General features: G+C 37.4%; 2 protein-coding genes and 1 pseudogene across 3 annotated transcripts; 2 read left to right on the forward strand and 1 right to left on the reverse strand.

Annotated features, from left to right (window-relative positions):
• Window positions 1-4,205: 4,205 nt before the first annotated feature.
• LOC311606489 (vomeronasal type-2 receptor 116-like) lies at window positions 4,206-17,448 on the forward strand (the record flags this gene model as incomplete). The annotated part of the gene is made up of 5 exons (XM_084797763.1): window positions 4,206-4,229; window positions 4,518-5,330; window positions 6,722-6,949; window positions 13,528-13,651; window positions 16,350-17,448. The coding sequence occupies 5 exons, from the start codon at window positions 4,206-4,208 to the stop codon at window positions 17,252-17,254; spliced, it is 2,094 nt and encodes a 697-aa protein (XP_084653889.1). The 3' UTR covers window positions 17,255-17,448.
• A 30,742-nt stretch (window positions 17,449-48,190) lies between these two features.
• On the reverse strand, window positions 48,191-68,512 carry LOC311606491 (vomeronasal type-2 receptor 116-like; annotated as a pseudogene). The gene is made up of 3 exons: window positions 68,452-68,512; window positions 60,240-60,906; window positions 48,191-49,127 (listed from the first exon to the last, which is right to left on the reverse strand). The product of its transcript is annotated as a vomeronasal type-2 receptor 116-like (transcript).
• A 9,188-nt stretch (window positions 68,513-77,700) lies between these two features.
• On the forward strand, window positions 77,701-101,037 carry LOC311606492 (vomeronasal type-2 receptor 116-like; the record flags this gene model as incomplete). Its single annotated transcript, XM_084797764.1, has 7 exons — window positions 77,701-77,769; window positions 80,656-80,828; window positions 92,091-92,382; window positions 92,730-93,536; window positions 94,156-94,383; window positions 95,132-95,255; window positions 100,075-101,037. 7 exons carry the CDS (start codon window positions 77,701-77,703, stop codon window positions 101,001-101,003), a joined length of 2,622 nt encoding a protein of 873 aa, XP_084653890.1. The 3' UTR covers window positions 101,004-101,037.
• Window positions 101,038-144,179: the final 43,142 nt, after the last annotated feature.

The raw sequence follows: 144,179 nt of genomic DNA on the forward strand, positions 1-144,179 counted from the left end.
CTAATAGTAGTGATCATTTTCTTTCCTTGTCATCTGACTGGGTTACGTTTGTAGCATGTGTAGGTAGTTGACAGTACTTGAGAACATGATTAGAGGAGTTTCCTAGTAGCTCACCTTTTCAATTATTTAGAAGTTTGTACATTTATGATGGGCAGATCTGGGCTCAGAGGTTCTGCTCAAACTATGTCACCAAACAAGGAAAAGATGTGCAGTAAACATCAACCCAATACCCAGATCTAGCCAACCAAAAGGACATTTCCCAGATGAGTGAAGAGAGGGGACTGATTTTCACATGAACTCTGGTGCCCCATACTTGACCATGTTCCCTTGATGGGAAAGCTCAGTGGCACTGAGGGGAAGGATAGCAGGCTACTAAGAATAGACTTTATGCCCTATGATCACATAAAGGGGCAGGAGGTCCCCCTCAGTCAAAGTCATAGAGGAAGGGAATAGTGTGAAATTGGGAGAGAGGACTAGGAGGATACAAGGGATGGGATAATAATTGAGATGTAATATGAAAGAATAAATAAATGATAAGAAGAAAGAGAAATAAAATCTAAGTTGTTTATTTTCTGACACTTCTATCACATTTGCCAATTGTGATTCTCTTTCAATAATTTTACTGAGCATAATTGTATATTTTATCATGTGGTTACTGTATAGATTTTGGCTTTATGGATGTCTGATAGTTGTTTTTAAGAACATCACTTTATACTACTAGTCTACTCTGACAGCTCGAGTAACTGGTGCTTCTAATGTTTATCATTCATAAGTTAGTGTTTCAGTTCACACAAATTCTAGTCTCAAATTTCTAAGTGGAACATTAATTATATTTAAATCTGAGTGAATCATTCAGAATGAAGGGATATGTCTGATGTTTGTTGTTTAGATGATATGAAATGACTAGGAAGAGACAGGAGAGATTATTCTTCCCATAAAGAGAAACCAAAAAATCTTATATTCCAACTTAATTTTGCCCTTTTTTATTCCAAGGATATCATAAAGATTTCCCTTCTGCTTTTACATTCTATTTTACAAACGTGTAATATTGGCGCAAACAAGTCTCACTGCAATTTCTACATGTTCATTATTCTCAGTAAGATGCTAGTGCTCTGCTAGTATAACTGGAAATGTGGTCAAAATATGTTTTAGCACAAAGAAAGAATGCTTAGGTGGTAAATATTATGTTTTAGAAGACAGAGTATCACTAATAGTGGTGACTCCTTCCTTTGTCAGTTGACTGAGTTACATTTGTGGCATATATAGTTGATAGTGTTTGAGAACAGAAATAGATAAGTTCCTAGTAGCTCATCTCTGCAGTTCTTTAAGAATTATGTGACTTCTTTTTATGTCTAAGCTGTTTCTGCTCCTACACATTGGTCGCTGTTACTACTTACATTTCTCTTTCAGTAATTTTACTAAGTATAATTGCATATTTTACCATGTGGATACGCTACACATTTTTTGCTTTGTGGATTCCTGACTGTCGTTTCCAAGCACAGCAAGCACTTTATACTACTAGGCATCTCTGGTAGCTGAAGTAATTGATTCTGTTTATGTTTAGTATGCTAGAGTTAGTGTTTGTGTCACACAAGTTCTAGTCTCAACTTTGTAATGTTTTTTACTGAAATATCCAATGGCAATTTTTCTGTGCTGTACTAAAGGGTATTCTAAAAGGAACTACTTGTATAGACAAAGATAACTCACAGGTACAATTTCTAAATGGAAATGTAATTATATTTAAATATGAGTGAATCATTCTGTGTGGAGGATTATATTTGATGCTTAATGTTCAGATGAGAGGAAATAACTAGGAAGAGACAGGAGTGATTTTTCACATAAAGAGAATAAAAAACCCCAATTTAATTTTTGCCCATGTCATAAAAAAGCATTGCTTAGGTCCATACATCCAGACACATACAGGCATACATCCTCTTTAAATAATATGTTTGTTTATGTATTTTCCCCACTGATCATTGACTGCTCCCTTATGTTCTCTCTGTATACTCCATCTGCATTCTCTGTTATTCAAGGAAGGGTATCCCCCTACCGAATCACCTCATTTCTACATTCACTTCAGGACTGAGTGTGTACTCTTTCCGTGTTTCCTATAAAGAAGCCCCACCAAGGGAAAGAGAGTAAAAAAAAACCAGGCAACAGAGTCCATGTCAGAGACAGTTCCAGCTCCTCTTACTAGGGGACCCACGCTAAGCCTGAACTACACATCACCTATATCTGTGTAGTGGTCCTAGGTCCACTTGGTTGGTGATTGAGTCTCCACAACCCTCTCTGTGCCCTGAAAAATTCACCGTTGATTTTCTTGTGTAGTTCATGTTAGTTCTTCATCCTTTTTACTTCTCCCATTTTTCTACAAGACTTTGAACACTTTGTCTAATATTTGGTTTTGATTCTTAGCATCTGTTTTGATTCACTGATGGATGAAACCCTCAGGGGACATCTATGCCAGGCTCCTGTCTGAAAGCACAGCGGAGTGTCAATAATAGTGTCTGAAGTTTTCTCTCTCCTGTGTTCTGAGTCTCATTTTGGGCAAGGCATTGCTTGGACATTCCCTAAATCTCTGCTCTATTTTTATCACTGCATATCTTGTAGGAAAGGTAAATTTTGAGTCAGTTTTTGTGGGTTTGTTGGTATTCCCCTCCCTCCATTAGGTGTTCTGTCTAGTTCTAGGGTGTCCCCTCAACTGAGTCATCACCATATTATCCCAGAACTGTCCTATTTGTCCGTCTTGTCAGAGAGATATCACCACCTATGCCTTATTCTTACTGTTCAGTCCCTCTGACCTGCTGCATCAGCTCTCCCCAGGTCGGATATCCACCTTCATTTCTATCTGAGCTCTCTTCCCTATCTTGTTCCATATCTTCAATTTCTTCTGCTGTCTATTTTATTTCCCTTTCTGAGTTAGAATAAAGCATCTTCTCCGGGTTCCTCCTTCTTACTCATTTTCTTTGGGTCAGTAAATTCTTGCATTTTTTTATCCTGTACTATATGGCTAAGTAAGTACAGCCATGTGTGTTTTTGTTAGTCTGGATTATCACACCCAGTAGATGTTTTCTAATCTACTTGCCTGAAAATTCATGATTTTCTTTGTTTTTATATTGGAGTAGTATATTATTGTTTGTTCTCTATTGTTTGTTTAAATAATATCATTTTTTCTGGATTCTAGCTATTATAAATAAAGCTGTTATAAACATAATTGAGCAAGTGTCCTAGGGTATATGGTATAGCTATGTCTGGATGTTAAGCTTTTACCAGTTTTCTGATAAAGTAACAGATTTATTTCCAAAGTAAGATATACATATTTTTAAATATACATCGCCTGTGTTTGAATTTATTTGAAAATAAACCAGTAAAAAGATGCTCTGCCTGAAAAATAAATTAACAAGAAAAACAACAATATGAAGTAGGATAGAGGAGACTATGATAAATATATTTTCAAATAATTTATAGTTTATCATTAGTACAGGTACCATGTATTGCCCCAGAAACACTCCTGTACACTCATCAGTCATTCTATCTCTACCTTAGCCAATTCAGTTAATTTCATATGGAAATACCAGAAACTCAGAGGCTCAACCCTCATGTGTAATTTTCATATTTCTCTATAATTAATAAATGAATACATGATCAGGTTTACAGCTTGGCCAAAATCCTGTGGCCTTGTCTTTACATTTTTAGCAAGTACTCAATAACCACAGATGGACATGCTTTCCATGGAATAAGCATGTTTTGTATAGATGAACTCACATGAAATTTTAAGGGTGTTCCAAGATTCCATATTTTTATATTTGTAAACCTTATTACACGGGATAATTGTTGCAAACATAGGGATAAAGAGAATATCTTCAAGTACAGACTAGTCATAGTATTGATTGCAAATGATTATTTGTCTACTTCTGTATATAATAAATATTGTACCATTTTACAGAACAGCAGCTGAAAGCCAGTTTCCTCTGGTTTTGGCTTTTTCCTTGGATGAAATAAACAGAAATCCTGATCTTCTACCAAATATGTCTTTAGTATTTCAAGTACCATATTTTATAAGTGTGTCAGAATTAAAATATCTCATTCATGTTTCTCGACAATCTCATTTGCATCCTCCTAATTATGACTGTTCCCAAGCAGTCAGTTGTATAGTAATTCTTATAGGACCAAACTGGGAAGCATCTATACTATATCATACATTCATGTACAGCCGTGAACCTCAGCAGGTGAGAGTTTGTTGGGTTAAAATTTAATTAATTTGTGTCTCCATTGGTGGCTTTGATAAGATGTAAGGAGGGGTGTAAGGACTAGACTGGTCTTCCTGGCCTTATGTCAATCTGTGTAGTTCAATGTTATTATTCAGATACTTGATGGGGATCTGGAATTTCTTTGTGTGAAATGGGAATAAGAGAAGAAGAAACAGGTAAGGGGGATTTCTAGAATTTTTTATAGATAAAATGTGTTTACAAGGTCTTAATAGTACATGCTACTTCATGCTGCTCCCTGTGTCCTAGGTTATTCATCTTACTTATGGGCCTTTCCATCCTTTCCTGAAAGACCGTGTACAATTTTCCTATATTTATCAGATGGCCCAGGAGGATACATCTCTCCCCATGGCCCTTGTCGCCTTCTTACTTTACTTAAACTGCAACTGGGTAGGGATGGCCATCTCTGACAATGAACAGGGTACACAATTTCTCTCAGATTTGAAAAGAGAAATGGAAAAGGACACAGTCTGCTTTGCCTTTGTGAACATGATCCCAGTGAATATGGAGGTATACATGTCAAGAGCTGAAGTGTATTACAACCAAATCATGACATCATCGACAAAAATTGTTATCCTTTTTGGTGACATAGACAGTCCTCTTGCTGTGGCCTTTAGAATGTGGGAATCTCTAGGTATACAAAGAACATGGATCACCACCTCACAGTGGGATGTTCCTACAAATAAGAGAGATCTCACACCCGACCCATTCCAAGTGACTCTTGCTTTTGCACAGCACCATGGCAAGATTTCAGGTTTTAAAAATTTCGTCCAGACATTGAACCCTCTCAAATACTCAGATAAATATCTGGCAAGACTGAAGTGGATGAAGTTTAACTGTGAAGCCTCAGCATCTCACTGTAAGACACTGAAAAACTGTTCAACTAATTCCTCCTTGGAATGGCTAATGGCACAGACTTTTGACATGGCCTTCAGTGATAGCAGTTATGACATATACAATGCTGCATATGTTTTGGCCCATGTCTTTCATGAGGTGCTTCTACAACAGGTAGAAAATCAGCCAATTGACAATGAGAAAAAGCATGATCATATCTGCTCCAAGGTAGTGTTTCTTCTATTGGATGATACATGTTCTTATCAATGTCATAGTTTTTAAAAGTCTCTCAGATGATTAACTGAGTGAACTAGGAAATGTTTCCCCAAAACCTAGGTTTCTAAATGTTTTTTATGCTGACACAATAAATCTAGAGCTATGTATAGTTCTTTAATACAAAGGTATTGGAATGAAAGACACCATTTATCAGTGAAAATCAGTGATTCTGTAACAGAGCAACTGAATATAATCATACCTGTTCTAATACTAGAGAGATAATTAGACTTTTCTCATTAATTGTCTCCATGATGAGATGATTGTTTGTTAATTCTGAAATTTGAGGTATTAAGTTAAAGGGCTTGTTTTCTCAATTGATTCTCCCCAAATGTAGTCTCTGTTCACCTTCCTCAAAGTTTTAGTATAATTGCACAGAAATAGTTATGTGAATCAGTTCATTACACACGCACAGACACACACACCCACACACACCCACACACTCTCCTATGTTTGAATATATGTTTCTCACTGTATTTGTTTGTTTAAGTGTGTTCCTGTGTATCGGTATGTATATCTGTGTTTATGTGTATGTACACAGTTATGTGTGCACTTGTGGTTGTGTGTTTCTGTCCATCTGACTATCGGTCTGTTTGTAGAAGTGACCATAAATTTTCTGTGTTTCAATGCCCATGAGTATGTTTGTTTCTGATTTTGTATATGTTTCTGATTGTATTTTTCAGTGCATGTATCTGTGTGTTCTGTGTTTCTTTATATTGGACTGCACATATGTATTTCTCTTGCTCTGTGTGTGTGTGTTGTGTGTGTGTATGTGTGTGTGTTCCTGTCTATCTCTCCTTTGATATTGTGAGCATAAATATGTTTTTGTGTCAATGTCTCTCTGTGAATATTTGTATCTCAATATGTCTCCATACATACATTTGTCTGTGTATGTGTGTGTCTATGTATGAATTTGGTATATTTCTGTACTTGTGTGTCTGTTTGGGTGTATATGTCTGTCTGTGCCTGTATGCTCATATGTGTGTCTGGGCATGTATATTAATGTCTGTGTAAACAAATATGGGGCTATATTATGTGTGTAACTCTGCATAGATGTAGGTCTCTCTGTGTGCAGATGCATGTGTGTGTGTGTGTGTGTGTGTGTGTGTGTGTGTGTGTTGCAAATCTATGTTTGATGTATATGTGCTTTTCTATGCTTGTGTTTTGTAGTTTCCTTTCAGTGAACTAAAATTCTGCAAACATTATAACAAATTGATATATCATTTTCACTTCAAGAAAATTTCCACAAGATACCTTCAATAAAATTGTATTTCAGATAAAATCATCATACATTTTCTCCCATTAGGGAAGGGCTTATATATTATATACTGCTGCTTGTATTTCAGATGCACTCCTTGATGAGAAAGACCGACTTCTCTAGTCCTAATGGAGACAAAGTGACCATGAACCAGAAAGAAAAAGTTCAGAAAGAGTATGACATTTTCTACATTTGGAATCTCCCACATGATTTTGATCTTAAGGTGAAGATAGGAAAAGTTAGTCTATATTTACCACATGGTCAACAGCTGCATTTATCTGAAGACATGCTAGAGTGGGCCACAGGAAGTCTACAGGTGTGTTGAAAGAACTGTACTGATTTCCATTACATACAAGTAAACACTGTGTATTTGGTCCGTTTTTGCTTTTTTATAAATTAGTGAAATGAAAAAACTGTCCCATAAGGAATCCACTTCTAGTCTCCTGTGTTACATTTTCTTATTTTCACTATTTTTGATGTTAATTCTTCAAGGAGTTCATACATTAGTTACATTGTATTTTATTATAACAAAAAATGTGTTTTTATTTTTAATATGAATATGAAACAGATTTTGATCACTGATTTATAATATTTCCATATAAGTGAGCCATATACTCCTGGTACCAGTCTTATTAATATATAGTGATTTCCTCACTTATTATGAATCTCTGATAAAAAAGTTAAAGAGACTAAGGCTAACTATAATGATGCAGTAAATTAAAAATACAAAGGAATTGGAAAACAAAATCATCATTTCTTTTAGTTTTAATTACTGTTTTAATTTAAAAGTTTTATTTTATTCATTTGACATCCCAGCCTTAGCCAAATCCCTCATGTCCTCCCAGGTCCACCCTGTGTCCTCTTTCCCCCATGCCCCTTCCCTAGACCTCAGAGAGGGGAACTGTTCTCTCCTACTCGCTGACACCAGCCTATCAAGTATCATAAGGACTGCCTGCATACTTTTCCTCTGTGATTTGATAAGGGACCCCATCAGGGGGAAGTGATCAAAGAGAAGGCAACAATTTTATTGTATGTTTGCTTAAGCTTTCCGACAAAGAATCCCTAAATCGTCAACCTCCCTAATCATAAAGTAATAATTTTGTGATACATATTAAATATTCTATAAATTATTATTTTGTATTTTCTTTCTTTTTCATTTGTATATGAGTTTTCTATCTGGATATATGTCCATGCAACACTGGCGTATATGGTGTATGTGGACATTAGAAGGGTGATGCAGATTTCTGGAAATGTGAGCAGCTTAGATGTGCAAAATGGATGCAAGAAATCAACTATTATTCATTGTTTTTCCATGCCTTAGCTCTGAATTGTGCAATGTAAAGAAACTCCTCACTACAGTATCCTTGCATGGCCCTTTTAATTGTAGGTCATTCAAACTAATGAACGGGTGTCTAGTTTTCTTCTCTGTATTTGGAGGTATTTGGTAGTAATACTTTTTTGCTGTGTAGAAATTTGTGAATAAAAAATTCCACGATACCTCCAGGGTATGTTATAGGTATGAATTCTGATGTGGTTTCTTTTAAGGTAATCTGAACTATGCAACCACAAAGTTGTTCAAATTTTAAAGATGTTAAGTCAAGGAATTCAGGTTGCTCATGTACTCTGGCATTTGCAGTTAATAATACTTCTCATAGTGATAAGGGAAATCATTGTTATGTAAAGGAACACAGGATCTAAAGTTTAGCTACTGAGATATATATGCCTATAATGTCAACAGTGAAATCTCATGTATGTTCTACACAGCTTGATTGAGCATTACAAAAACATGCACTGGAATAATACTCAATACTAAAAAATATAGAACCATTGCTCTGCTTCCAGATATGCATGTCAGGATACATGCAGAAATAAACGAACATAAAAATGATGATATCAAATCTACCTAACTAAAAATGTTACAGTCATAGTCTTAAATAAGAGTATGTTTAATGATATGCTAAATAATGAAAGAATGATTATTAGAATGCTCTATGAAAAGTGAGAAGAAGAGACATAAATTACCTCCGGAAGGGTAAAAGGGATCACAAAATCTAACATAAAAAAGTCACTGAAAAAGCATGAGAAAAAGGAATTCCATGAAAGTACAAAATAATAAAAATATTCAAACAGAAAGTAAAGGAAAAACAAAATAAGTTAAATAAAATTCTAAGTAAAAAGTCTCAGCAAGACAATAGTTCAAGATAAAGACAAGATCACAAAGCTTGAATATTGTGCATAAATATTAGAAAATTCAGACAATAACAAAAATAAAACAAAACATAAGATTATTATATAGGAGACTTGAAGGTTCCTGATTAAAAGATTAGATTTACAGTCCAGATCACAAAAGGAAAAGAAGGACACATTCAACTTATCAACACTATATCCAGTATAATGTAATCATAAATTTCAAGTAAGATGTGTGCCCATTGAGATACAATAGTCATTTATATAGCAAACATTCAAAATCAGTAAATGAACAACCTTTGTTATATTTAACTTAATTATTTTGTAACAAAGACATAAAGTTGAAGGCTACAGTATGGACGACACTGTCATAGCAAGTTCTCATCTGTATATCAGTCAATTTCACTATGGACATTCTTACAGGAGGAGAGTAATAGTGATGTGTTTCAAACATTTAACCACAAACTACAGTAAATAAAACAGAAAAGTTATTTTCATAACAGAAGGATACAGAACAGAGTTCAATAATAGACACAATCACAGGAATTTATAAGCACTGAAATTTCACTATGAAAGACACTACTTGAACCACTTCACATGATGAATGCAAGAATCAAAGGAACACATAAAAAGCACTAAGATCCAGAGAAAAGAAACTATTAAGAAACTTTCAAATACTACAATATCAATAAGTAGACAATATTCACCAAATAATCAACAATAATAATTTATTGTTATTGATCACATCTCTAATGAAAAATCCATAGAAAACAAGATTGGTTCAATAAAACAACAACAACAACACCCTCAAATATTTTTGTTACTTCCATGGGAAATATGTTATTTTTAACCTGAACAGAATCCTTCTATAAAAATGTGGGTGGTAATTCATTATGAAGTGGAAACAAACACACAAACAAACAAACAAAATCCATGAAAAAACATTTACTTTGGTGGGCATGGATTGAATAATTCTTAAATAAACACCTATCAAGACAATTCAACAACACACCATAACATTTGTTCTCTACACCCAAGTATATTTCATTCAATAAATGCAAGCATGATTCACAAATGCAGATCAGTTCAATAAGATAAATCATGTATATACACTCTAAGATGGAGTTATATGGTTATACAAAATATTCATAATGTATTGTAAATAAGTCTATCATCTATTCAGAGTAAAAAAAGAAACACGTTGGAATACAAAGAACAGGTAATGTCTTGACAGAGTAGGACTTTTATGGCAAACAAACTGAAAGCATTGTACTAGAAGGAGAGAAAAATATAAAAAATTCAATACCAAGAAGAGACTTGATACCCTATGAGCATATACAGGGGGAGGTAATCCCCCTCAGGAACAGTCATAGGGGAGGGGAATAAGGGGCAAATGGGAGGGAGGGAGGAATGGGAGGATACAAGGGATGGGATAACCATTGAGATGTAACAATAATAAATTAATAAAAAATTTTTAAAAATGAGTGAAGCCAGGCAGGTGTAGTGCATGTTTTATTCCAAACACTTTGTAGGCAGATTTAGAAAGTTCTCTGTTGATATGTGACCAGTTTGGCCTAGATAGCTAATCCAAGGCAGGCAGTGTGACAGACAGACCATGCTTTAAAATATTGAACAGAAATGTGGCAACAATATGCACTGTCTCCACTCTTCTTCAAAATGGTCATTAAAATCTTTCTAAGTACCTAGCCAGAGATTAGGATAGATACTGCAACTTCCTACTGGTACTCTAGGTGAGAGAGGTAAGGATGAATAGGGAAATAGAAGGACCCAGAGGGTCTTAGATATCAACAAGAAGAAATTAAGGCTGGCAGATCTGGATCCAGGTGGTCAGTTAAAAATACTGTACCAACCAAAGAGAATGCATATAGTAAACCTAGAACAACTATCCAGATGTAGCCAATGGACACCACATTCTCCACAGTTGTGGGGATAGCAGGGACTGACTCAGACATGAACTCTGGTGACCACGACTTTACTATTTCCTCTTGGTGGAAAGATCTGTTAATGCTCAGAGGAAAAGTTAACAGGCTACCAGGAAGAGACCTGATAGGCTGTGATCTTATAGTGGGGAAGAAGGTCCCTTTCTGTCAGAAATCTAGGAGAGGGGAATAGGATGAAAGTGGGAGGGATAGGGAATTGGAAGATACAAGTGAGGGGATAAAAATGAGATTTCATCTGAATAAATTACTTAAATAAAAAAATTTTTACCATGTGCCACACTGTGAAAATATATTTTAAAAAGAGAGAGTGTCTAATTATAAATGAGTATATACCATTTGAGTCTTTCTGCTTCTAGGTTAACTCACTCAGTATGAAAATTTCTAGTTGAATCCATTTTCCACAAATTTTGGGAATTCCTTGTTTTTAATAGCTGAGTAGTGTTCCATAGTGTAGATGTACCACAGTTTCTTTATCCATTCTTCTACTAATGAACACTTAGGCTTGTCTATGTTCTGGTTATTATGATGAAGTCTGCTTTGAACCTGGTTAAGCATATGCCCTTGTTGTGTGCTAGAGTATCTTGTAGGTATATTCCAAAGGTCTCAGTTTTCTGAAATAGATTTCCAAATTTTTTGTTCAAGTTTGTATTCCCACCAGCAATAAAGAAGTGTTCCTCTCTCTCCACTTCCTCAACAGCATGTGATATCACTTGAATTCTTGATCTTAGCCATTCTGATGGGTCTAAGATGGAATCTCTGAGTGGGTTTGATTTGCATTTCCCTGATAACTAAAGGAATATATACTCACTTATAATTGGACACTAGCCCAAGGGGAATGTCCCATGAAACTCTTCACTTACCAGGAAAATGGGATAGATGTGAAGAAATCCTCTTGTGCCTCTACGTGAGAGAAGTATGGGAGAATGGGGAAATAGAAGGATCCAGAGGGTCCTAGAAACCTACAAGAAGAACATTATGATGGGTGGATCTGGGCCCAGGGGTTCTGCTCAAACTATGGCACCAAGCAAGGACAATATGTGCAGTAATCATCAAACCACAACCCAGATCTAGACAATTGAGTGTAGACAGTTGAGTGTAGAGTGGGGACTGACTTTTACATGAACTCTGGTGCCCCATATTTGACCACGTCCATTTGATGGGAAGACCTGGTGGCACTCAGAGGAAAGATACCAGGATATCAAGAAGAGAGTTGATACCCTATGATCATATATAGGGAGAGGAGGTCACCCTCAGTCAAGACATAGGGGAGGGGACTAGGGTAAAAGTTGAAGGGATGGAGGAATGGGAGGATACAATGGATATGATAACAATTTAGATGTAATATGAATAAATTAATAGAACAAGTAAAAAAGAGAGAAAGTAATGTTCCCTGTTTTAGATAGGGAATTGAGGTATTCCAATGCTACAGAGTGAGACCATGTTTCACAACCACCACAGCAAAAGGAAGCATTCTACTTAAGTGTATATGTGGAGAACATGAGATGAATCTGTGTACCAGTGACAATGTGGTTTTCACATAGACCTTAGTACTGAATGAAGGATTCAAAGAGTATGCAACAGTCAGCAAAGTTCCTTTCTAAAAATATTTATTAATTTATTCATATTACATCTCAATTGTTACCCCATCCCTTGCATCCTCCTTTTTCTCTTTCCCTCCTGTTTCCCCCCTCCACCTCTCCCCTATGACTGTAAGTGAGAGGGACCTCCTCCCCCTGAATATGCTCATAGGGTATCAAGTCTCTTTTTGGTAGCATCATCAGCAGATTTCTAATGCTTCTTACAGAGCCCCATCATAAAGTTCAGTGTAATAAAAACATAACCTTTCTTTAACCTAAAAAAACCTTTAATTAACATCAAACTAACTTTTACTCAGGTTCCCACAGTATTGTAGGCTCCTTAAGGTCTTCTCACTTCAGGAAACACATCCTATTACAGCTTCTTAAACATCAACTTAGCACTTTGTCACTAGGATTGCTTTTTCAACTATTTTTTTACAGTAAGTTTGTGAAGATTTTCAGTCTTAATTGATTGTAAGATGTGTTTGTTATCTGAGACTTGATGATATATTTCCCCTGTTTTGGATGTGCTTTCATCATATCTTGCTAAGTTCTTTCTTTGATTAAACTTTGGCCAGGAACAAAGTGATAAAGAGAGGTTGTTTTGGCTCATGTGTTATAGACAAGGGAAGACAAGGAATGAATTTGTAGACTGAAACTAAAGCATAGGTCCTTGAGAGAACACTGCTTATGGCTTGTTCTGTTTCATTTCTCATACATCCTTGCCTAGCAAGAGCATTGCCTTTAGTAGACTGGGCATGCCTAAAATGGATACCAAATAATAAAATTCATTAATGTTAGAAAGAAGGGCTATTCTGATACAGAGAATTTGGCAGGTAAAGTTCATTCAGTGTTCTCTACCTTTTTACTGTACTTTGTGCCAGCTTGATGAAAATCAAGAAGAAAACCAAGTTGCAATCTCCATAGTGTTTGCACAAAGTACTCTAAATTTCTGTTTCTATAATGTTTTAAATTTGGTAAAAAAAAAAAACTCAACTTTTCATCAACTTGTTTAAATACATTCACACATTTGCATTGTACAAAGTGCTAACTGACATGTGGTACCTCAGCTTCTGCATATAAAATAAGCTTATTGATATCTCAACATGCTAATATAATATAGTTATGGATGAAGTAGGTAAAACTCAATATGTATCTTATTTCCTCAGATGCTGCCCTCTGTATGCAGTGCTGACTGTCGTCCTGGATTCAGAAAATTCAGGAAGGAGGGAATGTCCGCCTGCTGCTTTATTTGCATCCCCTGCCCAGAAAATGAAATTTCTAATGGAACAAGTGAGTGTTTGCTGCTGTGATAAACTTTACATTGATATTCTTCTCCACCAATAAAGAAATGCTGAAGGAGTCTAAAAGGCAACTACAAAAATAACATATATCATTTTTTCCATTAACAGTCACAGGAATACAAACATTAACAGTGTCACAACAACAACAAAAACAACAAAAACCCTTTTGCCTATATGTAAATTTTGATTCAGTTTCTGTCACATCATATTTCTCAAAGAAACAACATCACAGTGCAGTGTGAGCACATTCTGTATGAGATCTGTTCTGTTTATTAATTTCCCCTATAAATACATGCACAGAAGAATCCAGTCATGAATTTTCAAAATGTGCATTTAGTCTTTTTGCATGTATGTATGTCCCTACATAAGTTTATGTACACTATATATGCACAGAATCCAACATAGGACAGATTATGGCACCGGAACTGATGGAATGTGCAATGGAGGTGCTAGAAACCAAGTCTGTATCTTTGGAAAAATTACAGTAGAGATAAAAATATTACATGTAAAATTATCAGAAACTGCTGAATATGAGACAGAATTTGTGTTATTTATAGAGGCCCATTTTCTTTTTCTGCCTTCTTTATTGTAATTTACTGTGATTATATCCCAATTGTTATTCCCTCCCCCATTTTCAATTGTTTGCTGTGATTTGTTTCTAGGAAGGTGTGGATAATTGTACACATGGTGTACAAAATATAAGGAGTCTTATATAAAATATTTTATAAAGAGCTCCCAAATAATAATTTCATGAAATAATAGATCTGAACAGTTTTGTAATGAAAGTAATTAGTAAAAACAGTAAAATTTTATTGCAACCTACAAAGCTAGAGTAGTAAAATCATTATAAATTCGTGCTTGGCTAAATGTAAATGGACAATGAGTAGTTTTTCCAACATTTGCCTGTGATACTATGCAATGAAATTCAAGTTCTTAAAATAAATTTCTGGCCAATAATACGGCTCTACATTTAAATCATTTGACACTAAGACTGATAGCTGGAGTTCATTCCCAAGACCCATATAGTGAGAGGAGACAAAGGACTCTTAGAAATGCCTTCTGACATCTATGCACTCAAATAACATCCATAATGATGAAATAAACTGTAATAAAATTGTTTTAAATGTTATAATGAATAAGAACTAATGGTATTTACATCAATAAATAGAAAATGATTAATATTATTTATAGTTGTGTATGTATGTTGTGAGTGTATATGTACATAAGGGCAGATGAAGGTGAGAGGCAACTAATACCTCTATAGTTAATTTGAAGGCAGTTGTGAAACACCTCACATGGGTTCTGGGAACTGAACTCAGGTTTTCTCCAAGAGCAAGACATTCTCTTCATACTTCAGCTAACTTTCCAACACTTCAGGCAAAATAGCTAGTTACAATTGCCCATCAATAAATCGTTCTACATAAAAGACTTAAAAACCAGGAAGCACCTTATAACTGTGTGCAACTATCTAATGAATCAGGACAATTCCAATGAAATTGCCTACCGTTGCCATTTCAAAAGAGCATATTATGAGTGAAGTAGTTTATTCCACATAAAAATCTGGGTGTGGTGGCACATGCCTTTAATCCCAACACTTGGGTGGCACAGGCAGGAGGATCACGGTGAATTTGAGGCCAATCTGGTCTACAAAATGCTTCCAGGACAGCCAAGGCTACACAGAGAAACCTTGTCTTGAAAAAAAATCTAGGCCACTTTTGTATGTGGGTTTTGTTTTATTTCTTCCATGTTGCTTATTGATGTAAAATTTACCTCAGAGTCTATTCACAGAGTTTGGGTCTCATAGAGACTGAAAAAGGGAAGCAGGAAGATGCTGAATGCTTCCCATGAAGGTGGAGTCAAGATGAAGGGCTTTGTAGTGCTCGGTCTGTAGAGAAGTTTCTACCTTTAGTGGTAGACTTAGTGCTTCTCATGATTAAGACTCAGGGATTCTTTCTCCATAGCACCAGATTAGAACATTAAAAAGGACAAATTAATCATTATTTTTTATTTTTTTACAAATTTCAAACCTTTATATTACATTTATATACCGGTAAACTTTACTTCTCACACTCACATCCTATTTCTCCCAAATGATTTCCAAATTTATGAGCACAACTCTTACATTTATTTGGACACACAAATATAAACACACACACACACACACACACACACACAAACACACACACACACACCTAATGATTTCTTTTATTGTTCCTTAGATATCATTATATTCAGGCCAGGAACTAGAAAAGCTATCAATTTTTTTCCCAAGCAGAACTCAGTCTCCATCTCTAATAAAGAAAGGATTACGTGAACAGTCAGTTAACTCAGGAGGGACTGAATGCATAGGAAAGGAGATTTTAAAAGACACTCAGTCATACTGTGGTTAATGAGTTTAGATTTTGTGAATTTACCAGACTCGGTCATTACATGATAGCATCCAGAAGAAATTTGCTTTCTGCAAACATGGTAAATGATCTCATCAACACTTTTATATAGAAAAAATATGTTTTTTCTATAAAGATATTAAGAATTAATAAATAGAAGCATTGTTGTATGAGAATGCTGTTTGATTATATTATCAGAAAAAAAAGATGGTAATGCAAAGCTCTCCCATTAGACTTATTGAAATATCTTGTCAATAAACTGCTGAAGCTGTACTAACAAATCTCTCCTTTCTGATACAGACATGGACCAGTGTGTGAAGTGTCCTGAGGACCAGTATGCCAATGCAGAGCAGAATCACTGCATCCACAAGGCTGTGATCTTTCTAAGCTATGAAGACCCTTTAGGGATGGCTCTGGCCTTAATGGCCTTGGGTTTCTGTGCCCTAACAACTCTGGTTCTTGGGGTATTTTTGAAGCACAATGACACAGCCATTGTGAAAGCCAATAATCGCTCTCTGAGCTACATCTTACTCATGTCTCTCATGTTCTGTTTCCTCTGCTCCTTGCTCTTCATTGGCCATCCAAACTCAGTCTCCTGCATCCTTCAGCAAATCACATTTGGAATTGTATTCACTGTGGCTATTTCCACTGTTTTGGCCAAAACAATCACAGTGGTTCTGGCTTTCAATGTCACAGCTCCTGCAAGAAGGATAAAGTATATTCTGGTTTCAGGAACACTTAACTACATCATTCCTCTCTCTACACTCATCCAAATTATTCTCTGTTCAATCTGGCTAGGAGCTTCTCCTCCCTCTGTTAATATTGATGCAGACTCTGAGCATGGCCACATTGTTATTGTCTGCCACAAGGGTTCAGTTATAGCATTTTACTGTGTCCTAGGATACTTAGGCTGCCTGGCCCTGGGAAGCTTCACTGTGGCTTTCTTGGCCAGGAACCTGCCTGACACATTCAATGAAGCCAAGTTCTTGACATTCAGCATGCTGGTGTTTTGCACTGTGTGGATTACTTTCCTCCCTGTCTATCATAGCACCAAGGGCAAGGTCATGGTGGCTGTAGAGATTTTTTCCATCTTGTCTTCCAGTGCAGGGATGCTGGGGTGCATCTTTGTTCCCAAGTGTTACACAATTGTATTCAGGCCACATACAATTTTTCTTCCAAAGATCAGGGAGAAATCATATTACTAGAGGCATAGTTCCCAAATCCATTTTTGAAAATAATTTATTTATTCACTTTACATCCTGGTTGTAGACCCAATATCTTCTCTCCTTCCAGTCCCACCCTTCCTCCCTCTCTCCCATTGCCTCTCTTCTATTCCTCAGATAAGTGAAGATCCCCTTCTCATTCACCCAGCTCACCCAGTTGCATCAGGACTGAGCATGTCCTTTTCACCTTTGGCACAGGAAAACAGTTCCTCAAAGAGGAATTGATCAAAAGACTGGCCAAAGTGTACATGTCAGGGACAGCTCCCAGGCCTGTCACTAGAGAACCTACATGAAACATCTGTTTCCCATCATCTACATCTGTATAGGAGATGTAGGTCAAGTTTATACATAGTCCATGGTTGTTGCCTCAGTCTCATTAAGCCCCCTTGGCCCTGGTTATCTGTCTTTGTTGATCTTCTGTTGCAGCGGTTATACCTGAAGGCCCTTTTCTCCTTCACTCCACTGTTCTACAAGACTTTTTATGTAACACTACATGTTTGGATGTGTGACTCAGCATTTGTTTTGAATCACTTCTGCGTGAAGCATTTTAGAGGATAACCCATCTAGGCTGCTCTATGCAACAGAGCAGAGTGTCACTAATAGTGTTGGTGGTTGGCTGTCTTCCATGGGTTGGGTCTTGAGTTGCTCCAGGTATTCTGACTAGTAAGTTAATTCTAACCATCAACTATAAAGTTTGTGCATGATCAACAAATATTGAGTGATAGTACAAGTTTTATCTGATTTTAAAATGATAATAACTGGTTCCTCTAATGGTGTTATAGCAGTCATGGCTACTACAGTCGTCTACATCATCCCAGTAGTCTTGCTTTCATCCATGTGTATCACAGTTTATCACTATTCAGGCATAGTGTGGTGCAAAGTGCACATGTTCTTTTCCTCTCTAAAATAAAAAAGTTCAAAATAAAATCAAAGTTGTTATTTTAATATCTGAGTGAATGACTTTGAAACCCATTGAATGGTTATTAAACATTTGCAGATGTCTGTGAGAGAGTGTACTCCTGTTTTCACATGATGGTAAAACAATATTCCTACTTGCTGGAGGAAGAAATTGGAATACAAGGAGTTAGAAGATTGAACTTAGAAGAGAGAGTGATGGCTTGATAAACAGAAAGAATACTGAAGAAGATCGATTGACATCTCAGGAGTTAATGGCATCTCTTGCTCTAGAATAAGACGTGATTCACTACTCAGCCCTGAAAAAATATTAGCAACCCTGTGTAACAATAGTTCCAAAGCATAAGATGTCCTCTTCTGGACTACATGGTTACCTGAACTCACCTGTGCACAAAACAAAACACAAACACGAAGACACACACACAAATAACTGATGATGCATAATATTAAAAATTAGAGGAGAATATTTTAATGACTCTGCATAAGGATGCTGCTTTTTGATGTACAGTTAAGATGCCAGACTAAGTACCTACTAAAGAGATATTTGAGAAGAGATGACAGAGACTCTCTTATGCATACCACATATTAACCTTCAATATTAAATCTCCCATAAGAGACACAGTTGAACGATTGACAAGAGGATAAAATAGTCTCTTTAGCATGTTTGATTTGTAGATGACTATGATGATCAAAACTCTCTGCAATTGTCATATTTCTATTGATGGACAACATGGATCTTAAACAGCAGCATTTGACTAAGAACTACCAAATGACATTTTTGTTTGCTTGCTTGCTTAATCTTTGTTTCTTTGACGGTTTTATAAATATCCCTGGACCCAGGTTATAAGGATAAGATTTCTTTTTTAAATAAATATTTTATTTTTATTCCTACATAAGGATGTTTTATCATATATTTGCAGTGATCACAGAGACTAGAAAAGAGAGTCCAGTTCCATGATCTGCCAGTAAAATGATTGGGGGCTGCCATTTGGGTGCTGGGTAGGGATTTCATTCTATTTTCTTTAATTACTTTGCAACATGTTTTATGCTTTAGTTCATTGATATCAGTATACATCTAGAATTGGTAACCTTTCAAGGACATAATCTAGGAGTTGGATCATGAGGAGAAAAGACCATCAGCCTAGTGGCAAGGGCCATAAATACTGAGCTATTAAAAGCACCACAAATGTCCTCTAAGAACTTTCATTTCATTATGGAACGTTACAGGAAAACAAGTGAAAAAAAAACCTAAGTGTGTGCCGTTTGTATTGAGTCAACACTAAGTAAATAATCATTTGAGTAATATCATCTGTATGAAGGGTAATATAATTTGAATGATTTTGGCTAATAATTTTCACTATTACAACCATTCCAGGTACTATTTCATGACTTTATTAACTGAGTGTTATATATAACAACATTGAATATAAGATTACTCAATATTTCATATCACGTGTCAGCATTTGTCCACACTTGTCCAAATTTTAAAAGACATCAAACATTTTAAAAGGGGTTTCTAGAAGATCTCATTTATCACTTTCTGTTCTATGACCATTTCATTTAAATGTCCTGTTAAATTTTTTCTATAATTGCTTGTCCTGTAGGTGTGTAAGTTATATTTGTAACATTTTCTATGTTACAGTGTCTAAATAATTGTTGTTTTCTATAGGATACATATGTTGAGGCATCACTAGATTCAATTTTAAGTGCCTTAGCAAGTAAGCAATCACCTCTAATTATTGTACAATCTCAGAATCATCCTTTTTAGAACTCAAGACAAAAGACCCTGAAATTCTTTATAAGACTGTATGGAATGGTAACCATGTTTTGTTTTTTGAAACTCTACAAAATGGAACACTTAAGCTACGGTAAGCAATTGCTTTAAGGTGACATTAATAGAACCTGTAAATTCTTAAATTTTATTTAATTAATTTATTCAGATTACATCTCTATTGTTTCCCCTCACTTGTATCCTCCCATTTTCCCTCCCTTCTACTTACACTCTATTCCCCTCCCCTACGTCTGTGACTGGAGGGGATCTCCTCCCACACCATACAGTCACAGGACATCAAGTCTCATTTTGGTAGCCTGCTTATCCATTTTCTGAGTGCCACCAAGGGTAAGTGGTCAAATATGGGGCACCAGTGTGCATGTCAGTGTCAGTCCTCACTCCCCATACAACTGTGGATGTCCTGTCCGTTGGCTAGATCTGAGGAGGGGTTCAATGTCTATTGCATGTATTAGACGTGAGAACATGTATTTCAAATTCACCATATTGACCTTCATCTATTAATTGATTTTGAAAATATACCACATATTCTGATTCTGATAGTTTATCACTGAAGCCTCTAGTGTTTCAATGGGTTAGCATTCTTTAAATTTGTCACAAGGTGGCACTGCAGGCCTTATATTGAATTTTCCTGAAGCTCCTTGTTTTAATGAGACAGGGTGTCTCTGTTTAACATCCCAGGCTGTCCTAGACACTCTTTGTAGACGAAGCTGGCATTGAGGTCACAAAAATACACCTGCTTCTATCCTATCTCCAGAGTGCTGAAATTAAATATGTGGACCGTCAAGCCTAGTTTCCCTGGAGATGTTTAATTGTGGTTTAAGGAATATTCTAGTCTCTGTTTTTGCAACCTTCATTTTAGCATTCAGTTTTCAGTCTCCTTACTCTCTAAGCCTGACTTCTTTTGATGTTCTTTAAAATTATATATAAAATTGAGTTTTAATTGGACATGCGTTTTGGTATGGTGACAATACAATTTATAAAGCATACAACCCCCAATTCTACAACATTTTTCAATTTTTAATATGTAAAATACTTTATCTTTTAATCTCTCTAGTTTTCTCACTTTATGGAGACTTGTTTTATTATTTAAACTCTGTGTTTCTTTCTATGACTCTCTGGTTTGTGTTTCCAGATTCGGCTCAGAACTCAAGCTATGGCAGACTCTATACCCTCAGAACTGTATGTCCTAAACCAAGCCCAGTCCCAGATGTCATTTTGCCTATTCACACAGCAGCCACACCTCCTAGGTTGTCATGAGTTCTTTGGGTACCTCAGTCTTGGGAAGGGCTTATAGGTTGATAAAATAAGTATTTTGAAATTAGTGCATACATGTATTATGAAAAATATACTAATAATCAGCCCAATATTCATCAATATTTATCAGAACACAGGTAAAAACAGTATAATTTTTAAAAATCACTCTAAAATGCAAATAGAAAGACAAACTCTTAGGACCAAATCTCTAACTGTCTTCCTGGGGGGTGCTTCGGGGAATCTGGTTCAGTTTTGTTCCCAAGCCTCTAACTGCCTCCCTGATGAATCCCTCTGAGAGTTCGATCAACCATCCTAAAGAGGGCTCCTGAGACACAGGATCATCCAGCCTCTGAAGCATGGTTTTACCTGCCTTCCCAAGGAAGGCAGCCATGTCTCCAGAGACACACAGTTCTACCCTCCAGCCCCTGGAACTTCACACCTTACCAAGAGTAGGGATACAAGATTCCAGAAGCACCCAGGCTTTGACTCAGGACTCTGTTCACCAGCAATTAGCAGAAACATTCATCACCAAACAGGGACAACTAAATGGACAACACAATCAACAATATCCATGCCCAAACTGCACCAACAGAACCAAGGAATTCTACTACAACAAGCCCTAGATATCCTTATACATCAGAAAGATAGGAAAATTATCTTAATTCTATCCTTATGAAGATGAAAGAGACCTTTAAAGAGGAAAAGAGTAAACACCCTTAAAGAAATACAGGAAAATACAATCATACAAGTGAAAAAATGACCCAAATGGCTCAAATACTGACAATGTAAATAGAAACAAAAAAGGAAAACACAAACTGACTGAATCCAGGAGATGGAAATTTAGGAAAAAGAATACAAACTACAGATCTATGCATCATGAATGGAATACAAGAGAAGGAGGAGAGAATCTCAAGTGTAAAAGATAGAATTGAAGAAACTGATACATCTGTCAAAGAAAATGTTAAATCTAAAAGGCCCCTGACACAAAACATCCAAGAAATTAGGGATGCTATGAAAGGACAAAATTAAAGAACAAGAGAAATAAAAGAAAGAGAACATTACCAGCTGCATGGAATAGGAATTGTTTCAACAAAAGCATAGAAGAAATTGTCCCCAATCTAAAGAAAGAGAAGCCTATAAACATATAAGAAGCCTACCAAACACCAAATTGATAAGACCAGAAAAGGAAGTCCTACTGCCACAGTATAATAAAAATACTAAATGTACAGAACAAAGAAAGACTAATGAAAGCTGCTAAGAAAAAAGGCCAAGTAACTTACAAAGGCAGACTGTCAATGGTGATAACAAGATATTCCCTGTCAAAACCAAAGTTAAGCAATACCTGTGCAAGCACCTAGCCCTAAAAAAAGATACTAGAAAAATAACTCCAAAACAAGAAGGTTAGTTAACCAAAGAAAACACAGGATATAAATAAGTCCACTGCAGCAAAAACAGAAGGAGGAAGCACAAGCATGCACACACACGAACACACACACACACACACACACACACATACACACACACACACACACACGAACACACACACACACACACACAGACACACACACACAAGGAGAGAGAGAGAGAGAGAGAGAGAGAGAGAGAGAGAGAGAGAGAGAGAGAGAATCACTACTAAAATAAAATAACAGGAACTAACAAACATTAGTCATTAGTATCCCTCAACCTTGATAGACGTAATACCCATTAAAACAACATGGGGTGTGCTTTACTTCAGATGAGGGCCCTACTTAATCAGTACCATGTAGAGTCCAGTGCTTGTCAGCGAGCATGATCTGCAGGAGATGCAGAAACCAAGTGTTAACAAGCCAGCAGACTCCAGAAAAATGGTTGTTTCAAATGGGGGGTTAAGGTTCAACATCCTATATGAATTTACTGTACAACTCTGCATAAGAATGGTAAACCCAGACTTAGGTTTCCATAGCTTTTTCTCAAGTCAAGTGGATTCTGCAGCCACAGGTTGTAATCACAGAGTATATGCCCTTTTCAGTGTTTTAATGCGTTATGCCAGACTTGTTTTTTTTAATGAATTTGTTTTAGTTCAGTGTGAGTTTCAAAAGATAACTTGTTCAAAAGATTTTTCATGTATATGTATGTATTTTCTTTTAGTGTAAAACAATTTTTTGAAGAACAAAGACAAAGTTTGCAACTCTAGGTGTTAAAAAATGACAGAAGCCAAGAAAAGGGATGCTTAAACAGGATGCTTCATGTAAGAAATACACCTCATCAACAAAGATAGATATTATCTAAGAATAAAGGTCTGGAAAAAGGTATTTTAAGCAAATTTACCCAAAAATGAAGCAGAAGTATTCATTTTAATATCTAATAAAATAGAATTTCAATAAAAATAAATTAAAAAATTTTATAGGATACTTCATACTCAACAGCAACAACAACAAAACAAACAAACCAAAAAAAAAACCACCGAAAAACAAAAAGAGGACTCATATTATCAAGATCAATGTCATAAATACAAGGGCACCATCATTTATAAAAGAAACATTTCTAAAGCTTCAATCTTCCATTCTGGTTTCCCACACTTTAATAGTGGGAGACATCAACACCATATTCCCACCAAAAGACAGGATATTGAGATAGACACTAAAGAGAAATAATTAAACAAATCAATATCATGTGTCAAATGGGAATAACATATCTATGGAGCTTTTCTTAAAAAAAAAAAAAAAGAATATATCTTCTTCTCAGTACCTCAGAGAAGCTTCTCCAGAATTGAACATGTATTCATTCACAAAGATAGCATCATGAGAATGGAAAGAACGTCTTGTATTTTATCAGATTACCATGCATTAAAGCTGGATTTAAACAACAGAAAGCCTACAACCTCATGAAAACAGAAGAAATCCCTTGCTGCTCCTGCATACTAGCTCTGGGAAAGGCAAACAGAGAAGAGATGTGGATGTGAGTTAGGGAGAATTGAGGAGGCAGTGAATGATGGTTAAGGAAAACTAATCATTAATTGAACAACTAGCTAGAGAAACCAGTTGTTGAGGAGAGGTTGAGGAACAGAGAAAAATGAAATACTCAGAGACTCAGGCATAGGTTCTTGGTCTAATGCTGGTGTTAGGTATGAGTTTCATCTTGTTGAATAAGATGCAAATCTAATCACATAGAAGTTATTTATTCCCATAGTATTTGTCTTTGTTTCCTTTTCGTCAAACTGACAAAAATGCAACTCTGTGGGGTAAAGGTTTATTTGCACTCCAGGTTACAGTCCATCATCAAAACAAAAAGAAACAAACAAGAAATACAAGAAAAGAACTCATGGCAGGAACCTGGAGAGAGGAACAGAAGCAGAGAACATGGCAGTAAAATGTTTATTGGCTAGCTTCTCAGTGCTTTCTCTGTTTGAGTTATTATACAACCCAGGACACAGCAGCTATGTGTGGAGCAGTAGCCAGGAGATCTGAATTGGGACCTCCCCCATTGATCTGTCTTTAACAGAATTCTCCATAAACTGGTCGATAGGTCAATACGATGGAGGAATTTCTCAATTGATATCTTCTCTTCTCAAATATGTCTAGGTTTGTGTCCATTTGGTAATAAAATAACTAGCACAAGTTTACTATTATTTTTCAAGTTGACACAAAATATACAGAAATAACAAAAAGTATACTAACATATGGAAACTAAACAACTTTCTACTTAATGGCACATGGGTCATGGAAGAAATAAGGGAAGAAATAAAAGACTTTCTGAAATTCAATGAAAATGATGGAACAACATACCCAAATTTATGGGACACATTGAAAGCAGTGCTAAGAGGAAAATTCATAGCACTAAGTGCCTTTAAAAGAAAATGGAAACATCCCACATAAACAAGTTAACAACACATCTGGAAGCTCTAGAAAAAAAAGAAGCAGAAACACCCAAGAGGAGTAGACACCTAGAAATAATCAAACTCAGGGCTGAAATCAATACATTAGAAACAAAGGGAACAATCCAAAGAATCAATAAAACAAAGAACTGGTTCTTTGAGAAAATTAACAAGATAGACAAACCATTAGCCAATCTAAGTAAAAGACAGAAAAACACTATCTAAATAAACAAAATCAGAAATGAAAAGGGAGACATAACAACAGACACCTAAAAAATAAAAAGAATCATAAGAACATACTTTAAAGGCATTTATGTCACAAAATTTGAAAATCTAAGGGAAATGGACAATTTTCTCGACTGATTCCATTTTCCAAAATTGAAACAAGACCAGATAAAGAAATTAAATATCCCTATTTTGCCTATAGAAATAGAAGCAACCACTGATAGTCTCCCAACCAAAAAAAGGCCAGGGCCAGATGGTTTCAGCGCAGAATTCTACCAGTCCTTCAAAGAGGAGCTAATACCGAAACTACTCAAGTTATTCTGAAAGATAGAAATGGATGGAATATTATCAAATTCATTCTATGAGGCCACAGTCACATTGATACCTAAACCCCACAAAGACTCAACAAAAAAAGAGAATTGCAGACCAATTTCTCTTATGAATATTGATTCCAAAATACTCAACAAAATACTCACAAAGCGAATATATCATATCAAAGACATCATTCACCATTACCAGGTAGGCTTCATTCTATACATGCAGGGATGGTTTAACACATAGAAATCCATCAATGTAATCCACCATATAAAAAAACTGAAAGAGAAAAACCACATGATCATCACTTTAGATGCAGAAAAAGCATTTGACAAAATCCAACACCCATTTATGTTTAAAGTTCTGGAGAGATCGGGAATACAAGACACTTTTCTAAACATAATAAAGGCTATATACAGCAAACTAACAGCCAACATTAAATTAAATGGAGAGATACTCAAGGATATCCCTCTAAAATCAGGGACCAGACAAGGCTGCCCACTTTCTCCATATCTCTTCAATATAGTTCTTGAAGTTCTAGCCAGAGCAATAAGAGATCAAAAGGAGATCAAGGGGATCCAAATGGGAAAGGAAAAAGTCAAATTTTCCCTATTTGCAGATGATATGATAGTGTATATAAGTGACCCCCAAAATTCCACCAGAGAAGTCCTACAGCTGATAAACACCTTCACCAAATTGGCAGGATACAAAATTAACTCAAAAAAGTCAGTAGCTTTCCTATATACAAATGACAAACAGGCCGAGGAAGAAATTAGGAAAGTTCCTCCCTTCACAATAGCCACAAGCAATATAAACTATCTAGGAATAACCCTAACCAAGCAAGTGAAAGACTTGTTTGAAAAAAACTTTAAATCTCTGAAGAAAGAGATTGAAAATGACATCAGAAGATGGTGGGATCTACCTTGTTCATGGATCGGGAGAATTAACATAGTAAAAATGGCCATCTTACCAAAAGCTATTTACAAATTCAATGCAATCCCTATCAGAATACCTACAAAATATTTTGAAGATATAGAAAGAACAATTCTCAACATCATATGGAGAAACAAAAAGCCCAGAATAGCAAAAACAATCCTATACAATAAAAGATCCTCTGGAGGAATCTCCATTCCTGATCTCAAGCTGTGCTATAAAACAACAGTAATTAAAACGGCATGATAGTGGCACAGCAATAGGCTAGTGGATCAATGGAATCGAACTGAAGACCCAGAGATGAATCCACACATATTTGGTCACCTGATTTTTGCAAAGAAGCCAAATCCATTCAATGAAAAAATGACAGCATCTTCAACAAATTGTAATGGTCTAACTGGATGTCTACATGTAGAACAATGCAATTAGACCCCTATTTGTCACCATGCAGAAAACTCAAGTCCAAGTGGATTAAAGACCTCAATCTAAAACCAGAGACATTAATCCAGTCAGAGGAAAAAGTGGGCAAGAATCTGGAACACGTAGGCACAGGAGACAACTTCCTGAACAGAACACCAACAGCCCAGTCCTTAACGTCAACAATTAATAAATGGGACCTCATGAGGCTGAGAAGCTTCTGTAAGGCAGGTGACACTGTCAAGAGAACAAAGCGACAGCCTACAGACTAGGAAAAGATCTTCACCAACCCTTCATCTGACAAAGGTCTGATATCCAAAATATATAAAGAACTCAAGAAATTAAACACCACCAAACCAAATAACCTAATAGAGAAATGGGGCTCAGAAAAAAACAGAGAATTCTCAACAGGGGAATATCAAATGGCTGAAAAACACTTAAAGAAATGCTCAGTCTCCTTAGTCATCAGAGAAATGCAAATCAAAATGGCACTGAGATTCCATATTACACCCATCAGAATGGCTAATATAAATAACTCAACTTACATCACATGCTGGCGAGGATGTGGAGAGAGAAGATCACTCCTACATTGCTGGTGGAACTGCAAACTAATCCAACCACGTTGGAAATCTATCTGGCGCTTCCTCAGAAAAATGGGAATAGGGCTTCCTCAAGACCCAGCTATTCCATTTCTTGGAATATACCCAGAAGATGCACTACCACACAACAGGGACATATGCTCAACTATGTTCATAACAGCCTTATTCATAATAGCCAGAACGTGGAAAGAGCTTAAGTTTCCATCAATAGAAGAATGGATAAAGAAACTGTGGTACAATTACACTATGGAATACTACTCAGCTATTAAAAACAAGGAATTCCTGAAATTTGAGGACAAATGGATTGAACTAGAAATTATAATGAGTGAGTTCACCTAGAAGCAAAAAGAGTTAAATGATATATACTCACTTATATTGAGACACTAGTCCAAGGGGTACATCCCTATGAAAAACTTTACCTACCAGGAAAGTGGGTCAGAGGGGAGGACATCCTATTGAGACTTCAGTTGTGGGAAACCTGGGAGAATGAGGAAATAGAAGGATCCAGAGTGTCCTGGAAAACTACAGGTGGGTCTGGGCCCTGGGGTCCTCCTCAAACTATGGCATCAGCCAAGGAAAATATAGGCAGTGAACTTCGAACCCCTACCCAGTCTAGCCGATGGACAGGACATTCTCCACAGTTAAGTGGAGAAGGAGATCTGACTTTCACACAAACTCTGGTGCCCCATATTTGACCATGTCCCTTGGATAGGGACGCCTGGTCGCACTCAGAGGAAGGATAATAGGTCACCAAGAAGAGACTCGATACCCTATGAGCATACACAGGGGGATGAGGTCCCCCTCAGTCACGGACATAGGGGAGGGGAGTAGGGGGGAAGCAGGAGGGAGAGAGGAATGGGAGGATACAAGGGATGGGCTAACAACTGAGATGTAATATGAATAAATTAATAATAATAAAAAAGATGAATAAAAAAGAAAAACAAATGAATTGTTTGTAATTATTTCTACAAGTAAAAATAATAAAGGCATATATGCCACAAAAAATATTTAGGTTTAAATGTTTAAAGTTGATGACTACTTTTGATTTAATAGGTAGTGTTTTTTGTTTGTTTGTTTGTTTGTTTGTTCATTTCTTATGGTTGTCCTTAGTGTGATATATGATCATACTCTGGCAAAGGGGGTAGTTAAGGTTCATGAAAGCCTCTCTTCTATTATTGTACACAGTACAAAAATATTATTTTATACAATATTCCAAGCTTCTAATAATAAATGGACTTGACATCTGAAAGTATAGCAGTTTGTGTTGGGATTTTCTTTGCTTCCAGGTATATGGTGATCTGTGCTCAGAGTGCATAATGCCTTTTCCTAAGTAGTCAGCTATAGAGCATAGTCCCAGGCCTAGGACGGGGCCCTGGTGAATCCAGGAAAATGCCATTGTGTCACATCTGGAAACTGTCTTTGTTAAATAGCTCTTATAAATTGTATTTCTAGGACTCTCATTACAGTTGATTAATAATAATACTTATGCTAGCAAATTATTTGAGAAATTTTAATATTAACCAGACTACTAAATCGTCTAATACCTATTAGGCCAAGATATTGTGGAATAACATCAAATATTTAATTGATAAATTTTTAAAATTACAAGTGGGTATTGTTTATACTTATCTAAATCATTACTTACTATTTAGCTATGCTAACTTTAAATTAAAATTTTACTTTAAAGGATAATGATTTTTTTCTTGCCCCCAAAGTTTTTGCCTTAAAGGAGACACATACTCAAGTTTTTGTGGTTGTTTGAGTAGAAATGGCTCCCATACACTCATAGGGTGTGGCATATTTGAAAGGAATACTACATATAGTTTGTTAGAGTAGATGTGGCTTTGTTGGAGGAAGTGTGTCAGTGGGGGGTTGAGATTTGAGGTTTAGGAAGATTGAACCATGCCCAGTGTTACTCTGTCTTACTGCTGCCTTCAGGTACAGATGTAGAACTATTAGCTTCTTTTCTAGCATCATGTCTACCTGCACACCACCATGATTTCTGCTGTGATGATAATGGACCTTAACTGAGATGCTTAGCAGTACTAGATATGGAGCCTAAAGTATCCACCAGGCAGGTCAGCTAGCAATTCTAGTGGAGGTATTAGGACACCAACACCTCCATAAAACCTTGTGTTTCCTTACAAGATGTATAGAGATAAAGATGGAACAGAGATTGAAGGAATGGCCAACTAATGATTGTGCCAAATTGGGTCTACCCCATGGAAGAAAGACAATCCTTGACACTATTAATGATATTCTACTATGCTTCCAAATAGGAGTTTAACAAGAATATCTTCTGAGTGGCTTCATCCAGTAGCTGATGCAAACGAATGTAAAGACCTATAGCGAAATAATAGGTGGACCTCAGGGAGTCTTGGGGAAGAAAGCCAGGAATAAACGAGTGATCCACAAGATCAACAGAGGAATATAACCTGGGCCTTGGAGTAGTTGGGGGGCTCACAGAGACTAAACAACCAAGTGAAGAGAATTCATGGGCTTGACCTAGGGTATGTGTGAGTGCTTCCTTTCTTTTGATTTTGTGGCTCTGATGTCATTTTTTTCCTAGTTGTCTGTAGCCTCCTTGGGTTGGAGTTTTCCTTCAAGTATTTTTTGGCTATGTACTATTTAAACTTGGTGTTTTTAATGAAATATTCTCTTTTCTCCATTTCTGGTGATTGAAAGTTTTCCTGGGCATAGCAGTCTAGGTTGTCGTCATGGGCTGCAAGATATCTGTTCAGACCTTTCTAGCTTTTCCAGTCTCTGTTGAGAAGTCAAGTGTAATTTTGATAGATATGCCATTCCAAGTTACTTGTTCCCTTGCAGATTTTAATACTATTTATTTGTTCCATAGATTTAACATTTTATTATTATGCCATGGAAGGATATTTTATGTGTTCCAATCTATGTGGTCTCCTTTAAACATCTTGTATGTTTCTAGGCATTTATTTCTTTAGGTTGGCCAAGTTTTCTTCTATGATTTTGTTGAAAATATCTTCTCGACCGTGGAGCTGGGAGTCTTCTCCTTCTTCTAATACTATCATTCTTATGTTTGGTCTTTTCTTAGTGTCCCAGATTTCTTGGATGTTTTTTGTCATGAACTTTTTAGCTTTCACATTTTCTTTTACTGATGTTTTATTCTCTTCAATTTTTTCCATGTCAGGTGTTATGTTGGTGGTACATGAGTCTGTTGTTCCTGTTCCCTTCCCTAGGTATTCTTTCTCCAGATTACCTTTGATTGTGTTTTCTTTATTGCTTTTAGGTTCATTTCTAGGTCTTGACCTGTTATTCTTGTTTCCTTCTCCCTTTTGATTGTATTTTCCTACATTTCTTTATGGGTTTATTCAGTTCCTTCATCTGTTTGAATGTATTTTCCTGTATTTCTTCTCCTCCTTTAAGTTCTTTTCATTTTCATAAGCTCAGATTTACACTCATTTTCTTGCACTCCAGGTGTAACAGTATCTTCTGGGCTTGTTGTAGTAGAAAAGCTGGTTTCATGTGGTATCACATCGCCTTGGGTTTTGTTGGTTTTGTTATTATGCTGACCTCTAGCCATCAGGTTGTCTCTAGTGTTAACAGTCCTGGTGTTCCCTCCGCTGGTCTTGTCCCAGGCGGGTTTGGCAGGTCATGAGTCATCAGCAGAGAGAACTCTAAAAAAATGTTCCGCAGCCTGATAGGCCTCCTCATAATAGCACGAAATTGAGGTTGGGCCCAAGTACTGCTCACATTTACTGGTTCAGATGTCTCCCTGCTATTTGTGTTCCCGTTTGGTCAGGCAGATGGAATCATCACCAGAGAGGGTTCTAACCTGAATGTTGCTAGGGACAGACACAGTCTCTTGGGATGAGGGACAATGTAGCTTTGATCTCAGAAGCAATTTACCTCTTCTGGCTTTATATGCTCTCTGCTCTCTGTGTCCCAGGTGGGTCAGGCAGATGAAGTCAGCATTAGAGAGGTGCTGCATGTTGCTCACCTGACATGGGCCTCCTTAGGATGTAGGGCAAAGGGGTATGTGTCCTGCAAACAGCTCCGCACTGCTGGCTCTGGTGGCTAACTGCTGTCTATGTCCTAGGTGGGTCAGGGAGATGGGGTCAGTAGCAAGGAGGGCTCTAAACTGAGTGTTGCTCAGGCTATACACAAGCCTCCTTGTGATCTCTGTCCAATTTCTTTATTAAAAAAAGATTTATTTATTTGTTATTATGAATACAGTGCTCTGCACCTGCAGGCCAGAAAAGTGCATCAGATCACATGATAGATGGTTGTGAGCTACAATATGGTTGATATGCATTGAACTCAGGACCTGTGGAAGAACAGTCAGTGCTCTTAACCTCTGAGCCATATCTCAGCTCTCTCTCCAATTTCTTCATGAGGGCAGTTAGTGCTACAAACTTTCCTTGTAGCATTGCTTTCATGATGTCCTATACGTTTGTGTATGTTCTTCCTTTATTTTCATATAATTTTAGAAGTTTTTAATTTCTTTATTTCTTCTCCTCCTTGAAGACAATTCTCCTCCTTTAAGTCATGGGGACAGGTGCTGTTCAGTTTCCGTAAATGTATAGTCTTTTCATTACTTCTGTTGTTGTTGAGGTCTACCATTAATCCATAGTGATCTGAAAAGAAGAATGGGTTAATTCCATTTTCTTGTATTAGTTATAGTTTGTATTTTGACTGACTATATGGTTGATTTTGGAGAAGATTTTGTGTGGTGCTGAGAACAAAGTATTCTCTTTTGTGTTTGTGTAAAATGTTCTATAGACATTTACTGGGCCTCTTTGATTCATGACCTCGGATATTTTTAATATTTCTCCATTTAGTTTTTGTTTTTCTTTAAGATTTATTTATTATTTGTACAGTATTCTGGCTGTATGTGTGTCTGCCTTCCGGAAGAGAGGACCAGACCTCATTGTAAATGGTTGTGAGCCACTATGTGGTTGCTGGGAACTGAACTCAGGTCCTTTGGAAGGACAGACAGTGCTCCTAAACTCATCTTTCCACCTCCATAATTTTCTGTTTCAACAATATGCCCATTGGTATAAATTGGATGTTGAAGTATCTCACTATTGATATGTGGGGATCAGTGTGTGATTTAAACTTTAATTGTACTTCTTTTTCAACTATGGGTATGCTTGTATTTGGGGCATAGATGTTCAGGATTGAGATTCTCTCTTGGTGAATTTTTCCTTTTATGAAAATGAAGTGTCCTTTCCCATCTTTTTTGTTTATTTTTGGTTGACATCTACTTTATTAGCTATCAACATGGCTATTTTAGCTTGCTACTTTGGTTTGTTTGTTTGGAAAACCTTTTCCCATCCACTTACAATGGCATAATGTTTATCTTTGTTGTTGGCATATACATCTTGTATGCATCAGAATGACAGATCCTGTTTAAATATAAATTTGTTATTCTGTGTCTTTTTTATTGGACACTTGTGTCCATTGAAGTTGATAGATTTTATTGTCCAATGGTTGATAGTGTCCTTTACTGTGGTGTTGATAGTCATAGTATGTTTATGTGCTTGTCTTCTTTTTGTTTTGCTGTTATGAAGTTATTTTTATCCTCTGTTTTCTTGGATCAAGTCGACCTTGTTGGGTTGGAGTTTTCCTTCTCATATCTTTTATAGTACGTGTTTTTTACATAGATATTTTTTAAAGTTTGCTTTGTCATGAAATAGGTGATTTTATCCTTCTACCATGATTGAAATCTTTGCTGGAAATAGTAGTCTGGGATGACATGTATGGTCTCTTAATTTTTGCATGAAATCTTTCAGGCCCTTTCTCGCTTTCATAGTCTCTGTTGAGAAGTCAGGTTTGAGTCTGATAGGTCTGCATTTAGATGGTACTTGGTCTTTCCCTTGCCAACTTGAATAATTTCTCTTTGTTCTCAAGATTTAATATTTTGATTATTATGTGGCAATAGGAATTTCTTTTCTGGTCTAGTATACTCTGTATTTTGAAAGCTTCATGCATGTTTAAGGATATCTCTTTCTTTAAGTTGAGTAAATATTCTTCTATGGTTTTCTTGAAAAAATTTCTGGTCCTTGGTGTCTAGAATCTGTCTTCTGTTCCAATTATTCTTAGATTTCATCTTTTGATGCTGTCCTTTATTTCTTGGAGGTCTCTTTGTAAGTATTTTTTCTATTTAATATTTTCTTTGTCAGATGTATCACTTATTCAGTTGTATCTTCCATGCCTGAGATTCTCTCCTCCATCTCTTTTATTCTGTTGTTCATGCTTACCTCTGTGACTCCTGTTCTCTTCTAAAAACTTCCATCTCCAGGATTTTCAGATATGTGTTTTCTTTATTGATTCTATTTCCATTTTCATGTCTTGAGCCATTTTATTCATTTCTTTCACCTGTTTGACTGTATTTTCCTGTAGATCTTTGATGGCCTCTTCTTATTTGGTTGTGTTTTCCTGTATTTCTTTGAGACATTTATTCATCTATTTTTTAAATTCCTCTAACAACTTCATAAGCATAGATTTAAGGACATTTTCCTGTGTTTCAGTTTCATGAGGATATCCAGATTTTTTGTTTGTTTGTTTTTGTTTTGTTTTTTGGTTGTTTTGTTTTGTTTTTGTTCTTATCAAGCCATATTGACCTGGTTTTTGTTGATTGTGTTCCTACACTAGCCTTAGCCATCTGGTTGTCCATGGCATTGGCTGTGTGTTCCCAGAACTGCTGTGTTTCTCAGGCCTTCGTGCTTCATTGATGGTCTTCTGGTCTCAAGATAGGCAGTAGAACCATCATATGTGTGTTGGGAATCAAATTCTACTATTTTTGAATACCAGCCAGTGCTCTTAACTACTAAGTCATCTCACTTGCTCCTCTAAAAGATCTTTGAAAAGAATGAGAATCAGTTATTCTCAAGTTATTCTATAATTAGAGAACTTTTTTCCAAAGCTAGCATTACACTGATAACAAAGCAAGAATGATATACAGTAAAGAAGAAAATTGTAGATTTGATTTTCTAATGGACATAGGCAAACAATTAAAATAAAACATTTTAATGTATTTTAGAAACATAGTCACTTATAATTGGACACTAGCCCAAGAGGCATGTCCAATGAGTCTTCACTTTCCAGGAAATTAGGATAGAAGTGAAGACATTATGCTGGTACTCTAGGTGAGAGAAGGAGAGAAGTATAGGAAAATGAGGAAATAGAAGGTTCCAGAGTGTCCTAGAAACCTACAAGAAAAACATTGTGATAGGTAGATCTGGGACAAGGGGTCCTCCTCAAACTATGGTACCAGCCAAGGACAATAAGGGCAGTAAACTTTGAACTTTTACCTATATCTAGCCAATGGACACACCATTCACCACAATTGAGTGGAGAGTGGGGACTGACGTTCACACAAACTCTGGTGCCCCATATTTGACCATGTCCCCTTGATGGGGAGGCCTTGTGGCACTAAAAGGAAAGATAACAGGCTACCAAGAAGAGACTTGATACCCTATGATCATATACAGGGGGTCCCCCTTAGTCACAGACATTGGGGAGTGTAATAGGATAAAAGTGGGAAGAAAGGAGAAACAGGAGAATACAAGTGATGAGAGAACAGTTGAGATGTAATATAGATAAATTAATAAGAAATATAAACAAAAGAGAGAGAGAATGAGTAATGTTCCCTGTTCTAGGTAGATAGTGGAGGAATCCCAATGCTACACAGTGAGAGCCTGTTTCACAATCTACACAGCAAAAGGAAGTGCGCTACTTAACTGTATATGTAGAGAATATGAGATGAACCTGTGTACCAGTCATAATGAGGTTTTCACTTAGACCTTAATACTGAATGAAGGATTCGAATGAGCATGCTACCATCAGCAAATTTCTAATGCTCCTTACAGAGTCCCATCATAAAGTTCCGTGTAATACAAAGAGAATTGTCTTTTAACCTAAGAAAACCTTCAATTAACATTGAGCAACCTAACTTTAAAAAATATTTTATTAATTTATTCATGTTACATCTCAACTGTTATCCCATCCCTTGTATCCTCCCATTTCTTCCTCCTTCCCACTTCCTCCCTACACCTCTCCACTATAACTGTGACTGAGGGGGACCTCCTCCCCTGTATATGCTCATAGGCTATCAAGTCTCTTCTTGATAGCCTGCTATCCTTCCCCTGAGGGCCACCAGGCCTCCCCATCCAGGGGACATGGTCAAATACGGAGGACCAGAGTTTGTGTGAAAGTCAGCCCCACCCTCAACTCAACTGTGGAGAATGTCCTTTCCATTGGCTAGATCTGGGTAGGGGCTCAAAGTTTGCTGCCCGTATTGTCCTTGGCTGGTGCTGTAGAAACAAACTAACTTTTACTCAGGTTCCCACAGTATTTGTAGGCTCCTTAAAGTCTTCTAAATTCAGGAAACACATCACATTACAAATTCCTACATATCAACTCAGCATTTTGTTACTAGGATTGTCTTTTAAACTGTTTTTTTAATGCTAAGTTTGTGAATATTTGCAGTCTTAACTTATTGGAGTATGTGTTTGTTATTTGAGACTTGAGATATTTCCCCTGTTTTAGACATGCTTTCATCATATCTTGCTAAGTCATTGTTTTTATTAAACTTTGGCTGTGAACAAAGTGAGTAAGAAAGGTTGTTTTGGATCATGGGTTATAGACAAAGGAAGACAAGGATGGAATTTGGAGACTGCAACTAAAACATAGGCTCTTGAGGGAACACTGCTTACTTGCTTGCTCTGTTTCATTTCTCATACACCCTTGCCTAGCAACAGCATTGCCTTTAGTAGACTGGGCATGCCTACAATGAATACCAAATAATAAAATGCATTAGTGTTACAAAGATGGACTATTCTGATAGAGAGATTTTCTCTGGTAAGATTCATTCCATGTTCTCTATCTTTTTACTGTACTTTGTGTCAGCTTGGTGAAAATCAACAAGAAAACCAGGATGCAAGCTCTGTAGTGCTTTCACAAAGTACTCTAAAATTCTGTTTTCATTGTTTATAAAATTTTCATCAACTTGTTTTAATATATAAATGTTTGGAATTATACAATGACCTAAGTGACATGTGGTACCTCAGCTTCTGTATATAAAATAAGCTTATTGAGATCTCAATATGCTAATATGCCGATGCCGCTCCCGTCCAGCAGGAAAGACACCAACACCGGGAACTCTTCTTGTAGCAGTTTTTATTCAGGATCCTTGACTATCGGAGTGACCCTGGGAAAAGCTCCCACAGAACCTTTTATAGTGTGCCTGTCCTATCAGAAACTGCCACGTCGCCACTCCTGGTTGGTGCATTCGGATCACCCCACTTCACGCCATGCCTTGTCAGAATCACACCACCTTACGTCATGCACATAAGGGGGCTTGCTCACCGCGCATGAGCAAAGGGCTTTTCTCACTGCGCATGCGCAAAGGGTTTTCTCACTGCGCATGTGCAGAAGGGGGTGCATTGCGCCGTGAAGCAGCAGGGGGCGCAGCTATCTATGGCTCTCCACACTAATATAATATAATTATTGATGAAGTAGATAAAACTCAGTATGTATCTTATTTCCTCAGATGCTACCCTCTGTATGCAGTGCTGATTGTGGTCCTGGATTCAAAAAATTCAGACAGGAGGTTATGTTAGCCTGCTGTTTTATTTGTATCCACTGCCCAGAAAATGAAATTTCTAATGAGACAAGTGTGTATTTGCTGCTGTGATAAATCCTTTACATTGAGACCCCTGTCCACAAAAAAGGGATGCTGAAGGAGTCTAAAAGGCACCTAAAAAATAAAATATACCATTTTCTCCATTATCAGTCATAGGAATACAAACACTAACAATGTCACAACAACAACAACCACAACATCATCAACAACAAACCTTCTGCCTAGATGTGCATTTTGATTCAATTTATGTTACATCATATTTTCTCACAGAAACAAAATCAAACTGAAGTGTGAACACATTCTGTATGAGACCTGTTCTGGTCATTGATTTCCCCTATAACTTGATGCACAGAAGATTCCAGTCATGAATTTTTAAAATGTGCATTTATTCTTTTTGCATGTAAGTATGTGTCCCTGTATATGTTTATGTACTCCATTCCAACAGAGGACAGAATATGGCATCAGAACTGATGGACTGTGTAATGGAAGTGCTAGTAACTAAGTCTGTATCCTTAGATAAATTAGTGTAGAGATAAAAAAAAATTACTTGTAAAATTATCAGAAAGTGCTGAGTATGAGACAGAATCTGAGTGATTTCTAGAGGCTCATTTTCTTTTCTTTTCTTTTTTTTTTGAGATCAATTGACATTTTTAAAAAATTTATTCTTGTTACATCTCAATAGTTATCCCATCCCTTGTATCCTCCCATTCTTCCCTCCTTCCCAATTTCCCCTTATTCACCTCTCTTATGACTGTTCCTGAGGGGGATTACATCCCCCTGCATATGCTCATAGGGTATCAAGTCTCTTCTTGGTAACCTGCTGTCCTTCCTCTGAGTGCCACCAGGTCTCCCCCTCCAGGGGACATGGTCATATGTGAGGCACCAGAGTACGTGAGAAAGTCATATCCCACTCTTCACTCTACTGTGGAGAATGTTCTGACCATTGGCTAGATCTGGGTAGGGGTTTAAAGTTTATGGCCTGTATTGTCCTTGGCTGGTGCCTTAGATTGAGCGGGACCCTTGTGCCCAAATCTGCCTATCATAATGTTCTACTTGTAGGTCTCTAGGACCCTCAGGATCCTTCTAATTTGCCATTCTCCCATGCTTCTCTCATCTAGAGTCCCATTAGGATGTCCTCCTCTCTGTCCCAGTTTCCTGGTAAGTGAAGGCTTTCGTGGGACATGCCCCTTGGGCTAATATGCAGATATAAGTGAGTATATACCATTTGAGTCTTTCTGCTTCTGGGTTAACACACTCATTATGAACATTTCTTGCTCAATCCATTTATTCACAAAGTTCGGGAATTCCTTGTTTTTAATAACTGAATAGTATTCCATAGTGTATATGTACCACAGTTTCTTTATCCATTCTTCTACTGAGGGACACTTAAGCTATTTCCATGTTCTTGCTATTATGAATAAGGCTGCTATGAACATGGTTGAGCAAATTTTCTTGTTGTGTGCTGGAGCATCTTCTGGGTATATTCCAAGGAGTGGACTAGCTGGGTCTTGAGGAAGCCCTATTCCCATTTTTCTGAGATAGCACCAGATAGATTTCCAAAGTGGCTGTACTAGTTTGCATTCCCACCAGTACTGACGGAGTGTTCCCCTCTCCCCACATCCTCGCCAGCATGTGGTGTTACTTGAATTTTTTATCGTAGCCATTCTGATGGGTGTAAGATGGAATCTCAAAGTTGTTTTGATTTGCATTTCCCTGATGACTAAGGAGGTTGAGCATTTCTTTAAGTGATTCTCAGTCATTTAAAATTCCTCTGTTGAGAATTCTCTGTTTAGTTCCATGCCCCATTTCTCAATTGGGTTATTTGGTTTGATGGTGTTTAATTTCTTCATTCTTTATATATTTTGGATATTAGACCTTTGTCAGATGAAGGGTTGGTGAAGATCTTTTCCCAGTCTGTAGGCTGTCGCTTTGTTCTCCTGACAGTGTCTCCTGCCTTACAGAAGCTTCTCAGCCTCATGAGGTCCCATTTATTAATTGTTGACCTTAATGTCTGGGCTGTTGGTGTTCTGTTCAGGAAGTTATCTCCTGTGCCAATATGTTCCAGTCTCTTCCCCATTTTACGTCTAAGTGACTTAGTGTCTCTCGTTTTATATTGAGGTCTTCAATACACTAGGATTTGAGTTTTGTGCAGGGTGACAAATATGGGTCCAATTGCATTTTTTTTATACATAGATATCCCATTAGACCAGCACCATTTGTTGAAGATGCTATCCTTTTTCCGTTGAATGGATTTGGCTTCTTTGTAGAAAATCAAGTGACCATATGTGTGTGGATTTATATCTGGGTCTTCAATTCGATTCCACTGATAAAGCAGCCTGTTGCAGTGCCTGTAACATGCTGTTTTAATTACTATTGCTTTATAGTACAGTTTGAGATCAGATATGGAGATTCCTCTGGAGCACCTTTTATTGTACAAGATTGTTTTTAGCTATTCTAGGTTTTTTGTTTTTCCATATGAAGTTCAGAATTGAACTTTCAACATCTTTAAAAATTGTGTAGGTATTTTGAAAGGGATTGCATTGATTCTGTAGATTGCTTTTGGTAGGATGGCCATTTTTACTATGTTAGTTCTCCCGAACCATGAGCAAGGAAGATCATTCCATCTTCTCATGTCATCTTCAATCTGTTTCTTCAGAGTTTTGAAATGTTTTTCAAACAAGTCCTTCACTTGCTTCGTTAGAGTAACTCTTAAATATTTTATATTGCTTGTGGCTAATGTGAAGGGTATGGTTTTCCTAATTTCTTCCTCTGCAAGCTTGTCATTTGTGTATAGGAAGGCTACAGACTTTTTTGATTTAATTTTGTATCGAGCCAATTTTTTGAATGTGTTTATCAGCTGTAGGAGTTCTCTGGTGGAATTTTGAGGTTCACCTATGTACACTATCATATCATCTGCAAATATGGATAACTTGACTTCCTCATTTCCCATTTGGATACCCTTGATCTCCTTTTATTGTCTTATTGCTCTGGCTAGAACTTCGAGTACTATATTGAAGAGATATGGAGACAGTGGGCAGCCTTGCCTTGTTCTCGATTTTAGAGGAATTTCCTTGAGTATCTCACCATTTAATTTGATGGTGGCTATTGGCTTGCTGTATATAGCCTTTATTATATTGAGGAAAGTGCCTTGTATCCCCGATCTCTCTAAAACTTTAAACATGAACGGGAGTTGGATTTTATCAAATGTTTTCTCTGCATCTAAAGAGATGATCATGTGGTTTTTTATTTTCAGTTTGCTTATATGGTGAATTACATTGATGGATTTCTGTATTTTAAACCATCTCTGCATTCCTGGAATGAAGCCTACTTGGTCATGATAAATGATATTTAGTATTTTTGCATCGATGTTCATAAGAGAAATTGGTCTGAAATATTCTTTCATTGTTGAATATTTGTGAGGTTTAGGTATCAATGAGACTATGGCCTCAAAGAATGAATTTGGTAACGTTCCATCCATTTCTATCTTTTGGAGTAGCTTGAAGAGTATCGGTATTAGCTTGCTCTTGAAGGCCTGGTAGAATAATGCTCTGAAACCATCTGGCCCTGGGCTTTTTTTGGTTGGGAAACTATCAATGATTGCTTCTATTTCTGTAGGGGAAATGGGGTTGTTTAGCTTGTTTATCTGTTCTTCACTCAACTTTGGCAAGTGAAGTTGATCAAGAAAATCGTCCATTTCCCTTAGATTTTCAAATTTTGTGGCATATATGCCTTCAAAGTAGGATCTTATGATTCTTTGTATTTCTTCAGTGTCTGTTGTTATGTCTCCTTTTTCATTTCTGATTTTGTTGATTTCAATACTGTCTCACTACCTTTTAGTTAGTTTGGCTAATGGTCTGTCTATCTTGTTGATTTTCTCAAAGAACCAGCTCTTGGTTTTGTTGATTCTTTGGACCATTTTCTTAGTTTCTAATTTGTTAATTTCACCCCTGAGTTTGATTATTTCCAGAGGTCTACTCCTTTTGGGTGTTTCTGCTTTTTTTTTCTCCTATGGATTCCAGTTGTGTTGTTAAGGTCCTTCTTTGTGAGGTTTCCAATTTCTTTTTAATGGCACTTGGTGCTATGAATTTTCCTCTTAGCACTGCTTTCAATGTATCCCACAAATTTGGGTATGTTGTTACTTCATTTTCATTGAATTTCAGAAACTCCTTGATTTCTTTCTTTATTTATTCCCTGACCCAGGTGTCATTTAGGAGAGAGTTGTTTAGTTTCCACATGTGTGTAGGTTTTTTGTTATTTCTGTTGTTGTTGAATTGCAGCCTAAGCCCATGGTGGTCTGATAGTATACAAGGTATTATTTCAATCCTCTTGCATCTGTTGAGGCTTGCTTTCTGAACTACGATGTGATCAATTTTGGAGAAGGTTCCATGGGGTGCAGAGAAGAAGATATATTCTTTCTTGTTTGGGTGAAAAGTTGTATAGATATCTGTTAGATCCATTTGACACATGGTATTGGTTAATGATGTTATTTCTCGGCTTAGTTTCTGTTTCAATGACTTATCCTCACTGAGAATGGGGTGTTGAAGTCTCCCCCTCTTATTGTGTGGGGATCAATGTGTTGTTTAAGTCTTTTTAGCAGATCTTTTACAAATGTGGGTGCCTTTGTATTGGGAGCATAGATGTTCAGAATTTTGATGTCATCTTGTTGACTTTTCCTTTGATGAATATGAAGTGTCCGTCCTCATCCCTTTTTATTAATTTTGGTTGAAAGTCTATTTTGTTCGATATTAAAATGGCTATGCCTGCCTGCTTCTTGTGACCATTTGCTTGGAATATTTTTTCCATCCTTTTGTCCGGAGGTAATACCTATCGTTATGGGTGAGATGTGTTTCTTGAATGCAGAAGAATGTTGGATCTTGTTTATGCACCTGTTCAGTTAGTCTGTGTCTTTTTATTGGAGAATTGAGACCATTCATGTTGAGAGATATTAATGACCAGTGACTGTTAAGAGTCTTAATTTTGATGTTGTTTCCAGGCAAGCATTTGTGTAGTTGTGTTTTTGCCATGGTGTAGTTATCTATTTCCTCAGTAGTTTTTGTTGTAGCTTGACCCTTTTGGATGGAGTTTTCCTTCTAATACCTTCTGTAAAGCTGGATTTGTGGATAGGTACTGTTTGAATTTGTTTTTGTCATGGAATATTTTTTTTTGCATCAATGGTTCTTTATAGTTTTGCTCGGTAAAGTAGTCTGGCCTGGCATCTGTGGTCTCTTTGAGTTTGCAGGATCTCTGTCCAGGTCCTTCTGTCTTTTATGGTCTCTGCTGAGAAGTTGGGTGTAATTCTGATATGTTGTCCATTAAATGTTATTTGGCCCTTTTCTCTTGCAGCTTTAAATATTTTTTCTTTGTTCTATATGTTTTGTGTTTTGATTGTTATGTTCGGGCAGTTTTTCTTTTCTGGTCAATTCTATTTGGTGTTCTGTATGCCTCTCGTATGTTTATAGGCATCTCTTTCTTTAGATTGGGGAAATTTTCTTCTATAATTTTGCTGAGAATAGTTTCTGGGCCTTGTAGTCTGATATCTTCTCTTTCTTCAATGCCTATTATCCTCAGATTTCTTCTTTTCATGGTGTCCTTAATTTCTTGGATATTTTGTGTCGGAAGTTTTCCAGATTTGGCATTTTCTTTAATGGTTGCTTCAAGATCTGTGATTGTATCTCCTAGCCCTGAGATTCGTTCTTCCACCTCTTGGATTCTGTTAGAAAAGCTTACCTCTGTGTCACTCGCGTTCTTCTCTGAGGTCTCACGTTCTCATTTTTCTTCTGTCTTTGTGTTCATCATTGAATCCACTTTCATCTTCAGATCTTGAACAGATTTTTTCATTTCTTTTAGCTGATTTTTCTATATTCCTGAGTTTTTCCATTGTTGCTTTATAGATCTTCAGAGCTTGAACCGTTTTATTTATTTCTTTCATTTGGTTATTTGCATTTTCCTGAAATTTTTCCAGTTCCACTCTATGTGTTTCTTTTATGTCTCTCCCCTGTTTGGCTGCCTCTTCCTGTATTTGATTACGAATTTTATTTGTTTCCTCCATTATCATCCTCATTACCAAGGATTTGAGGACATTTTCTTGTGTTTCAGTTGTATTTGAGTTCTCTTGGTTGTTTTCTTTGGGATAGCAGGTAATTGGAGACACCATCTTGTTTTGGTTTTTTTTTTTTGCGTATGCTTTTACGCTATCCTTTAGACATCTTGCTGTCTCTTTTTTTGGTGGGTAGCTTCCAGAGTTGGATGGAGGGAGTCTGATGGTAGATTCACTTGTTTTCTCATGATTTCTGTAGGCTGGAAGCTCTGATGCTTCACTGGTGTGGATGGCAGGAGGTTAGTCCTGTTGTTTTGGGCTCTCACAGCCAGTGATTCTCAGCTCTCCTTTGCTGTGGGTCCTGCAATTGTTCTGGGTCCCTGAATGAGCACTGGGTCAGGCCAAGGTTTCCACAGCCTTCTGGGTCCCCTGCCAAGTCCAACCAGGGTCACTGGGCCCGAACCACACATCGAGCTCAGCTAGATTCTCAGAGCCTGAACTGCCTGCCACAGCAGCAGAACTGCGGCTGTGCTGAGCAAGTGCCTATGGTCGAAATGATCTCTCCGCCCAGCCTGCGTCACAGCAGGAGAACTCCTGTTGAGCTGAGCTGGTTCCTTGGGCAGAACTGAGTGCTAGCTCCAGCCTGCATCACAGCATGGGATCTGCTGCTGGGCTGAGGTAGTGCCTCAGGCAGAATTGCTTGCTGAGCTGAGCCAGTGTCTCCACAGCACAGTACACTGAGTGAACCCAGGACTCTGGGGCTGAACTGTCCGCTGAGTCCAGTTTGGGTCTCAAGGCACCAGGTGACCCAAATCCGGTGCAGTGTCCCTCTCCCACAGGAACTCCCACTGGCCACCACACCAATCACCTCCACTGGAAGGCTCTGAGTTGAAAACCTCAGCTTCCACCGCTGGTGCCACTGGTGCCGCCGCCGCCGCCGCTGCTTCTGTTGCTGCTGCTTCTTCTTCTTCTTCTGCTGCTGCTGCTGCTGCTGCTTCCTCTGTCACTGCTGCTCTGATCTGAGAAAAATCCACGCTCCCCCCATGTGCAGGGGCACACAGGTCCTCCACACCCTGGTCCCTCCAAACCGTGGAGCACTCGTGTTTCTAAGCCATTCAATATTCCTCTGTGGAGAATTCACTTTTTAGATCTGACCCTCATTTCTTAATTATGTTGCTTTTATTGGTGGTGTTGAATTTCTTGGGTTCTTTATAAATCTTGGATATTATTTGTCAGATATAGGATTTGGTGATGATCTTTTCCTAGGATGTAGGCTCTTGTTTTGTTCTGTTGACAATGCCCTTTGCCTTACAGAAGATTTTCAATTTCATGATGTCCCATGTATTAATTGTGACCTTAGAGCCTGACCTGTTTGTGTCATCTCCAGGAAGTTTATCCCTGTGACAATAGATTAAGGCACTTTCACAATTTTTCTTCCAACAAATTTAGTATGTCTGTTTTTAATGTTGAGGTTTTTAATACACTGGGCCTTTAGTTTTGGGCAGGATGATAAATATGGATCTTTTTACATTTTTAAATGTGTAGACATGCAGTTAGAGCAGCACCATTTGTTGAAGACCCTATGTATTTTCCATGGTATGGGTTTTGCTTCTCTGTAAAAACTCAAGTGTCCATAGCTGTGAGGATTTATCTCAGGGTCTTTGATTTGATTCCATTGATGAACCAGCATATTTCTATTCCAGTACCATGGTGTTTTCATTATTGTTGTTGTATAGCACAGCTTGAGATCTTGGGTAGATTTTCCTTCACAAGATATTATATTGCAAAGAATTGTTTTAGCTACTCTTGCTTTTCTGTTTTTCCCTTTGATTTTGAGAATGGATCTTTCAAGGTCTGTAAAATATTCTGTAGCTGTTTTGATGGGATTTGCATTGAATCTATTGATTTCTTTTGGTAATGTGGCCAGTTTTACTATGTTGATTCTACTCATCCATGGATAAGGACAATCTTTCCATCTTCTGATATCTTCTTCTATTACTTTTAGACATTTGAAATTTTAAGGTTTTTTTTTTGCAAGGGTTCATATATGTTACATGATCCAGCCTTGTTTTAGTAGGATATCTGGGTTTTGATGAATCTGTATTTCCCTGGGTTTTGTGGAGTGTGTTCCTATGCTATTCATTAGCCATCTAGTTTTCCCTGGTGGAGGCAAACATGAAGATCCCTGGTAGCCCTTGGTGGCTGATGCTTCTGCAATTGTACATAGATTTGGGCCCTGGGAATTGACATGATGTGCTGCTGGTAGTTAATCCCTGTTGGGTACTGCCAAGGAAGTCCCTGATAGCTGCCACCTCTGGGATTGCAGGCAGACCTGGGACCATGAAGACAATGCATGGAAGTTGAGAGGTAGATCTCACAGTTGCTGGCAATCTCCTATGAATGCAGCCTCTGGAGCTGCGACAGAGCTGGGGCCATTGTAACCATACAGAGAGGACACAGGGCAGTCCTCATCTCTGCTGATAGTCCACAATGATAGTCTCAGCAATTTCAGATAGAGGTGGGGACTGGGGACTGGCAGGCAAAGATCAAATGCATGCCTCACTACTGCTGGTAGTCCCCAATGGCTGTCACCTCTGGAACTGAAAGCAAAGTGATCCTGAGATTGCCTAAACTGCCACCTCTGGAATTCAAATGGGTGGAACTAGAAAAGATCATTCAGTATGAGTTAACCTAGAACCAGAAAGACAGATATGGTATATAGTCATAAGCAGAATTAGCCATATAGTTCATGATAACCATACGACAATTCATAGACTGTGGACTGGTGTGGAGATATGAGATCAGATCCACACTCCCACATCCCACTAGGCCCACTGACTCTGATGCTATTACTCTGTGACTCACACATCAGTCAGAGAGGTAGGGAGAGGGCACAGGTGAGGCAAGAACATTCAGCTGCTTTGGGCTTCAGATTTTGTGCCGGTATGGTTGCCAGCACCTGGGGCTTTCTGTGGACTCATGGGTGGGTGTGAGGTCAGATCCACCTGTTTTCCTGAGATTTCTCTAGGGGAGAAGCTCTGGAATCTGGTGCATTACCATGCACAGTTAAGTCCCAGATACCAAGCCCATACTTTAGAGCACAGCTGCAGATCATCAGAGCGGGTACAGGTCCAGATTCTGGGGACTGGCCACCTGCCCTCCATGGGCCAGTTGCAAGACCAGAGGCCAGACCCACTTGCGCTCTGCACTTTGTGGACCTATTTCACCTAAGACTCTTCAGGACTTGTGGTCTGTAGTACCAAGCCAGGTCCACGATCTCCATCCTGCAGTGCTTGGGATCACCATTTGGATCTTCCTGAAAAGAAGCTTGCTTATGCAGACTCTTTAAAATATTCTCCTACAATATTTTAAATACTACATGTTTTCAGTAATATATGTCAATGTGTGTATACCTATTTGTTTTTCTTTGTGTGTTTTTTTCTTTTTTCTTTGTTTTGTTTGGTTTTTTGAGACAGGGTTTCTCTGTGTATCCTTGGCTGTCCTGGAATCACTTTGTAGACCAGGATGGCCTCCAACTCTCAGAGATCCACCTGCCTTTGCCTCTCGAGTACTGAGATTAAAGGTGTGTGCCACCATGCATAGCTGTTTGTGAATTTTTCATGTCTTGTTTTGTACACAGGTGAGCTCAGGTAACCATGTAAGCCAGAAGAAGACATCTTTTTCTTTGGAGTTATTGTATCATAGTGTTGATAACATAATTTTTTCAGGCCTGAGCAATGAATCAGGCCTTATTAAAGAACTAGGTATGTTATTAACTGCTAAGGTTAAGACACAAAGCCATTTTCTTTAGTATTTTTTATGTTTGTCAAACCATCACTCTTCTAAGTTTAAATCTTCGACTTCCTTGGATAACATCAATATTCCCTTACCTTCCCCTTGTAAAGAAGAAAATTGGTTTACCTTCATGTGCAAACATGAATTCACACTCCCACAAACTTCCTCAAATTTTTAATCACCATTTTACTGGCATCAAGGTCGTTCACCCAGATATTACAAAGTTTGATTTTAGTTTGAATGTTTTTTATTCTAAAGAAGAAAAGAACATTTGAACTCAGCACTATGCCCCAAGAGTTATAAATTGTGAAACAAGTAGATCAGGGCAAGATAATATGGAAAACAGAACTCGAGTAGCCATGATACTGCTATGCAACGTCATTAGAGGAAACAGTGAGCATCATCCTAAGAAGAGACAGATCATGCACTGCAGTCCAATACTTGGTGGTTATGTACCAACTTTATATTTGTTAGTGAGATTTCATTTACCAGTCAGACTACCTGGCACAAACCAAGAATCAGTCCCTGGGCAGAGCCAACCCCTGACATTATTCATGATACTCTGCTATGCTTGTAGACAGAATCCTAACTGTGTTGCCCTCTGAGAGGCTCTGCTAAACACAGGTTGAAAACAAATATTGAGACTCACAGCCAAACATTGCATGATAATAGGGAATCTTGAGAAACAGTGGGAGGAATGAGAAATGGTCTTGAGGTGACAGGAGCTCCACAAAAGACCAAAAGTGCCAGATAACCAGGGCACAGAGAGGCTTGCTGAGACTGAGGAAACAATCAAGGACTATGAATGAACTGGACATATGACAACTATACATATGTAGATGATTGACAGATCAGACTTCATGTGGCTCCTCTAGTAAGAATTACAGGGGCTGTTATTGACATGGATTGTGATGCCATAGTTTTGATCACTTCCTCCTGTGGGACTGTCTTTCCAGGACCCAGAGGAAGAGGACAGGCTCAGTCCTGATACAACTTGGTGAGCTGGGTACATGGGAAGGTGGTCTCCACTAATCTGAGGCATAACGAAGAGGGGATGGAAAAAGGGAGGAAGGATAGGACTGGAAGAGTAAGGATGGCATCTACAATCAGGATAAAAGTTGAATAAATTAATTTAACACAAAATATTCATGATATGCTACCTTACAAATATAATTTTTCCCTGATATTTTGAAGAGAATTTTTGTCTGGCCTTAATAAAATTATGTAGCACTTGGGAACAAAGATGCATCCCAGCATGCTTGCACTGGAAGGCAAGATGGAAAAAATCTCCACAGCCACCATGACCTTGCCCTTGGTGTTATGGTAGACAGGGAGGAAAGTGATCTACCCAGTGCAACACACCAACATGCTGAATGTCAAGAACTTGGCTTCTTTGAATGTGTCAGGCAGTTTCTTGGCCAAAAAAGCTACAGTGAAGCTTCCCAGGGCCAGGAAGGCTAAGTATCCTAGGACACAGTAAAATGCTATAACTGAAACCTTGTGGCAGACAATGATTATATGACCATGATCAGAGTCTGTATCAATATCAACAAAGGGAGGAGAAGCTCCTAGCCAGATTGAACAGATAATAACTTGGTTGAGTGTACAGAGAGGAATGATGTAATTCAGTGTTCCTGAAATCAGAATGTACCTCATCCTTCTTGCAGGAGCTATGACTTTGAAAGCCAGAACCACTGTGATTGTTTTGGCCAACACAGTGGAAATAGCCACAGTGAATACAATTACAAATATAATTTGCTGCAGGATGCAGGAGAATGAGTTTGGATGGCCAATGAAGAGCAAGGAGCAGAGAAAACAGAACATGAGTGACATGAGTAACGTGTAGCTGAGAGCACGGTTATTGGCGTACACAATGGCAGTGTCATTGTGGTTCAAAAATACCCCAAGAACAAAGGCTGTGAATGCAGAGAAGCCCATAGCCATTAAGGCCAAAGCCATCCCCAAGGGGTCTTCATAGCTCGGAAATATCACAGCTTTGTGGATGCAGTGATTCTGCTCTGTGTTGGCATACTGGTCCTCTGGACACTTCACACACTGCTCCATGTCTGATTGAGAAAGGAAAGATTTGTCAGTGTAGCTTTAGCAGTTTAATAAGACATTTCAATAAGTCTGATGGAAAAGCTTTGCAATACCTTCCTTTTATTGCTGATAATATAACTGAAGGACATTGTTGATCAACAATGCTTCTATTTATTAATTCTTATTATCTTTTTAGTGAAGAAAACCAAACCAAATTTTGTCTATTTAACACTGTTGATGAGATTATTTACCTGGTTTTCAGAAAACAGGTTTCTTACATCATTCTGGATGCTATCATGAAATGACTGAATCTGGTTAATTCAGAAAATCTAAACTTATTAATCACAGCATGACTATCTTTTAAAATCTCCTTTCCCATGCAGTCAGTGCCTCCTGAGTTCACTGACTGTTTAATCAATGCTTCCTTTATGAGAGATGGAGACTGTCTTCTGCTTGGGGAAGAACCCTGATAGCTTTTCTAGTTCCCATCCCAGGAATAATGATATCAAAGGAACACTAAAAGAAATCATTAGGGTTTTGAGTGTGCGTGTGGGGGGGGGCACAAGTGGGCCTCTGTGTGTGTGTGTGTGTGTGTGTGTGTGTGTGTGTGTGTGTGTGTTTATATTTATGTGTCCAAAGAAATGTAGCACATCTCCTCAAAAATTTGGTAATCATTTGGGAGAAGTAGTAATGTGAGTATGAGAAGTAAAGTTGGGCTGAATAGATGTCTCAGAGGTTAAGGGCACTGACTGTTCCTCCAAAGGTCCTCAGTTCAATTCCCAGAAACCATATGGTGGCTAACAACTATCTATAATGTGATCTGATGCCCTCTTCTGGCCTGCAGGTGTACATGCAGGCAGAACACTGTATACAAAGCAATAAATAAATAATTTTTAAAAAGAAAAGTAAATTTTACCAGTTTATAAATGTAATATAAAGACTTGAAAATGTAGAAAACAAAAGTATGTCCTTATTTATGTTTTAATCTGGCAGCATTTACAAAGAATTCCTGGGTCTTGATCATGAGAAGCACTAGCTTTATTACTAAAGTTAGAAACCTCTCTACAGAGTGAGCACTACAAAGTCCTTCATCTTGATTCCACCTTCCTGAAAAGCATCCAGCACATTCCCACTTCTCTCATTTCAATCTCTTGAGACCCAGACTCTGTGAGTGTATTCTGACGTAAACATATATATGAATAAACAGCATGGAAAAAGAAAAACAAAAACTCATAAACAAAAATGACCTAGATTTGTTGTTGTTGTTGTTGTTTGAGACATGGTTTCTCTGTATAGCCTTGGCGGTCCTGGACTCGATTTGTAAACCAGGCTGGCCTTGAACTCACAGTGATCAACCTACTTATGCCTCCCAAGGGCTGGGATTAAAGGTGTGTGCCACCATGCCCAACCAGTGACCCAGAATTTTGTGTTTAGAGCAAACCACATCACTCACAATATGCTCTTCTGAAATGGCAGTGGTAGGAAATTTCATTGGAATTGTGCTGCCTCATTAGATAGTTGCACAAAGTTAAAATGTGCTTCATGGGTTTTTAAGTCTTTTTATGTACAACAATGTATTTATGGGCAGCTATAATTAATTAATTTACTTAAAGTGTTGCAAAGTTAGCTGAGCTGTGAAGCAAATGTTCTGCTCTTGCTGAAAATCTGAGTTCAGTTTCCAGAACCCATGTGAGGTGTTTCACAATTGCCTGCAAATTAACTATAGAGGTATTACTTGCCTCTCACCTGCATCTGCCCTTATGTACACATACCCACACATACATAAATAATATTAATATTTTCTGTTTATTGAAGTAATTACCATTAGTTCTTACTCGTTTTTACAGGTAAAACAATTTTATTACAGTTTGTTTAAAAATTATGCATGTGATTTGAGTGCATAGATGTCAGAAGGCATTTCTAAGGGTTCTCTGCCTCCTCTCACTATATAAGTCCTGGGGATGAACTCCAGCTATCAGTCTTAGTGGCAAATGATTTAAATGTCAAGCCATCTTATTGGCCAGAAATCCATAGTGTGACAGGAAAATGTGGAAAAACTATTCATTGTCCATTTGAATTTACCCAAGCATAAATATATAATTACTTTATTAAACTGGCTTTATAGACTACAGTAAAATATTATTGTATATGACTAATTTCTTTCAGTACAAAACCATTCTAATAAATTATTTTATGAAGTTATTAGTTGGGTGCTATTTATAAAATATTTGACATGAGACTCCTTATATTTTGTACCCCATGTGTCAATAATTATCCTCATCTTCCTAGAACAAATCACATCAGACATTTGAAAATGGGGGAGGAAGTAACAATTGGGATGTAATCAGAATAAGTTACAATAAAGAAGGGGAAAAAAGAAAGTGGGCCTCTACAAATCACATAAATTCTGTCTCATACTCAGCAGTTTCTCATAATTTTCCAAGTAATTGATCTTTATACTAATTTTTCTAACGATACAGACTTGGTTTCTAGCACCTCCATTACAAAGTCCATGAGTTCTTATGCCATATTCTGTCTTCTGTTTGATTAGTGTACGTAAACATATGTAGGGACACATACATAAATGCAAAAAGAATAAATGCACATTTTAAAAATTTGTGATAGGAATCTGCCATGCGTATAATTATAGGGAAAATCAATGACAAGGACAGATCTCATGCACAATGTACTCACAGTACAGTTTGATTTTGTTTCTTTGAGAAAATATGATGTGACATAAATTGAATCAAAATGTACATCTAGGCAGAAGAAGTTTTTCTTGTTGTTGTTATGATATTGTTAGTGTTTGTATTCCTGTGACTGCTAATGGAGAAAATGGTATATTTTATTTTTGTTGTTGCCTTTTTGACTCCTTCAGCATCCCTTTGTGGTGGAGAGGATTATCAATGTAAAGTTTATCACAGCAGAAAACACTCATTTGTTCCATTAGAAATTTCATTTTCTGAGCAGTGGATACAAATAAAACAGCAGGCTGACATTCCCTGTTGCCTGAATTTTCTGAATCCAGGACCACAATCAGCACTGCATACAGAGGGCAGCATCTGAGAAAATAAGATACATACTGAGTTTCCCCTATTTCTTCCATAACTATATTATATTAGCATGTTGTATTATATACAGAAGCTGAGGTACCACATGTCAGTTAGCAGTGTGTATAATGCCAAACATGTGAATATATTAAAACAAGTTGAGGAAAAGTTGAGTTATTTACCATATCTTAGACATTATGTAAATAGAAGTTTAGAGCACTTCATGCAAACACTACAAAGCTTACAACCTGATTTTCTTGTTGATTTTCATCAAGCTGACACAAAGTACAGTAAAAAGATAGAGAACATGGAATGAACCTTACCTGAGAAATTCTCTCTATCAGAATAGCCTGTCTTTCTAACAATAATGCATTTTATTATTTGGTATTCATTGTAGGCATGCCCAGTCTACTAAAGGCAATGCTGTTGCTAGGCAAGGATGTATGAGAAATGAAACAGAGGGAATGAGTAAGCAGTGTTCTCTCTAGGTCCTATGCTTTAGTTTCAGTCTACAAATTCATTCCTTGTCTTCACTTGTCTATATCCCATGAGCCAAAACAACCTCTCTTCATCACTTTGTTCATGGCCAAAGTTTAATCAAAGCAACGACTTAGCAAGAAATGATGAAAACACCTCTAAAACAGGGGAAGTATCTCCTCAAGTCTTAGATAACAAATATATCCTCTAATAAATTAAGACTGCAAATGTTCACAAATAGTGTAAAGAAAAACACAGTTGAAAAGACAATCCTAGTGACAAAGTGCCAAGCTGATGTGTAAGAAGCTGTAATGTGATGTGTTTCCTGATGTGAGAAGACCTTAAGGAGCCTACAAATACTGTGGAACCTGAGTAAAACTTAGTTTATTTGATGTTAATTGAAGGTTTTCTTAGGTTAAAGAATGGTTATGTTTTTATTACACTGAACTTTATGATGGGGCTCTGTAAGAAGCATTAGAAATTTGCTGATGATGCTACCAAGAAGAGACGTGATACCCTATGAGCATATTCAGGGGAAGGAGGTCCCTCTCATTCACAGTCAAAGGGCAAGGGTATAGGGGGAAAGCAGGAGGAAGGTAGGAATGGGAGGATGCAAGGGATGGGATAGCAGTTTAAATGTAATATGAATAAATTAATAAATAATTTAAAAAAGAAATTTGCTGATGGTTGCATGCTCATTAAATCCTTCATTCAGTATTAAGGTCTATGTGAAAACCACATTGTCACTGGTGCACATGTTCATGTCATGTTCTCCACATATACAGTTAACTGGAATGCTTCCTTTTGCTGTGGTGGTTGTGAAACAGGATCTCACTCTGTAGCATTGGGATACCTCAACTTCCTATCTAGAACAGGGAATATTACTTTCTCTTTTTATACTTGTTTTACTAATTTATTCATATTACATCTAAATTGTTATCCCATTCCTTGTATCCTCTCATTCCTCCATCCCTCCCACTTCCACCCTAGTCCTCTCCCCTATGTCTGTGACTGAGAGGGTCCTCTTCTCCCTCTATATGAACACAGGGTATCAAGTCTCTTCTTTTTTATTTTTTTATTTTTTATTAATTTATTCCTGTTACATCTCAATGGTTATCCTATCCCTTGTATCTTCCCACTCTTCCCTCCCTCCCATTTTACCCTTATTCCCCTCCCCTATGACTGTTTCTGAGGGGGACTTCCCCACCCTGTATATGCTCATAGGGTATCAAGTCTTTTCTTGGTAAACTCTCTTCTTGATATCCTGTTACCCTTCCTCTGAGTGCCACCAGGCATCCTCATCAAAGGGATGTGGTCAAATATGGGGCACCAGAATTCGTGTGAAAGTCAGACCCGCTCTCCGCTCAACTGTGGAGAATGTCTTGTCCATTGTCTAGATCTGGGTTGGGGTTTGATGATTACTGCACATATTGTCCTTGTTTGGTGCCATAGTTTGAGCAGAACTCCTGGGCCCAGATCCATCCATCATAATGTTCTTCTTTTAGGATTCTAGGACCTTCTGGATCCTTCTATTTCCCCATTCTCCTATACTTCTCTTACGTATAGTCCCAAGAGGATGTCTTCACATCTATACCATTTTCCTGGTAAGTGAAAACTTTCATGGGACATGCCCCTGGGGCTAGTGTCCAGTTATAAGTGAGTATATATGCCGTTAGTCATCAGAGAAATGCAAATCAAAATAACTCTGTGATTCCATCTTACACCCATTAGAATGGCTAAGATCAAAAATTCAAGTGATATCACATGCTGGTGAGGATGTGGAGAAACAGAAACACTTCTTTATTGCTGGTGCGAACGCAAACTTAAACAACCTCTTTGGAAATCTATATCAGAAAACTGGGACTAGGGCTTCTTTAAGCTCCAGCAACTCCACTCCTTGGAATATACCTAGAAGATGCTCTAGCACACAACAAGGGCATATGCTCAACCATGTTCACAGCAGCCTTCTTCATAATAGACAGAACCTGGAAAAAGCCTAAGGGTTTCTCAGTAGAAGAATGGATAAAGAAACTGTGGAACATCTACACTATGGAATACTACTCAGCTATTAAAAAGAGGGAAATCTTGAAATTTGCAGATGAATGGATGGAACTAGAAACTATTATACTGAATGAATTACCCAGAAGCAGAAAGACTCAAATGTTATATACTCACTTATAACTGGACACATTCTCTCTTTTTAAAATATATTTTCACAGTTATTTTTGGTACATGGTAAAACTTTCCTTATTTAAGTTATTTATTCCAATTAAATCTCATTTTTATCCCCTCACTTGTATCTTTCAACTCCCTTTCACTCCCACTTTCATCCTATTCCCCTTTCCCAGGTTTGTGACAGAAAGGGACTCACTATAAGATAACAGTTTCAGGCTGGAGAGATGGCTCAGTGGTTAAGAGCACTGTCTGCTCTTCAAAAGGACCCGTGTTCAATTCCCAGCACCCACATGGCAGCTCACAACTATCTGTAACTCCAAAATCTGAAACAAATGCACATAAATTAAAAAAATAAAATTAAAGAAAATTAAGATCACAGCCTATCAGGTCTTTTCCTGGTAGCCTGCTTACTTTTCCTCTGAGCATGAACAGGTCTCTCCACCAAGAGGAAGTAGTCAAGTAGGGGATACCAGAGTTCATGTCTGAGTCAGTCCCTGCTATCCACACAGTTGTGGAGATTGTGGTGTTCATTGGCTAGATCTTGATAGGGGTTCTAGGTTTAATACATTCATTGTCCTTTGTTTGTACAGTATTTTTAGCTGATTCACCTGGGTCCAGATCTGCCAGCCTTAATTATCTTCTTGTAGGTTTCTAGGACCCCCTGGGTCCTTCTATTTCCCCACACATACCTGGCTTCATTCTTAGTTTAATTGAATTTATAAAAATATTTTTCCCTCCATCTAGTACAATGCTTTCAGTCTGCTTGCCATAAAAAACCTATTCTGTCAAGATATTACCTGTTCTTTGTATTCTGACATGTTTCTTTTTCAACTCTGAATAGATAATGGACTTAATAATAAATTTATGAATATTTTTATATAATCATATAATTCCATCTTAGAATGTATTTACATGACTTATCTCACTTAACTGCATTTTTGAATCATGATTGCATGTATTGAGTGAAACACACTTGGGTGTAGAGAACAAACATTTTGGTGTGTTGTTGAACTGTCTTGATAGGTGTTTATTTAAGAAATATTCCATCTATGTCCATAAAAGTGAATGTTTTCATGGATTTTGTTTGTTTGTTTGTTTCCATTTTGTAATGATGTATCACCCACATTTTTATAGAAGGATTCCATTCAGGTTAAAAATAACATTTTCCCATGGAAGTAACAAAATATTTTTGGGGTGTTGTTGTTGTCTTATTGAACCAATCCTGTTGTCTATGGATTTTTATTAGAGAATGTGATCATTAACAATAAATTATTATTGTAGATTATTTGGTGAATATTGTCTACTTGTTGATATTTAGTATTTGATAGTTTTCTAATATTTGCTTTTCTCTGGAGCTTAGTGCTTTCTATGTGTTCCTTTGATCCTTGCATTCATCATGTGAAGTGGTTCAACTAACATCATTCATGGTAATTTTTCTGTGCTCATAAATTCCTGTGACTGTGTCTATTATTGAACTCTGCTCTGTATCTTTCTATTATGAGGAATAACTTTTCTGTTTTAGTTACTGTGGTTGGCTGCTAAAAGTTTGAAATACATCACTATTACTCTCCTCCTGTAAGAACGTCCATAGTGACATTGACTAATATACAGCTGGGAACTTGCTATGACAGAGTCTTCTGTACTTCAACCTTCAACTTTATGTCTTTGTTACAAAATAAATTTTAAGTTAAATATGGCAAGGCTTGTTCATTTACTGATTTTAAATGTTTGTTATATAAACGACTGTTGTATCTCGATGGACACACGTCTCATTTGAAATTTATGCTTACATTATACTGGATACAGTGTTCATGAGTTGAGTGTGTCCTTCTTTTCCCTTGTGACTCTGGACTTTTCTTTTAATCAGGAACCCTCAAGTCTCCTATATTTTGACTCTTATGTTTTGTTTGATTTTTGTTATAGTCTGAATTTTCTAATACGTATGCCTAATATTCAAGCTTTGCCATCCTGTCTTTATCTTGACTTATTGTCTTGCTGAGATTTTTTATTTAGAATTTTATTTCATTTATTTTGTTTTTTCTTTACATATTTTCTGTTTGAATATTTTTATTATTTTGTACTTTCATGGAATTCCTTTTTCTTATGGTTTTTCAGTGACCTATTTTATGTTAGTTTTTGTGATCCCTCTTATCCTTCCCAAGGTAATTTATGGTTCTTCACTTTTCATAGAGCATTCTAATAATCATTCTTTGAATTACGTATTTAGCATATCATTGAACATACTCTCATTTAAGACTATGACTGTAACATTTTGAGCTAGGTAGATTTGATATCATCATTTTAAATTTGTTTGTTTCTGCATGTATCCTCATATGCATATCTGGAATCAGAACAATGGTTCTATATTTTTTTATTATTGAGTATTATTCTGGTGCATGTTTTTGTAATACTCAATCAAGTTGTGTTTAGAACACACATGATATTTCACGGCTGCCTTTTAATACATATGTATTTCAGTAGCTAAACTTCAGATCCTGTGTTCCTTTACATAACAATGGTTCCCTTATCAATCTGAGAAGGACTATTAACTGCAAATGCCAGAGTACATGAGCAACCTGAATTCCTGGACTTAATATCTTTAAAATTTAAACAACTTTGTGTTTGTGTAGTTGGAATAGAATACCTTTTAAAAAAAACCCACTTCATTTAGAAAGAATTCATTCCTATAACATACCCTGGAGCTATGATGGAACTTTTTTTTCACAAATTTCTGCACAGCAAAAATCTATTACTGCCAATACCTCCAAACACAGAGAAGGAAACTCGATACCACTTCATTAATTTGAATGAACTATAGAACAATTAAGAGGACCAAGCAAGGATACTGTAGTGAACTGTTTCTTTACATGGCATAATTCAGAGCTGAGGCATGGACAAACTGTGAATAACAAGTGATTTCTTGCACCCAGTTTGGAAATCAAAGCTGTCTCACATTCCTGGGAATCTGCATCACTCTTCTAACGTCCATACACACCACATGAATCAGTGTTGCATGGACATGTATCCAGACAGAAAACCCATAACATATAAAAAAGAAATAAAAGACAAAGTAATAATTCATAGAATATTTAATATGTATCACAACATTATTAATTTGTGATTAATAGGGTTGACAATTTAGATATTCTTTGTCAGAAGGCTTAAGCAAATATATAAAATAAAACTGTTGCCTTCTCTTTGATGACTTCCCCCTCATGGGGTACCTTATCAAATCACAGAGGAAGAGTATGCAAGCGGTCCTTATGATACTTGGTAGGCAGGGGTCAGTGAGTAGGGGAGAAGGGTTCTGCTCTCTGAGGACTAGGGAAGGGGCATAGGGGGAAGGAGGAAAGTGGGTGGGCCTGGAAGGACATGAGGGACAAAAAATTTAAATAAAAAATAATTAAAACTAAAAGAAATGATGAGTTTGTTTTCTAATGCCTTTGGATTTTTAATTTAATACATCATTACACTTAGTCTCAGTCTCTTTAACTTTTTTATCACAGATTCATAATAAGTGAGGAAATCACTATATGGTAATAAGAATGGCACCATGAGTCTATTGCTCACTTTACTGGAAATTTTATAAATGAGTGGTCAAAAGTTGTTTCATATTCATATTAAAAATAAAAAACACAGTTCTTTTATAGTAATATACACTGTAACTATTGCATGAAATCCTCAAAGGACTAATAAAAGGTAATTTTAAAAAATAGTGAAAATAAGAAACGTAACATAGGAGACTAGAAGTAGGTTCCTTATGTGACAATTTATTTCATTTCACTAATTTATAAAAAAGCATAAATGGACCAACTAAACACATAGTGTTTACTTGTATGTGATGGAAATCAGTACAATTTTTTAAACCCACCTATCGACTTCCTGTGGCCCACTCTAGCATGTCTTCAGATAAATGCAGCTGTTGACCATGTGAAAAATCTAGGCTAAACTTTCCTATCTTCACCTTAAGTTCCACATCAGGTGGGAGATTCCAAATGTAGAAAATGTCATACTTTTTCTGAAGTTTTTCTTTCTGGTTCGTGGTCACTTTGTCTCCATTAGGACTAGTGAAATGGGTCTTTCTCATCAAGGAGTGCATCTGAAAAACAGAAACTATTATATAATGCATATGCCCTTCCTTGACAGGAGAAAACATATAATGATTTTATCTGAAAAGCAATTTTATTGAAGGTATCAGGTAGAAATTATCAAGGAAATCAAAATGATATATTAATTTGTAATAATGTTTGTAGAATATTAGTTCACTGCAAGGAAACTAAGAAACAAAAGCATAGAAAAGAACATATACATCAAACATAGATGTGCAGCACACACACACACACACACACACACACACACATGCATCTGCACACAGAGAGACCCACATCGATATAGAGATACTCATATAATGTAGCCTCATATTTGTTTACACACACATTAACGTACATGGACACATCTGAGAATACAAGCATAGACAGACATATACACCCAAACAGACACACTAGTACAGAATTATACCAAACAAATACATAGACACACACATGCACAGACAAATACACACAGGGAGAAATAATGAGATACAAACATTCACAAAGAGAGACATTGAAACAAAATCAAATTTATGCTCACAATATCAAAGGAGAGACTGACAGAAATACACACACACACAGCAAGAGATATACATATGTGCAATCCAGTTTACAGAAAACACAGACACATGCACTGACCAATACAATCAGAAACATACACAAAAACAGAAACAAACATAAACAAGGGCATTGAAACACAGACAATTTATGCTCACTTCTACAAACAGACAGATAGTCAGATAGACAAAAACACACACACTCATGCAAGTGCACACATATCTGTGCACACACACACATAAACACAGATATACACACAGACACGCAGAAACACACAAAGAAACACATATACAATGAGAAATATATTCAAACAAATGAGATTGAATGTGTCGTGTGTGTGTGTGTGTGTGTGTGTGTGTGTGTGTGTGTTTAATAAACTGATTCACATAACTCTTCCTGTGTAATTACACTAAGCCTTTCAGGAAAGAGAACAGACTACATTTGGGGAGAATCAATTGAGAAAACAATCCCCTAAGCTTATTACCTCAATTTTCAGAATTAATGAACAAGCACTCATCTCTTCATCATGGTGACAGTTAATGAGAAGGGACTAATTATCTCTCCAGTATTACAACAGGTATGGTTATATTCAGTTGCTCTGTTACAGAGTCACTTATTCTCACTGATAAAAGGTGTCTTTCATTCCAATACCTTTGTATTAAATTCTGTACAAAGCTCTTGATTTATTGTGTCAGCATAAAAACATTTAGAAACCTAGGTTTTGGGGAAACATTTCCTACTTCACTCAATTAATCATCTGAGAGACTCTTAAAAACTATGACATTGATAAAATCATATATAATCCAATAGAAGAAACATTACCTTTGAGCAGCTATGATCATGCTTTTCTCATTGTCAATTGGGTGATTTTCTACTTGTTGAAGAAGCATCTCCTGAATGACATGGGCCAAAACATATGCAGCATTGTATATGTCATAACTGCTATCCCTGAAGGCCATGTCAAAAGTCTGTGCCATTAGCCATTCCAATGAGGCACTGGATGAGCAGTTCTTCATTGTCTTACAGTGAGATGCTGAGGCTTCACAGTTAAACTTCATCCACTTCAGTCTTGCCAGATATTTAACTGAGTATTTGAGAGAGTTAAATGTCTGGACTAAATTTTTAAAACCTGAAATCTTGCCTTGGTGCTGTGCAAAAGCAAGAGTCCCATGGAATGGGTCAAATGTGAGATCTCTCTTACTTGTAGTAACATCCCACTGTGAGGTGGTGACCCATGTTCTTTGTATACATAGAAATTCCCACATTCTAAAGGCCACAGCAAGAGTACTGTCTGTGTCACTGTAAAGGATGACAACATTTGTGGATGATGTGTTGATTTGGTTGTAATACACTTCAGCTCTTGACATGTATACCACCATGTTCACTGGGATCATGTTCACAAAGGCAAAGCAGACTGTATCCTTTTCCATTTCTCTTTTCAAATCTGAGAGAAATTGTGTACCCTGTTCATTGTCAGAGATGGCCAGCCCTACTCAGTTGCAGTTTAAATAACGTAAGAAGGCGACGAGGGCCATGGGGAGAGATGTATCCTCATGGGCCATCTGATAAATATAGGAAAATTGTACACAGTCATTCAGGAGAGGATGGAAAGGCCCATAAGTAAGATGGAGAACCTAGGACACATGGAACAGCATGAGGAAGCATGTACTTTTAAGAACTTGTAAACACATTTTATCCGTAAAAACCTCTAGAAATCTCCCTTAACTATTACTTCTCCTCTTATCCTCATTTCACACAAAGAAATTTCAGATCCCCATCAAGTTATCTGAATAATAACATTGAATTACATAGACTGACATAAGGCCAGTAAGACCAGTCTCCTTTTTACACCGTTTTTGCATCTTATCAAAGCCACCAATGGAGGCACAAATTAATTAAATTTTAACCCCACAAACATTCACCTGCTGAGGTTCACGACTGTATGTGAATATGTGATATAGTACAGATGATTCCCAGTTTGGTCTTATAAGAATTACTGTACAACTGACTACTTTGGAACAGACATAATTAGGAAGAAACATATCAGTTGGACAAGAAACATGAATGAGATCTTTTACTTCTGACACATTTATAAAATATGGTACTCAAAATACTAAAGACATATTTGGTAGAAGATCAGGTTTCTGTTTATTTCATCCAAGGAAAAAGCCAAGACCAGAGGAAACTGACTTTCAGCTGGTGTTCTGTAAAATGGTACAATATTTATTATGTACAGAAGTATACACATCATCATTGGCATTCAATAAATGACTATCCTGTACTTGAAGATATTGTCTTTATCCCTATGTTTCAAACAATTATCCCATGTAATAAGGTTTGCAAACATAAAAATATGGAATCTTGGAACACCTATATATTTCATGTGAGTTCATTTAGACAAAACATGCATACTCCATGAAAAGAATTTCCATCTGTGGTTATTGAGTACTTGCTCAGAAGGTAAAGCCAAGGACACAGGCTTTGACCATACTGTAAACCTGATAATGCATTCATTTATTAATTATAGAGAAATATGAAAATTACACATGATGTTTGAGCCTCTGAGTTACTGGTATTTCCATATGGAATTAACTGAATTGGCTAAGGTAGGGAAAGAATGACTGATGAGTGCCTGAGAGTGTTTCTGGGGCAACCTTGTACCAGTACTAACAATTCATCATAATAAGTTGGATATCTATTTATCATATTCTCCTCTATCCATCTTCATATTGTTGCTTTTCTTTTTAGTTTATTTTTCAGGCAGAACATCTTTTTACTGGTTTATTTTCAAATAAATTCACACACAGGAGATGCATATTTAAATCGATATATGTCTGACTTTGGAAATCAATCTGTTACTTTATGAGAAAACTTGTAAAAGCTTAACCTTCAGACATAGCTATACCATACCTGGACATATACACTAGGACACTTACTCAATTATGTTCATAATGGTTTTATTCATAATAGCTAGAATCCAGAAATAAATGATGTCACTCAAACAAAGAATGGAGAATAAACAATGAAATACTACTCAGATACAAAATAAAGAAAATCACGAATTTTTCAGGCAAGTAAACTAGAAAACATCTGCTGAGTGTGATAACCCAGACTAACAAAAACACACATGGATGTACTTACCTAGCCATATAGTACAGGATAAAAATACTAGAATTTACTGACCCAAAGAAAATGAGTAAGAAAGAGGAACCCAGAGAGGATGCTTTATTCTACCTCAGAAAGGGAATATAATAGACAGCAGGAGAAGTTGAAGATATGGAACAAAGTAGGAGAGAGAGCTCAGATAGAAATGAGGGTGGTTATCACACCTGGGGAGAGCTGATGCAGCAGGTCAGAGGGCCTGAACAGTAAGAACAAGGCATGTGTGGAGATATCTCACTGACAAGATGGATAAACAAGATGGTTCTGGGATAATATGGTGGTGACTCAGATGAGAGAACACCTTCTAACTAGACAGAACTCCTAATGGGGGAAGGGGAGTACCAATCAAACCACAAGAGCTGTGACTCAAAATTTACCTTTCCTACAAGATATGAAGGGATAAAAATAGAGCAGAGATTTAGGGAATGTCCAAGCAATGCCTGGCCCAAACTGAGACTCAGAACACAGGAGAGAGACAACCTCTGACACTATTATTGATACTCTGCTGTGCTTTCAGACAGGAGCCTGGCATAGATGTTCCCTGAGGGTTCCAGACATCAGTGAATCAAAACAGATGCTAAGAATCAAAACCAAATATGAGACAAAGTGTTCGGAGTCTTGGAGAAAGTGGGAGAAGTAAAAAGAATGAAGAACTAACATGAACTACACAAGAATATCAACGGTCAATTTTACAGGGCACAGAGGGGTTGGGGAGACTCAATCACCAACCAAATGGCCCTAGGACCACTACACAGATATAGGTGATGTGTAATTCAGGTTTAGTGTGGGTCCCCTAATAAGGGGAGCTGGGACTGTCTCTGACATGGACTCTGTTGCCTGTTTTTTTTACTCTCTTTCCCTTGGTGGGGCTTCTTTAAAGGCCACATGGAAAGAGTACACACTGAATCCTGATGTGAATATAGAGTTGAGGTGATTGGGTAGGGGGCTCCCCTCCTTGAATAACAGGGAATGCAGACAGAGTAGACTGAGAGAGCATAGGACCAGGAATAGAGGAGGGAGTGGGAAATGATCAGTGGGTAAAATACATAAACAAATATATTATTTAAAAATGATGTATGCTTGTATATGTCTGGATGTATGCACCAAACAATGATTTTTTATGACAAGGGCAAAAATTAAATTGAGGTGTTTTTATTCGCTTTATGGGAAAAATCACTCCTGTCTCTTCCTAATTATTTCCTATCATCTGATCAATAAGCATCAAATATAATCCTTCACTCAGAATGATTCACTCATATTTAAATATAATTACATTTCCATTTAGAAATTGTATCTGTGAGTTATCTTTGTCTATACAAGTAGTTCCTTTTAGAGTACCCTTTAGTACAGCACAGAAAAATTGCCTTTGGAAATTTCAGTAAAACACATTAGAAAGTTGATACTAGAGCTTGTGTGACACAAACACTAACTCTTGCATGCTAAACATAAACAGCGTCAATTACTTCAGCTACCAGAGTAGCCTAGTAGTATAAAGTGCTTGCTGTGCTTGGAAACAACAGTCAGGAATCCACAAAGCAAAAAATGTGTAGAGTATCCACATGGTAAAATATGCAATTATACTTAGTAAAATTACTAAATGAGAAATGTAAGTAGTAACTGTGATAAATGTGTAGAAGAAACAGCTTAGATATAAAAAGAATTCACATATTTCTTAAAGAACTGCAGAGATGAGCTACTAGAAAACTTCTCTATTTCTGTTCTCAAGCACTATATGCAACAAATGTAACTCAGTCAACTGACAAAGGAAGGAGTCACCACTATTAGTGATACCCTGCCTTCTCAAACAGATTTACAATCTAAGCATTCTTTCTTTGTGCTAAAACATATTTTGACCACACTTCCAGTTATACTAGCAGAGCACTAGCATCTTACTGAGAATAAGGAACATCTAGAAATTGCAGTGAGATCTGTTGGTGCCAATATTACATGTTTGTAAAATAGAATGTAAATGCATATGGGAAATCTTTATGATATCGTTTTAATAACAAAGGGCAAAAATTAAATTGGAATATATGGTTTCTCTTTATGGGAAGAATAATCTCTCCTGTCTCTTTCTAGTCATTTCATATCATCTAAACAACAAACATCAGACATACTCCTTCATTCTGAATGATTCATTCAGATTTAAATATAATTAATGTTCCACTTAGAAATTTGAGACTAGAATTAGTGTTACTCAAACACTAAATTATGAATGGTAACCATTAGAAGCACCAGTTACTCGAGCTGTTAGAGTAGCCTAGTAGTATGAGGTGATGTTCTTAAAAACAACTATCAGAAATCCATAAAGCCAAAATGTATACAGTAACCACATGATAAAATATACAATTATACTCAGTAAAATTACTGAAAGAGAAACATAATTGGCAAATGTGATAGAAGTGTCAGAAAATGAACAACTTAGATTTTATTTCTTTTTCTTATTGTTATTATTTATTCATTCTTTCATATTATATCTCAATTATTATCCCATCCCTTGTATCCTCCTATTCCTCCCTCCCACTTTTACGCTATTCCCCTCCCTTATGACTGTCACTGAGGGGGACCTCCTCCCCCTTTATGTAATCATAGGGTATAAAGTCTATTCTTAGTAGCCTGCTATCCTTCCCCTGAGTGCCACTGAGCCTTCACATCAAGGGGACATGGTCAAGTATGGGTCACCAGAGTTCATGCGAAAGTCAGTCCCCTCTCTTCACTCATCAGGGAAATGACCTGTCCATTGGCTAGATCTGGGTAGGGGTTCAATGTTTACTGCATGTATTGTTCTTATTTGGTGCCATAGATTGAGCATATCTGGGCCCAGTTCTGCCCATCATAATGTACATAAATTTTAAAAATTGAAGGGATGACCTACTAGAAAACTCCTCTAATCATGTTCTCAAGTACTGTCAACTACCTACACATGCTACAAATGTAACCCAGTCAGATGACAAAGAAAGTAAATGAGCACCACTATTAGAGATAACCTCAATTTTCAAACATAAAATTTATAAACTAAACATTCCTTCTTTATGTTAATAAAAAATAAAGAACCGGACTAGGTAATACTTAAAAGCCAATGGTTTTGTACCTATACAAGTTAAGATGGAGATATAAGGACATGTTTAAAGTTCACATTGGACAGAAATCCTACTTACATTTTTGATGCAGGTTCAAAAGTGATAGAGTGACCACATCAAGGTAATTTTAGAGAGTAAATGAACATCTATATGAAAGCTTTCTGTACCTAGGTGTGCTCCAAAGATTAGGTGCCCCCACACAGGAACTGATAGTTACACAAAGACAGAAACACACTATATGGCCATTTAATTTTACCTTCTCAGGATGAAACTTATTGAAATAATACGAGGTATCTTTTGATAATAGAGCACTGGGTACTGGGCAATGGAAACTGTCAACAAGAGGGCTAATCCTTATTATCGTGGTAGAGATAGTTTTGTTCACTCACTTTCTGGCCTTGAAATCAGGAGGCTAACTGGAAGAAACAAAATACTTTATGGGCTAAAAAATTCATAAAATAGCATTGAGTTTACAAAAGAATTTGGTGTTGTTTTTTTGTGTGCACATTGGAAGAAAAAGACAACCTTAAAAGCATTGTTCTGTTTCTCATATTCAGACCTCTCCAGAAATACTTGTGATGACATCTACATGAAAATTTAAAAAGCACATACAGTATATCCAGAATGTGGCTAAAATAGTCTTTCTGCACAGACCATTGCACTGCACGAAGGTAGAAAAAACATGCTTCCATTAACTCTCTGTCCTTTACTTCATTCTTCATTCTCCAAAAGCACCTGAAAGGAGTGAAACTCATCATAAGAAGTGGAGTGTGCAGAAGCAAGTAGAACAAAATCAAAGTGAACATCCTTTTCCTATTATAAGCTTCAGTGTTGTGGACTGTGAAGTGTCATGCATATCAGCCTAACAAATGGGCACCAATGTGTTCCTGTCTTCTTTATTTTTCTGGGCAATGGAAAGTTTACGTGCACATTCATGATTCCTTTTTTCCCTTAGGCCTTTCCTCATTCCTGGAGGAATCTTTCCTGGAACTTGTCATCTGAGGTCTACAGTCCATGTGGTAAACATAAGTTGATAAATATATTTGATAATAGTTCTGTCTCTGGTTCCATGACATCATTCAGGTTTACGGATATTAAAATCCCTGAGCAGAGGCTGTTTAGTGAAAGTTTTGTTTCAGTACTATCTTATATATCTGTTTATGTGTACACCAATAGAAATTATGTCAGTAGATTTTTCTTAGATTATGCACAGTGAAATATAAATTATTGATTCAGAAGGGGCTTACAAAATGTCTCAGGACTACATGGGGAGCATTGTACTACCAGGTCTATATGAAGCATAGGTAGCCACTTGTCTGGGACATTTGAGAACCTCAGAACATACACACAGTGAAATATGGCACACCGGTGACAAATAAAGAATATCGACCAAAAGTCTATGTTTCTAGTTTTGGAGAACCAATAATCACGTGAAATCCAAAAAATTCTTGAGTCCTGTTGTACCAAAAACCATCCAGCTACTCACAAAATAGCAGCTCATGTACACTTTAAATGTTGATTTTTAAAAGTTCAACACTATCAAAAGAAACTCATTACCTTTGTGTATCATTTTAAATATTAAATGAGACTTATCCCTCAACCAACTCCTACATTATTAGTAATAAAGTGTTAAATATTTTAGTTCTAACACATGATCTCCATCCTAGAACCTCAGTTCTCACAGATCAATAAAATGTGATAACCCATTTCTTGTACTTGACCTTTGCTTTTTAGTATGGTTTTATGTTCATTTCCATTCAAGTAATATATGTAAGGAATACTTATGCTGAATATCTTAGAAGTGACTAATTGGGAAACAACTGTAACTTTTATGTGTAAACTCTTCTTATACAAATTTCAGAATAATCTTTTCTTCATTGCAGTGTAGAATCTGAATTGCCAGTATAAGAGTATACTGACATTTTCTTCCCACTAGCTTCACAAGCTATTCCATCCATAATTCCTGTAGACCTATGCACTTCTCAAATAATGCCTGACCTAACTTTTTGTGTAAAGATATCTGTGTCACACACACACACACACACACACACACACACACACACACACACACACCAAACACTTCTACACACATAGATACAAGACATACACTGTTGAAACTAGAATCTATGAAAATTCAGAATGTCTTACTTCTGCATGTTTAGCTTAGCAAAAAGACCTTCTGTTCCATTCCATATTCCTTCTAATATTATCATTCTTTTCCACGTTGAGGTCAAATCCATTATTTACATATAGACTACCATGTGCTTTTCCTCTGAATTCAAATAGGTGTAACAAAAGTATGGACCCAATAATTGTATTTGTTTAGTTTCATCTTTGATCTGTGGTTTCAATCATTTATGAATTATATACAAGGGAATTTTAAATATCTATCTGTTTTATCATTTAGTTAAATACAACACTGTATATATTTACAATATAAGAGATAATATATTTAATTTTATCTAAGTAATTCATTCAGATTACATCTCTATTGTTATTCCCTCGCTTGTATCTTCCCATTACTTCCTCCCTCACTCTTTCACCATGTAATCTTACAGTAGGCATGTGACAGAAGGGAATCGCCTCACCTACTATATGAACATGGCTTATCAGGTCTCATCTGGATAGCCTACTTACCCTTCCTCTGTGTGCCACAAGGCCTCCCCACCAAGGTGGAAGTGCTAAAACAGCGGGCACCAGAGTTCATGTCAGAGTTAGTCCCACTCTCCACACAACTGAGGAGAATGTGTTGTCTATTGGCTAGATCTGAATAGGGAGCCTATGTTTATCACCTGCATTCTGCTTGGTTGGTACAGTAGTTTGAGCAGACCCCACTAGGTCCCAATCTGCCATCCTTGATGGTCTTCTTGTAGGGTTTCTGGACCTATGGGTCCTAATATTTCCCCATTCTCCTATGCCTCTATCGCCTAGGGATCCAGTAGGAATTCTCAGCATCTGTCCCAATATCCTGCTAAATGAAGACTCTCAGAGGACATACCTCTGGGGCTAGTGTCCAGTTATGGGCCAGTATATACCATCTGTATCTTTCTGGGTCTGAGTTAACTCACTCAGGATGATCGTTTCTAGTTCCATCCACTTGCCTGCAAATTTCAAGGTTTCCTTGTTTTTAATAGCTGAATAGTATTCCACAGTGTAAATGTACCACAGTTTCTTCATCCATTTCTCGACTGAGGGACATCCAGGTTGCTTCCAGATTCTGGCTATTACAAAGAAGGCTGATATGAACAAGGTTAAGCAAATGTCCTTGTGTGGTGGAGGATCTTTCGGGTATATTCTGAGGAGTGGTATTGCTAGGTCTTGAGGTAGCTCTATTCCCAGTTTTCTGAGAAAGTACCAGATTAGCCAGATTGATTTTCAAAGTGGATGTACAAGTTTGCACTCCCACTAGCAATGAAGGAGTATTCTCCTTTCTCCACATGCTCAGCAACATGTCCTGTCACATTTGTTTTTTATTTTAGCCATTCTGACAGATGTAAGATGGAATCTCAGAGTCATTTTGAGTTTCATTTCTCTAATGACTAAGGACATTGAGCATTTCTTTAAGCATTTCTTAGGCATTCTATATTCATCTGTTGAGAATTCTCTGTTTAGTTCTGTACCCCATAACTTAATCGAGTTATTTGGTTTGGTCATGGTATTTAGTTTCTTGATGTCTTTATATATTTTGGATATTAGACCTTTGTCATCTGTAGGGTTGGTGAAGAACATGTCCTGATCTGTAGGCTGTTGCTTTTTTTGTTGTTGTTGACAGCGTCTTCTGCCTTACAGAAGTTTCTCAACCTCACAAGGTCCCATTTATTAATTGTTGACCTTAAGTCCTTCACTATTGGGTTTCTGTTCAGGAAGTTGTCTCCAGTGCCAATCGGTTCAACGCTCTTTGCCCCTTTTTCTTCTAAACAATTTAATGTATCTGGTTTTATGTTGAGGTCTTTCTTCTACCTGGACTTGAGTTTTGTGCATGGTTATATATATGGGTCTAATTGCGTTCTTCTTGTAGACATCCAGTTAGAACAGCACCATTTGTTGAAGATACTATCCTTTTTCCGTTGAATATATTTGGCTTCTTCTCAAAAATCAAATGACCATATGTGTGTAGATTCATTTCAGGGTCTTTGATTCGATTCCATTGATCAACCAGCCTATTGTTATGCCAAGACCATACTGTTTTAATTACTGTTGCTATATAGTACAGCTTGAGATCAGGTAAAGTGATTCCTCTGGGAGATCTTTTATTGTACATAATTTTTTAGCTGTTCTGGGTTTTTTTGTTTTTTCATATGAATTTTAGAATAGTTCTTTCAATATATTTAAAATTGTGTAGGTATTTTGATAGGGATTGCCCTGAGTCTGTAAATTGATTTTGATAAGATGGTCATTTTTATTATGTTTATTCTCCTGATCCTTGAGTTAATTTTGTATCCAGCCATTTTGCTGAAGTTGTTTATTAGCTAGAGGAGTTGTCTGGTGGAATTTTGAGTGTCATTTAGGTACACTATCATATCATCTGCAAACAGTGATAATCTGACTTCCTCCTCTTCAATGTGGATACACTTGATATCCTTTTATTGTCTTATTGCTCTACTAAAATATCAAGTACTATTTTGAAGAGATATTGAGAGAATGAGCAGCTTTTTTTAGACCCTGATTTTAGTGGAATATCCTCGAGTTTCTCTCCATTTTATTTTATTATAGCTATTGGCTTGTTGTATATATCTTTTATTATGTTTTTGTACATGCTTTTTATCCCTGATACTCCAAGTTTTTACACTTTAATGGGTGTTGGATTTTGAGAAATGCTTTCTTGGCATCTAAGGAGATGTTCATGTGTTTTTTCTTTCATTTTGTCATGGATAACGTTGATGGATTTCCATATATTGAACCATCCCTGCATGCTTGGGATGAAGCCTTCTTGGTCATGGTGAGTGATATCTTTGATGTGTTCTTGGATTTGGTTTGCGAGTATTTATTGAGTATTTTTGTGTCAATATTCTTAAGAAAAATAGGTCTGAAATTTTCTTTCTCTGTTGGGGTTTTCTGTGATTTAGGTCTTAGTATGACTGTGTCATCATAGAATAAATTTGGTAATGTTCCATCCATTTCTATTTTATGGACTAGTTTGAAGAGTATTGGTATTAGGTCTTCTTTGAAGGTCTGGTAGATTTCTGCACTGAAACCATCTGGGCCTGGGCATCTATGTTTGTTTGTTTGTTTGATTCGGAGACTTTAGATGACTGTTCCTATTACTCTAGGAGAAACAGGACTTTTTAATTTCTTTATCTGATACTGTCCCAAACTTTGATGGTTTCCATCAAGAAAATGCCCATTTTTCTCAGTTTTTCAAATTTTGTGGACTATAAGCTTTTGAAGTAGGACATAATGATTCTTTGTATTTCTTCAGTGTCTGTTGTTTTCTCTTCCTTTTCATTTCTGATTCTGTTTATTTGTATAGTGTCTCTCTGCCTTTAATTAATTTGGCAAAGAGATCATCTATCTTGTTGATTTACTCAAAGAACCAGCTTTTGGTTATATTGATTCTTGAATTGTTCTGTTTGTTTCCAATTTATTGATTTTAGCCATGAGTTTCATTATTTCCAGCCATCTACTTTTCTTTGGTGTTTCTGGTTCTTTTTCTCTAGGGCTTCCAGGTATATCTTTAAGTTGTCTATATGAAATATTTAGACTATCTTTATAAATCTCTTAGTGTTATAAATTTTCTTCTTAGCACTGCTTTCAATGTTTACCACAAATTTGGATACATTTTACCCTCATTTTTATTGAATTTTAAGAAGTCATTAATTCTTTATTTCTTCACTGATCCAGTTGTTGAGTAGAGAGTTTTCAGTTTTCATGTGTATAGGTTTTTTGCTATTTCTGTTGTTATTGAAGTCTAGCTTTAGACCATGGTGATTGGATAGAATACAAGGTATTATTTCAATCTTCTGGTACCTATTGAGGCTCACTTTGTGACCTACTATATGGACAAATTTGGAGAAGGTTCTCTAAGGTGCTGAGAGGAAGTTATAATATTTTGTTTGGGTAAAAATTCTGTAGGTATCTGTTAGGTCCATTTGATTTATGACATTGGTTAGCCTTACTATTTCTCAGTTGAGTTTCTGTTTCATTGACCTATCTTTTGATGAAAGTGGGGTGTTGAAGTCTCCCACTATTAATGTGTTCATATCAATGTGTGACTTAAGCTTTGTTAATATTTCTTTTACAAATGTGGAAAAAAGAAGAAAAAAGAAAAAGAAAAAGGAATGTGGATGCCCTTGCGTTGTGCGTATAACTGCTCAGAACTGCAATGTCATCGTGGTTGAAATTTTCCTTGATGAGTATGAAATTCCCTTCCTCATCTCTTTTGATTCATTTCAACTGAAAGTCTATTTTATTATGTATTAAAATGGATACACCAGCTTGCTTCTTGTGTCTGTTGGCTTAGAATACCTTTCTCCAGCCTTTGTCCCTGAGGTAATGTTTATCAGTGTGGATGAGATGCATTTCTTGAATGCAGAAGAATGTTGCATCTTGTTTATGCTTCCATTCTGTTAGTCTATGTCTTTTTATTAGATAATTGAGACCATTGAGGATGACAGATATGAATGGCCAGTGACTGTTAAGTCCCATCATATTGATATTGGTTGCGGTAGAGTGTGTGGTTGTTTTGCTACTGTGAGTTTATCTATTTCCTGTGTTATCTTGGTTGTAGTTTGTCATTTTGTGTTGGAGTGTTCCTTCTAGTAACTTCTGTAGGGCCAGATTTGTGGATCAGAACTGTTTGAATTTGTTTTGTCATCTTGTTTTCTCCATCAATGGTAATTGAAGGTTTCACTGGGTATAGTAGCCTGGCCTGGTATCTGTGATCTCATAGGGTTGGCAGGACCTCTACCCAGGCCCTTCGGGATTGTATAGTCTCTGCTGAGAAGTCTAGTAAAATTCTCATAGTTTTGTGATTTGGCATTTTTCCTTTGCTGTCTGTATATTTTTTCTTTGTTCTATACATTTTGTGTTTTGATTATTAAATAATGGGATTAATTTATTTTTGGTCTATTTTATATGGAGTTCTATAGAACTCTTTTATGTTTATATGCATCTCTTTCTTTAAGTTGGGTATATTTTATTCTATGAATTTGCTGAAGATATTTTCTGGGCTGGAGCAGGGATTCTTCTTTTTTCCTCTATTCCTATATCCTTAGATTTCATCTTTCATGGTTTCCTTGATTTTTTGGATGTCATGTATCAAGAATTTTTGATACGTAACACTTTCTTTGATGGTTGCACTAAATTCTTCTATTGTATCTTCTGGACCTGAGATTCTTTCCTCCGTTTTTTGAATTTTGTTAGTGAAGCTTACCTCAACATTTCCTGGTTTCTACTATAATTTCTCTTCTTCCCAGCTTTCTTCTGTCTGTGCTTTTATCATCTTCAGGTCTTGAACTGTTTTAGTGATTTTCTTCATCTGACTGTTCACATTTTCCTGAATTTCTTCTGGTGATTTCTTCATTTCCACTCTTTAGGCTTCTGTCAGGGCCTCTCTAAGGTCTTCAACCTGTCTGTCCACATCTTCCTATATTTCTTTAGGGATTTTGTTTATTTCCTTCATTATCGTCTTCATTACTATGGATTTCACATCATTTATTGTGCTTCAGTTGTGTTTGCTGTCCCAGGGTTTAATTATTTGGTATAATTGAGTTCTGGAGATGTCATATTGTTTTTGGTTCTGTTGTTTGTGTTTTTATGATGGCCTTTAGCTGTGTTGCTGATTCTGATGTTGGGATGTAGTTTTGGTGTCCTTCACTGGTCATTGAAAGTAGTTCGTTGGTGAGTGTCTATAGTGCTATAATCCTCACTGGTGGGGATCAGGTTATCCTTTAGTGGATCAGGCAGGTGACTTATTTCAGCTCCAGGGACTTTGCCTCACACCGTGGGCTCCCTACTGGGCCAACAGAGGCTGGTGATGGTGCTCTGCAGCCCAAAGTTCAGTCTGAGATAATGAAGGTAATATCTGCCTTTGGCTGGAATTTAGAGATCCTCCACTTGGCCACAGGGGCCCTGGTACCTCAGATTAGTATGCCAGAGAGTGCAGAGCTGCTACCTGTCTTAGACTTTTGTCCATTCTTTCTCAGACTTGCCTCTTCTTTCTCTAGACCCAGCCATGGGACTTAGCTTCAGTCTGTCAGACAGTGTGGAAGCTGTCCGCTGGCCTGAACTTCTTCCTGCCCATTCTTGCTCCTGCCACAGGACCTAGATTCAGTTCAACAGAGAGAGAGTGGGAGCCATGCCCTATCCGACAATCTCTCTGAAGCTATGTGAGCCACTAGGTGGGCCCTGTGGTCCTCTTTGAACTGACATGGTGATCTGAACTCAGGTCTATCCCATACACACACTGTCCTGCCCCCTGGGCTAGCCAATACTAAGAGTAGTATTCTGCAACCCACAGTTGAGACAGAGAGAGTGCAGATACCACCCATGTCTCAGTGCTAGCATTTAGTACAGACACAGGACTGCAGGTGTGTTGTCTTGGTCTAATTCACACATTCTACTGGGTTCCCCATTGAGCCAGAAGATCTAAATACTGGTGTTTCATCACCCACAGTTGAGGCCCAGATATGCAGTCCAAGATATAGAGCACAGCAACAGCTGACAGTCTGGTATGCAGCCAGTCTATGGGGACTGAGCACCCATCCTCCCTGGACCAGTTGGATGGCCCACAATCATCCCCACCTGTCCTCTGCACCACATCCATATCTCTCACCTAGGGCTCTCCAGGTCTTTTGGTCTCTAGCTCCCATCCTATCTCTAGGCTCCATCCTGCTGCTCAGACACAGTGCATAGTTGGCACTGCCATTTTTGATCTTCCCAAGAGATAATATATTTAATGAAACTTTTAAGATTTTAAAAATATAATACAAATAGCAAATGAATATGTATATATGAGGTAAAAGCACGAAATGTTGGATCTTATTTTTTATTTATTATATCATCTGTTGTGATCCATTAAATTTGATTCCATATATTGTTTAATCTGAATAATTCTTAAATAAACATGGCAGACAAGTGTCTATGTTCAGTGCTAACTTATAGAAAATACAAAATGTTCCATGAGAGGTTTAATGGAGCAAAACTTACTCCTATGTTTGTTAAATAAAGTAGCTGTACAATGATTACCACACTAGAGTCCTCAGTTTCAACTCACACTAATAACTCCCTGACTTTCATTAACCTATTTGTAATTATTATTTTTAATAATTTATTTAGATTATATCCTGAATTTTATGTCTTCACTTCCTGCTCCCCCTCCCACTTTACCCTTTTCCCTTCCCCTAGACCTGTGACAGAAGGATACCACCTTCACACACCCTAAGATCATAGCTTATCAGGTCTCATCAAGATAACTTGCTTCTACTTTTTCTGAGTGGCACCAGGCCTCCCCAACAAGGGGAAGTGCTCAAATTGGGGCCACCAGAGTTCATGTCAGAGGCAGTCCTCACTCTCACCACAACCATGGAGAATGAGCTGTCCATTGGCTATATTTGAAAAGATGGGCTAGATTTCCTACATGCATTGATCTTGGTTGGTACAGCAGTTTCTGCAGCACCCCACTCCCTGATCTGCAAACCTTGACAGTCATCTTGTGGGGCTCCTAGACTCTCCGGATCCTCTGTCTCTCCATTCTTCCATACCACTCTCACCTGTAGTTCAGTAGAGAGTCCCAGCATCTGTACCAATCACCTGTGAGTGGAGACTCTCAGAGGAAATCAATGTTTGACTAATATCCACTTATAAGTGAATGTACGCCATGCATATCTTCTGAGTCTGGGTACCGTACTCAAGATGATAATTTGTAGTTCCACCTACTTGCCTCGAGTTTCAAGATTTCCTTTCTTTTTTAATAACTGAGTAGTATTACATTTTATAAATGTACCAGTTTCTTTTTCCATTCTTCAAATGAAGGACATCTAGGTAGTTTCAAGATTCTGGCAATTGTAATTAAGGCTGCCATCAACATAGTTGAGCAAATTTCCTTCTTGTGTGGTGGACCATCTTTTGGATATTTGCCAAGAAGTGTCATAGGTGGGTCTTGAGGTAGCATTACTCCCAATTTTCTGAGAAAGTGCCAGATTGATTTCTCAAGTGGCTGCCCAAGTTTGCACTCCCACACGCAGTGGAGGAGTGTTCTTCCTCTTTCTACACATCCTCAGCACCATATACTGTCACTTGAATTTTTGAACTTAGCCATTCTGATGAGTGTAAGATGGAATCTCAGAGCCATTTTGATTAGCATTTTCCTGATGACTAAGGAGATTGAACATTTCTTTTTTTCTCAACCATTCAATACTCCTCTGTTGAGAATTCTCTGTTTAGCTCATTTCTTAATTATGTTACTTGTATTGGTGGTGTTTAATTTCTTGAGTTCTTTATATATCTTGGATATTATTTGTCAGATGTAGGATTGGTGAAGATCTTTTTTTAGTATGTAGGCTCTTGTTTTCTTTCTGTTGACAATGGCCTTTGCCTTACAGAAGATTTTCAGTTTCATGATGTCCCATTTATTAATTGTGACCTTAGAGCCTGACCTGTTTGTGTTCTCTCCAGGAAGTTGTCTCCTGTGAAAAAAGATTAAGGTTTGTTCACAATTTTTCTTCTAACAGATTTAGTCTGTCTGTTTTTAATGTTGAGGTTTTTAATACACTGGGCCTTTAGTCTTGTGCAGTGTGATAAATATGGGTAATTTTTGCATATTTTAATATGTAGACATTCAGTTAGACCAGCACCATTTGTTGAAGATCCTATGTATTTTCCATGGTATGGATTTTTATTTTCTGTAAAAACTCAAGTTTCCATAGGTGTGAGGATTTATTTTCGGGTTTTTGATTTGATTCCCATTACCAAGTAGCATATTTCTATTCCAGTACCATGGTGTTTTTATTACTGTTGTTGTATAGCACAGCTTGAGATCTGGGGTAGAGATTCCTTCACAAGATATTGTATTGTAAAGGAATGTTTTAGCTACTCTTGGTTGTTTGTTTTTCTATACAAAGTTGAGAATTGATCGTTCAACGTCTGTAAAGTGTTTTGTAGCTATTTGATGGGAATTGCATTGAATCTATAGATTTCTTTTGGTAACATGGCCAGTTTTACTATGTTGATTGTTCTCATCCATGGAAAAGGACAATCTTTCCATCTTCTGATACCTTCTTCTATTACTTTTAGAGATTTGAAGTTTTAAAAGTTGTTTTGCACGGGCTCACATATGTTATATGATCCAGCCTTGTTTTAGTAGGATATCTGGGTTCTGACGAATCTGTATTTCCCTGGGATTTTTTGAGTGTGTTCCTATGCTATTCTTTAGCCATCTAGTTTTCCCTGGTGGTGGCACACTTGAAGATCCCTGGTAGTCCTTGGTGGCTGATGCCTCGCAATTGTACGTAGAGTTGGGCCATAGGAATCGGCATGATGTGCTTCTGTTAGTTAATCCCTGCTGGGTACTGCCAAGGAAGTCCCTGATAGCTGCCACCTCTGGGTTAGCAAGCAGATCTGGACCCTGAAGACAGTACATGGAATTTGAGAGATAGATCTCACAGTTCCTGGCAATCTCCTATGAATGCTGCCTCTGTAGCTGCAGACAGAGCTGGGGCCATCGTTATCATGCAGAGAGGACAGAGGGGAGTCCTCATCTCTGCTGATAGTCCCCAGTGAGAGGTTTCTCAGCAATTGCAGATAAAGGTGGAGACTGAGGACCGGCATGCAAAGATCAAGGACAGGCCTCAATACTACTGGTAGTCCCCAATGGCTGCCACCTCTGGAACTGCATGCAGAGTGGTGCTGAAAGTTCCTAAGTCAACCACTTCTGGAATTCAAATGGGTGGAACTATAAAAGATCATTCAGTGTGAGGTGACCTAGACCCAGAAAGTCAGACATGGTATATAGTCATAAGCAGAATTAGCCATATAGTTCATGATAACCATACTACAAGTCATAGACCCAAAGAAGCTAAGTAACAAAAAGGGCCCAAGGAACAATGCATGAATGTCAATGTGAAGGGGAAATAGGACAGACAGCAGAAGTAGTTGAATATAGGGAACAAAGTGTGAGTGGGCGTTCAGACAGAAATAAAGGTGGAAAACAGAACTGGAGAGAGAAGATATCAGAGGACAGAAGGCCTACAAAGAGAAGGGAAACCATAGGCAGGGTCATCTCTGATCACAAGCTGGAGAACTAAGACAGGTTTGGCTCCTGAGAGGATATGGGGGGTGACTGTAACTGAGATTCCTAGTAGCAGGGGTCCAGGATACTGAAGATGAAATCCTCTAATTAGACAAGATTTCTAATAGAGGGAGAGGAATACCAACCCTCCCACACAAATTTTGATGCAAAATGTACCCTATCTACAATAGGTGCAGGGATAAATAAAGACCAGAGATTGAGTGAATGTCCATCCAGTGTCTGGACTAAGCTGAGACCCAGCGCATGGGAGAAAGCCAACCCCTCACGCTATTAACAGCATTCTGATATGCTCATAGACAGAAGCCTAGCATATATGTCCACCCAACAGCAGATATAACCAGATGCTGAGACTAAAAACCAAACATTGGGTAAAGTATAGGGAGTTTTGTGGGGAAGTGAAGGGAGGGATAAATAGAAATACCTGGAGGTTACAGGAGATCCACAAGAAAGCCAACAAATCTAAGTAACTAGGGCCCCGAGGCGATTGCAAAGACTGAAGCATCAACCAAGTACCATGTATAGATTGGACCTAGATTTCCTAACAAATGTAGCCAAAGAGCAGCTCAGGCTTTGTGTGAGGACCACAGTAAAGGGAGTGTAGTCTGTTTCTGACATGGACTTTGCTGCCTGCTTTTTTAAAAATCACTCCCACTTGGTCGGGCTACATCAGCAGGCCACAGAAGGAAAGGACATGCTCAGTCCGGATATGAGTTGATGAGCTGGGGTAGGATGGTTGGGGAAGAGGGAGGGAGGGTGGAACCTGGAGAAGAGTGCAGTTGCTATAATCAGGATGTAAGTGGAATGAAAAAATAAGTAAATAAATGCATAAATTATTTTTAAAAAAGAACATCCTTAGACAAAAGCCAACATGCCTTCATAATAAAAGTCCTAGAGAACATAATATTGGAGGAAACATAGCTCAGCACAATACAGGATAATACAGAAATCCCACAGACAAACTCATCCCAAATGGAAAAGAGCATAAAGCACAGCCACTGAAGTCGGGATCAAGGCAAGGATGCACACTATGCCCATTTCAATAATGTGCTTAAAGCACTAGCTGCAGCAGTTAGACAAGAAAAGAAAATTAAAGGGATAGAAAGAGAGCGAGAACAATTCAAACTATCACTATTTGTAGATTATAGAATTACATTAACACAAACTAGAAATTCTAGGAATTCTGCAGAAATGATTAATTAATTCAGCAATTTGGGCAAATAGAGAATCAACTTGCACTAGTAAATGTTTTGTATATATCAATAATAAATACACAGAAAAAATTCATAAACACACTGTCATTCAAGATACTCTCTTGTAGGTTGGGGACTTGTATGAAGAGTTATAAAAAAAGAAAGAACTAAGAAATCCCTCAAAAAGATCATTATATTTATCTACTAGGGAAAAGCCAATCGAAAGAAGTTAGGTAATTTATTTTACCTCAGTCAGAATGGCAAAGATTAACAAAAAAAAATTTTTTAATTTAAGGGCAGTATCATCCTCTCAAGCCATGCAGTCCCCAGAAAGTGGAGGTAGGCTGAGAAGAGGGGCTTCTGCACCCAGAGTTTTAAGCTAGTGTAGGACAGATATGATAATGAAACTTGCCTCTTTTCTAGCCCAGGAATATTGATTCATTACTGTCAAAGAAAAGCCATTATTACACAATGATTGACACTCATAGTTTCCACTCTGAGCACTTTTGCATCAACATATGTCATGGCTATAGTGCCTAATTTGGTAGAGTCCCTAACGTAACTCATCTCTGTGCCTTTAGGAATCGAGTCCTTCTACCCAGAAAGATTTACTCAGTTTTTTGGAGAGAAAAACGTGGATATATTTCTATGGTATTATATTTCTTAATGACACTATAATCTCAGATATGAATAAATTGTGGGAAGACACAGTGTTCTAGCACTTGGGGGTATCATGACAAAATGTCAACTCAGTTATTCATGGTGGATAAAGAATATTATATAAAGTCAAAGTTCACATTCAAATAAGAAACCTGATTTCTGCAATGACATCAAACAGATCATAAGGAAATGAATTGAGCAGAACTGTAGGTTTTATCAGAAAGAGACATAAACAGTTTATAGTGGGGCATAGACATAATTTTGGAAATCAGGCATGCATCTATGGAAAAAGAGAATATTCTATGACTCACAGAGACATGGGAAATCAAAACTGGGATTGACAGCCTCCAATTCTACAGTTAATGGTGTCTGCTTTAAGATTTGGTCAGGTCTGGTATGGGCCTTTTTGGCCCTGTTCCCTTTAGTCTACCATGACATCATCTAGTGTAACATGTTTGTATCATCATGAATGGCTTTTCAATGAGTTGTTTCTTGGTTCACATTTGTGGACAAATCCACTAAGGATTTCATGTCATGTGTCATGAGACTAGATCTCTGTAGTCTTGGGTGAGAACATACTGCCTATGCCTGGGGAAGAGAATAAATATATATTTAATCCATAAATTGTGTTATTCTGAATACAAGGCCTCAGATTCAATGCCTGTGGGGAAAAAAGTGTTGGACAATTCCACAGGGGGTAAATAGCATGTCCGAAACAACTGGCATTGATGAATCAAGAGGAAACTTCATTCACCAATAAACTTATAAAGAAATGTGCACACAGATGAGCCTTGAATATATGTTCTGGACCCTGAAGACTTCACCTTATCATGCTTACAGATGGTAGATACTTTGTTAATATGCTGTTGTCTTCCATTTTTATCTCCTGCCTTCTGCAGCTTCCAATTCGTCTGTGCTCCTACAGCAGCAGCGAGTGCTTAGTCAGAATAGATTACCATTTATATGGTAAAGGAGATGTGGTGATTGCTGGATTTTTCCCTGCTTTTGCTGTCTATCCACACAAAACAACTCACGGGAACATGATTACATTTAACAGAGATATTATGGTTGAGTAAGTCATTTATGCATTTATTCCTTTTCAACTTTTGACATTCATATGCCGTGGGGAAAGTACACCTTCAAAGATCATTATTCCAAGTCGATACCCCACTAAGCTGTTTCCTTTCTTCCATTCCCAGATCTTTCTGCAGTGCTGTCTTCTTAGTGACTCTTCTGGTACTTTTATGGGTAAAGAAGGTTTGGAGTTTTTATTCATTTTCTTTTCCATGGTAGACAATGGAAATTTCCCTATATTCTCAGCCATGCCTATAATTCCACAGGGTTTGCATGTTTTCAGTGTTAGCTATGTGAGGAAAATATTATATAATAGAAGATAGATACAGTATTTGAAGGAATTCTTAAGTCTAGATGTGCTCTTGTGTAAAGAGATAATGCTACTGAGGTTAGTGACCACAGATTTCCTTCCGTGAGACTGGAGTGACAAATAATATGTGTTTGCTGATGATAATTTAGGGACAAGAATGCCAGAATTAGACATGAGAAGTACTCTCTGCTATAGAAATACATTCATCTCTCTCAGATTATTTTATCTGAATTTCAATTTTTGTATTCTCTGTAACTCACCATGTTTATCTGTCTGCAACATTTTTAGAGATAGATAGATAAATAGTTATAGATCCCTAATGTGTATTTGTTTGTATGTGAGTGTGTTTCTGAACACACATTCTTTGTGATGAGGTCTCCGAAAGATGTTTCTAGGCATTCTAAACGGTGCAAGATTAAAACAAAGTGTAAGGCAAGTCTATTTGAGTTTCCTAGGTCCTGCCAAAGAGAAACATTCATGCATGTTAGTTTTTAAAGGAAGTCAGGTATATCCATAGCTGTAGGTAACCACACAATAAGCATCTGAAAATAAGAAGTGCACATGGTACTCAGGTCTGAACTCAAAAGGGAACATGGAAATACATATTCAGGAATGGCTGAAGACAATGGGCAGAAAATCACCTATAATAAACATAAGATTGAGAATGGATTATTGTCAATGTGGCATTACTGTGTCTGCTAAAAGGTGGCTGTGGAAAAAGTAACCAATTCAACAGTGGAAGAGAAAAAAGTTTAAGTTGAGATGTCTTTAGACTTTAAAGATATTGTAATAGGCTTAGTCTCAAATGGACATCCTGAAGGCAGCATGGGAAATTTAAAAATAGGTATCTAAACAAAACATTCTCTGGAAGAGTCAGCTGGGCATAGGGATCATTGCTTACTTCAAGTAGGATTGCAAGTTCGTATGGTCTACCAGATGTTTACACCTTGCATGCTACAAAAAAATGTTCTTCTTTACAGCAGATGGTATCTCCTCTTGTGCTTTCTAATCTCAGCAGTTCAGCACTAATGTGCATCAGCTTGAGTCCCTCTTCAGGTGGCGGCCTATTTCTGCAAAGATCACCCTTGTAATTACATGAGCTCAGTGTGGCTTGCTTGTCTACCATGTACAAGAAGAGAGGGCTGTGTAAGATTTAATATCTTTTGAAGTAAGAAATAAAACTAAAATTAACTTCCAACTATATAAACTATAAACAAGTAACATATTTGATAAAGACAACACATTTCCAAATACATATTTCATAGAATGTGGGGCACCTGCAAGTATATACTCTTCAAGGTTCACTTATGATTTCATACTCTTCATAATGTTTATCACTTATATAGAAAGGAATGTATATGTAATTTGAAAGAGGAATTGATCTGTCTGTCTTACTTCAGTTAACTATCCTCATCTTCTAATAGTATCTGCATCTAATAGTATCTGCATAAGGATACCCATCTTAATTGCTCTAGCATCAAAAGATCATAAGTTGTGCAGCTAGCATTAACTTATATGGCACTAATTTTGTTTGTTCTAATTTTATATTAAGATTTTACTTTCTTGTCAAAATTAGGAAGATAATAAAGAAATAGTTGATAAGTTCAGGATATACAAAGTATATCCTGACTAAAGGAGATTAATTTAGAGGAGTACATGTATGCATACTATGGGATCTTTAAGCATGGTGGTTAACTTCCCTGCAAAGCAATAATGACAGTTTCTCTTACTGTGTTTGGGAGAGGTTTTCTTTCACACCAAATTAAAAATATGGTTGACTTGTTTGCTCAAGTGGCATTTTAGCAGCCATGTGTGTATTTGTATATTAATAACATTAAAAGATTTAAATAGTAGAAGAATATGAAAAGTCTGACTTTAAAGATTTCTTCTTTTTGATGATTTTTCCTTTTTTCCATTTATCAAATTAAAGGACATAAATATCTGCTTACTGGTTATTTAAAAACATTTAATAATGAATGGTTTATTTTCAATATTTATGGTATTTCATGTTGAAGATATAATATAACATAAATGAGTTGTACAATGTATATTTATTAGTTATCAAAACTATATTTTTCAAGAATGGCATCTTTGCTGTTTTGTTCTAAAAAATATTTTCGGTAATTTCTTTAAGTTTTGCATTGTCATAATCACCACAAATGTTTGTGTTCATTTATCATCATGACATCAATATCTGTTTGTGAGGTAGAAGATGGTAATTAATACTAAGTGAAATGCATACTAATTAAATTATAGAATTTAAAAAATGTTCCCTTCAACGTCAATCATACTAATTGTACATCTTATAACAAAACATATGCCATCAAAACAAAGTATCTTGCTGGGCATCATGGTGGCTCACGCTTTTAATCCAGGCATTTCTGAGACACAGACCTATGGTTTTCGTTTCTTTTCTTTGTGTTATAAAGTGAACAATTTTACAATTTTTATTAAATATTTTAAAAATATGCATTCATATTATAATACATATATACAATACACTACATATAGCAAAATGACCATAAAAATCAGGAATTACGTATATGTTATATTCATGTTTTGATTATTTGTATCTGGCAGCCTTGAAGAAAACATCTTTCCTATCTTGGTGAGTCTAACATTCTGAATGTAAAATTAATAATACCTAGCATCTCATCATTATCAACTTATACATTGATCTCTAATAAAACATCTTAACCCTTAAGCAACTAAGCTTAATTGTCAAACTAAACTATCAGGTCTTCAACTCCATCAGAGGCTTGAGAATGAATAAATTAATTATCTGAGTATACACAGAGTCCAGCTTAGTAACTTCCCCCAAAGAGAAGATGACAGAGATGGTTTGCTGCCTAAACAGTCATCCAAAGTTCTCTACAACATTGGCACATCATCAGCAACTCTTGGGCCCAATATATCTGCACCACAAATATTTGTGAGGAAGGAAATATTGAGGGCTTCTTTACCCAGTCTTGGCTGAGTTTGGCTATTGATTGCCTGCATCCAAGCTTGCCCACTTTTGGGAAGAATTCTGTCTGTGGTAGAAATGAGGACATTTTGCACAGTGCTGTGTTTGACAGGTAGATATGATTTTATAGACCTATGTTCTCCAGGCAAGTATGGTCTACAGAGAAATTCTGGAATATCCAAATAAGTATACTGAATACTCTTTTAGATATATCTTTTTAGATTCTCTTAAGTGCCAAAAATACTTTATAAATATAACTAGTAAGACAACACAGATTGTAAAGAACTTTTGCTGAAAATTCATATATAATACACTTCATGGAGGATATGAATCTCTTTTGAGTTTCCCATAGTATGTTTGTGTCTTGGTTCTCAGAACATCAAAATGCAAAGCTCTAAGACTGTATGATCACTGAGACCCACTGTCGTATATAGTTTTGCCTTTCTGTGTACTTAGTGTGTAGTAAATATAAAGGAGTCCTTATTTACATCACCTTGTTTCTATAGATATAAAAACGGTTTTAAATTAATATGTTTTGTGTTAAATTTGCCTGTTCAGGATTTCAAGCATCATAGTCCATTGGTTATTAAAAAGAAGGGTTCTGAGACAGAATGTTCATATTTTGAACAAAAATTTTAATTACTGTTCTATCTAAGTTGGTCATGGAAGGATTCTGAGTGCATAACTGGCAAACAATGCTTTCTATAAACATGTCATCAATATAGAGGTTTTCAAGTGCAAAAGGTGTTTTAAAGGCAGTGATATAACTGACTTATCTAACTTTAGAGTTTCTCTATTTAGTTTATTTCATATTACCCTTCTATTGCTGAAAGTGAGGTATTGAAATCACCACCATCTCTACAGCAGGGTTGATCTGCTTTTAAATTGAAACTGTTTCACTATTGAAGATGGGTACTGATGTGTTTGATGTGTGAAAGTGAGAGAAACATGTTTTTTGTTTAGATCACAAGTGGGGGATGAGAAAAAGACTTATGAGAGAGCAGGTAATGTTTATCCCCTTAGAAGGCGAACCACCACGTGGAGGAGATTGGTTGTTAACCAGCTGAAAAACATCCTTGAACAAATTCTGAGAAGAGATATAAACGTGAGCCAAAAACAAGAGGCTGTGCCTTTGGAGACTTGGAATAGTTTTGGCTGTTCATTGCTCCACTTTAAGATACTCCTCAATAGAACCGTTTGAGGGAAGGCTTCAGGGATCCTGGCTTTGGCTGAGGTTCTAGCTTCCGGTTGCTCCAGGTTCCATCAGAAGAAATCCTGCTGATTATGCCATAAGAATTGTTCCTTGGATCTGATATCCTTATAATTTCATTATTGTATTCTCTAACCTCCTTTTCCTATTGTTTAGGATGCTCAGGTTATAAGTGAGGTACTCTCAGTTAATAAGTTTGTAATAAAATATATTTCTTTAAAAAATTGAGCCTACACATGTGTACATGTTTAGGATTGTAATAACCTGTTGTTGGATTTTTCCTTTAATGAATATAAAGTATGCTTTACTATCTTTTCAGAATAGGTTTTGTTTGATTCTATTTTGTTACATCTTAGCATAGCTGTGCTTCCTTAGATTTCTTTGTCTTATTTTTTCAACATCCCTATCTCAGCTTTCTCTCCTTCCACTCCTCTTAGCCCCATCTCCATTCTACCTTCCACCACTGCTTCCTCACCTCACTACCTTCTCCACCTGATCCACATCTCCATTTCCCTTCAGAAAAGAGCAGGGCTCTCTGGGATATCAGCCAAACACATCAGAAGGAGCTACAATAAGACTAGGTGCAAACACTCATATTAATGGTGGGTGAGACAACCCAGTAGGAGGAAAAGGGTCTCAGGAACAGGTGAAAGACTCAAAATCATCACCACCACACCATCACTCTTAGTAGTCCCACAAAAAAGTTAACAACCCTAACATTTATGCAAATGATCTAATGTAGATAAATGTAGAATGCATGGTTGCTGTTTCTATCTTGGTAAGCCCTATGATCTCTGCTTATTTGATTCTGGGAATCAGATTCTCCTGGTGTTCTTAACTCCTCTGGCCCCAATAATTCTTCCACTCTCTGTTCACATGGTTTGTAAAGGTCCAAGGGGAGGAACTTGACCATGATCTCCAATTCGGACTCTCTCATCCTGTTTGGCTATGGCTCTCTGTATCTGCTCCCATAAGTTGTCAGCAGAGATCGCTCTGATGACAATTGAGCTAGACACTGATCTATGAGTGTAGCAAAATATCATTAGGAATCATTTTATTGATTTTTTTCTATCCTGTGTCTCTGACATATCCAGACTCTGTTTGCTGGTCATCCTTAGGCATGGGCTCCTTCTCTGGTGTGGACCTCATATTGACCAGTTATTTGTTGGTCTCACCCACAAGTTAAGCTTCTCCATTGACTCAGCACATTTTCAGATAGGATAAATTGTATATGGAAGGTTTTGTGGCATTGGTGTCCATGAGCTAACCCTGGAATGTTTGCCTCATTACAAACTCCATATGGTTCAGGCTCCATAGCATCTTAACTAGGAGTCTTCGCTAAGATCACTTTTTTACAACCCTGTAAGTTTCTATTGCACTGTTTCCACATTGCTCCCTAAGTGTCTACCAATTCAAGCCATCTCTCCCCCATCCCTCTCATACCCCTATGTGACCAAGCCTATTTCCATTATCACACTCCCATAGTCCATCCACAAAATCTATTTTCATTTCCAAGGGGGATGCATGCATCCACCCAAGAGCCTCCTTGTTAGTTAGCTTTTCTGGGTCTACAGATTTTAACATGATTATCATTTACTTACCAACTGCTATCTACTTATACATGCAAACATATCATGTTTGTCTTTCTGTGTTTAAATAGGCTCCTAGACATGATTTTTTTCTAGTTCACTCCATTTGCCTAGAATTTTCATAATGTCATTTTTAACATATGACTAAATGAATATATTCCATTTTCTTTATCCATTCTCAAGTTGAGGGACATCCAGTTTGTTTCCAGGTTCTAGCTGTTATGAATAAAGCCACTATGAACCTAGTTGAGCAAGTGCCCTTATGGTAGGATGTAGCATCCTTTGGGCATATTTCAAAGAGTAGTATAGCTGGAACATGAAGTAATTCAATTCCCTGTTTTCTAGGGAATTGACATACTTACTTCCATAGTGGCTGTACAAGTTTGAATTCCCAACAAAAATGGAGGAACATTCCCCTTGCTCCACATGAGCATGAGAAATTCCCTTGGTTTTTTTGTTTGTTTGTTTGTTTTTTGTTTTTTGGGTTTTTTTTTGACATGATCATTCTGATGAGGAGAACTTGGAAATACAGAGATATTTTGATTTGCATTTTCCTGATGGCTAAGGATGGTGAGTCTTATAGTGTTTCTTTGCGATTTGACTTTCCTCTTTTGAAAATTATCAGTTTAGACCTGTCCACATCATTTAGTTAGATTATTTGGTTTGTTGGTATCTAGTTTCTTGAGTTCCTTATATATTTTGAATATTAGCATCTTGTCAGATCAGCGTGGTGAAAATCTTTCCAATTCTGTAAGGCTACTGTTTTATCTTACTGACGGTGTCCTTTGCCAAACAGAGGCTTTTCAATTACATGAAATCCCATATGTTAATTCTTAACCTTGGTGCTAGTGCTATCTATCAGTGTTCTGTTCATAAAATCATCTCCTGGTGTGGGAGTAACTTTTATTCTTCCCACATTAACCAACACATTAAATTATTAAGTCAGTAGAAATTTTTAGTCAAATAGTTCCTGAAGGACAGACATAAAGCTTATGGTTTATTTTTAAGCTGCAAGCACTATGCTGGCCAGAATCTGAGCTATTCTAATCCTAATATCCTTAAAACCCACATGTAAACCAATCCTTTGCCAGTCTGATTACTCCCCAGAGTCAATTCTGTCCTGTTCTGCAGGATGTATCAAATAGGTTCACTGAAAGAGGAAGTGCAAGTGAAAGAAAAGAAACAGAGACACAGTGAATATGGAGCCAAGTCAAGCAGTCCTGATCAAGGTTTGATTTTATTGCATACAAGGCAGGTATTATATAGCAAAGACACACAAGCACCTGGATGGACTCATTTCCTCCCTAGGCCCTCTAGGCAGGCTGAAAAGAATGCAATATCTGGGAATAGCTCTCTGCCTGAGCTCCTTTGTTTCTTTACCAACACAAATATTAGCAACTCAAAAATCCAATATGCAGCACAGAGGATCCTCTCAGCAGGGGCCGATAACTGAAAGATTGCAGCATGTGGCATAGCAATTCAGGTAGAAGTGCAGAATCTATTCACCTTAGCGACAGGCTGAGGGCAGTTTACAGCCTTGGACATGATTCTCTTCTCTCAGTCTCTTTTTTCAGCCACCTGGTCCAGCATCCTCTTCATGCTTTTTTCTCCGGAAACTCCTCCTTTCAACATCCTGTCCCTCTGCTCAGCTGATTGGCAAAGCCGCTTTTTATTGGGAACTGCTCCACCCAATCAAGGCATTTCCAGACACTTCCTCTTTTTAGTTTAATAAAAGACCAACCTTTAACTATACATTATGTTAATACACATATATGCTGTAAACTACATACAGCAAGAAGAACCACAAAACAATCAGGAATTAGATAAACGTTACATACATAGCATTTTGCTTATTTGCATTTGGCAACCATGAAGAAAACGTCTTTCCTGTCTTGGTGAGACTACAATTCTGAATGTAAGTCAATCTCTATTAAAGTTTATATCTATCAACCTAAAATATTTATATAGGTCTACAAGTATCTTTACTCCTAAAGAACTAAGCACACTTTTAAAACTATCTGGTCTTCAGCCCCATCAGAGACTTGAGAAGGAATACATTTAATTACCTGAGTAAACAGGAAGTTCAGGTTAGCAGCTTCCAAAGTGAAAAAATGAAAGAGATGGTTTTCTGCTTGAACAGACACCCGAAATCTCCCTAACATTGTAGCATCATCTCCAGCCTTCTGGCCCAATATATTTGACAGACATATTTGTGAAGCAGGAACCATCCAGGCCTCCTTACACTATTTTGGCAGAGTTTGACTGTTGATTCTGCATGCATCCAACTTTTCCATTTTAAGTAGAATTCTGTCTGTGGTAGCTACAAGGACATGTTGTCCAGTGGCTGTTTTGACACATTTGAAGCCATCTCCATAAGGAGGTTCTGCGATGCTCATCATCTTCTCTCAGGAAGGAAGGGTGTTGCCAGGAGGTAAACTGTCTTATCTTCAAAGAATCTTTAAAATAATAAAAACAACTTTAAATGCCATATTCCGTATGTCTCTGAAGATTTTTTAAAACCTTATCTATCTATAGAATTATATCTGTCTGTTAAACCTAGGATGTAGATTCCTACACTTGACATGATCATGAGCTGATCAACTAACAATTGGCTTGTATCACTTAATTATTCTAATTATCCTAAACAGCCTGCAATAGCACTATCAGTGTATTGGAAGTAAACCATGTATTAATGGAGATATATGGGTACAAAACCTCATATTGGAGCAGAAATATAATATGTGAAGAGTATTAATTTTTAATTCTATTTCAATGTATGAAAATTAAACTTATTTTGTATCAATATACAAAATTCTATATCAATTAATTGAAATAACCTTTCTTGTGAGTAACAATTAAGGCCATAATTTGAGTAGATTCAATAATCTACTTTTTGTCCTATCATCCCTATATATTTCTATATATCCCTTTCTTTAGTTTCAGCCCCTATCTCCATACCTAAGAAAGAAAGATAAAGGAAAAGAAAGAAATCTCTAAGTCTAGCCTTGTTTTCACTATGAATAAGACCAATAATAAATAATCACCAACTCCCAATGACAATAACATCTATAGCCCAAGAAAGCAACCAAAAATCGACCCACACCAACCCCTTAAGGGAAATGGGGCATTTTTCTCTTTAAGTTTCTTCTGACTTATTTGGGACCAACAGTACAACCAACAAAAGGCTAATATACACATGGTATATACTCACTTGTTACTGAACATTAGCCCAACATGGATGTCCTCTAAGAGTCTGCACTCTGAAGTAAAGATAAGTCCACATTGCTGACGATAGCAACTATAGGACTTACTGAGCATGGAAAAGTTGAGCTGAAGCCTTTACACCTATGGACTAGTATTCATGGCACTGGAAGGTACTCTGCATACTATGAAAGGAGAAAGATAAGTAGCAGCCCAGCTACATGTACTCTAATCAACATTAGTTCCCTGCCTACAAGATGCCAGTGTGCGATAATGGAAGATTGTCACAAAGCATGTGGGATAAACCAAGCAATATCTGATTGGATTTAAGGACTGCTTCATGAGATGGAACCCAGCACTGCTGGGTTGCCAAGAACCTGAAAATAGATAGGCCATGGACCTACAGGACATCCAAATACTATTGTTCTTCTAAAGTAATATAGAAATAAAATTACTTCTTCAGGCATTCTTCTATATTCATATATCATTGTCTCACTCAGCCATCATCAGAGAAGTTCCTTGCAGCATTATCACACTCACTTCAAAATGGAATATACCCATAAAACTCATTTAGGGCTCAGGGAATGCTGCAGAAAAGGAGGGTAGAAAAAATGTAAGAGCCATAGAAGTTGGAAGATACTAAGGAAGCAGAGCCTTCTAAGTATAGCAAGGTTGGCACACAAATGAACTCACAGGCACTGTGGAAGCCTGAGCAGGACCTGCACCTGTCTAAGATAGATGGTTTGCCACTGCTGAGTGGAGAAGTGGACACAAGCTCCCTTCTTTAATTGGGGAGCTCTCTCCAAGCTGTCACAAGCATTCTTCTCTAACCCAGTGGCAATTACAAAAATTAGTCTTCAGCAAGGCAATCTTCTTGGGTATACAGACTATTCTTAAGGCGAGTCCTATGCCAAGTAGTAGATGGAAAACAAGATAACAAAATCAACAATGTTTGGGAAGTTAACACTGTATAATATTATGGTTTGTTTGTTTGTTTGTTATGATTTTCTGTATATGAACACATGTGTCTATGCACCTATTACCATTTTTTTTATAAAACAGTGTTTGCTGCTCAGTTCCTCTGTAAATCCAGATATCACAGAAATAACTGTGATTCTTTATATTTGTTTAATAATAAGCTTCACAAGACAAGAGCTGAGCAGTTATTTATTCTGAACTCTCTAAACTAATCCTATTTCCTCTCAGTGATACTTGCACTTTATAGCTTTCATAATCCAGCTCCCCTATCCTGCTGTGGCTGAATTTCCTGACTGAATCCCCTGCTTTCTAATCTAAATCCTCCTTCCCTGGCTGGCAAGAGGTCCAGCCCTATTTTCTCCCTTGCTCACTGATTAGATGTAAGCTGCTTTATTGAGACATTAAGGGACAATTGGGGAATAGAGATTATAGAATATTCATAAGAGAGGTTCTCAGAACATGAACTGCAACCAGATATGGGGGATACAGAAATCAGTATTTGAATTATACAATAACATGATGCTTCATTCATTTCCATGTATCTCTGGGTTTCCTGTCCATTTTCTTTGCCCTTTTTATTCTGTTTATTTTTTCTTTGATTGTTTGTTATGTTTTGTTGTTGTTGGTTTTTTTTGGTTCCTTTGTTTGTTTGTTTTCTCTTTTTCTGAACTGTTTGTTTTTAATTTACTTATTGTACATAGATAACTTTCTAATACCAGAGAGAAAGAAAGAATGTAGACTTTGCATAAAAGGGTATTTGAGCAAGACCTGGGAGAAGTTGGTGGAGTATAATTACAATACATTGTGTAATAACCAATGTATTCAACTTAAAAAAAGAAAAATAACACTGCTCTTCTAATTTCAGAAAATACCAGAAATAAAGTTAAACATGGATTTTTAAAAGCAGGAGCATTCAAACTAATAAAGCCATTGTAGTAAGCTTTCACATATATTATGTCTTTGTGGTACAGATCTTCCTCCTAAATATTGTTCTACCTTCTATCCAGGTTTAAGTTGAAGAACTACCAATGTATTTTGGCCATGATGTACACCATTGAAAAGATCAACAGCAACCCTTACATTTTACCCAACACATCCCTAGGATTTGAAGTACATAATGTTCCACATGCTCAAAGGAACACTCTGAGCAGTCTTTTTGCCTCACTTTCAGGGCGTGGTCATACTATTCCTAACTACAGATATGTAAAAGAGAGCAATTCTGCTGCTGTACTTACAGGACCATCTTCGGCAATGTCTGAATACATGGGGACACTGCTGGATCTATACAAGTTTCCACAGGTGAGAGGAGGTGATAGTATAGGACTTCATGGCAGCCCTACTTGATGACATTTTAGGTGGTTGTGACAGAAAAAAATGGAAACTATAATCACTCTTCATGGATAGGAAAATGATCCAGACAGTTGATGGTACATCTACATGTTATGTAGCATAGAATAGAGAGCAAAGGGAAAGTGAGTAGACACAGAACACTACTGAACCTCTGAATGCTTTCTGTACTTTTCTGGAACACCCATAGGAAGGTAGATTTTTACTTTCAAAGAATTGTCCTAAAAGCTTCAAACCATTGGTGTAGAATATAGTTTTATTTTGTGACTATGTTCTTTTTTATTGTTTTTTCTCTACAGCTTACTTTTGGGCCTTTTGATAGCACCCTGAGTGAACAAAGACGGTTTTCTTCTCTGTACCAGGTGGCCCCTAAGGACACATCTCTGACACTGGGCATTGTATCTTTGATGCTTCACTTCCAATGGTTCTGGGTGGGGCTCTTCATCACAGATGATCACAAAGGTGCCCAGACTCTCTCAGATTTGAGAAGCGAGATGGATAAAAATGAAATCTGCATAGCATTTGTGGAAATGACCCTAGTCAGCAGGGGCTCATATCTTACCAAACCCTGGAAAAATCAGGTTCAGATCCTGGATTCATCAGCAAATGTGATTATTATTTATGGGGACTCCGACTCTCTGTTAAGCTTAATAGTAAATATAAAACAGAAGTTACTTATATGGAAAGTCTGGGTCCTGAACTCACACTGGGATCTTTCAAAATTTGATGAATATTTCATATTAGATTCACTACATGGGGCCCTTATTTTTTCACACCATAATGAGAAGAATATTCATTTTACAGATTTTATACAGACAGCCAATCCTTCCAAATTCCCAGAAGATATTTATCTTCATGTATTATGGCACTCATTCTTCAACTGCTCATTTTTTAGGAAAGATTGTAAAATTGTGGACAACTGTCTGCCTAATGCCTCCTTGGGATTCTTGCCTGGGAACATCTTTGACATGGCCATGAGTGAGGAGAGTTACAATGTGTACAATGCTGTGTATGCTGTGGCCTACAGTCTGCATGAGATGACTCTCAATCAAGTCCAATTTCCAACTCAAGTAAAAGGAAAAGAGATGGCATTCTCCCCCTGGCAGGTAACATCACTTCAGCTGAATTGGCAACATGACACTCTACAGGTTTATAAATGCACTCAAATTAGGCCATACATATTTTAGATTATTTTGTTGTAAGAAGAAATATGTTTAATTCAATAGAGAGTTATATTACAATGGGCCAAACGATATTTTAAGTGTAAATTTTTCAATATGAAAATTCCAATTACACAAGAGACGAGAGACAGAGAATTATCACAGTGCACCTGAACTCTTCTAAATGCTTATGTTATGTAAATGATCACTCACAAAATCATTCATTTTACAGAGGGAAGCTAAATATTTTCAAATTTTAATTGTATATAACTATATTTTAAAATATGCTGAGAGTTTTCTCCACATATATTTATGATTTAAGAGTGTTTGGTTCTACCTTTTTTAGTTAAACTGATTTGAACATTTTAGAAGGGCAGTGATGCTCCCATTATCCTTTGGTATCATTTGTTGAAAGCAATTTTTTTCTTTTTTTTTCTTTTTGAAAGCAATTAATATCTATATTAAAGGTGCTTTTCATATCAAGGTTAAAACCAATAAGACCTGATTCTATCTCTGTTATACTTCTCTCGAGGTTGTGTAACATAAGTACATGTACTTCTTTTAGCTTCACCCTTTTATAAAGAACACACAACTCATCAGTCATGCTGGGGACCACGTAGTCATGGATTGGAAAAGGAAATCGCATGCAGAGTATGACATTATCAACTTCTGGAATTTCCCAAAAGGTCTTGGGCTAAATGTGAAAGTAGGAACATTTTCTCCAAATGCTCCAGAGGGCCAGAAATTGTCCTTATCTTATCATATGATACAGTGGGCCACAGGATTGACAGAGGTGAGTTGCATCTCACCTCAGTATTTTCACCAGTATATAAATTTGAAATTTATAGCCAGCAAGTTGTGACCATTGCTTGCTTATACAGGGCCCAATCATAGACACATAATGACCACCAATATGAAGAATTGTCTTATTACCTAATTTTTATGGATGAACTATTTATTTTCCAAGCTTTTGATTTCTTTAATATCATAATACCATACCTTTTCCAGAATGACTTTAATCATTTTCACAGGTCATCTGACAGAGGACTTATTTTTACCCCGGCTTGGAAGGTTTTAATCAATGGTCCGTTGACCTTATGATTTGAGGCCCCTGTCAAAACAAAATAGCATGATGGGGGTATGGAGGGGGTGAGATCAGGAGGTGATAAGGAAGGAGCCTGCAGTTGTGATAAAAAGAATTCAAACTGCAGAAAAAGCAAGGAACATATATTGCTAAACCCACTACATGAGAATAACTCTGAGACTGGCTGAGATAATAATGTCTGTGCATAGAAAAAGCTTCATTTTGGTGATAGATTCTCTATGACTCATCATTAGACACTATTCTTAGCACAGCATGAAAGAAAATTTGCAGATATCTTACTTTTGCTCATACAATGAGAAGAGAACCAGACACAATTGCTCTGTACATCTCACACACATGTTACAATTATAATGTTAGCATTGTATAATGCTTGTAAACATTCTATGGCAAATCCCTTAAATACCTGACCATTTGCTATCACTCACTTTATTCTCAGATTCCACGATCTCTATGCACTGAGAGCTGTCATCTTGGATTCAGGAAAACTCACAAGGAGGGGAAGGCTGCCTGCTGCTTTGACTGCACTCCTTGCCCAGAGAATGAGATTTCCAATGAGACAGGTAATTGTCAGTCATGCAGAAAGCATCCCCACCTATCCATCATCTGTAATGCCTAAGCATATGGAAAACATCTGTAAGTGATCTGAAACCAGCTCTCTTCAGTGAAGATAGTCTTCTTCCTTCCAGATGTTAGAAAATCGCAGGTTATATAACGTTCATTCTTCCCACAGAAATAGTACACACTTGACATTGAAATTCATACCTGCTTTATATTCTTTAACCACTGTAGATGTGGACATGGCTGCCTACAGAAACCCACTCTAGACCACTAGAGAAGTATGCTTCATTTCAGAATGCATTTTATCTTAGTTTATTTTCTATTGCTATGACAAAGTACTTTGACCAAGAAACTTATAAAAGAAAGCATTTAATTGGTTTACAGTTTTGTACAGTTAGAGTACATGTTGATACCTTGAATGAGACTATAACCCATATGCTCAAATGTCTGAATACTTGCTCTACAATAGTGGAGGAATTTGGAATAAATAGAAGGTGTGGCTTTGTTCTCTCTCTCTCCCTCCCTCTCTCTCTGTCTCTCTCTCTCTCTCTCTCTCTCTCTCTCTCTCTCTCTCTCTCTCTCTCCTCAAACTCATGTTTATAGATCAGATATAACATCAGCTACTTTCTTATGTCCTTTAATTCCTTCATCTCTCCAAGAGCTTCATCTGGAACTATACTCCTGTGAGTTATAGCTTTACATTAATACATTGTGTTAGTCATGATGGTTCTTCACAGCAATGGAAAATTGACTAATAAAGCATGATGATTGGAACCGTTCAGAGCTCACATGCTGATGCAAACACAGGAGACAGAAAATACATACTGTGACTAGAAAGATCCTTAAAAGCCCTTCCATAGACACAACTGTCCCAAAAGAGTCACAACTACTAATCTACTACTTCCAAACAGTTCCACAAATGGAAAGCAAAGTATAAATATATGTGATGTAAAAGGAGGACATTCTTATTTAGACATTCACATTTTATGTCTTGATAAACATGTTCTTGTGAGCATATCATGATTTTATTTTTATACTTTAGTTTTATTTCTTTTTTTTTCCTCCTTTATTAATTTATTCTTGTTACATCTCAATGGTTATCCCATCCCTTGTATCCTCCCATTCTTCCCTCCCTCCCAATTTCCCCTTATTCCCCTCCCCTATGACTGTTCCTGAGGGGGATTACCTCCCCCTCTATATGCTCATAGGGTATCAAGTCTCTCTTGGTAACCTGCTGTCCTTCCTCTGATTGCCACCAGGTCTCCCCGTCCAGGGGACATGGTCAAAGGTGAGGCATCAGAGTATGTGAGAAAGTCATATCCCACTATCCACTCTACTGTGGGGAGTGTTCTGTCCATTGGCTAGATCTGGGTAGGGGCTTAAGGTTTACCGCCGGTATTGTCCTTGGCTGGTGCCTTAGTTTGAGCGGGACCCCTGGGCCCAAATCTGCCTATCATAATGTTCTACTTGTAGGCTTCTAGGACCCTCTGGGTCCTTCTACTTTGCCATTCTCCCATGATTCTCTCATCTAGAGTCCCACTAGAATGTCCTCCCCTCTGTGTCAGTTTCCTGGTAAGTGAAGGCTTTCGTGGGACATACCCCTTGGGCTAATATGCAGATATAAGTGAGTATATCTATACTTTAGTTTTATAATAATTCTCTATGTTATAAAATATATCACCAACATAGTCTCCCCATCATCCCCTCCTCCCAGTCACCATACTTACCTCTCTTCTCCAAATCCACTGGACTTCTGGTTCTTTTCAGAAAATGGCAGGCTTCCCAGTGATATCAACCAAATAAGATGCACTAAGGCTAGGCACAAACTCTCATATCAAGGCTCACCAAGGCAACCCACTAGAGGAAAAAGGGGTCCACAAGCAGGCAGAAGAGTCAGGGCCACCCCACTTCCAATATTCAAAATCCTGTAAAAACCCAAAATTTAAAAATACCACAGCATGTATGGAGAGGGTGTAACACAGACCATGTAGGCTTCAGTCTCAGTGAGACCCTATGAGCCCTGTTTAGTTGATTCTGGGAATCAGGTTCTCCTGGAACTCAACCCTCTGGATCCTTTAGTATTTCCTCTTCTTCTAATGTGCAGTTCCCCAAGTTCCCCATAATGTTGGTTGGGGGTTTCTGCTTCTGCTCCCATCAGATGCTGAAGGAAGCCTCTCTGATGATGTTTGAACTAGGCTCCTATCTATGAGTATAGCAGAATATCATTCAGAATCATTTCATTTGCTTTTTATCAGAAGGGTTTGGTGCTACCTTAAGTCTCTGAGCTATTCACTTTCTGGTTCCTGACCCTAACTTGTAATTGGATTATTTGGTTTGCTGATGTCTAGGTTTCTTTATTTCATCATATAGTTTGGATATTTGCCGTCTATTGACTGAGGAATTTGTGAAAACCTTTTCCCCATTCTGCAGGCTATCATTAGTTCTTACTGGTGATGTCCTTTGCCTTATGGAAACTTTTCATTGTCATGACTTCCCACTGTCAAAGTTAGAGCCACTGCTGGTTCTCAGTGTTCTATTCAGAAAGTCATCAGTCAAGATGACCTGCCCATTGCTGAGAATGGGAAACATCAGTCTTCCAATTTAATGTGTGTGAAGTTTAATGTGTGCTTTAACCTTTAGTAGGGTTTCATTTACAAATGTGGGTGCCCTTTCATTTGTGGAATATATTTTCAGAATTGAGACACCATATTGGTGAAGTTTTCCTTTAATGTGTGTGAAATGTCTTTTATCTCTTTGATTAAATTTTGTTTGAAGTCTATGTTGTTAGATATCAGAATAGCAACACTGGCCTGTATCTTAGGTCCATTTTCTTGGAAATTTTTTCCAACCCTTTACTCTAAGGTAACATCTGTCTTTGATGTTGAGGTCTTTTTCTTCCTCGCAGAGGAAGGATGGGTAATATTTTCATGTCCATTATTTTAGCCTGTTTTTTATTGTGAAATTCTGTCCATTGATAATGATGGATGTTGATGACCCATTATGATTAATTCCTGTTATTTTGGTAGTGTTTCTCTTGTTCCTGCTGCTGCTGCTGTTGCTGCTGCCGTTGCTGCTGCTGGTGATGGTGGTGGTGGTGGTGGTGGTGTGTATGTGTGTGTGTATGTGTGTGTGTGTTTACCTTCTTTGGGTTTTGTTAGTGTGCGATTTATTCCTTGTGTTTTCAGAAATGTACTTAATCTCCTTGTGTCAGCATGTATCTCTTACTATCTTCTCTAAGGCTGGATTGTACATAGATATTGCTTAAATTTGACTTTGTCATGAATATCTCATGTTCTCTGTCTATGGTGATTGAAAGTTTTTCTAGGTATAGTAGTCTATGTTGGCATCTGTGGACTCTTAGAGCCTTAAAGACATCTATCCAGGTACTTCTAGTTCAGAGTCTCTGTTGAAAGGTTGAGTATAATTCTAATAGATCTTCCATTATATGTAGCTTGGTCTTTTTCTCTTGTTGTTTTTAATATTCTTTTTTTTGTTCTACACAGTTAGTGTTTTGGTTATTATTTTGCCTTTAGTCTTCCATTTCTGGTCCTATATGTTTGGTATTCTGTAAAATTCTACCTTTATAGACATGTCCTTTTTTATGTTTGGAAATTTTTCTTCTATGATTTTGTCAAATATATTTTAACACTATCAATCTAGAATTATTGTTACTCTCATACACCTATTATTTATGGGTTGGTATTTCATAATGTCCCAAATGTCCTGGATGGCATTGTGTTAAGAATTTTTAGATTTAACATTTTTTGACAAATGACTCTTCTGTCATTGTATCATCAACCTCAGAGATTCTTTCTTCTATCTCTTGAACTTTTCCTGATGATTGCATACATAGCTCCTTTTTATTTGCCAAGATTTTTTATTCCAGAATTCATTCAGTTTATTTTATCAGGCCATCTATTTCCATTTTAAGACCTGGAACAATTTCATTCACCTGCTTGTTTGTTTGTTTGTTGTGTGTTTGTTGGATTTCATGGCTTTCATTAAGGAATATATTGATTCATTTAAGTTTTGTTTCATTCTCTTTCCTTAATTTCTTTAAGAGAGTGTTTTTTCCTTCTTTATGAGTCTGAATCATATTTGTGAAGTTGTTCTTAAGGTCATTTTCTTGTGCTTTCACCTGCACTTAAATACTGCAGTCTTGTTGTCTTAGGATAGTTGGGACCTCGTGCTGCCCTATGGCTTTGGCTATTTGTTGACTGTGTTCTCACACTGCAATTAAAACATGTAGATTTGAGGTGATTATATGACTCAGTGCTGATTTCTGAGTTTATATTTATTGCATGGTGTTATTGTCCTTGGCTTTTGTTTCTTTTTTGGTCTTCAAGTCTTTTGAGGCCTGAATTTCTGACAGCTGACTTGAGAGTGTGTGATCAAGTTGGGGGCAAGGCTTCAGGTGACAAAATTGGCCTTTGGTGCAGCATGGGGTCTCTGTTCTTCTGACTGGTGTCACCTATACCTGTTCTTCTGGCCATACCCTTGGTCTTATGGAAGTTTTCCTTTAATCTAGTGTTCTGCTAGTATTCTCTGGGTAGGGATATATTTGTATGCAGATATTGTTTAAATTTGACTTTGTCATGAAATATCTTGTTTTTTTTTTTTTTTCATCTATGATGATTGAAAGCTTTTCTTGCTATGGGGTTCTGGAATAGGAAGTTTTCTGGGTATGATGTGGTTTCCAACAGTGTATATTTTATACACACAAAACAAGATGGCTCAAATAACAGTGCAGCATGATACACCTGGCATCCGGTAAAAGGAGAAACCTGAATATGCATTCATGATCAACTGCATTTCTGGCAGATATGAATCAGTGTGTGAAGTGTCCAGAAACTCACTATGCAAACCAAGAGAGGAACCAATGCTTAGAGAAAACTGTGATATTTCTTGCCTATGATGAGCCCTTGGGGACAACACTCAGCTTCACGTCCCTGGGCTTCTCCTCACTCACAGCTGTTGTTCTTGTTGTGTTTCTGAAACACAGAGACACTCCTATTGTCAAGGCCAATAACCGGCATCTCAGTTACATCCTGCTCATCACTCTGACCCTCTGTTTTCTCTGTCCCTTCCTCTTCATTGGCCATCCTAACACAGCCACCTGTGTCCTGCAGCAAAACATTTTTGGACTCCTTTTCAGTGTGGCTCTTTCTACTGTGTTGGCCAAAACTATCACTGTACTTATAGCCTTCAAGATCACTGCTCCAGGAAGAGTTGGGAAATGGTTGCTGATATCAAGGGCCCCTAATTTCATTATTGCCATCTGCACCATGATCCAAGTTGTGCTTTGTGGAATTTGGCTAGCAACTTCTCCGCCCTTTATTGATAAAGATGCTCACTCAGAACATAAACACATCATCATCATTTGCAACAAGGGATCAGCTATTGCCTTCCACTGCATCCTTGGATATCTGGGAGCCCTGGCCCTGGGGAGCTACTTTATGGCTTTCTTATCCAGAAATCTGCCTGACACATTCAATGAAGCCAAGTTTCTGGCTTTTAGCATGCTTGTGTTCTGCAGTGTCTGGGTCACCTTCCTCCCTGTCTACCATAGCACCAAGGGAAAGGTCATGGTGGCTATGGAAGTCTTCTCTATCTTTGCTTCCAGTGCATCACTCTTGGGCATCATCTTTGGCCCTAAGTGCTACATTATATTATTAAGGCCTGAACAGAACTCACTTCATTACATCAGGGACAGAAAATATGCTAGGAAGAAAGACCTTCTTAAATCCTAGCTCCTGTGTTTCTTAAATAACATCTTCGAAGGCTGATTGATTTTCACCCTCTGAACAATCAAATATAACGTTACAATTTTCCCTTTGATACCACGGGTTTATTTAGGTAATCATTTAGCATAATTGGATTCTGTAGCCATTATGGCTTTTTTTCTTTTTTCCTTGTTTTGATTTATTTATTTATATTATATATTTTAATTTTTTACATATACATTCATATTATTATACATATGCACATTAAACTACCTATAGCAAGAAGAACCATGACACAATCAGAATTATACAAATGTTATATTCTTGGTGTTTTAGCTATTTGTATTTGACAGCCTTGAAGGAAACATGTTTCCTATCATGGTGCATCTAAAATTTTGAGTGTAAATCAATCTCCATCACATCTTGTCATTACAAACGTAAAACATCTATCTAAACCTAAAAACATCTTCGTCCCTAAACAACTGAACTTAACTGTAAAACGTAGCTACTTGGTCTTCAATTCCATCAAAGACTTGAAAAGGAATAAACTTGATTACCTGAGTATATCGGGAGTGCATGTTTGTAGATTTCCAGATGTGAAGAGGACAGAGATAGTTTTCTACTTGAATAGTCATCCAAACTCTATTATGTTGGAGCATGTTCTTCAGCCTTCCAGCCGAATATATGTGACATACATATTTGTGAGGCAGGAACTATTGATGACTTGCTTACCCTGTCCTGGCAGAGTTCGGCAGAAAACTCTTCCTGCATCTAAGTTTGCCCTTTTTTTAGGCATATTTCTGTCTGTGGTAGAAATGAGGACATTTTGCTGAATGGCTTGTTTGCCACATTTGAAGCCAACTCCATAAGGAAATTCTTTGTTGCTCATCATTCTATTTGAGGTAGGTTGGGTGTTGCCAGGAGATAACCTGTCTTATTGTCAGTGAATCTTTAAAATAATAAAAACAATTCAAGTACCATATTCTGCATGTCTCTGAGGTTTTTTAAAGATGTTATCTAACTATCCTATCTTATCTTTCTGTACAATCACATTTATCTGTTGCACCTAAAATGTATATTCTTGTGATAAAAGTTGATTAGTGATTTATATGACCATGATTTGATCAGCTAACAATTAACTTGTATTACTTATTTGTTCTAAACAGTTTGCATTAGCACTTTCAAATTATGAAAGTAAACCTGGTATTATAATTGAGTTATATGGGTACAATACCTTATATTAGAGTAGAAATATTTATATATAATGTGTGTGAAGAATAAACTTACATTTGAATTCTATACAACTATACCTAGAATTAATCTTATTTTGTGTCTGTCTATAAAATTCTATACGAGAGAATTAAGAATAACCTTTTGAGTGACAAATGAGGCAATAAGTTGAAGAGTAGATTCACTAATCTACTTATTGTTCTCTCTTCTCTATATATTTCTATATTCACCATTCTTTCTTTTCAACCCCTATCTCCAAACCTAAGGATGTAAAATAGGGGAAAAGAGAGACATTACTGAGTCTAAGCCATCCTGTTTTCATGTGGAAATTTATGCTGCACTTTTTTGTTCTACACTATTACTTTTGTGTTACTGGTTTAGTTTGCTGATGAAATAGTAATATATGAGTTCTTCCACCTAGTTCATTCAAATAGTTGATTAATTTTACAACAGTATCCAAAAACTGTATTTCCTATATCAATTATGTGTGTTAATGACAAGATTTGATATTTAATATAGAAATTTTGTGTCAATATATACACTTTTCTGGTGTTCTTAAAGGAATTTCAAAATAGTGTCATGCTTTCTTTTGGTATATGTTTTTATTTTCAAAAAATCTGGTTTTTTTGCATTTGATATAACTTTTCATGAAGATTATTCTATACCTGGTCAGGCATAATGAGCTACATACAAAGTTATTAAGAATATAGGCCCTCATTTTATAACTCAATGCCAAATGTCAGCAACAAAAACCAATTTTCTATCAGTACATAAAACCACTCTTTGAATTATGGTGATATCAAATGTGCAGATGTAGCTAATTCTAGTGACTCTGTGCTTATTTCTCAGTTTTATTCTAAACATCTATGCAACCTTTATCCTTTCACTCCTTCACATTCTGTCACACTTTAAAAACTGGTATGTATTGATGTGTTTCTAAAATACATTAGAAGTGTTTTATTTTAATTATTTGCATATGTCCATTAGAAAATCAAATCTATAATTTTCTTCTTTACTGTATATCTTTCTTGTTTTGTTATCACTGGAATGCCTGCTTTGGAAAAAGTTCTCTAATTATAGAATAACTTGAGAATAACTGGTTCTCATTCTTTTCAAAGATCTTCTAGAGGAGCTAGTGTGAGGACTTAGTAGTTAAGAGCACTGGCTGGTATTCAGCAATAGTAGAATTTGATTCCCAACATACATATGATGGTTCTACTACCTATCTTGAGACCATCAGAACATCAATGAAGCACAAACGCCTGAGAAACACAGCAGGTCCTGGAAACATAGCCAATGCCATGGACAACCAGATGGCAAAGTCTAGTGTAGGAGCACAACAAAACCAGGTCAATATGGCTTGACCAGAACAAAACAAAACAGAACAAAAAAAAAGAGAGACTAGATATCCTAATGTAGCTGAAACACAAGAAAGTGACTTTAAATCTATTTTTATGAAGTTGATAGAGGCATTTAAACAATAAATGAATAAAGTATCAAAGCAACACAGGAAAATACAATCAAATAAATAGACGCCATCGAAGACCTGCAGGAAAATACAATCTGATAGGTGAAGGAAATGAATAAAATGGCTCAAGACATGAAAATGGAAAGAGAATCAATAAAGAAAGCACAAATCTAAATATCCTGGAGATAGAAATTTTAAGAAGAGAACAGGAGTCACAGGGGTAAGCATGAAAAACAGAATAAAAGAGATGAAGGACAGAATCTCAGGCATGGAAGATACAATTGAATAAGTGATACATCTGTCAAAGAAATATTAAATACAAAAATTCTTACAAGAAAACCTCCAAGAACTAAAGGGCAACATCAAAAGGTGAAATCTAAGAATAATTGGAATAGAAGAAATATTCTAGACACCAAGGACGAGAATTTATCAAGAAAACCATAGAAAAAATTTGCCCAACTTAAAGAAAGAGAAATCCCTAAACATGCAAGAAGCTTACAAAATACCAAGTATACTAGACCAGAAAAGAAATTCCAATTGCCACATAATAATCAAAATATTAAATCTAGAGAACAAAGAGAAAACATTCAAATTAGCAAGGGAAAAAGACCAAGTAGCATATAAAGGCAGTCCTATCAGACTCAAACCTGACTTCTCAACAGAGACTATGAAAGCCAGAAGGGGCCTGAAAGATGTTCCACAGAAACTAAGAGTCCATACCTGTTATCCCAGACTACTATTACCAGCCAAGCTTTAAATGATGATAGAGGGAGAAAAATCACCTATTCAATTACCAAACAAACTTTAAACTATATCTATACACAAAGCCTTCCTACCGAAGATAATAGAAGAAAAACTCAAACCCAACAAGGTTGACTTGATCCAAGAAAACAGAGGATAGAAATAACTTCATAACACCAAAACCAAAAGAAGACAAGCACATAAACATACTATCACCATCAGCACCACAGTAAAAGGAATTAACAACCATTGGACAGTAAAATCTATCAGCATCAATGGATACAAGTCTCCAATAAAAAGACGCGGGACAAAAGAATGTATATTTAAACAGGATCTGTCATTCTGATGCATACAAGAAATATATGCCATCAACAAAGTGAGAAATTACATCAAAGTAAGGAGATAGGAAAAGGTTTTCCAAACAAACTCAAGGAGCAAGCTAAAATAACCTTGGTGATAGCTAATAAAGTAGACATCAACCAAAAATAAACAAAAAGATGGGAAAGGACACTTCATTCTCATAAAAGGAAAAATTCACCAAGAGAGAATCTCAATCCTGAACATCAATGCTCCCAAATACAAGCATACCCACAATTGTAAAAGAAATATTATTAAAATTTAAATCACACTGATCCCCACACATCAATAGTGGGAGACTTCAACATCCCATTTATACCAATAGGTAAATCATTGAAACAGAAACTAAGATTTTGGAGAGATGGTTAAGAGGTCAAGAGCACTGTCTGTTCTTCCAACAGTCCTGAGTTTAATTCCCAGCAACCGCATAGTGGCTCACAACCATCTATAATGAGATCTAGTATCCTCTTGTGGCTGGCAGGCATACACATAGCCAGAATACTGTACAAATAATAAACAAATAATTTTTTAAAAAAGAAACAGAAACTAAATAGAGAAATAATAAAACTATCAGAGGTCATGAGTCATATGGGCCTAATAAATGTCTATACAGTGTCTCACCCAAACACAAAAGAGATTATTTTTCTCTCAGCATCACACAAAATCTTCTCCAAAATCAACCATATATTCAGTCAAAATACAAACTATAACTAATACAAGAAATTTGAATTAACCCAGTCTTCTTTATCAAATCACCATGGATTAATGGAAGACATCAACAACAACGGAAATAATGAAAAGACTGCATATTCATGGAAACTGAACCACGCCTGGCTCAATGACAACTGAGTCATGGAAGAAATAAAGAAATTATAGACTTCTATAATTATATTAAAATAAAGGAAGAACATACACAAACTTATAGAACATCATAAAAGCAATGCTAAAGGGAAAGTTCATAGCCCTAAGTGCCTTCATGAAGAAATGGGAGAGAGAGCTGAGAGATGGCTCAGAGGTTAAGAGCACTGACTGTTCTTCCACAAGTGCTGAGTTCAATGCCTATCAACCATATTGTAGCTCACAGCCATCAAGTGATCTGATGCACTTTTCTGGCCTGAAGGTGCAGAGGACTGTATTCATAATGACAAATGAATAAATATTTTTTAAAAAAGAAATTTGACAGACATCACAAGGAGGCCTGTGTCTAGCCTGAGCAACACTCAGCTTAGAGCCCTCCTTGCTACTGGCTCCATCTCTCTGATTCACCAAAGACGTAGACAGCAGTTAGCCACCAGAGCCAGCAGAACAGAGCTCTTTGCAGGACACATACCCCTTTGCCCTACATCCTGAGAAAGCTCGTGTCAGGTGAGCAACAGGCAGCACAAAGCCCTCTCTAATGCTGACTTCATCTGCTTGACCCACCTGGGACACAGAGAGCAGAGAGCAAATAGAGCCAGCAGAGGTGATCTGTTTCTGAGATCAAAGCTACATTGTCTCTCATCCCAAGGAGACCTGTGTCTGGCCCTAGCAACATTCAGGTTACAACCCTCTCTGGTGATGATTCCATCTGCCTCACCCAACGGAAATACAAATCTCAGTAATAGATCTGAGCCTGCAAATGTTAGCAGTACTTGGAACAAACCTCCATTTTCCGCCATCATGAGGAGGCCTATCAGGCCAAGGAACATTTCACTTACAGCACTATCTGCTGCTGACTCATGGCCTGTCAAACCCACCTGGGAGAAGAACAGCAGAGTGAACACCAGGTCTGTTAACACCAGAGACAACCTGATGGCTAAAGGTCAGCATAATAAAAAAATCAACAAAACCCAAGGTGATGTGACACCACATAAAACCAGCTTCCCTACCACAACAAGCCCAGAAGATACTGTTACACCTGAAGCACAAGAAAATGACTACAAATCTGAGCTTATGAAAATGAAAAGAACTTAAAGGAGGAGAAGAAATACAGGAAAATACATTCAAACAGATGAAGGAACTGAATAAACCCATAAAGAAATGTAGGAAAATACAATCAAAAGGGAGAAGGAAATAAGTATAACAGGTCAAGACCTAGAAATGAAACTAAAATCAATAAAGAAAACACAATCAAAGGTAATCTGGAGAAGGCATACCTAAGGTAGAGAACAGGAACAACAGATACATGTACCACCAACATAACGCATGACATGGAAGAAAAAAATCTCAGATGTAGAATGTACAATTGAAGAGATTGAAACATCAGTAAAAGAAAATATTAAATCTAAAAACTTCATGACAAAAACATCCAAGAAATCTGGCACACTATGAAAAGACAAAACCTAAGAATGATAGTATTAGAAGAAGGAGAAGACTTCCAGCTCCAAAACCCACAAAATTTTTTCAACAAAATCATAGAAGAAATCTTCACCAACCTAAAGAAATAAATGCCTAGAAATATACAAGATGCTTAAAGAAGACCACATAGATTGGAACAGATAATAATATCCTTCCATGGCATAATAGTAAAATACTAAATCTATGGAGCAAATAAATAATATTAAAATCTACAAGGGAACAAGTAACTTACAATGGCATACCTATCAAAAATCACACTCGATTTCTCAACAGAAACTCTGAAAGCTAGAAAATCTGAACAGATATCTTGCAGCCCATGGATGCCAACCCAACTGCTATACCCACCAAAGATTTCAATCAACAGAAATGGAGCAAACAGGGCATTTCATGAAAAACACAAAGTTTAAACTGTACATAGATACAAATTAAGCCCTACAGAATACTAGAAGGAAAACTCCAACTCAAGGAGGCTAAAGAAAACCAGGAAAAAATCAATGACATCACATCCACAAAACCAAAAGAAAGGAAGCACTTACATATGCCCTACCAGCATCATCAAAATAACAGGAATTAATAACTATTGGTTATTAATATCATTCAGCATCAATGGCCTCAACTCTTCAAACACATCTCAGCAAAACAAATAAATATTACCTCAGAGGAAAGGGCTGGAAAAAGGTTTTCCAAGCAAACAGACCCAAGACGTAAGCTGGAGTGAACATTCTAATATCTAAAAAAATACATTTTCAACCAAAGTTAATCAAAAGAGATGAGGGTGGCAGTTCATTCTCATTAACAGAAAAATGCACCAAGATGATGTCTCAATTCAAAACATCTATGCACTAAATGCAAGCCTATCCACATTCGTAAAAGAAACATTAATGAATCTTAATCAAAAACCAAACTGAATACATTAATACTGGGAGACTTAAACAACTCACTCTCACCAATGCACAGTTCAAGACAGAAACTAAATGAAGAAATAAGGAAACTAACAGATGGCATGAGTCACCTAAAAACAAAAGAATATACCTTCCCTTTGGCACCCCCAATTGAACCTTCTCCAATATCAACCATATACTTATTCACAAAGCAAGCTTCAGCAGATACAAGAAGATTGAAATGACCACTTGCATCTTATCAGAACACCATGGATTACAGCTGGAACCCAAGACAGAAACAGTAGAAACCCAAAAGATCCATGGAATCTGTAAGACTCTCTAGTTGATGAGCACTGGATCCAGGAGGGAATAAAGAAATCAAAGACTTTCTCAAATACAATTAAAATTGAAGGCACAACATACCCAAAGCCATCAGAAACAATGAAAGATTTACTAAGAGGAAAGTTCATTGCACTAAGCACCTGCCTAAAGAAGGAAGATAACCCATATTAGCAAATTAATAGCACTCCTGAAAGCCCTAAAGGAAAAAGAAGCGGACACAGCAAAGAGGAGGAGGAGAGTTGAAATAATCAAACTCGGGGCTGAAGTCAATGAATTAGAAACAAAAACAATACAAAGAATCGGTGATATCAAGAACTGGTTTTTTGGTGAAATCAGCAAGGTAGACAAACCCTTACCCAAACTAACTAAAAGGCAGAGGGAGTATCCAAATTAACAAAATCATAAATTAAAAGGTAGACCTAAAAGCAAACACTAAGAAAACACAAAGAATTATGAAGTGTTAATTCAAAAGCCTGTATTCCATATCACTGGAAAATCTAAAGGAAATGCATACTTTTCTAAAGTTGAATCAAAATCAGGTAAACAGCTTAAACAGTCAGATAACTCCTAAGGAAATAGAGGCAGTCATTAAAATTCTCTCCCCCCCTCAAAAAAAGCCCAGGTCCAGATGATTTTAGTGCAGAGTTCTACCTGACATTCAAAGAAGAGCTAATACCACTACTCCTGAAATGACTCCATGGAATAGAAACAGAAGCTGCATTGCCAAAATCATTCTATGAAGTTACTGTCACCATGATACCTAAAGCACAGAATGACTCAAGAAAGGAGAACTTCACACAAATTTCACTCATGAGAATTGACACAAAAATAATCAATAAAATACCCTCAAACTAAATTGACGAACACACCAAATACATCATCCACCATGATCAAGTACGTTTCATCTCAGTGATGTAGGTATGGTTCATCATACAGAAGTACATCAATGTAATTCACCATATACCCAAATTGAAAGAAAAAAACCACACAGTCATCTCATTAGATGCATAAAAGGCTTTTAACAAAATCCAACACCACTTCATGATGAAAGTTTTAGAGATATGGGGAATACAAGGCCCATACATAAACATAATAAAGTCTACACACAGGAACCCTCAAATTAAATGAACAGAAACTCAAAGCAAATCCAGTAAAATCAAAGACAAGACAAGAGTGTCTACTCTCACCATAGCTCTTCAATATAGTACCTAAAGTTCTAGCCAGAGCAATAAGACAGCTAAAGAAGATCAGGGGGATACAAATCACAAATGGAAAAGTCAAAGTATTTTTATTCACTTATGATAGGATAGTATGCATAAGTGACCCGAAAATACCACCAGAAAACTAGGGCTGATAAACACCATCATCAAAGTGGCTATATATAAGATTATTTGAAAAGAATCAATATCCCTCCTGTGCACAAATGAAAAAAGGAGCTGAGAAAGAAATAAAGGAAATTACACCATTCCCCAGAGCCACTAATACTATAAAATATTTTGGTGTAACACTAAACAAGGAAAGCAAAGATATCTCTATCCCTGACTTCAGGGTCTACTACAGAGGAATAGTAATAAAAAGTGCATGATGCCAGCACAGAAAGAGACTGGTTGATCAATAGACTAAGACTGAAGACCCAAAAATAACCCCACAAAACTAAGGGCAGCTCATTTTTGACAAAGGAGACAAAACCATACAACTGAACTAAGAAAGCATCCTCAACAAATGGTGATGGTCTAACTGGATGTTTACATGTAAAAAATATTGAAGTAGATCCATATATATCACCTTATACAAAATCAAGCTCTGGTGGATCAAAGACTTCAATCTAACATCAGACACATTAAATCTATTAGAAGAGAAAGTGGGGAAGAGCCTTGAACTCACTGACACAGGAGACAAATTCCTGATCAGAACATGAGGCTGTAATATCAATAATACATAAATGGGACTTTTTGAAAATGAAAATTTTGTCTTATGCAAAGGACATTATCAACAGACTGAAACAGCAGTCAACAGATTGAGAAAGATATTCACCAATCCAACATCTGAAAGAGTACTAATATCCAATATATTGAGTACTCAAAAAATGAATAAAAACAATCAAATTAGCCCTATTGAAAGTGTGTCAAACAGCTAAACAGAATTCACAAACAAGGAATATCAAATGGATGAGAAAAACTTAAAGAAATGTTAAATTTCCTTAGTCGTCAGAGAAATGCAAATAAAAATCTGAGATTGCATCTTACAACGATCAGAATGGCAAAGATGAAAAACTCAAGTGATGTGGTCTCTAAGATGGAAGCATCAAACATGCGTGGTATCTGATCTGCCGGGCAGAGACATGGGACCCAGTTGGGAGCTACAAACGGCAAGACCTTGAGAGCACTAGGTGCAAGGGGTATGCACATTGCAGAGCACAGGTGGGTCTGGCCTTGAGCCATCCCACTGGCCCACGGAGGACAGGTGACCATAGACTTGACCCATACCCACCTGTAAACTGCTCTGTTGCACTATATCAGGGATTCGATATCTGAAACTGAACTCTGGGTGGGAAAGCACCACAGTCTGGAGCTGCAGGCCTGGAGAAAATGCAGGAAAATGGGTACTTCTGACCTCAGAATGACCCTTGAGTCCACAGAAATCCTCAGGGGCCTGAAACCACTCTGGCACCGTATCCAAAGCCCAGTGCAGCTAAAAGTGGCATGGCTTACCTGTGCTCTCATTCTCATATCATCCTAGAGTCCATGGAGGGTCGCAGGGCCCACACCAGGGACCTGGCAAATGTGGACACATTCATCAGCTACAGTTCCCTAGCCACATTCCCTCAGATTGACTGATCCAAGACAGCATGGTCTGAATGGATGGGGAAGGCATCTAGCCAGTCACCCCAATGGACTATTCTCTCACACATGGGAAGAACAGAACAGGCCTGAATAGATCAGGCAGATGGCAGCAACCACAGCACAGCAGGGGAGCCCAAGCTCTTGGGAGGGATTAAACTGGCCTGAGGGGATATGGCAGAACCCTAATCACCTACCATAACCCAATAGCCATTCCCACAAGCTCAGTCATAGCTTGTCCAGCTGCCACAACACAGCAGGAGTTCCCCCTGTACACTCAGACAGAAATGAACTGGCCTGAAGGGATCGGCCAGAACCCTAGCCAACTGCCACAAGCCAGAAGGCAGTATCTGCTCTCTTTAGCAGGACTGAATTTAGGCCCCACAGCCTGGACAGATCAGGCAAAATCCTAGGCACAGGCCATAAGCCAGAAGTGTTTCAAGCACTCTAGAGTGTACTGATCAGACACACCCAAAGCGCCAATGGCTGAGGGCAGGGTTTTGAAGCAGAGCCGTAGTCAGGATAACCAGCTTTACCTACAATACCTTGAACTGAACCTTGAGGTGCAGAGCACCAGCACCAGATTCTGCTGACCCAGTGGGCACTCCAGGGAGTAGAGCAAATTTCCTTGGAGCTGAAACCAGGTTTTCTACTTGATCCAGGAAACAGTTCTTTGATGCCCACAGGTGAGGGCCATCAACCTATCAACATTCACAAATAATCTACCTGTAATGACCAGTGAAAGATACCAAAGAATACCTCCCAAAATGAGAGACAGCAAAATAACTAAAGGAAAGTAAAAACAAAACAATATTGCATCTCCAGATTCCAGCTGTCCCAAAGAAATCAACTTTGAGAACTCACACACTATTGAAACACAAAAAATGACCTCAAATCCTTAATAATGAAGAGGATGATGGAGAAAATGAATAAAATCCATAAACAAATGCAGGAAGATGCAGCCAAATATACTAAGGACATTAGAGAGGTACTGAAAGAAGTTCAGGAAAATACAATCATATAAAGGAAATAAATAAAACAGTCCAAGATCTGAAAATGAAAATGGAAATGATAATAAAAGCACAGACAGGAGAGTACCAGGAAGAAGAGAACTCAAAGAAAGAAAGCAATACAGAGGTAAGCATCTCTAACAGAATTCAAGAAATGTAGGAACAAATCTTGAGAGTAGAAGATACAACCATAGAACTTGAAGAAACCATCAAAGAAAATGCTAACTCTGAAATAATCCTGACACAGAACATCCAAGAAATCAAGGATAGCATGAAAAGATGAAACATGAGGATAATAGACATTGAAGAAAGAGAAGATGCCTGGCTCCAAGACACAGAAAATAAGTTCAACAAATTATAGAAGAAAAATTCCCCTATTTAAAGAAGGAGATGCACATAAACATACAACAGAGCTACAGATTATCAAATAGAATAGACCAGAAAATATAATCTTCCCACCACTAATATTCAACACACAAAAACACAGAAAAAAGAAAAAATATTAAAAGCAGCAAAGGAAAAGGACCAAGTAACCTATAAAGGCAAACCTACCAGAATTACACCAGACTTTTCAGCAGAGACCATAAAAGCCAAAAGGGCTTGGACAGACATCCTGCAAACCCAGAAATACCACAGATGCCAGTCCAGATTATAATACAGTGTGAGACATTCAGTAACCATAGATAGAGAAAACAAGATATTCTATGACAAAAACCTTCAAACAGTACCTATCCATAAATCTGGCCCTACAGATGTTAGAAGTTAAGCTCCCACCCAAAGTAACCAAATACAAACAAAAAGACACAGGAAATCAGAAACTTCACTGTTGTAAAAATATAACCACTGAAACATTCTTCCAACCATCATCAAAACCAAAAGATTTAATAGTCACTGATCATTAATACCACTCAACATCAGTGGTCTCAATTCTCTACTAAAAAGACACAGATTAAGTGAATGGATGCATAAACAAGACCCAACATTCTTATGCATTCAGGAAACACATCTCAGCCACAAGGATAGACATTACCTCAGGGTAAAATGTTAGAAAAAGTATTACAGGCAAACAAACACAATAGATTTTCAACCAAAATTAATCAAAAGAAATGAAGATGGTTACTTCACTCCATATCATCAAAGTTAAAGTCAACCAAGCAGACATCACAATTCTAAACATCTACACTCCCAATACAGGGCACCAACATTTGTAAAGGAACTATTTACAAAGTTTCAACCACACACTGATCCCCACACATTAATACTGGGAGACTTCAACCTCCCACTTTCACAAAAGGATAGGTCAGCAAAACAGGAAATAAACCAGGAAATAAGAACGCTAACCAACATCAGGAATCAATGGATCTAACATCTAACAGATAACTACAGAACTTTTCACCCAAACACAAAGGACTATACGTTCTTCTCAGCATCCCATGGAATCTTCTCGAAAACTGATCAGATAATAGGTCACAAAGCAAGCCTAAAGAGAAAAAAGGAGATTGAAATAATACCTTGTATCCTATCAGATCACTATGGTATAAAGATGGTCTTCAATAACAGCAGAAATAAAGGAAACCCTACACAGACATGGAAACTAAACAACTCTCTGCTAAATGACACTTAGGTCAGGGAAGAAATGAAGAAAATAATGACTTCCTGAAATTCAATGAAAATGAAAGAAAAACATACCTAAATTTACAGAACACATTGAAAGCCAGGTTAAGGGGAAAATTCATAGCACTAACTACATTTATAAAGAAAATGAAAACAACCCATATAAGCAAATTAATGACACATCTGGAAGCCCTAGACAAAAAAGAAGCAGAAACACCAAAGAGGGGTAGATGTCTGGAAATAATCAAACTCAGGCTGAAATCAATAAATTAAAAACAAAGAGAACAATTCACAGAATCAAGAACACCAGGAGCTGGTTCTTTGATATAATCAAGAGGATAGACAAACTAACTAAAAGGCAGAGCAACATTATCCAAATTACCAAAATCAGAATTGAAAAGGGATACATAACAACAGAAATTAAGAAATAAAATAATCACAAGATCCTACTTCAAAGGCATATATGACACAAGATTTGAAAATCTAGGGGAAATGGGCAATTTTCTTAATGATTCTACTTGCCAAAATTAAATGAAGATCAGAAAATAAACTAAATAGTCCTATTTCTCCTACAGAAATAGAAGTAGTCATTAATAGTCTCCCAGCTAATAAAGAAAAGAAAAAAAAAACAAAAAAAGCTCACGGGTAGATGGTTTCAGTGTGAAATTCTACTAGTCCTTCAAAGAGGAGCTAATACTCTTCAAGCTATTCCAAAACATAGAAACAGATGAAACACTAACAAATTCATTCTATCAGTCACATTGATACCTAAACCTCAAAAAGACTCAACAATGAAAGAGTATTTCAGTCCAATGTCTCTTATGAACATTGACACAAAAATATTCAATAAAATACTAGCAAACCGAATATGAGAACATATCAAAGATATGATTCAACATGACCAGGTAGGCTTCTTTTTCTACATATTTTATTAATTTATTACTATAACATCTAAATTGTTAGCCAACCCCTTGTATCCTCCCATTCCTCCCTTCCTCCTGATTCCCCCTACTCCCCTCCCCATTTCTGTGAGAGGGGGACCTCCTCCCACTGTATATGCTCATAGGGTATCGAGTCTCTTCTTGGTGACCTGTTATCCTTCCTCTGAGTGCCAACAGGCCTCCCCATCAAGGGGACATAGTCAAAAATGAGGCACCAGAGTTTGTATGAAAGTCAGACCTCACTCTCTACTTAATGGTGGAAAATGTCATGTCCATCGGCTAGATCTGGGTAGAGGTTCAAAGTTTACTGCCTGTATTCTCCTTGGCTGGTGGCATAGTTTGAGCAGGATCCCAGGACCCACATCTGTCCATCATAGTGTTCTTCAGGTAGGTTTCTAGGACCCTCTGTATCCTTCTATTTCACTATTCTCCCATGTATCTCTCATCTAAGGTCCCAATAAAATGTCTTCCCTTCTGACCCACTTTCCTGGTAAGTAAAGTCTTTCATGGGACATGCCCCTTCGACTAGTGTCTCGATATAAGTTACTATATACAATTTGTCTCTTTTTGCTTCTGGGTGAACTCACTCCTTATGTTAATTTCTGGTTCAATCCGTTTGTACACAAATTTCAGGAATTCCTAGTTTTTAAAAGCTGAATAGTATAGTATTACATGGTGTAAATGTACCACAGTTTCTTTATCCATTCTTCTACTGAGGGACTCTTGGGCTGTTTCCATGTTCTTGGTATTATGAATAAGGCAGCTATGAACATGGTTGAGCATATATAACTGTTGTATGGTACAGCATTTTCTGGGTGTATTCAAAGGAGTGGAATAGATGGGTCTTGAAGAATCCCTATTCCCATTTTTCTGAGAAAGTGCCAGATAGATTTCCAAAGTGGTTGTACTAGTTTGCACTCCCACCAGCAATGAGGGAGTGTTCCTCGCTCTCGACATCCTTGCTAGCATGTTGTGTCACTTGAGTTTTTGAGCTTATCCATTCTGATGGGTGTAAGATGGAATCTCAGTGTCGTTTTGATTTGCATTTCTCTGATGACTAATGAGGCTGAACATTTCTTTAAGTGCTTCTCAGCTATTTGATATTCCTCTCTTGAGAATTGTCTGTTTAGTTCTAAGCCTCATTTCTCAAATGGGTTATTTGGTTTAGTGGTGTTTCCTTTCTTGAGTTCTTTATATATTTTGGATATTAGACCTTTGTCAGATGTAGGGTTGGTGAAGATCTTTTCCCATTCCGTAGGCTGTCACTTTGTTCTGTTGACACTGTCTGCTGCCATACAGAAACTTCTGATCCTCTTGAGGTCCCATTTATTAATTGTTGACCTTAAAGCCTGAGCTGTTGGTGTTCTGTTCAGGAAGTTGTCTCCCGTACCAATGTGTTCCAGGCTCTTCTCCACTTTTTCCTCTAACCGATTTAATGTCTCTGGTTTTTTGTGGAGGTCTTTAATCCACTTGGATTTGAATTTTGTGCATAGTGACAAATAGGTGTCTAATTGCATTTTTCTACATGAAGACATCCAGTAAGGCCAGCACAATTTCTTGAAGATGCTATAGTTTTTCCATTGAATAGAATTGGATTCTTTGTCAAAAATCAAGTGACCAAATGTGTGTGGATTCTTCTCTGGGTCTTCAGTTTGATTCCATTGCTTCACCAACCTATTGCTGTGCCAGTACCATGCTGTTTTAATTACTGTTGTTCTATAGTACAGCTTAAGATGATTTATGAAGATTCCTCCAAAGGACCTTTTATTTTATAGGATTGTTTTGTTGTTCTGGGCTTTTTTTCTATATGAAGTTGAGAATTTATCTTCCAATATCTTCAAAATAGTTAATAGGTATTTTGATAGGAATTGCATTGTATCTATAAATTGCTTTTGGTGAGATGGCCATGTTTCCTATGTTACTTCTCTTGATCCATGAACAAGGTACATCCCTCCATCTTCTTATGTCATATTCAATCTCTTTCTTCAGAGATTCAAAGTTTTCTTCAAACAAGTCCTTAACGTGCTTGGTTAGAATTACTCCTAGATATTTTATATTGCTTGTAGCTATCGTGAAGGGTGAAGTTTTCCTAATTTCTTACTCTGCATCTTTGTCATTTCTATATAGGAAAGCTACTGACTTTTTTGAGTTAATTTTGTATCCAGCCAAATTGCTGAAGGTGTTTATCAGCTGTCGGAGTTCTCCGGTGGAATTTTTGGTGTCACTTATATACACTATCATATCATCTGCAAATAGGGATAATTTGAATTGTTCCTTTCCCATTTGTATCCCTTGATCTTCTTTTGATGTCTTAATGCTCTGGCTAGAACCTAAACTACTATACTGAAGCGATATTGAGAAAGTGGGTAGTTTTGTCTAGTCACTGATTTTAGAGGAATTTCCTTTAGTATCTCTCCATTTAATTTAAGGTTGGCTATTGGCTTGCTGTATATAGCCTTTATTATATTTAGGTATGTGCATTTCATTCCCAATCTCTCCAGAACATTAAAAATGAATGGATGTTGGATTTGGTCAAATGTTTTTTCTGCATCTAAGAATATGATCATGTGGTTTTTCAATTTCAGTTTGTTTAAGTGGCGGATTACATTGATAGATTTCCCTGTTAAACCATCCCTGCATGCCTGGAATGAAGCCTACTTGGTCATGATGAATGATATCTTTGATGTGTTCTTGTATTCATTTTGCAGTATTTTATTTAGTATTTTTGCATCGATGTTCATAAGAGAAATTGGTCTTAAATTCTCTTTTTTGGGGGGGTCTTTGTGAGGTTTAGGTATCAATGTGACTATGGCCTCATAGAAAGAATTTGGTAATGTTCCATTCATTTCTATCTTTTAGAGTAGCTTGAAGAGTATCAGTATCAGCTCCTCCTGAAGGACTGGTAGAATTCTGCACTGAAGCCATCTGGCCCTGGGTTTTTTTTTTTTTTTTTGGTTGGGAGACTATTGATGATTGCTTCTATTTCTATAGGTGAAATAAGGCTATTTAATTTATTTATCTGATCTTGATTCATTTTTGGCAAATGGAATCAGTCAAGAAAATTGTCCATTTCCCTTAGATTTTCAAATTTTGTGGTATAAATGCCTTTAAAGTAGGTTCTTATGATTCTTTTTGTTTCTTTGGTGTCTGTTATTATGTCTCCCTTTTCATTTCAGAATTTGGTGATTTGGATACTGTTTCTCTGTCTTTTAATTAGTTTGCCTAAACATTTGTCTATCTTGTTAATTTTCTCAAAGAAACAGCTCTTGGTTTTTTTTTTTTATTCTTTGAATGTTCTCTTTGTTTCTAATTTATTGATTTCAGCTCTGTGTTTGATTATTTCCAGATGTCTACTCCTCTTGGGTGTTTCTGCTTCTTTTTTTCTTTATATATTTTGGATATTAGACCTTTGTTAGATGCAGGGTTGGTGAAGATCTTTTCCCAGTTTGTAGGCTGTCGCTTTGTTCTCTTGACAGTGTCTCCTGCCTTACAGAAGCTTCTCAGCCTCATGAGGTCCCATTTATTAATTGTTGACATTAATGTCTGGGCTGTTGGTGTTCTGTTCAGGAAGTTGTCTCTTGTGCCAATATGTTCCAGGCTCTTTCCCATTTTTTCTTCTAAGTGACTTAGTGTCTCTGGTTTTATGTTGAGGTCTTCAATCCACTTGGATTTGAGTTTTGTACAAGGTGACAAGTATAGGTCCAGTTGCATTTTTTTACACATAGACATCCAGTTACACCAGCACCATTTGTTGAAGATGCTATCCCTTTTCCATCGAATGGATTTGGCTTCTTTGTTGAAAATCAAGTGACCATATGTGTGTGGATTCATATCTGGGTCTTTGATTCGATTCCACTGATCAAACAGCCTGTTGCTGTGTCAGTACTATGAAATATTTTCCCCAAACTTTTACTCTGAGGCAATGTATGTCCTTGTGGTTGAGATGTGTTTCTTGAATGCAGAAAAATGTTGGGTCATGTTTATGCATCCACTCAGTCTGTATCATTTTATTGGGGGAATTGAGACCATTGATGTTGAAAGATATAATGACCAGTGACTGCTAAGTCCCTTCATTTTTTCTGTTTTACACAGTCGAGATTTTGTGAGGTTGTGATTTTGTGATGGTGTAGTTATCTATTTTCTATGGAGTTTTGGTTTTTATTTGACCCTTTAGGGTGAAGTTTTCCTTCTAGTAACTTCTGTAAAGCTGGATTTGTGGCTAGGTACTGTTTGAATTTGTTTTTGTCATGGAATATCTTGGTTTCTCCATCAATGGTTATTGATACTTTCACTGGGTATAGTAATCTTGCCTGGCATCTGTATTATCTCCGGGTTTGAAAGACCTCTGACCAGGCCCTTCTGGCTTTCAAGGTTTCTGCTGAGAAGTCAGGAGTAATTCTAATAGGTTTGCCATTACACATTACTCAGCCTTTTTCTTCTGCCACTTTTAATAGTTTTTCCTTGTTCTGTATATTTTGTGTTTTTATTATTATGTAGCGGGAATATTTTCTTTTCTGGTCTATTCTATTTGGTGTACTGTAGGCCTCTCATATGCTCATATGCATCTCCTTCTTCAAATTGGGGAAATTTTCTTCTACGATTCTGTTAAAGATACTTTCTGTGCTGTGGAGTAGGGTGTCCTCTATTTCTTTAATAACTATTATTCTCAAGGTTTGTCTTTTCATGATGTCCTTGATTTCTTGTATGTTCTGTGGTAGGAATTTTTCAGATTTAGCATTTCTTTGATGGTTGTTTCGAGTTCTATGATTGTATCTTCAAGTCTCAATATTCATTCCTCCATTTCTTGCATTCTGTTAGATAAGGTCACCTTTGAGATGCTTGGTTTCTTCTCTGATGCCTCTCAGTCACGTTTTTCTTCTTTGTGTTCCTTTATCAAAACTTCCATTTTTTTCTTCATGTCTTGAACTTTTTGAATGATTTCCTTCATCTGGTATTTGTATTTTTCTGAAATTCTTCTAGTGCATCTTTGTGTTACTCTTTCAAATCTTCAGCCCTCTTGTTTGCCTCCTCCTGCAGTTGTTTACAGATTTTATTCATTTCTTCCATTATCATCTTCCTTACTAAGGACTTGAGGACATTTTCTTGTATTTGATTGTTTTTGTGTTCTCCAGTTTATTTTCATGGGGATTGCCGGGATCTGGAGATGCCAAACTGTTTTGACTTTGGTAAACATTCTTTCACTGTCCTCTTGTCATTTTCGTGTCTCTGATGTTGGGAGGTAGCTTCTAGTGATCTTCACTGGTTGAGAGTAGATAATTGATGACTGATTATAGGTCAGGTGCCCTTGCCTGTGGGGATCAGGGAATATTTCTCTGGAACAGGCAGGTGACCCCGTTTCTACTCCTGGGGATTTTTCTCTACATCTTAGGTTCCAGACTGAGTCAGCCAAAGTAGGTTTCTGTTTGGACACTTTCACCTTACTGCTGTAATTCAGATCAGCAGTTTTGGGACTTAGAACAAAGTCAGCACACAAGCACTCTGGTTGGGTTGATTGGTCCCGGCTGCCTGTTTATCCTGTCACTTTGTAGCCAAGATCCCAGCTGGATCAGATCTTCTGAGATGTAGCTGTCTTTTATCTCTGCCTCTATAAACTTTAGAAGTGACCAGCTTCTCCCAGGAACATGGGAGATCCTGCCAGGCCTGTGGGAGTTGAACCAGTTAGGTTCTGTCTGTTGGAGAGTGCAGGATCAGTGAGAAGTGGGCCAGAGACAATATGGTTTCAGGCCACTGGTGGGATCGAAGGTGCCTGTACTTTCCTTGACCTTGTAATTGGGACACTCAGAGATCCCCCTAGGTCAGCAATGGACACTGCAGGCATAACCCACATCTCCTGATAGTGTGGGAGACCCTACTGGGCCTGTGAGAGCTGGTCCAGCTAGGTCTGTCTGTTGGAGAGTGCAGTATCAGTGTGTGGCAGGCCAGATGCAATACAGTTTCAGGCCACTGGCAGGATCCAAGGTGCCTTCACTTTCTGCAACCCTGTAATCCGAGTCACTCAGGGATCCCTCCAGGTCAACAAATTAGGCACCGCAGGCATGGCCCACGTCTCTTGATAGTGTGGGAGATCCTGATGAGCCTGTGGGATCAGTCCAAGCTGGTCTCTTACTGCCCCTGTTACAGGCTCAGTCCATTGTGTCTGACTTTACATTGGGCCCAGGATGTCCCACGAGCTGCACGCCCACTCTAGATGTTTTTGGTGGGCTCTGCCACCTGTGTTTCCACTTGGCCTGGGCGGGCAACCTCCGCAGTTTGGCATGGGGTGGGTGAAAGTATTCAAGGGCAGTTTCATCCTATTCCCTGAGACTCCTCAGGCCAGGGGCTCCAGCATACCACCTCCCCACACAGAGAGTTTGTGCTTTATATGCCAGCTGCAGCTCGCATGTGAATTCTGTTGGAGAGTCCAGGCTTGTTGCTTGTCCCAGGGCTAGACCCACCACTGTTATGCGGAGTTTGGGACCCCACTCACCTACAGTTCTCAAGGTCCAGCAATCTGTGACTCCATTCAAGTCCCTGGTCTCCTCGCAGTAGATCAGTTACGGTGCGTACTGGTTGACGCCATCTTGGAACTCCTCAGTAGGCTTCTTTCCATGCATGCAGGGATAGTTTAATATGTGGAAATCCATCACTTTAATCCACTATATACATGAACTTATTGAAAAGATCCAACATCCATTCATGTTTAAAGTTTTGAAGAGATTAGGAATACAAGGCACATAACTAAACATAATAAGGGCAATATATAGAAAACCAATAATAGCCAACATCAAATTAAATGGAAAGATAATCAAGGATGTTCTTCTAAAATGGGGGACCAAGCAAGGCTGCTCATTTTGACCAAATCTCTTCAATATAGATCTTGAATTTCAAGCCAGAGCAATAAGACAACAAAAGGAGATCAAAGGGTTCTAAATTGGAAAGGAGGAAGTAAAATTATGCCTCTTTGCAGATTATATGATAGTGTACATAAATGACCCCCAAAATTCCACTAGAGAACTCCCACAAGTAATAAACATAAATACCTACAGTGAAAATATCTGGATACAAAAGTAACTGAAAAAGGCAGTAGCCTTCCTGTATACAAATGGCAATCATGCGTAGAAATAAATAAGGGAAACTACACCCTTCACAATAGCCACAAGCAATATAAAATATCTAGGAATAACTCTAACAAAGCATGTGAAAACTTCAAATCTCTGAAGAAAGAGATTGAAGATGACATCAGAAGATGGAGGGATCTCCCTTGTTTGTGATTCAGGAAAATTAACATTGTAAAAATGTGCATTTTACCAAAAGGAATTTGCAGATTCAATGCAATCCCTATCAAAATATCTGTATAACTTTTTAAAGACATTGAAAGATCACTTCTCGTTCAATCCATTTGTCCACAAATTTTGGAAATTCCTTGTTTTTAATAGCTGAGTAGTATTCCATAGTGTAAATGTACCACAGTTTCTTTATCCATTCTTCTATTGAGGGACACGTAGGTTGTTTCCAAGTTCTGGCTATTATGAATAAGGCAGCTATGAACATGGTTGAGCATATGTCCCTGTTGTGTGGTAGTGCATCCTCTGGGTATATTCCAAGGAGTGGAATAGCTGGGTCTTGAGGAAGCCCTATTCCCATTTTTCTGAGAAAGCGCCAGATAGCTTTCCAGAGTGATTGTACTATTTTGCATTCCCACCAGCAATGCAGGAGTGTTCTTCTTTCTCCACACCCTCGCCAGCATGAGGTGTCAGTTGAGTTATTGATCTTAGCCATTCTGATGGGTGTAAGAGAAATTGTTATAATGAGTGAGTTCACACAGAAGCAAAAAGAGCTAAATGGTATATACTCACTTATATTGAGACACTAGTCCAAGGTGTACGTCCCCATGAAAAACTGTACCTACCAGCATAGTGGGTAAGAGGGGAGGACATCCTATTGAGACTTTAGGTCTGAGAAGCCTGGGAGAAAGAGGAAATAGAAGGATCCAGCGGGTCCTGGAAAACTACAGGTGAGTCTGGGCCCTGGGGTCCTCCACAAACTATGGCAACAGCCAAGGAAAAAATAGGCAGTAAACCTCGAACCCCTACCTGGACTAGCCAATGGACATTCTCCACTGTTGAGTGGAGAAGGAGATCTAACTTTCACACAAACTCTGGTGCCCCATATTTGAACATGTCCCTTGGATGGAGATGCCTGGTGGCACTCAGAGGAAAGATAATAGGTCACCAAGGAGAGACTTGATACTGTATGAGCATATACAGGGGGAGGAGGTCCCCCTCAGACACAGACTTAGGGGAGGGGAGGGAAGTAGGGGGGAAGTGGGAGGAAGGTAGGAATGGGAGGATACATGGGATGGGCTAACAACTGAGATGTAATATGAATAAATTAATTAAAAAATAAATTAAAAAAAGAAAGATCACTTCTCAACTTCACATGGAAAAACAAAAAACTCAGAATAACAAAAACAATCCTATAGAATAAAAGATCCTCCAGAAGATTCTCCATTCCAGATCTCAAGCTGTTTTATAGAGCAACAGTAATTAAAACAACATGGTACTGGCACAGCAATAGGCTGGTGGATCAATGGAAGAGAATGAAAGACCCAGAAAAGAATCCACACACATATGGTCACTAAATTTTTGACTAAGAAGCCAAATCTATTCAATGGAAAAAGGACAGCATACTCAACAAATGGTGCTGGTCTACCTAGATGTCTACATGTAGAAAATACAAGTACATCTATATTTATCACCATGTACAAAACTCAAGTCCAAGTGGATTAAAGTCATCAACATAATACCAGAGACACTAAATCTGTTAGAGGAAATAGTGGAGAAGACCTGGAAGATATAGGCAAAGGAGACAATTTCCTGAACAGAACACCAACAGCCCAGGCCTTAATGTCAACAAATAATAAATAAGACCTCATTGGGCTGTGAAGCTTCTGTAATGCAGAATACACTGTCAACAGAAAAAAATGACAGCCCAGGGCTGGGAAAAGATCTTCACCAAACCTACATCTGACAAAAGTCTAATATCCAAAATTTAAAGAAATTAAAGAAAACCAAATGACCCAATTAAGAAATGGGGCTCAGAACTTAAGAAAGAATATTTGCCAAAGACCATATCAGTTGGGTATAGGTGCTTGGGAACAGGAGTTCTCAAACTGTCAGTAGATAAAGATTAGGAGAAGGAGAAGCAGAGACAAACCCAGAGGTAGTGTTTGAATCTGAGTGTGTTTTGCAGGCAAGCAAGCTAGATTTTTATGTACATTTTTTTGAAATGGGGAGTATTCTTGTGGATGCATTTCTTTTCAATCTAGGAAGTCAGTGAAGCAATCAGGCATACATAGTACAAAGTACAAAATGCAAGGTATTAATGTTGTCATCATTCTTAAATCAAAAGCTTGGTATCAGTACACATGGGCCCTCTTTATCAAAAGTCAGTGTTCTCTAATGCCAAACATCTGTGTGCCAAGACAATTTTTCTTAGTTCTTCTTTTTATCTGAGTGCCACTATCTGGACCTTTCATAAACACTGTATTTGTAAGTCATAATATAAATTATTATCTTATGATTAATTATTGTCATATTTCTTTTGTCAAGTGGAGCAGAACTTGGTGGTGAGCTCCTGGCCTGAATAGTCCTTCTTTGCAGTCCCATGTTAGGGTGTTCATAGCAACATAGTCATGTTTGAAAAGATCTAATGTGAGAGAGTTTCAGGAGCAAACTAAGACAGATTAGGCAAACACAATGAGTAAAAAGAAAGCTGAAATCAGATACTCCTGACAGGAACATCAGACCCATTCCAGGAGGCTTTCCCTGGGCAAGGATTGTCGGCTCAGGTTGTACAGTAACATATGTTAATAGCCTCCTCTGGAGGAGTTGTGACAAATTCTCAGCAGAGGAATATCGAATGCCTGAGAGACACTTAAGAAATGCTCAACATCTTTAGTCATCAGAGAATGAAAATCAAATCCACTCTGAGATTTCAACCTACACCCGTCAGAAAGGCTAAGATCAAAGACTCAGGTGACAACACATGCTGGTGAGGATGTGGAGAAAGGGGAACACTTTTTCATTGATGGTGGGAATGCAAACTTGTACAACGACTTCAAAAATCTATCTGGCTCTTTAATAGAAAACTGGGAATATGGATATCTCAAGACCCAGCTATTCCACTCCTTGGAATATACCCAGAAGACGCTCCACCACACAACATGGACATATGCTCAACCATGTTCATAGCAGTGTTATTCATAATACCCAGAGCCAAGAAACAGCCTAAATGTCCCTCAGTTGATGAATGGATAAAGAAACTGTGGTACATTTTCAACATGGAATACTGCTCAGATACTAAAAACAAGGAAATCCCAAAATTTGTGGATAAATGGATAGAACTAGAAATGATCATACTGAGTGAATTAACTCAGAAGCAGAAAGACTCACATGGTATACTCACTTATAATTGGACACTCACCCAGAAGCATGTCCCATGAAAGTATTCACTTACCAGGGGTAGATGTGAGGACTTCTTATTGGGACTCTAGGTGAGAGAATTATTGGAGAATGGGGAAATAGAAGGATCTAGAGGGTCCTAGAAACCTATAACAAAAGCATCATTATGGGTGGACCTGTGTCTATGGGGGTATGCTCAAAGTAGTGAACCAACCAAGGACAACACATGCGGTAAACTTCAACCCCCTACTCAGATCTTCCCAATGGACAGTCATTCTTCAAAGTTGAGTGGAAAGCAGGGACTGATAATGACACAAACCTGGTTCCCCATATTTGACCACTTCCCCTCGGGGGAGGCATGATGGCACTCAGAGAAAGAATAAGCAGGCTACCAAAATGAGACTTGATAGCCTATGACCATATGTTGTACTCTGCCTTTTAGTTAGTGTGGCTTGTCTTCATAGAACCAACTCATTGTTTTCCTGGTTTGTTGTACTCTTCTTTGTTTCTAATTTATTGATTTCAGCCCTGTGTTTGACTATCTTCTGCGGTCTAGTCCACCTGAGTGTGTTTGCTTATATTTGTTCTACAGTATTCAGCTATGATATTGAATTGCTGCTATGAAATCTCTTCTATTTCCTTATAAATGCATTTAGTGATATAAACATTATCTTAGCACTGCTTCATTTTGTCACATAGTTTTGGGTAGGATGTACTTTCATTTTTGTGAATTCTAGGAAGTGTTTAATTTCTTTACTTATTTCTTCACAGACTCAATTTTTATTGAGTAGAGATGTTTGGTTTCTATGAGTTGGAAGACTTTCTGTTGTTTCTGTTTTGGTGGAAATCAACTTTTAAGCCATGGTGGCCTGATACAACAAAAGAGGTTATCCATTTCCTTTTATCTGTTGATGTTTGCTATCTGGACATCTATATTGGCAATTTTGTAGAAGATTCTCTGAGGTATTGGGAAGACTGTATCTTATTTTGTGTGCTGAATGTAATATTGTAGATATCCGTTAAGTCTATCTGATTCCTAACATCTGTTTAATTATGTTTCCATGTAGTTTCTGTATCAATGATCTGTCCATTGGCAAGAGAGGGGTGCTGAAGTTTCCTACTATTATTGTGTAGGGTTTGAACTGTGATTTAAGATTTAGTATTTTTCTTGCTTTTGGGTCATTGATGTTCAGAATGGAAGTATCAGTTACCTTGAGGTAATGTCTCCCTTTTTGTTATGGTGTGTTTCTTGTGTGCATCAGACTGGTGGATACTGTTTTCCATCAATTCTATTAACTTTTTATTTGAAAATTGAATGTAGTGATGTTGAGATATATTAATTACCAATGATTATTATTTCTTATTACTTTGATGATGATCATGCTGTGTGTGTATGTGAGTGTGAGTGTTTGAGTGTGTATGCTTCCTTTCCATTTTTGCTGGTGTATAACTATTTATTTCCGGTGTTTTGAGGGATGCAGTCAGGCCCCTGCATTTGGAGTCTTCATTCTCATCTTTTCTGTATAGGGCTGGGTTTGTTGCTAGATATTGTTTCACTTTAGTTTTGACTTGAAATATCTTTTTTCCTTCATCTATAGTGGTTAAGAGTTTTTCTGTAGGAGTTCTCTGGTGGAATTTTGAGGCTCACTTATGTAGACTATCATATCATCTGCAAATAGGAGAATGGCAAAGTAGAAGGATCCAGAGGGTCCTAGAAGCCTACAAGTAGAACATTATGATAGGCAGATTTGGGCCCCGGGGTCCCACTCAAACTAAGGCACCAGCCAAGGACAATACAGGCCATAAAGTTTAAACCCCTACCCAGATCTAGACAATGGACAGAACACTCTCCACAGTAGAGTGGAGAGTGGGATATGACTTTCTCAAATACTCTGGTGCCTCACCTTTGACCATGTCCCCTGGAGGGGGAGACCTGGTGGCACTCAGAGGAAGGACAGCAGGTTACCAAGAAGAGACTTGATACCCTATGAACATATACAGGGGGAGGTAATCCCCCTCAGGAACAGTCATAGGGGAGGGGAATAAGGGGAAAATGGGAGGGAGAGAAGAATGGGAGGATACAAGGGATGGGATAACCATTGAGATGTAACAAGAATAAATTAATAGGGGAGATCCAAGATGGCGGTGAGCAGTGTGGACCGTGTTTGAAAGCTCCAGTGAACAATTCAGGGAATTGCACAGATTTCTGAGCCAGGAACACCAAGGTCCCCACACCACGGCAGCAGAAGTGCTCCACGGTTCGGAGGGACCAGGGTGCAGAGGACCTGCCTGCCTCTACACACGGGAGGAGCGAGGACTTTCTCGGATCAGAGTGGCGGCAGTGGGGACAGCAGTGCCATCAGCAGCTCCGGCAGCGCCAGCGGCTCCAGAGGCACCAGCGGCGGTGGCTGAGGTTTGCAGCTCAGAGCCTTACAGTGGAGGCGATTAGTGTGGTGGACGGTGGGAGTTGCTATGGGAGAGGGGACTCTGGACAGGATTTGGGTCGCGTGGTGCCTTGAGACCCAGGCTGGACTCAGCAGACGGTTCAGCCCGGAGTCCTGGGTTTGCTCAGTGAGCTGTGCTGTGGAGAGGCTGGCTTGGCTCGGCCGGCAATTCGCCCGAGGCGCAGCTCCCCTGCTGTGACGCAGGCTAGGCGGAGTGCCCGCTTCTACCCTGGGCTCCGGCTCAGCGCAGACGCAGTTTTCATGCTGTGATGCGAGCAAGGCGGAGCGCTCAGTTATACTCTGGGTGCTTGCTCAGCACAGACACAGTTTTCCTGCTGTGACGCAAACAGGGCGGAGCGCTCAGTTATACTCCGGGTGCTTGCCCAGCGCAGACACAGTTTTCCTGCTGTGACTCGAGCGGGGCGGAGCGCTCAGTTATACTCTGGGTGCTTGCCCAGCGCAGCCTTGGTTTTCCTGCTGTGACGCGAGCAGGGCGGAGCGCTCAGTTATACTCTGGGTGCTTGCTCAGCGCAGACGCAGTTTTCCTGCTGTGACGCAAACAGGGCGGAGCGCTCAGTTATACTCCGGGTGCTTGCCCAGCGCAGACACAGTTTTCCTGCTGTGACTCGAGCGGGGCGGAGCGCTCAGTTATACTCTGGGTGCTTGCCCAGCGCAGACGCAGTTTTCCTGCTGTGACGCGATCGGGGCGGAGCGCTCAGTTATACTCTGAGTGCTTGCCCAGCGCAGCCTTGGTTTTCCTGCTGTGACGCAAGTTGGGCGGAGCGCTCGCTTCTACCCTGGGTGCTTGCTCAGTGCGGTCTCAGTTTCCCTGCTGTGACGCAAGCCTGGCGAAGCGCACACTTCTACCCTAGGTGCTTGCTCAGCACTGCTGCAGTTTTCCTGCTGTGACGCGGGCTGGGCGGAGTGTTCTGTTATACCCTGGGTGCTTGCTCAGCGCAGCCTTGGTTTTCCTGCTGTGACACAAGCTGGGCTGAGCGCTCACTTCCACCAGGTGCTTGCTCAGTGCAGTCGCAGTTCTCCTGCTGTGGGAGACGGTTCAGGCACTGAGAAACTAGCTGAGCTGGACGTGTGGCTCGGGCCCAGTATCCCTGGCTGGACCTGGCAGGGGACTCAAAAGGTTATGGATACCTTGGCCTGACCCAACAATCATTCAGAGACCCAGAACGATTGCAGGACCCACAGCAAAGGGGAGCTGAGGATCACTGGTGGTGAGAGCCCAAAACTACAGGGATAACCTCCTGCCATCTACACCAGTGAAGTATCAGGGCTTCCAGCCTACGGATATCGTGAGAAAACAAGTGAATCTATCATCAGACTCCCTCCACTCAACTCTGGAAGTTACCCAACAAAAACAGAGATGGCAAGATGTCTAAGGGACAGCGTAAAAGCATTTGCAAAAAACCCCAAAACAACATGGTGTCTCCAGTTCCCAGCTATCCCAAAGAAAACAACCCGGAGAACTCACATACAATGGAAACACAAGAAAATGACCTCAGATCCTTGGTAATGAGGATGTGAATGGAGGAAACAAATAAAATTCTAAATCAGATGCAGGAAGAAGCAGCCAAGCAGGTGCGAGACATAAAAGAAGCACATAGAGTGGAACTGGAAAATTTTCACGAAAATATAAACAACCAGATGAAAGAAATAAAAAAAATCTGTTCAAGATATGAAGATGAAAATGGATTAAATGATAAACACACAGACGGAAGAAAAACGAGAACATGAGGCCTCAGAGAAGAAGGTGAATGACACAGTGCTGAGCTTTTCTAACAGAATCCAAGAGATGGAAGAACGAATCTCAAGTCTAGAAGATACAATCACAGATCTTGAAGCAACCATTAAAGAAAATGCCAAATCTGGAAAACTCCTGACACAAAACATCCAAGAAATTAAGGACACCATGAAAAGAAGAAATCTGAGGATAATAGGCATTGAAGAAAGAGAAGATATCAGACTCCAAGGCCCAGAAACTCTTCTCAGCAAAATCATAGAAGAAAATTTCCCCAATCTAAAGAAAGAGATGCCTATAAACATACAAGAGGCATACAGAACACCAAATAGAATTGACCAGAAAAGAAAAACTGCCCGTCACATAATAATCAAAACACAAAACATACAGAACAAAGAAAAATATTAAAAGCTGCAAGGGAAAAGGGCCAAATAACATTTAATGGCAAACCTATCAGAATTACACCCGACTTCTCAGCAGAGACCATCAAAGCCAGAAGGGCCTGGACAGAGATCCTGCAAACCCTAAGAGACCACAGATGCCAGGCCAGACTACTTTACCCAGCAAAACTATCAATAAACATTGATGGAGAAAACAAAATATTCCATGACAAAACCAAATTCAAACAGTACCTATCCACAAATCCAGCTTTACAGAAGGTACTAGAAGGAAAACTCCATCCCAAAGGGTCAAGCTACAATCAAAACTACTCAGGAAATAGATAACTATACCAGGGCAAAACCACAACTACACAAACGCTCAACTGGAACCAACATCAAAATTAAGACTCTTAATAGTAACTGATCATTAATATCTTTAAACATCAATGGTCTCAATTCTCCAATAAAAAGACACAGACTAACTGAATGGGTGCATAAACAAGATCCAACATTCTTCTGCATTCAAGAAACACATCTCACCCAAAATGATAGGCATTACCTCAGGATAAAAGGTTGGAAAAAATATTCCAAGCAAATGGACACAAGAAGCAAGCAGGCATAGCCATTTTAATATCGAACAAAATAGATTTTCAACCAAGATTAATCAAAAGGGATGAGGATGGACACTTCTTACTCATCAAAGGTAAAGTCAACCAAGATGACATCACAATTCTGAACATCTATGCTCCCAATACAAGGGCACCCACATTTGTAAAAGATCTGCTAAAAAGGCTTAAACCACACATCGATCCCCACACAATAATAGTGGGAGACTTCAACACCGCACTCTCTCTGAAGGACAAGTCATCAAAACAGAAACTAAGCCGAGAAATAACATCATTAACCAATGCCATGGGTCAAATGGATCTAACAGATATCTATAGAACCTTTCACCAAAACGAGAAAGAATATACCTTCTTCTCTGCACCCCATGGAACCTTCTCCAAAATTGATCATATCGTAGTTCACAAAGAAAGCCTCAACAGATACAAGAGGATTGAAATAATACCTTGTATCCTATCAGATCATCATGGGCTTAGGCTGCAATTCAACAAAAACAGAAATAAAAAAGCCTACATGTATGTGGAAACTAAACAACTCTCTGCTAAATGACACCTGGGTCAGGGAAGAAATAAAGAAAGAAATCAAGGAGTTTTTGAAATTCAATGAAAATGAAGGAACAATATACCCAAATTTGTGGGATACATTGAAAGCAGTGCTAAGAGGAAAATTCATAGCACTAAGTGCCTTTAAAAAGAAATTGGAAGCATCGCACATAAACACCTTAAAGACACAACTGGAAGCCCTAGAAAAAAAAGAAGCAGAAACACCCAAAAGGAGTAGACATCTGGAAATAATCAAACTCAGGGGTGAAATTAACAAATTAGAAACTAAGAAAAAGTCCAAAGAATCAACAAAACCAAGAGCTGGTTCTTTGAGAAAGTCAACAAGATCGACAGACCATTAGCCAAACTAACTAAAAGGCAGAGAGACAGTATTGAAATCAACAAAATCATTAATGAAAAGGGAGACATAACAACAGACACTGAAGAAATACAAAGAATCATAAGATCCTACTTTGAAGGCATATATGCCACAAAATTTGAAAATCTAAGGGAAATGGACGATTTTCTTGATCAATTTCACTTGCCAAAGTTGAGTGAAGAACAGATAAACAAGCTAAATAGTCCCATTTCCCCTACAGAAATTGAAGTAATCATTGATAGTCTCCCAACCAAAAAAAGTGCAGGGCCAGATGGCTTCAGTGCAGAATTCTACCAGACCTTCAAGGGCGAGCTAATACCGATACTCTTCAAGCTACTCCAAAAGATAGAAAGGGATGGAACATTACCAAACTCATTCTATGAGGCCATAGTCTCATTGATACCTAAACCTCACAAAGACTCAACAAAGAAAGAGAATTTCAGACCAATTTCTCTGATGAACATCGATGCAAAAATACTAAATAAAATACTTGCAAAACGAATACAAGAGCACATCAGAGATATCATTCATCATGACCAAGTAGGCTTCATTCCAGGCATGCAGGGATGGTTTAATATATGGAAATCCATCAATGTAATCCACCACATAAACAAAATGAAAATAAAAAACCACATGATCATCTCTTTAGATGCAGGGAAAGCATTTGATAAAATCCAACACCCATTCATGTTTAAAGTTTTAGAGAGATCGGGAATACAAGGCACTTTCCTCAACATAATAAAGGCTATATATAGAAAGCCAATAGCCAAAATCAAAGAAAATGATGAGATACTCAATGAAATTCCTCTAAAATCAGGAACAAGGCAAGGCTGCCCACTCTCTCCATATCTCTTCAATATAGTACTCGAAGTTCTAGCCAGAGCAATAAGACAACAAAAGGAGATCAAGGGTATTCAAATGGGAAAGGAGAAAGTCAAATCATCCCTATTTGCAGATGATATGATAGTGTACATAAGTGACCCTCAAAATTCCACCAGAGAACTCCTACAGCTGATAAACACCTTCAGCAGATTGGCTGGATACAAAATTAACTCAAAAAAGTCTGTAGCCTTCCTATGCACAAATGACAAGCTTGCAGAGGAAGAAATTAGAAAAACTACACCCTTCACATTAGCCACAAGCAATATAAAATATTTAGGAGTTACTCTAACTAAGGAAGTGAAGGAGTTGTTTGAAAAAAATTTCAAAACTCTGAAGAATGAGATTGAAGATGACATGAGAAGGTGGAATGACCTTCCTTGCTCATGGCCATCCTACCAAAAGCAATCTACAGATTCAATGCAATCCCTATCAAAATACCTACACAATTTTTAAAGACATTGAAAGTTCAATTCTGAACTTCATATGGAAAAACAAAAAACCCAGAATAGCTAAAACAATCTTGTACAATAAAAGGTGCTCTGGAGGAATCTCCATACCTGATCTCAAACTGTAGTATAAAGCAATAGTAATTAAATCAGCATAGTACTGAAATTCAGCCTTAGACCACGGTGATCAGATTGGATACAAGGTACTATTTCAATCTTCTTGTATCTGTTGAGGCTTGCTTCATGACCTATTTTGTGATCAATAGGGGTGCTAAGAAGAAGGTATAATCCTTTGTATTTGGGTGAGAAGTTCTGTAGATATCTGTTAGATCCATTTTATTCATGACATTGGTTAATGAAGTTATTTCCCAGCTAGTTTTTGATTCAAAGACCTATCCTTCAGTGAAAGTGGGGTGTTGAAGTCTCCCATTATTAATGTGGGGAATTGATGAGTGGTTTAAGCTTTGTTAATAGCTCTTTTACTAATGTTGGTGCCCTTGTATTAGGAGCATAGATGTTCAAAATTGTGATGTCTTCTTGGTTGACTTTACCTTACATGAGTATGAAGTGTCCTTCCTTGTCCCTTTTGATTAATTTTGGTTGAAAGTCTATTTTATTAGATATTAAAATGGCTACCCCAGCTTGATTCTTGTGATCATTTGCTTGAAATATATATAAAGAACTCAAGAAATTAAACACCATCAAACCAAATAACCCAATTGAGAAATGAGGCTTGAAACTAAACAGAGAATTCTCAACAGAGGAATATCAAATGGCTGAGAAACACTTAAAGAAATGCTCAACCTCCTTAATCATCAGGGAAATGCAAATCAAAACAACGCTGAGATTCCATCTTACACCCATCAGAATGGCTAAGATCAAAAATTCAAGCGACATCACATGCTGGCGAGGATGTAGGGAGAGAGGAACACTCCTTCATTGCTGGTGGGAATGCAAACTAGTACAACCACTTTGGAAATCTATCTGGTGCTAGCTCAGAAAACTTGGATTAGGACTTCCTCAAGACCCAGCTATTCCACTCCTTGGAATATACCCAGAAGATGCTCCAGCACACAGCAAGAAAATTTGCTCAACCATGTTCATAGCAGCCTTATTCATAATAGCCAGAACATGGAAACAGCCTAAGTGTCCCTCAATAGAAGAATGGATAAAGAAACTGTGGTACATATACACTATGGAATACTATTCAGCTATTAAAAACAAGGAATTCCCGAAATTTGTGGACAAATGGATTGAGCTAGAAATGATCATAATGAGTGAGTTAACCCAGAAGCAGAAAGACTCAAATGGTATATACTCACTTATATCTGCATATTAGCCCAATGGGCATGTCCCACGAAAGCCTTCACTTACCAGGAAACTGACACAGAGGGGAGGACATTCTAGTGGGACTCTAGATGAGAGAATCATGGGAGAATGGCAAAGTAGAAGGACCCAGAGGGTCCTAGAAGCCTACAAGTAGAACATTATGATAGGCAGATTTGGGCACAGGGGTCCCGCTCAAACTAAGGCACCAGCCAAGGACAATACCGGCGGTAAACCTTAAACCCCTACCCAGATCTAGACAATGGACAGAACACTCTCCACAGTAGAGTGGAGAGTGGGATATTACTTTCTCACATACTCTGGTGCCTCACCTTTGACCATGTCCCCTGGAGGGGGAGACCTGGTGGCACTCAGAGGAAGGACAGCAGGTTACCAAGAAGAGACTTGATACCCTATGAACATATACAGGGGGAGGTAATCCCCCTCAGGAACAGTCATAGGGGAGGGGAATAAGGGGAAAATGGGAGGGAGGGAAGAATGGGAGGATACAAGGGATGGGATAACCATTGAGATGTAACAAGAATAAATTAATAAAGGAGAAAAAAGGAAAAAAAGGAAAAAATGATTATCTCTGCTTGAAGGTAGTGTTTCTTCTTGGAAGATTATTGTGTCATTAATATCATAGTGTTTAGGAATCTCTCAGATGCCCAAACTGATTGGAAGTCACCTAGGAAATGTTTCCCTCAAAAATTCGATTTCTAAATATGTTTTATGCTGACAAAGTAAAGGCACTGGAATGGGAGACACTATTAGTGAAAATTAGTAATATTGTCACAGAGTGTCATAATATAATCATATTTATTGTAATATTGGAGACATAATTGGATCTTCCTCATTAATCCTATACATGAGAAGATGAGTATTTGTTCATTAACTATAAAATTTGAGGTAATAAGTATTAGGAGGTGTTTCTCAAGTTTTATCAACTTATTTTCTCCCAGCTTTTGTCTCTGAGGCTTCCTTACAGGCTGAGTGTAATAACACAGGAAATAATGCTGTGACTCATTTTACTACATACATATCTATTCATGCATTTGAATTTATGTTTTTCACTTTACATACAGGTGTGTGTGTGTGTGTGTGTGTGTGTGTGTCTGTCTGTCTGTCTGTCTGTCTGTCTGTCTGTCTATATTTCTTTGCACATTTTGGGCATGAATCTGTCTTCGTGTTCATGTTAATATGCCTCTGTGTGGGTGTTTGTATTTCATTATGTCTTTTTGTGTTTATATGTCAGTGCATGCATGTGTGTGCCTATGTGTATGTTTTGCCCAATTCTATATTTGTGTGACTGTTTATTTTTGTGTGTTTATATCTCTGTCTGGGCATGTATATTGATGTGTGTGTAACTAAATGTGTTGATATATTATGTGTGTGCATCTCTGTATGGATGTGGGTCTCTATGTCTGCACCTGTTTGTGTGTTATACATCTATATTTGATATATATATTCATATATATATGACTTTGTTTGCTAAGTTCCTTTCAGGTAATTAATATTCAGCAAACATTATGACAAGTCATTTTATCATTTAACTTTTATTAAGATTTCCCTCCATACATTTTTGAAAAATTTGCCTTTCAGATGAAATCACAATACATTTTCTCATATCAAGGAATTACATATTGACTGTAGAATTCTTCCTGTCTTTCAGATGCACTCCTTTCTGAGAAAAAACTACTCCAACAATCCTGTTGGTGACAAAGTGAATATTAACATGAAAGAATGTGGCATCTATCACATTAGGAATTCTCCACACGGTGTTGGACTTAAGGTGAAGATAGGAAAGTTTAGCCCCTATTTTCCACATGGGCAGCAGCTCCACTTATCTGAAGACATGCTAGAGTGGGCATCAGGAAGTAGAAAGGTAAGTTTGACATAATGTATAGATTTGCGTTTATGCTGTCTTGTAATGTAGTGAAATGAAATAAACTGTCTTATATAGAACCTATTTCTATCCTCCTACATCATGTTTCTTCTTTTCACTATTTTGATGTGACATTTTTCTTAATTCCTTATGGATTTTTAAAATATTTTTAAAATTTATTCATATTACACCTCTATTGTTAGCCCATCCCTGATATCCTCCCATTCCTCCCTCCCTCCCGCTTTCCCCATACTCCCCTCTCATATGTCTGTGACTGAGGGGGATTTCCTCCCCCTGTATATGCTCATAGGGTATCAAATCTCTTCTTGGTAGCCTGCTATCCTTCCTCTGTCTTTATCAATTCTAAACAAACAATGTACACTGTATTTTTTATTTTATCAGAACCTGGTATGTCTTTTATATGAATATAAAACCATGTTTGAATATTCATTGATATTATTTCCTATAAATATGCAATATTCTTGAGGAACCATTCTTATTACTGTATGGTGATTTTCTCACTTATGGAGAACCTCTGAAAGAGGTGTTGAAGAGCCTAGGTAAGGGTGGAGTAAATAAAAATACAAAGTCATTCAAAAACAGTAAATAATTTTTATTTTATAATTTTGTTTATGCATTGTTACAAAAAGACCCTAAATTGTCAACACCTCTAGTAATAAATTACCATTTTTATACATATTAGATATTCTGTGCATTATAACTTTGTATTTTATTTTATATGTACATGAGTTTTTTGCCTACATGCATCTTCATGCAACACTGGTATATGTGTTCCATAAGAACACTGGACCTGGAGATAGTTTAGTGGTACACAGTGGATGGTAGGAATCAATTGTTATGGAGACTTTGTCCATTTTTCAAGCCACAAATCATCCAACATAAAAGACAATGTTCACTATGGCATCATTGGTTGGTCCCCTAAATTCTTGCATAGTTCTTTCAAAATAATAAGCCTGTGGCTAGTTTCCTTCTCTATATTGGGAGTTCCTGGTAGTAATACAAATTTAACTGTGATATAGATATGAATTCTGATGTACTTGGTGTTAAGACATCCTATTTGAGCTGTGTAACTACAACTACAAGGTTGTTTAAATGTTAAAGAAGTTAAGTTCAGAAATTCTTTAAGCCAAATCTTAAGTGATACTTTCAGTTGATCACATGTTATGATATTTAAAGTAAATGTCCCTTCTCAGTGAGTCATTCCAAGTCAATGAACACATGAGCTGCAAGTGTAGCTACTGAGCAACGAATCCATTCAATGTAAGGAATGAAATCTTTTGTACTTTCTAACTACACCTTGCTCTGGCATTACAAATACATCCACTAGAATAATACATGAGAATAAAAAACATAGAGCCAGTTCTCTGCTCCCAGATATGCATAACAGGATACATGCAGCATCAAACAACATAAAAATGATAATATCAAAGCAAAATAGTTCAAAATGTTATAGTCATAGACTTAAATAAGCATGTTCAATGACATACTAAGCAAAGAGTTCAAAGAATGATTATAAGAATTTTCTCTAAAAAATCAAAAGAAGAGACACAAATTACTCCTGGAAAAATACAATAATGTAAAAGGAACTTGCATACAATAAGGCAGGGAAAGAGTATATGAAATAGGAGTCCTGTAAGGGTACAAACTAACAAAAACATCCACACAAAACATATGTAAAGGAAAAACAAAATAAATAAAATAAAATTCTAAGTAAAATGTTTCACAAAAAGAATGCTTCAAGATGTGGACATGATGGGCAAGTATGACAATTGTGCATAAGTATTAGAAATTTTAACATATGACAAAGATAAACCAATTCAGAAGATTTAAAATCATGGGAGACCAAAGCGTTATGATTAGAAGATCATATTTACAACCAATGGGCATGAGAGTAGAAGGATACACTCAAGACATCAAAACCGATTACAGTAAAATATAGTTATAAATTTCCAATGAGATGTGTGGCCATCAAGGTACAATAGACATTTAAATACCAAATATGCAATATCAGTAATGAAACAGCCTTTAACATATTTAACTTAAATTTTTTTTGTGACAATGAAATAAAATTGAAGGCTGCAGTACAGAATGCCATGTAATGGAAGGGCTCAATCTGTATAACAGTAGATTCCTCTATGGATATTCTTAAAGAAGAGTACTTTACAGGCATAATTCAGAGCATTTAGAGACATAACTGCCAACCATAGTAACTATACTCAGCAAGGTTATTACTCATAACAGAAGGATGGAGGATAAGGTCCAGTAACAGACACAATCACAAGAGTTCTTACCACTGAAGCAGCAGGATGAAAGACACTATAGAAACCCCTTCACAATTGAACACAAGATGTCAAAGGAACTCATAGACAGTATTAAAGCACAGAGAAACACAACTATTAGAAAAGTATCAATTATAACAATAACAACAAGTAGACAATATTTACCAAATAATTTTCAAAAATAATTTAATCTTCATGATAACATTACCTAATAAAAATCCACAGACAACCTGATTGGTTTGATTAAACAACAACCGAAAACAATTATTTTGTTACCTCCATGGAGAAAATATTATTTATAAACCTCAGCAGAAATTTTCTATAAAAATCAGGGGAAATACTGTAATGAAGTATAATTTTAAAAATATGAGAACTCTCTTTTATGAATATTGATTGGAATAATTCTTAACTAAAACCTAGCAAGACTACTGGACAACAAAACAGAATGATCAGCCTCTTCCCCTAAGTCTACTTAAAACAGGGATGTAGGCATGACTCAACTAATACAGGTCACCTAAATGAGGTACATCGCACAAATACACTCTAGGGTGGAAGAACATGATTATCCAAAAACAAACATAAAGGACTTTTAAAGAATTCCACTATCCATTCAGTATTTAAAAACAAAAGCTGATGGAGTAGAAAGGACACATCTTGACAGAATAGTATTTTTCTATGGCAAACAGATTGACAGCACTGTACTAGTTGGAAAGAAATATATTTTTAAATCCCTTAAAATCAGAAAGAAGTCAGGTGTGTGTGGTCATAGCTTTAATCCAAACTCTTTGCAGACAGAGGCAGGAAATTATCTATCCTTATGTGGCCAGTCTGGCCTGTATAGCTAATCCAAGGCAGGCAGTGCAACATAGAGACCATGCCTTAAGAAATTGAACAGAAATTAGACAGCAAAAAGCATTGTCTCCACTCTTCATTGAAATAGTCATCTTACCTAAAGTGTCAAAATAAAAATGAAAATGTATGCAAAAAGGAAGAAATAATTGTTTCCAGGTTTATATAGGGAGTTGAGGTACCCAAAAGCTACACTGTGAGACTGTTTATTCTCATCCACAGGAAGAGTTGTAGTTAACTGAATATGGGAAGAATCCGAGAATAGACTTTGCATGAATGACAGTGTGTGTTTTGTTTGCTTGCTTGTTTTTGTTTTTTGTTTGTTTGTTTGTTTGTTTGAGAGGCAGGGTCTTTCTCTGTGTTAGCCTTGGCTGTCCTAGAGTCGCCTTATAGACCAGGTTGGCCTGGAACTCACAGTGACCCAATGACTCTGCCTCTCTAGTACTGGGACTAAAAGCATGCAGTACCATGCCTAGCAACAGTGTTGTTTTTACATACATCTTAATATTTAATTAAGAATTCAAAGTGAGCATACAAGAATCAGGAAATGTCTGCTGAAGCATATACAGCCCATCATCATGTTCAATGTAATATAATTTTTTTTATTTTAACTTATGAAATCATTCAATTAATTTTATACAAACTACATTTTACTCAGGCTCTGCCAGTATTCACAGGCTTTTTAAAATCGTCTTATTTCAGGAAACAACTCAAACTCTACCTTCCTACACATTAACTCAGCACTTTGTCACTACCACTAAACCAGGATCTGTCTTTTCAATTATTTTTTCTTTAAACAGCATTTGTCAAGATTTATTGGAGATGTTTGTAATCTGAGGTTTGAAAAGATAGCTCACTTGTTTCATATTTGCTTTACTCATAACTTGATAAACCATTGCTGTGATTAAACTTGGACCATAAGCAAAGTAAGGAAAAATGATTGATTTGGCTCTTTGATTACAGCCAAGGGCAGAAAAGAAAGGAATTTGGAGATTGAAACAAAAGCATAGACACTTGAAGGAACATTGCTTACTGTCTTGCTTTGTTTGATTTCTCATACATATGTTCCTCAGAATAGTACTTTCCATAGTAAACAAGTATGTCTACAATGCATACCAATTAACAAAATATCTCACAGATATAAACACAGCATAGTCTGTTAGAGAAAATTCTCAATTAAGGTTCCCCTGATTCTTTCTGTCTTTTTACTGTACTTTGTGTGAACTCAATGAAAATTAATTAGAAAACTAGGTTGCAATTTACATACTGTTTGCAAAAAAGGAAGCTAAAAGTTCTTTTTCTTCAATTTCTAAGACCTGGTAATGATCTCAAATTTTATCTATTTGCTTTAATAGATTCATATGTTTGGCATTATACAAACTGGTAAGTGACATTGGGACCTCAGTTTCTGTATATAAAATAAACTTATTGATATTTTAACATGCTAATATAATATAGTTATGGTAGGAGTAGATAAAACTGGTATTACCATGTATCTTATTTTCTCAGGTGCTGCCCTCTGTATGCAGTGCTGATTGTGGTCCTGGATTCAGACAATTCAAACATGAAGGAATGTCAGCCTGCTGTTTTATTTGTGTCCCCTGCCCAGAGAATGAAATTTCTAGTGGAACAAGTGAGTGTTTGCTGCTGTCATAAGGCCTTCACATTGGTAATCCTCTCCACCAACAAAGGGATGCTGAAGCAGTCTAAAAAGCAACTGAAAAAATAAAATATACAATTTTCTCCATTAGTCTTTATAGGAATACAGACATTAACATCATAACAAAAAACCTTATGCCTAGACCTACATTTTGATTCATTGAAAATTTAAGTCATATCATAGTTCCTCAAAGACAATTTTCATAATTAAGCTGCAGTGTGAGCAGTTCTACACAAGATCATTCCTTCTCATTAATCTCTAAAACTACATGTATGGCATATTGCAGTCTTTAATCTTTCAAATATGGATTTATCCTCTTTGAACATATGTATGGGCCACTACATATGTTTATGTGCAATATATATATATGTACATAGTCCCAGGTGGAAGAGATACGGCAAATGATCCACTGGACTGGGTAATGGGGCCATGGAAACCAAAATTGTATCTTCAGAAAAATTAGTATAGAAATAAAAAAAATTACTTGAAAAGTTATCAGAAACTGATATATATGAGACAGAATTCACTTAAAGTCTAAAAGCCCATTTTCAAGTGTCTGATACCATTTTTTCTAAAAAAGTAGGGATAAGTGTTGACACATGATCTATAAAATATAAGGGGTCTTACATAAAATATTTTATATACAGCAACCATAAATATTTCATGAAATAATAAATTAGAGTAGATTTGTATTAGAAGCACTTAGTCGCAAGTATTAAAGTTTTATTGCCAATTACAGAGCCCCTTCATTCAAATGATTATATATTTATACTTGGCTAAATGAAAATGGACAATGAATAGTTTTTCTCATGTTTTGCCTTTAATACTCTGTAAAAAGTGAAAGTTCTTAAAACACAATGATGGCCAGTGAGTGGACCTAACATTTAAATCTTTTGCCACTAAGAATGATGACTGCACTTCATCCCCAGGACTCATGAAGTTAAAGGAGTCAAAAGACTGCTTGAAAATGGCTTCCAACATTCATTCACTCCAATATACTCCAAAATATTTTTTAGTTTTTTAATTTATTCATATTACATCTCAATGGTTATCCCATGCTTTGTATCCTCCCATTCCTCCCTCCCTCCCACTTCCCCTTTACTCCCCTCCCCTATGACTGTGACTGAGGGGGACTTCCTCCCCCTGTATATGCTCATAGGGTATCAAGTCTCTTCTTAGTAGCCTGCTATCCTTCCTCTGAGTGCCACCATGTCTCCCCATCCAGGGGACGTGGTCAAATACGGGGCACCAGAGTTCATGTGAAAGTCAGACCCCACTCTCCATGCAACTGTGGAGAATGTCCTGTCCATTGGCTAGATCTAGGTAGGGATTTGAAGTTTACTGCATGTATTGTCCTTGGCTGGTGCCATAGTTTAAGCGGGACTCCTGGGCCCAGATCTGCCCATCACAATGTTCTTCTTGTAAGTTTCTAGGACCCTCTGGATCCTTCTATTTTGCCATTCTCCCATGCTTCTCTCATCATAGTCCTAATACAAAGTTCTGCCCTTTGCACCACTTTCCTGTTAAATGAAGACTTCATTGGACATGCCCCTTGGGCTAGTGTGCAGATATGAGTGAGTATATACCATTTGACTCTTTCTGCTTCTGGGTTAACTCACTCATTATGATCATTTCTAGTTCAATCCATTTGTCCACAAATTTCAGGAATTCCTTGTTTTTAATAGCTGAGTAGTATTCCATAGTATAAATGTGCACAGATTCTTTATCCATTCTTCTACTCAGGGACACTTAGGCTGTTTCCATTATCTGGCTTCTATGAATAAGGCTGCTATGAACAGAGTTGAGCAAATGTTCTTGTTGTGTGCTGGAGCATCTTCTGGGTATATTCCAAGGAGTGGAATAGCTGGGTCTTGAGAAAGCCCTATTCCCAGTTTTCTGTGATAGCGCCAGATAGATTTCCAAAGTGGCTGTACTAGTTTGCTTTCCCACCAGAAATGAAGGAGTGTTCCTCTCTCTCTGCATCCCTTGAATTTTTTATACTCCAAATTTTTTACACAGATTGTAGTTATACTGTTTTCATGTAAAACCTAATAAAATTAAGGGAAATTACATCAATAAAACTACAAAAACACTTTTATTATTTCATTATTAATGATATGTGTAAGTTGGGAGGGTATGTGTGCTCAAGGGCAGATGTATGTGAGGCAACTAATAACCCTATAGTTATACTTTCAGGTAATAATGAAAAACCTGACATAAATTCAGGGAACTGAACTCAGGTTTTCTGAAAGAGCAGAACGTTCTCTTCACAGAGGAGCCAGCTTTCTAGCTTTTTAAGGAAATTAATTACAGTTGTTCTGAAATATATTGTTTTACACAAAAGATGTTAAAAACTGAATGTGTATCATAAGTCTCTGAAATTATCAAGTGAATCGACACAATTGCTTTCAAGTTTCCTGAAGATGCCATTTCGGAAGGGCATATTTTGAGTGAAGTATTTTGCACCACACAACTCTTGCTTAATGATTCTTATTTCATTTTGTTCGTGCTGATTACTGATATATATTTTACCCCAGAGCATATTCAGAGTCTGGGTCTCATACAGATTGATATTATGGAAGCAGGAAGGTGCACGATGATTCCCATGAAGATGGAATCAGAATGAAGAGCATTGTGCTCAGTCTGTAGAGGTTTCTACCTTCAGTAATAGGATTAAACCTTCTCATTATCAAGACTCAGGAATACTTTGTCTAAACTGCCAGATGATAACATAAATCAGGATATATTAACTATTATTTTCACAATTTTCAAACATTAATATTACATTTATATAAATTTTACTTCTCGCACCCACATTCCTACTTCAACCATACAAATCAAATCATTACCGAATTTATAAACTCATCTGTTTCTTTTATATGAACACAGCAATATAAACACACACAAACACACACACACACACCAAAAAATACCCAACCCTGATGATTTCTATTTCTGTTTCTCTTTTATCAATATGTTCAGGTTGGACAATTGGAAAAAGAAAAGCTATCATAGGTCTTGTCCAAGTAGAAGACAGTCTCCATCTCTCATAAAGACAGCATTAATTAAATGGTCAATGAACTTAGGAGGCAAAAAATGTATGAGATTGGTGATATTAAAAACACTCAGCCACACTATGGTCAGTGATTTTAGATTTTATGAATTTACCAGACTATATCACTTCATAATAGTATTCAGAATAATCTAAGATATCTGTGTTTTATGAAAATATGGTAAATGTTTTCATCAACACAGATAAGTAGAAAAATGATGGTTTGGTTTTGTTCTCTGTAAATATAAGAATTAATAAATATAAGCATTCCTGTATAGCATGTCCTTCAATTATATTATGAGCAACCAAATACAGGTATTTCAAAGCTTCTCCAACAGACTTATTGAAATGTCTTATCAACAAATGGATGAGGCTGTACTAACAAATCTTCCATGTCTCATTCAGACATGGATCAGTGTGTGAAGTGTCCAGAGGACCAGTATGCCAACACAGAGCA

The sequence above is a fragment of the Acomys minous genome (genome assembly GCF_964271855.1).
Source record: "Acomys minous genome assembly, chromosome: 10".
Lineage (NCBI taxonomy): Eukaryota > Metazoa > Chordata > Mammalia > Rodentia > Muridae > Acomys > Acomys minous.